The sequence below is a fragment of the Calypte anna genome, chromosome 1 (assembly GCF_003957555.1).
Source record: "Calypte anna isolate BGI_N300 chromosome 1, bCalAnn1_v1.p, whole genome shotgun sequence".
NCBI classification, from domain to species: Eukaryota; Metazoa; Chordata; class Aves; order Apodiformes; family Trochilidae; genus Calypte; species Calypte anna.
In genome coordinates this window covers 136,092,247-136,236,425 of record NC_044244.1, presented here as the reverse complement: position 1 = coordinate 136,236,425, position 144,179 = coordinate 136,092,247, and positions in this window count along the sequence as shown.

Below are 144,179 nucleotides of genomic sequence, written 5' to 3'. Positions count from 1 at the left end.
TAACCACTCCAGCTGATCCAGTGGTGAGCTCAGTTTTATCTCATAACCCCAATTCTATGATGTCCATGATAGAAAACCAGGCAGTGCTAGCCACTGCTGAATTCCAGTAGCACTGTATATCCACACACAAGATACTGTTCACCAGTGCAAGACTGACCTCTGCTTGTATTCGGCTTGCTTCAAGCAAGCACCATATGTCTTTCCATGACAGTAGCACAGGCACTGTGGCCTTGAACAGTGTAAATCATACCCAGCTCTTTTCCCACCCCAGCATGCTGAGGCTATCGGTGTTTTCTACCGTGGTGCAACAAGCAGTGTGAATTCTGTAAGAAATAATTCTTATGCATGCAGTAGAAACTTTGTTTCATGGTATTTTCTGGAATTAGCTGCTTCAACAACAATTGCTTTCTCCCTCTCTGTGATTTAATTGCTGTTTATCTCCACAGAGACTTTTATATGTGCCTGCTGCCAGCTGGACCAGAATCAGGAGGTGGCCATTACTGGACATTTGGGAGCAATGACTTGGATAAGGCCAGCTGAATCCTACTAGCCATATTTCCATTCTGGACTCAAACCTAGCTCACCCATATCATTTCTTCTGCAGTACAGTCATTCTGAAGATAACAAGTTCAAGCAGCAGACTTCAGTAAGAATAAGATCTAGTCAGCTCTTATTCTTTCCACAATCCTACTAATGACTTCAGGGCAGAAGGCTGCTGAGCTGTGTTAGGTACCTAGCTCATATCTATAGTGGAAATTGCTCTGAAGGAAGCCACCCAAATTCTCAGTAGAGAGCAAGTGATCAGCTATGTTCTAGGGACAAACTCTTCCTTGGTGTCCATCCCTCAAGTTTAATAGCCATGTTTCCTTGAGCAGGACAAGGGAAAAACATGGTCTCCCTTTCTTTATACCATTGAACAAATTATTAAGGAAGAAAGATATATATTAAAACTGGTTTTTTACATATAGATTCACCATATCGGTGCTATGTTCACATGAACTGTTGGATGGGAATTGCTTGTGGGTGACTAAAACTGATAAAAAATTTTTCCACCGTGTAAGTGAAAAATTGATAAAGGAAGCAGAGTTAGCATGAATGACAAACCTTGGCTGAGAATTTATTGTTTTTAAAATTCATTATCCTCAATTGTTAAACAATACTATCTCTTTTGAGACATATTTTCCACTTCTGGATTTTCTAATATGAAAATGCTCTATTTAACTCTTCTCAGGGTACCAGAAACATATAAAAATGGACAATAATTTTTTATCTTTTGAGATGGGGAATATAGTAAGTGAAAAATAACGATATAAAGCTTTTTGAAAAGTATGAATCAAAATCATACCGAGTTGCTGCCCTCCAAAGCACTTTATACTCAGAAACACATTATTTCTACTATTTCTATTTTACTATCCATTTGTAATTCTACTATTTCTAATATTATTCTTTTCTTTATCCAGATTTTCTTGTATGGAGGGTGGAAAACCTATGCAAAATCTTTGTTTTGTTTGTTTGTTGTTTTTGTGTTGGTTTTTTTTTTCCCATGAACACAGGCTAAAATATTTTCACTATTTGACTAGGAGGCCATATTTATAATTCCTTCCATATTAAATCTGAATTATTAAAACTAGGGATGAGAGTCATCTCAATGAACATTACTGTTGCGTTAAGTGCTATAAAAGTATCCAGGGCACATAAAGATGTTTGAAATAGTATAAAATGCAGCATCATATCCAGTGAAGCTTAGACAACTAATCCATTCAGGGTCTTCAGCCTGATCTTCACAATCTCCTTAGATAAGATGTCTACTATTTAGAGGGCAGTTTTCTCTCCCCTCCTCCACAGCTTACTGTAATAAATATGACCAGGAGGAAACCTGGAACTGAGAGCATCAGCGACAGAGTGAAGTCTGAAAGAGCATGGCACAGAGATTTATTGGTCACAGGACCAATTCCAGCTATGGCATTCCTTTCCCTCACCATTCATATGATGCCCTGATACCACTCACTCAAAGATGGCATTCAAAAATACCCCTGAAGTCTAAGCACAACAATAACATATCAATCACTTACTTACACACTGAAGAAGATGAACAGGATATTAAAAGAGAAAATACAGACTTTCAAGTAAGTCAGTGTTCTCTGGAATGTAAACTTCTAAGAAAAGTCTGGGATTAGTACCAGCCAAGTATCAATGAGACCAAGTCAGGAGATGGTGCAGAAATCATCCCTTACTTTTACTTTTTCCCATTTCTTTGAAGCCCTCATTTAGCTTCCCAGTGCAGCCCTGTGTGTGCATATTCATGAGTTAAAGTTCCAGCGACCTCTCAGCTCCGCAAAGCACAACAGAAATTTCAACTACTGTGTGAAATCCTAACCCCAGCAAAGTCAGTGGCAAGATCCTTGCTTGCTTCTTTGGGAAAATGAGTTCACCCATGATGTCTTGTTAGTTCTGGCAGGTTTTCAGGATGAAGCATACTTTTTGAGGTGAATCGGTAAGCAGAATGCTGCTTTCTTAGACCCTCCGGTACTTGAAACAGAAATAGTGTTACACTGCACTTCTATTACCCTTGGCAGCCAATTTTCTCCTTTGTCCGCTCAAATGCAAACTTCCATCCTTTACATTTTTTTTCTACCAATACATTTTTATAGAACGACATAAAAACTGTTATTAAAAAATCAATGCTCCTCAGCCATTATTTATGGTTTATGTTCAAAAACTGTGGGCATCTTCCCTCAGCTTGCCCAGACTTTCTTCACTGGTTCTGCACAAGTGCTTTCTAAACCTGCAGAGAACTCACAGAAAGCCTTCTCACCCCTGTAAAATTTGCTACATTGGTGGTCTTTGTCCACTGATTTTATACATATATGTATATTTTTTTTTCTGCAAAGCATTTTTTCTCCTGCCAGAATTTCTGACCAAGAGCAAATGTCTTTAAAAATAGTACTGGGCAAAGCACTTTAGACTATGCTGTCACTAAGAAATCTCTCTTAGCAGAAGGGAGGAGCTGATGACCTAGTAGGTTTTTCCCTATTTTAAACCCTTCAGCATTGTGATGCCTCGATTTCCTGACTGGTCCTTGATGAATCTGTGACAGATAGGAAAATAAAATAAATCTTCAGTGACCATCTGCATCACATAGTCCTGTTTGTTAGATGGGAATAATGGCTTTCAAATTATGCTTAATTTAACTTGCTACGATAGGTGATATGGCAAAGTGCTCTAAATGAAAACTTCCCATCTGCAGTGTTAGTTATTATAGTAAGTAATAACATCTCCTCGTATGGCTTAAACATTCAGATGAACAGAATAGCCACGCTTTTGCCTTTTGAGAATGGCTGGGATTTAGCACTCCACAGCAATGTAAAAGGGCAGCTGGTTCCTTCCTACAGCTGGACCAAAATGAGCTGGGCATTAATGAGGCAAGGACAATTAAACACATTTGAGAAAAAATAAATCTCATTCTAGAAAATTTGAAAAATTCTGTATATTAATGATAAGAAGTTACTCTTTTATAAAGTCCAAATGAGCGGGTCTGAGTTTCTCATGGAAAAGGTCAATACTCCTTCAAATTCACCGAAACTTGGCATGAATAACCCCATTGATCCCATCTCAAGGAGCCCCATCATAGTCCCTCATATTTGCTAAAATGTATTTTCATTTGAGGTCAGGAATGAAAAGTTCCACCAGAGAAGCAATCATTTAAGTCCCCAAAGCCTGTAGGAGGACTTCAGTACATGAACTCAAACTAGAGAGTGGGTCCCTGCTGCCCTCTCCTGCTCCATGACACTAACAAGTCACACTGCTGAGGTACCAGCCTCTCCACTAGCTGTTGCTCTCTCTCTCCATCACTTCTGAAATTACTTTTTCTCATGGTAGGGGAATTGTTACTAGACTACAGCTAAGGAAATGATGGCATCAAGACATCATCCAATGATGGTGTTATGTGCACAAGGGCCTATCGAAGACTCCTGTTCAGACATAATTAGTACCTGAACACACATGCCAGGACTTGGTTGTGGGCTTCAGCTACAAAACTGAATAGTGAGAGCTTAATGAATGCAGGCATTTGAGATCCTGCACATCTCCATTAAAACTGGAGCACAGAAATCCAGCTAAAATTATGTAATAACCATGGTAGCAGAGATTTCTTTTCTCCTCTTTGAAGCTGGAGACAAATAGACACTGTATAGTACAGGGAGTCACTACAGTAATTAGCTTTTTTCCTGAATGCTATAGTAAACACTTTCAGACTAAATTCAGAGTATAATCACTGCTGGTCTAAAAGTGACATCTGTTCTGGAGAAGACCTATGTATACACTAATCTCTCCTGCAAAGTATTCCATTTTCTTTAGTTGTCTTGAAGGGTTTTTTTAACCATTCCAAATATGACTCCATTCTTTTATGTGTGTTTTTATCTTTCATTTTTGGCTTGTAGCTATATCTTGAGAGACTTCTTACACTCTCACTTTTGCTATAATAAAAAGTGGACAATTTAGTTCAGCATCTAAGAGATCAGTCAGACAAATGCCCAGAAGAGAATATGAAGCAGGCCACTCAAAATTCTAGCACTTTATTCCAAGATTGTTTCCAAAATGTTTTTCAAGGATTAAAAAGTCCTTTCAATATTAAAGTAAATAATGGGTACCTCACATGGCTTTAATTAAGAACAGACTGAAAAAAGTCTGTGATATTACTTTAAAAAGTCAGAAGGATCCACCATGACAACATATAACGGATAAACATCAAAAGAGGGAGGTAGGAAATCTCCCTCATCAGAAAATATAGTATTAATTTTAATAATGAAAACATTTTTTATTAGTAATAACAGAAAAAGCAGGAAAAAAGACAAAGAAACACCAAAGTTAAAGGCACATCAGAGTAGACATTGTAGTATGCAACCTGAAGGAGACTTGCATATTCTCATAATTCCATTTCTTTGCTGGGCATCAACTGTGAGGAATAAAAAAAAAAGTACTATATTTTCCTCCAAATATCCTCCCTGGAATGTAAGGAATTGACAACACCAGTGCAAAAGGAAACAATGGCTGATCTCGTGCTTCTGCAGTCGGACGCAGCCTTCACTCGGCAAAACAAACCCTTCAGGTCGCACAGTCCTTTGGGGCCAAGTATTAAAATAACTCAGTTATATTCACAGCCTCTGGTTTTCCCTCCCAGGCACCTTAGTAGTGGCATCAGCATCCTTCTCAGAGGAGACCATTTTCTCATTCTCCTCCCAGCTGGAGGATAAGCTCTGCATTCGAGGTTATCAAGGGGACGGGCAGTTAAAGGACAAAAAACAACAACAATGAAGTCATGTTACCACGAAGGCATGGGAAATACCCAGGAAAACATGTAGGCTGACTTCTCTTTGGTATACTTAGTTTCTCTGTGGGCAGATTGCCACAAAGGGGAAAAAAAAAGGAGGAGGGGGAAGAGAAAACCTATACTTTATTTATTATTTAAATAAACAGTTTTATGCTGCTTCCATTTTGTGCTCAGTTTTATAACAATATGAGTCCATTTCCCCATCATTCCTTAATATCTATATTGTTTAGGACTTTATATACTGTATGATTAGTTGGCATTGGTACTGTTCAATCTGTACTAATCTGTATGCATTTATATTGTGTGAGCAGTTCTCTAATTGGTTTTCATCCAAGTAATCCCACAGAGAATAAGGTTACATGCTGAAAAGGGCTGAGGTGAGAGAGTGGTTAAAAGGGGAGTGCAAACTCTTTTCCCATCCTTATTAAGAATGCTTTGCACATCTGCATTTTCTAAAAACATTTCTAAACTCCCTCTCTGTGAATAAGCATAAAGTCTGTTCCACAGTACAGAAATGCACAGAGAGAAAATGAATCATTTTCAGAGAACCCCACCCATATCTGCTATATTCCTCCCATGTTGCTTTACTTCTTGGTCAGCTAAGGCTGTGAAAAGTAAATACTACAGGGGGCTGGGGAGGGTGGGGGGGGTTGGGAAATTATTAAAACAAAACAAAACAAACAAACAAACAAAAAACCCAGACAAAAACCCCAAAACTCCAACACAGTTGGAAAGGGAAAGGGAAATATCTCTTGCCAGAAAATATCAAATTTGTCTTAAGTAAACTGAAAGCTTTTAGAGTAGAGACTAAAGAAGTTTTCCTAAAGTTGAGTATCAGATTTACAAAAAATAAAACAATACAAAAAGCCCAAGAGCAAGCCAGCACTTCAGCTGCTTAAATCCTCATCTGGTTAACTTTCGTCAGGATAGCCTGTATTTCAGACATTCTTCCCACCAGAGTTTCCAGAACAGCTTGACAAGTACTGCATGTACTCAAGGTATTAATTTTGTAAATTCTGATATTAGCATTTAAATTTTAAGAAAATATATGTTCAATAAATTTCTTTCATTGCATAACAATAATTTGCTTTTGTCTTTCTGGCTTCAAGGACAGATATTTGATATTATCAGTCACACCTCACAGAAAAATGTTGTAGAAGAAAATTGTGTGCAAGTTATTCTCCTTTTACCTAAAGATAAAGACAAATCTTAATTCTCTTCAGAGAACTGCATATTTGAATTTGCAAGCATACTTTTATACAGTCACTGTCTTTATGACCTCCAACATTAGTGATTTTTTTTTTTCATACTTAGATCAAGTTATAGCTTTGTTTATACCTTTTTTTTCCTTTCCCATAAAAAAAAAAATTAAGTCAACAGACGGAAAACTGAATGTATAACCCACTTTTTTATACATACTATGTCCGCATTCTGAACAGGCATTGGAATATTTATTTTAAAAACACAGGGCTTGCTTACTCTATTCACAACTTTCAATGGCTGGATTTTAGAAGAGCCTTTTGGAAATTAAAGTCTCTTGCTACTGTACACTGTTGCTAGAGAAAATGTAATTTCACTCCAGGCAGCTAAATGAAACCCACTTTTGCAGCTTAAGAAACAGATGTTCTAAAATAATTTTCTTGATTTAAAAATAAAGTAAATGATAAACTTTAGATTTTACTCAGAGCCATGTAGATTATAGTTTATCTTCATCTACTTATCATTTCCTCTGCACAATGAACATTAATACAGACTTTAGAGAGAGAGTTGTCCCACTCAACTTACCAATGATTTACACCGAAGGGCAGTGTAAACCTATCAATTCCCTCCCCCACCTCTGAACGCCACCATGCTTCATTTCTGCATTATCTTCTTGTAAACATCTCTGGAATATTCTTAAAAGCTGCTAAGATGATACATTAGAATTCAGACATGTGACAGATACAAAATTAAAGTTGACCTTCTCTGTCAGAAAAAATAAACAGTAACTATTAGCAGCTTTGTACCTCTGCATTTAACTCCCTATTTTCTGCCTCCCTAGTTTGGGTCCATTAGCTGACTGGTGCAAAAAAGACCCCCGGCAACACTGACTCCCTGTGGATATATTACAATCTCTGGATATTACATTTGACTGTATCCTCTTCTCCACAGCTTAATTTTACATTTAAAATAATTCACTCCTGAGTTGGGTCACAAAGCAATACTGTAGACAAGAGTTGCCATAATTCTTTAAAAACTTCCTATGACCATATCTCTGTTAACAACCTATGGTTTGTCCTGGAAGCTGCTAAAAATTTGTATTGGCATTTGCATTTTCGTAATTCCACTAGTTAGACAAAATTCAGTGCTCAGTCTCATCAGGTCCAGTAAGAACATCCTTTTATTCACCTGACAAACTATTTTAAAATGTATTTTATGAGGAAAGTATCTATTAAAACACACAGCTTCTTACCAAACTTTCAAAAGTTACTTTTTGTTATTGCATAGTGCAGACACAGGATGTCACAACTGGAAAACTTTAGAGACATCAGGATCCTTCAGAGTAAATAAATTAGATATCTGTTGCATTGAAGTTGATGGAATTATACAAAGGATTTTACCACCAGTTCACATAAAAGTACATACACACAGAATTACATGAACAACTTATATATAACACAAAAATGATTTTGAAACATGCAATTTTGTCATGAACTTTGACAAACATGCAGAGTAAGACTGCTCTTTCGCATTTATTTTGACCATTTTCCAAGCATCTCTGTATGATCTAGGGCCTCACTATAGAAGCACATCCTGATCCCGGGCCCAGGTTGGTGTCGCTGGTGAAGTAAATGTATTCCCACCTCCATTTTCTTTAGACAGCTGCAAGTTTTTCTATTGCTGTCCATTGGGATTTTCACCCCTCTCCCTGGCTCTTTTTTTTTTTTTTTTTTTTTGTGTGTGCTTAGTAAGCCCTGGTATATCTTTGAGACTGAGAAACCTATCACATTAACAATTAAATACAGTCTGTATTAAATTGCTGGTGGGACAGGGCTTATTCTCTTACCCAAACCTAAAATATATACCCTGAAATCAGAAACTCTCTTGTCCTTTGACCTAGGAGCAGAGGGTGGTTTTAATTCTTATTCCATCTTCACTACGGTGCTTTACACCCCCCCCTTATTCGATATTTTCCTGTCATTTTCATAGTTATTCTCTGCAATGACAATATTTTCAGACTTGCTTCTGGTTCTTACTTTACATGTAAATAAAAAAAAAAACCAAAACCAAAACCAAAAAACCAAACCAAACAAAAAACCCCCATACCTAACAGAAAAAAATCCACCACCAATCCTCCCCCCTTCAAGCTACTCCCAATAAAAACCCACCCACCCTTTTTATAAATTGATTCAGGTTTCTTTGAGTTTACAGAAAAGAAGATATAGAGCAAACAGCAGAAAGTTTTTAAACAGAACCTCCCTTTTCAGAAGCAAAATATTACTGTACTATCCCAAGTTCTCAATCACCCTGGTATCCTTCAGGAAGGGCTACTAAGTACTGCTCAGCATCTCACTTTGTATTGTTTTATCTGTGATTAGATACTAAACCACCTCCAGAAGGCTTGTGCAGAACAGATGTAGAAAAAAAAAAGAATTTGTTTCTGCCAAAAAACTCATAAGCTCAAGGGCCGTTTAACTTAGCTCAGTCACTTAGTTTATTTTGCATTAGAGGAACTTCTCATTTAATTTACCAGTCTATAATAGGTAACTTTTTCAATATGAAGCTAAAGGTCACTATTATATGTAAGGAAAATTAAGCCGATGTTCTTGGTTGCCTTACAGTTCTCCTAGTTCAACTACTCCAATAAATGAACATGTACAACAAGCCGAAGGGCTTTTTATTACAAATTTAATTCATTTCTCTAGACAACTGTGAAATTTGCCATTGACATTAGTCATTACCCCAAGGCGAACTAAAAGATGATCTCAGTTAATAAATGATCCTTAACAAGGAATGCTCCTATCTTCTGTGATATTGGCACAGGCACATTTTATTAATGCAGGACTAGCTTCCTGCCAGAACACTAGCATTCACGACTATTTGGTGTGCTTGTTTCCTCTTCCTGCTCCTGATATTAATAATTATGCAACGGGATAATTAGCAACACAAAGAGACAGTACTATGTGCTTGCAGCTAGATTTTCAGCACGTTAACCTTCTGGGAAATAAAGAACAGAAGCAAAGAGTCTAGCCAAATAACCAATGCAGGTTGATTTCACAGTGTGTAAAAGGCTAATTATCTGTGAAAAGTCTGACCTCAAGTAACAAAATTACACAAATGTGCAGGCATTTTATCTTAAATAAAACTCAGATGCACTAGTTCATAATGTGAGACATCATGGTTAATAACTGTCTCCCAGAACTATTTATCTGTACACAGCTTTATAAAAAGGAAAAGAAATCCAGGAGGGAAATAACAGTCTCCTACGAAATATTAAATGGTTATCCAAATATCTGCAAAGGTAGGGTAAATAAGCTCACCCCATCCCCCAACCATTTCAATGCTAAAAAAACCCCCAACACCCCAGTATGTGACAGAAGTAGGTTAAGTGCATTTTGTTTACTGGAGACAGGCTACAATAAAAAGCAGAAAATATTACTACTTCTTTACAGATACCATGTGTAATTCATTCTGATATAAGAATATTTATCCACTAGCAGTAATAACAAACCACAATTTTTGTCATGAAAAAAATAAATTGTATTTGCAAAAAGCAAACACATTACGGAGTGTGTAAAAATGCAATATTCCCATTTTCTAGTCAGAGTTCCAATTTATTGAAGTAACAGAGCAGAAAATGCACTGACAGCTGTTACATTTTATTGCGAATTAGTATATACGTTTTATATCCAGTGAGCAAATGCATGATACATTGTATTCCAGTAATTGCCACTGGCTTTCCAAATGGAAACTGAATGATCTTAGTGCAATTACACTCAGGAGAGTAAGTGTAACAAGCTATAGTTCTACATTATAGCTCTTTAACAATACCAAGAATTTTACTCTGTTTTAAAAAATAAAATAAAAAGGTCAGACCATATACATATATATATAAAGACAGAAATATATATTTATCCATCCACAGATGACAAACTAAGTATTTCTACTATTATGGCTTAGATTTGGTTATGTATAACACAGCCTACATGTTTCAAAAAGTTTGTAAGAATGATGTTTAAGTTTTTCTACTAGTGATTTCTTCAGTATAAATAGTGGAGGGGGGAGGAGGGGGAAGAGAGAGGGAAATGGACAGAATGGTTTGAAACTTCGAACACATAAACCCCAAACTTCTCATTTCACATAAGAAAAATAATGTCTACTATTCCTAGACCACATCCTAATTTGGCAGCATCCATGCTTAAAAAAACAACAACACCAAAACCAAACAAACAAATGACCCCCCCAAAAAACAAAACAAAATAAAACAAAACAAAACACTGCATTTGTTTTGAAATATTCAACACATTACCTTCAGCCTTAACATTTTAAATGTTTATTACTGTAGGTTTCCTACTCCCCCCCCCCCCACCCCCCCAAGTTGTCACCTGAGTCAGTAACACTCCAAAGAGAGCCAATGTGCTGAGAAATTAATATTTCAAATGAATTAAGGGGAGTGGGAGCAGGGGGGAAAAGCATTTGTTTTCATTTTTATTTTTTACTAACCTTCATAACACATTTTAAACCATTTCGTTGGTCAACCAGTCTTGTGACAGCTTCTGCACCTTCAAGCTGTAGCGTGAAGCGCTCAGGAAAGCCGGCAGTCTCCTCCCCTCTAGTGGCTACCAGCTCTCTTTGCAGCAAACAGAGGAAGGGAAAGGTCTATAGAGGACCACCTCAGGGCCATTTGTGTCATTTTTCTAAGATTGGAAGGGGAGAAAAAGAAATAATAATTTAAAAAACCAACAAAGCACAACAAAACACAACAGAGGCAGTCTGTCTAGAGGCAGGCAGTCTATCACCACAGCAAATAAAATTTATCAGTCATTTAAAACAATATGTTAGGAGTGACTACAACTTAATCAACACCAACCTGCTGACATAGATTTGCAATTTGAGCAGGTTATTAGTGATCGAATTAACAACATGTCACAACTTGTATCTGATTTATTAAAGGAAGCTGACTAACACAACCGGGCTATAAAAAACATGCTTGGAGACATTTTTCAGGCATGCTGACTATTACCATGCAGCCCATGAAAAAGGAGAGTCAGAAAAGGTATCTTTGATTTTGCTTTCTTTGCAGGCGCTTATAGATTATTGTGTATTGGTGTTACTGTGAAGCATGGGACTCTACACTGTAAATGAGGACTCCGGGGGAGTCAGACCCTGTGCAAACAGGCAAGAAAAATCAGTCCTGCCATATCTAGTAAAAGAGCTAACATGGGAGGGGTTGGCTCAGGGGAGCAATGAGAAAATACAGGGTACTGAGATAGGTTATGATCTCAGCAAAACAGAAGCCTCATCATTGTCAGCTTTTTTCCTTGTAGTCCTCATGACAAAGCTTTTTAAGAAGACATGAGAAGGAGAACTACAAAGTGAGGTAACATGTTTTTTTCTGGTGTTTACTCAAATGCCTTCCTGAGTGTGTACAGTAACATGGAAGAAATCACAATGTCCCTCTGCAGTCAGCACTTGCAATACTTTTACAAGTGTGGTCTAATATCGACCAAAATGTTCAAAGAAATATATATAGAACATGGATTTAAAACTCTTTCCCTTTTCAAAATGTGTCCCTGAATAGAGTTTCCTTCAAATCCCACTTTAGTTCTGTACTGGACCCATACATGGCAACTAATATAAAAGTAAGATCTCCCACAGCTTTAGACGAAATGATTTATTTCAGAGGAGCATTTTAAGCACAGTTAAGTATGAGCTATACAGATTAGATTCAGTAAGTGTATCCCAGTCCAGGGGTAACCTGACCAGATTTTGATTCGCTCCCACTTCTAATTCAAAACAATTAGTTACAGCCCGGCTAGTGGCTTGAGAGCATTTTTCTGAGAAACAAGAATTTAACATAAATCCACATAACCAAGGAAATTCAGAACTGAAGCTGTCAATTCTTAGGCCCAATAGAACACATAAAGAGGCTTGTTAATGCTGAACTAATTGGCATTCTTGGCTTGACAGTCTCAGCAGAGAGACCAAGGAGTGAATAAGCATGGAGACTAAACTACCCTCTCGCTCACAGGTGGTCCCTCTAGGTTAGGACTAAAGCACATTTGGAGATGAAGAAGGAAAGAGGAAAATGTACACCAATGGAACTTTTTAATTCGTGAACAGGAGATTTTAGCCTGCACTGAAAGCAATGCAACCAATTCTTAACCACTGGCCATTCTTACAGATGCAGTTAGCCTGCAGATAAGCAAAGGTTTTGATTTCCTTTTAGCAATTGCTTATTTTATAATTAAGGGGAGAGGCTGATATCCTCCAGCCACCTCCATCACCATACTAATTCTGGAAATGTATGAAAAATCCCAGACTGAAAAATTCTGTATTCTGCAAACTGACCACTCTAAACACAGTGGGTTTGGGTATGCACTCAGCAGAAAAACTTTACTTCTGCCTCCTCCTTCTAAGTACAGGACAAGGAGTAAATGTGCCTGCAGTCTTGGCCCCTCTGATGCATGCAACAGCTCACCCTCCACATCTCGTGTACAAAAAAATGTTTTTCTGGCAATCACTGGGAAGTGAGAATCTGGTTTTGTGTCATGACAATGCCCCTGTTATTTAAAGGTATGTCTGTGGTGCTCAGTGAACTTCAAAAGGTTACTGATGTGTCACTACCTCTGGAAGGGAGTAACCATATATTTGCCTCAGGTAGATTGGTGCTGAGCAGTTCTCCACAGAACACTATAAAAAAAAAATCTATCCCATTGAAACTGCTGGAGTAAAAGAGAGAAATTGAAAATAAGATGCACAATATTACACTGAGGATAATTAATCACTGGAACAAATTACTGAGGGCCATGGTAGATTCTCTTTCAGTGGGAGTCCTTAAATCAATATCGAATAGCTTTTTAAAATGTACATTGTAGCCCAGCTACAAGTTATGGGGTTCAATGCAGAAATTACAGAATGAAATTCAATGACCTATGTAATACAGGAAGTTAAACTAAAATATTTTCATGCATATTTCCAGGCTTAAAATGTATTAATTTATTAATTTTAGCCCACAAGAAAAAAAAGACTAGGAAAGAATGACCCATCTTGACAGAGCAATTCTTCAGCTGATGTAATACCAATGAAAATTAATGAGGAAACCTCAATTCTATACATCTTAAAAGTGACTACTTAAAAACGACACCTTCATAACTCTCTAGATTTGTTCACTTGCTAGATTTTCTTTCCTTGCCTAATGTGTTCTCAGTGCAGGAATAGTAGGTGGTGATAAGGGCAGTCCAAGCTCATGGGGTCATCTAGGGACAGTTCAGCCTTGGTACAATTTTGAGCAGTCTCAAGACTGTAGCTGTTGTACCAGCTGAAAAACAACCAGGACACATCATGAACTCTACACCTCTTTACCTGTCCCTCTGGCACTGCCCAAAGCGTGTTCCCTAAAAGGGGGTGGAGAGACAGGGGAAGAGGTCAACAGTAGAAAGAAGACTTTGATCAGAATCACATCTCCTTGTTGAAGCTAAAATAATTTGTCTAAAATAATTAAACTCTGTTTAGTTTAAAAAACATAAAGTTAAAGAGAGGATCTGCTCCTTACATAAGAGTAGAATTCCTCAATAAATTAAATGAAGTTACTTAACTGCAACACTTGCAGACATCAACACAATCTCTCATAAGGAAAGTAGACTAAAACATATGCAGTTCTTCCCTTTCAGGAGAATTGGAGCTACTCAAAACCAGAGAAGAAAAGCAGGCCTAATTTTGTGAAACAAAAATGCCAATTCTAGTAGAATTATTTTATAATTATGACCCTAATTTTCACAGCCTTTCTGGGCTTTCAGTGAGGAATCTTCAACAAAGAGATGAACAAACTCAGTGCTGAAGTACTAAAAATTGAAGGTCACAGGTTTGACTATCAACATTACTTACACTTCTATACTTATTAAATATAAAAAATGAAACATAGTACTCAGTTCTCCACTATGCTAGTTGTGTATGTCAGCCTTTGGGAATTTTCCCAAAGATCCGTTCCCTTTGTAGGACCCTCTGGAGTAGATTTCCTGATAACTTTTTGAAATTTGAGAGCATTTTTAATAATCTAAGCAAATTGCATAATTTAGTTATCAGCTGTTGGTGAAGCTTTAAATGCTGAGCAGTTTGTCCATCATTTTTTTGTTCTCCTGCAAAACTGAATAACTCTTCTAATAAAAGAAGAGTTTTTTAGAAACAGATCATAAATGGTCAAAAAAAATTCCATGCACAGCCTTTTCAAATAAGGCTATTTAAACTCATCAGTTTACATTGATAGTTTTACAGGCTCAAAGTCTAAGCTTTCTGGACTTTGTGTGTCCAGATTCTATTACATATATCAGTGCAACACACATATTTTTAACAATTTTACCCTGTGAGAAAAAATTTTACCTCAAGACTCAGTTTCTAAAATTGAGGGCATTCCACATTTTCTAAGAAATAGTCAAAATGAGGGAGAAAAAAAATAGTAGAAGAAAACACACTCACAGAGAGTTATCAGATGAAACCACAGTCTACAACTGCTCTTATATTATCAGGCATGGCTAGAGAAAAATATGGGGTATCCACATCTGACCAATTGGAAAAGCAATAGAATCATGATAAAAAGAAGAACGAAAAGAAGATTCTGAACAATGGGTAATAGTTATTTCTTTCAATTAATCTAAAATATACTGGCCACTAAGTCTGAAGAAATATCTCTGAGAATCTAATGAGCCAAACAGTTTGCTTCCTTTCATATCCCCTTAAACATCTTTCTGCTTAAGCTTGTTACTCCCGAGAAGACCAGCTGGTCAAAAAAGGATGCACACCCAGTAGTAACAGCAGCTGAAAACAACAGATCCATTTTCAGCTGCTCAGTAGCCCAAATCATAATTCAGTGGAAATGGAGACTGCTTACTGCTATTGTACTTGCCTGAGCAGATACTTCAGGATGTTCTGCATTTTTAACAAAACTCACAAAGAAATGGATCAAGTCCTAGTTATTGCTCATGGGCAAAAGTGGAACATATTTAAGATTTTTTTGCAGATGAACAGAGGGGAGGCCAAGAAAAATATAATATAGCTCTACAGATGCATAGTAAGTAATTCTTTTTCCCATATTGCGGTATCATATGCGAGGGAACACATTTGCTCCAGGACTGCCAGTTCACAGAAGGATCAATGCACAGACAGGTTCGTGGAACCCCGTGTGAACCAACAGAGCTTTCCAAATTCAGGGCAGATGAAAGGGAGCAAATGATCTGTGCAGTGCCAAATTGTGTACGGTGCTATAGATAGCTGATCAATGCCAGCCATGTAGCAGACCCTTGCTCTGACAATCTGAAGGTCTGCTCAGGTGACTACAAACAGTAGAAGAAAAGAGAGAACACAAGGAGCACAGCGTGGGCGTTATAACTAGAGTGCTGTAAATTAGAAAGGCACACATTTGTAATTGGCATTGCTGACAAAGAAGTGGCACTAAAGTTACAGATGGAGTCAGAGCTGATGCTGGAACGAGCAGCCTAAATAGCTTGTCACTCTGAGCTCATTAAGAAGTAAAATGCAGATCAGGGAACAGCTAAGCAGCTGGGTCAGGTTGTTCATTGGCTAATTTAGTCTAAACAAGAAAGAGGGAAGGCATGAAACATGTTCTGGAAGAGTGTAAAAGAAAGCAAGGAACCAGAAGGGTAGGGGTGGCCAACCACTTGCTGCAAGCTGAAACACAGCTTAAGAGAAAACACTAAAGCCAAAGGGAAAAAAAAAACCTTTGAAAAACAAAACTCTAAACTTAAATCAACCTTCGCCTTCTCTTCTTTTTTTGATATTTCACTAAATAAACAAAATGCAAAAAAATTGGGGTTTCAGCTGTCTCAAAAAATCAGTGGAATCCAAGAATCAAGTAATCAGCAACACACATGCCAGTCAAGCATACAGCTATCCACGGCTGAAGACCGACACTGACATATTCATACATATGTATGAGCGTCAGTATTTGCATGTCAGTGCTAAGCATGTAACAATGCAGGTACTTGGGTTAGAAAATTTGGCAAAAAAACCTTCTCTCTTTTCAGAACTGAAGCCAGACCTGCCACCGCTGCAGTCAGAGGGCCTGAAGGCAAAGCAGTTCAGAGCCCACTTCTACCCAAATCATGAACCAGCAGCTCACCTTCTGAAAACAGAGACTTGCAATCAGGATTTCTCAACAAGAATGCTTAAACCCAGGACTCTACAGGCTAAAAGACCTGCCAGAAATACTCCACAGACTCACCTAGGCTACGCACTGACAACAGGTCTCCTCCCGGGCTTGTTACAGTCCTATTTTGTAGCCACTCCCTTTCTTGTAAGGGCCGTGTGGAGTCAGCATGCAATACAGGGGAAGGCTGGTACAATGTTAACTAACTCTTGTTTGTAATTAAAGGAGTAAAATCTGCTCCACACAATATTTATTTAGGTAAAATTCATAGCTGATAATCAGATCTCCTTTGAAAGAGAAGGAAACGAGCTAGAAATTCATGAATTGTCATATTTAGAAGCCATCATCAGTTAACAACAAGACATTTTTTATGCATGGGCATGTAGGTGTGGGGATTGAAAGGGTCTCTACTGTGATATTTACATTTTGTGTGATCCCTTATCATTCTGCCAAATTGAGTTTTCTGAAAGGTTATTACTTTTAAGCAATATTAGGTACTGTGGTTTAGCCAAGTAAAGGAAAGCAGATGAAGGAGGACACCAGAACTTTTATTTGCATACCATGTACTAGCTTCCTGCAGGTGTCCCTGGCCATTGCAGAAGATACACAAAATCTCAAAATTACCAAAGGATCTTAAAATTTTCCCTAAAAATGTCATGATCCTGGCAAACTGTTGTGAAACAGTCTGTACAAAGGATTCTTACTGCAGGTCCTCTTTCTGGAGATTTTAGCATTCTCTCTAGCATTACCAATCTCTTCAAATTTTTCTCTGTAATTTTACACCCCTTTGTTCAATCTACAATGAATAAATGTGTCAGTCCTGCTAGAAAGGCACGTAGGTTTTCAGATTTAGCAGAAAAGGAGCTAAAAGTTAAGCACTTTCTCTGAGGAAACTGTTGTAATATTTTACTAACCCTGCAGAGGTGGAGAGAAATTAATGCAAATATTACTTATTTAAAAGAATAATCTTAAACAATGTATCAAACTACTTAGTAAAATCACATAAGCAAATCGTAAGAGACTGATGAATTGAAATGATTAAGACTCACTTAATTTCTTGAAATCAGGACATTTTCCCAACATCATAATATGGATTTGGGTTAAGAAGTCTTGAAATAACTGCTGGATCAATTTTCTGTCATGTCTTTTATGTACTACATACAAAACAAAAATTCAGCTCTCTTATTTTCCTTTTCTTTTTTATGTTTTGTCCTTACAATAAATTTTGTCTTTCTGTTAATGTGTCTATTAGGTTAATTTCAGTATTCTATAGACAAAAAAAGAGGAAGTTTAATCAGATTCTCTATATGTCCCTTGCAAAACATATAAAGAATATTATGATTTTATTATACATATTCTCTTTAATGTAGTATTAAAACCTAAAATACAGAAGACCTGACAAATTTCTGTGGAATCTGAAAAGACAGGGGGAGGACAGTATGTCTCATTTGTGGTGGCAGAATGAGGCTGTCTCAAAAGTTATTGCAGAAAGAGCTTCCTTGAGCAAGGAGCTCCACTACAAACAGCACAGACTGACTGAGACTGCAAAGAGTGGATGTCCTCAAGGGGTAAGTGTCATGCTAGAAGGTGGAACAGCAGAACTGGATCTACTGTTACTGAACAGTGATATTCAAACCCTAACAAGAACAGAAGGACAGGATGATTTGGTGGATGGAAAATGGGGCTGAAAATCAGTAGTGCTGGACTATATTGTTTTCCTGACATACACTTTAGCTGAAGTGCTCCTTTCCTCCCAAAGACACAGAAAATCCTTAAGGAAATTAATGACCCCACCAAGGAAAAAAAAAATAAAATAATTTTGATTGTTCAGAATTTCATATTGGTGGTCCATTCCTCTTTTAGTCAACCCTTTCTCCAAACAGGTATCCCAAATTAGCAGGCACTTTAAAAACATAAGCCAGCTTAAATGGAGATGCTAAAGCTTCCTTTTCTCACAGTGGCCTTGAAAATAGTTAATCCTTTTAGGATGTTAGGAAACAACTGAATGGAAAGTGCTCTAGAAATGCTTATTATTGTTGGTATTATAAACAAATATAATTTCCATTTTCTTCAGCATTATTCTCTTTCTGTGCAGTTTGTTCATATTTATGATTTTTGTATTTATGTGCATCAAAAATGAATAAAAAGATTTATTAAAGAGATGACAATGCTATAATTGCTCCAATTGGAAAATCAGTACAAGTTCACAGACAACAAAGCAATATGTTGAATTTATGAATCCTGCCTCACTTATTTACATTTAGCATACTAAAGATGTCTGAACCATTTAGTTGATAGATTGGAAGCGTATTAGGTTAATTAAAACATATCTTGTAAGTATCATTTTCAGAGTTTATATGTTTGTATTTAGTAGAATATATGTGTTCTAGAAAAACTTGTGTGTTATTGTACCTCAATTCAACAAAACCTGTGTTTCTAATTTCAGTAATATCTCTCTCAACCCTTCAAGTAGGTCTGAACTGTACTGGTGTTCATTGTGACAGGGCTGTGATTTTTCATTTGCTAATTAAGTTTAAAAATTTCAGAGGTCTTTCCTCCACTCTTTTACCTTGTGTTTTCTCCATAAGAAAGCAGAATTAATGAAGGGAGTTTTTGCTAATATTATTTTCCTTCTCAGTCTGTGGACCTAAAGATAGTAAAGATAAATTTCTAAGACTCATGTTGCACCTTATTTCTAGATTATCTTTTTACAAAGCCTGTGTGGCTCTCTCATTGTTCCTGCAGAGATCTGGGGTGATGCAAGTGCTGTAACAAACATCCTGTTTCCCTGTGCTGTGAATCCTGACACAGGGGCTAAACAAACCATCTGGGAATGATTGAAATAATTAATTTGAGCAAAAAGCCTAAAAGTCATCAAGTCTGCATTATAAGTAGAGAAAGAGAGTTATGGAAACAGTTACTAAAGATAGGTTCAGGTACAGGAGATGGTAAGCATTGATTTTATTACTGACTTTTCTTAGGTTTCCATTGCTTGCTGACAACTTCAATGTGTAGTCAGACACCCTGGTAGTTTAATACTTAATAGACTGCCTTCAGTTTCCTATATGCAATTCATGTGTTCGTAGTCCACATCCAGACAAAATTTCCTAACTGAATGATCATCCCTCCAAGATGCGACTCATAAAAAGCAGTGTATCCCAGGCAGGAATCGAGCTCATTACTGTAACATTTATCACTGCAGAACTAGGACAACATTTTAATGGAATTAATGTTTAATAGAATTAAGTATTTGTGAATTGCCCAACTTTATTTTACACAAAGAAACCAATGGAAATCTATCTCAATAGATCATATTAACCTTCAAATCTATGATGTTAGATCAGTTTCAAGCTAGAAAACCAAACTGAAATCTCTACATTCCTAATCAGAGAAATTATATCTGGCAGTCCAATTATATGTGCAATTACTCATACTTCAATCATGGGAGATAGAAAAACTCAGTGTTTCATGCTAACTCTGTAAAAAGGAAATGCATATTTATGAAAAAATATTTTTGTCTTTGATTTATCTTTAAGAAACTTCTTGAGAGGTAAAATCATAAAATGCAGAGTGAAGAATCTTGCACAATACCCCTGAATCCCTCAGCTAAATAAAATTTCATTACTCTTTTGTAGTATTTTTCCTAATATATTCATGATTTTTTTGTCACACATGTTGCTACAATGCCTAGTAGCTTCTGTAAGCAGCAATGGTTAGGTACTGTAGTCATATATCAGAAAAAACTGCGACTTGCCTCAAAGTTCTCCAAGTCTAATTAAACATGGATAATTGCTTAAATGACTTTCTGAGATCAGCAGCACCTACGTAGCAATGCTATACACTGTTTTCTACCAGTCACAGCTCAGCTACATCTTCTACTGCTACCACATTTACATTTCTGCTAGAAAAAAAAAAATCTCTATTCAGAGCAAAATGTGCTAAAATTTGTTCTTGCAAAAGAAAAAACCATAAAAGGTCTTTCAGATTTTCCTAGCAACAAAGTAACCCAAATAATTCTTTCACCACATCAGGCCAAAAGCTTCTGTGGTAGATAGTTGAAGAAAGTGAGGTTCTTCCAGCCCCATGATCAAACATGGTAAGTTTGCCTATTCCCCACTGAGACAATAATTGTCTCCTAATCCAAGGAATAGCAGTCTCAGCAATGATGGTTGCAGTTCAAATACTTGTTAGAGCACAGGATGGAGGGATTTCACAAACACAAAAAATATATTTCCATTTCTTCTTTTCTTTAAAAAAATCAGATGGCAAAAATCAAACAGTTAAAATAAGAAACTCCAAACGGAGAATATTGAAATATAGGAGGGTTTATGAACAATTCAGTGCTATTTTCCAGCTGGGATCCTAATTCATTCAGCGAACAGGATGAATATGTAAGAGAGTATACACAATTATTTTAAGAGTATGTCTATTGTGAACAATATTACAGTGAGAAAAAATACCCAGCTGGCTCCAAAACTAGAAACAATCACAATATGAAAGTGGAGTGACCTAATTAGTCCCAGTGCAAATACCATATCCACATAGCTATACTGCTTCCTATACATGAGCTAGGATACCTGTGTGGCATAGCACTGTGTCATAGACAACATATCCTCTCTTTTGGGATTAGCTTGAATAACCTTATGTGAAGTGTATGTGGATGTGCCCTACATTTCTCAATTATTCCAAGTTCTTAATTATCTTCAAGTGCTTGCTATCGGAACTCAACATTTTTAAAGAAGAGGTTATCAGTAGGTAATTAATATATCTTTATCTGTAGGCAATTAATAGACCCTTAAGACATTTAAGAAGAATAGTGATTTGCAGCAAGCAAGAGCATTTTTAAATAATGTGCTGTTTCGGAGATGGGTGTGACTCACTCTTTCTAAAAATAAGAACTCTGAGAAGCTGTCAAGACCATACCTGAATATTTGCCTGTGAGACTCACTGGAAGCCTGGAAGGGAACTGGAAAGAATTTTTCTTCTGCTGGGAAGAAAGGCAAAGAAAACCTCTCCCAGTGAACCTCTCCCATTCCACTTCTTTCTCAATTTTTTTATCCTCCCCTCTTTTTTTTATTTTTTTCTTCTTTCAGTTTTTCATTTATTTCAGACTGTTTCTTGTGAGGTTTACACTTAAAACCATACCATAAAAAGAAAAAAAAACTTTATAAGGAAACATTCTGTGTAGTGTTTATATTTCCAGTTTAGCTGGAGTGACACATTCTTTGTCTCCAGCAAATTATGAGGAAGAAGAAAGCAAGGAAATAGACTACAGTGTAACTAGTCTCTCAATTAATTTTGTTTGTTTGTTTGTTTTTGGTGCAAACTTCTCTAATTTCAGTTGCATAAAGAAGTGCAAAGTGCAACACCATGAAACAAAAATTAACTGGGAAGATCTAGTCTAGATAGTATCGAGCCCTCATCATTTAGTCCATTACCTTTTTTTTTTTTACTGACTACTTTAGTTCTTACCCTTCACAGAAAGCAGAGAGGAGTCAGAAAGCAGAGAGGAGTTAAGTGATCCATTCTGATTTAATATAAATTAAGAACTAATACATTATACTATGTTAACTTTTTGTGTTTGCAGTAAGTATGGAGAGAGTGCCTCATGCTTTACAAATGTATACAAATGCACAGATCTTACCCCTAGAGCTTATAATAAGAAAAGACAGCTGGAGAATAATGGAAAAAATACCACCAAAAAAGTAAACTTCCTTTGTTTAAAAGTAGTTTATTAGAATCCTTACAATCTAAAAATGAGAAACCTAATTTTCTGTGTTATACAGAACAATAAAACACATGGGGGAACATCTAAGATGACCCTCTTCTTTCTTTTTTTTTCTGCTAACTTCTCAGTTGCTCTCAGAAACACATTGTTTTCAGGCACTTTCCCAGTGAAAAAGGAGACTTTTTCATTCATCAATAGAGTTCAGTCAAAGTCAGACTGAAGCTAAATAGTATTTTACTGAGTAAAGTCAGAAAAAACTCATTCCAAATGCTAGAATAAGGAAAAATGTAAAACCCTGTAGGACTTCATTTTTGTCTTTACTTTCCCTTTATTATTTTCTATTACATTTGCCATCCCCAATTGCTAGCATCTGTTCTTTTCCTAATGATATAAATTAGAACCCAATTAAAACTTGTGAGCTATAGGATTTATTATTTTACTTAAAGTTGCCTTAACACAGTACCTGGAACAATGGCAACCCACTAGTAGTGAGCAATTATTCCCCGCTTGCTAGGTACAGGTATTAATTCTGATGATTATCCATGTGGGGGTTTTTTTGTACAAAAACGCATGAGCAAAGGTCAGAGGTAGAAGAAACTGATGCCCTTAGTATCACAGTCCACCTTCTGTTTTGAAATGTGGGTGTATGGTCAACTGGTTTTGCCATGCCATCCACAAAAGGATCCAGCAGTTTGTCTTTCAGATAGAAATTCTTGCAGATCCCAGCCTGGCCTTTCATCTGGCCTCTGCTCACCTCTCATATTTGAACCAGAGGCCTAGTAAACTTTGAAATCTATAAAGTACATCAATTCTTGCTCTATTGAGAAATCTGCCTAGCCAGCTGGAACTAGAAGACTGGGTTCTTTTGGTCAGGAATTTACCTTCATATATACAGTTTGTATCTTTCCTTAACAGGTTTCTTTATTCTTTATTATATTTTTAATATATATATATATATATATTATATTCTTTATGTGTTGCATATAAGCCAACTGAACTTAAGCAGAATACAATTCTTAAAAAATAAAAAAAAAAACAAACAAAATCCCTCACCGTTTTTTCTACTGTAAAATACTGAATGGCTTCATGCTTTTTAAAAATACTCCAGTATTTTACAAAAAGGCCCCGGAGCAAGAATTTTCCATAGTACATACTCTAGAAAACTCGGCGAGAAAGTTCACTCCCCTTATTATTCCAAAGTACAGACAGACTTAGCCCTCTTGGTATCTTGTAAGTCACTTTTTAAAACTTCTTATTCATCGTATGGTCACAAATCTAACATATTACCTGAAGAAAACCTGTAAGTTTTAAAAGGCTTGAATTTATTAAGCTAAGGGATTATTTTCTTATCTATAATCTCTTTTTACTCTTGCCTTATCTATTGGTTGACCTCTGCAGTCAAACTGCCTTCCAACTTGCTACAGATACAGAAAGATAGAAGAGCTCCTACCAATACATTTTGAGTTCTATCATGTACAGAGCTGTACTGTATTGTTAGGGCTTATTATGTGTGAAAATAAACATCAGTTGTATCATTTACTAATGCTAGGAGTCACAGACCATAAGTACCACTTCCCTCCCCAAATTTCTTTCTAATCTTTTGTCATCAAGAGAATACTTCAGATCTGTGAGACAGAAGATCATCTCTTTGCCAAATAAATAAATAAGCATAAATAATGTGACTACTAATAGGTGAAATGAAAAAAAACACACCTCACTTTCTTTTTTACTGAAACTAAAATATATAGAAGAAACTGAAATAAGATTTCCAATATTCAGTTCAGTCTATCTATCTTGTTTTGTTATTATTTCCAGAAGTAAAGAGAACCCATTTCTCTAGGTTAACTTTATACTCTTACACCAGGTACATTTTTAAAATTTACTTTTGTCTTCTGGAGTCTCTCTAATCCACACTTGCAAGTGTCTCTTTATCCATGAAACTTTAAATGTTTTCATATTACTCTAATAGGTAAATTCACTGAACACTTCCAAAAACTCAGAAAATAAATAAAAAAGCAAGGTCGGTTTCCCAAGGAGCAGCACAGCATATCATTGAATACTGAGTCCTTTGTAATCTAGTTAGAAATATGAAAATATATTAATCAGTAATTCTACAAAAGTACATATGAAAATTAATACAAAACAGTAATTCAAATTAAATATAAAAATCAAACTGATCAACACCTATTGCTATCTAGTGATATTCTGTTTATGGAGTGACTTCAAGAAATTTTTTTTTGTTTCTTTTTTAAAAAAATTATTATCTTTTAAATTATTATTTAAATTATTATTTCAAATGTTTTTTTGTTTTTAATTGAGAAGTATTCTACAGGAAGAGAACGCTGTCTATGAGATTCTTTGCAATGGAGAGACGATTTCAACCCAATCTGCTGGAAGTTTCATGGCACAGACATGAGTTCAGGCTTTATATAATAACAGAAAATGAAAACTGAACTGGGAGTTTGACACTGTAGTCTTGTGGCTAGGACAGTTGTTTGTGGAGTTCTGGTCTCACAAGCAATTTTATATATATATATATATATATATATGTAGTTTGTCAAATTCAGAGATAGAACTTTAAATTCAAGTCAAATTCCATGACATCCATTGTCAGGGATCAATGAAATGACAAAACTTTCTGTCCTCCTCCTCTTCTTTTCCCCTGCCCCTTCCTTGCTACACCGCTCCTCCCCAGAGGATTTGTTCCTCTAGGATCAGGCAGCATTTGGCTTTAGAGTAACTAGTATGGACAAAGATGTTAAAATTCTCCCAAGTATTGGCTAAGATGCCTAAGCATTTGTTTAGATCTATATTTCCTAACAGTTAAATTATTTATTGATAGATGTGAATGCCCCTTGCCATTTCCTTCATCCTAACTAAAGGAAATTAAGCTGGCAGCTAAAACAAGCAAACAAACAAATGTCTGTATTACTAGTTAGATTAGTAATATCTTAATTTTGGAAATGGACTCTGCTACTCTAATCAGGGTTTCTGTAAGAAGCAATCACATGTAAAAAATTTAATTGATGTTTCTTTAGATAAGAATACCTGAAGTGCTGATACTTCTATGTTCAAGGCTGCTTACTATTTCTCCTCCCTAGAGTGATGCTATGAATCTGTCTTCTAAGTAGATTCTCCAATTACATGAATCTCAGCTCCTAATGTCCTGGGGTTAATATTCAGCTTGCAGACTTCTTGAGCTTTGTTTCAGAAAACTAATGGTTTAGGATATTCTAAAAGAAAACAATCAGAGTCAGTTTTCAAAGGAGGGTCAAACTATAATGTGTTTACTGTATTGCAACAAAGCTAATCTAAGAATCATTTAAATCTTCTCATTTCCTAATAGTAAGAATTAAATAAAATCATTGTATTAGATGATTATAAGAAAAAGAACTGTGTTATAATATAAATAAAATTTAAGACAAAAGAAAAAATAAGGATAAGAGAAAATGGCCTTGAGTTGCACCAGGGGATATTTACTGAAAGAGTGATAAAGCAATGGAAAAGGTTGCCCAGGATAGTGGTTGAGTGACCATCACTGGAAGTATTCAAAAACTGTATAGACATGGCACGTCAGGACACGGTTTAGTGTCAACAGTGGTGCTGCATTGATGGTGGGTGCTGGTGATCTTAGAAGTCTTTTCCAACCTTAATGATTATATGATTCTCTGATAATATTTTTTTTGAGTGTCAGGTCTTGAAATCTGTCTTTAGGTGGATTGAAATCTTGCTGAATGTCCAGGCACAGAGTTGGTGATCAGCAATAGAAAGTCTAGTTGGAGGGCAGTACATAGCAATGTACTACACAGGTCAATTGTAGGTCCAATCCTGCTTAACATCTTCATTAATGATCTTCATTAACATCTTCATTAATGTAAGATGGGGCAGAGCATACCCCAAGTAAGACTGAAGATGGCAGAAAACTGGGAGGAGTGACTGATGAGGCAGCTGGTCATGCTGCATTCAAGAGGAACCTCCACAATTTGGAGAAATGTCCTGACAGGAACCTCATGAAGTCCTGCACCTGGGGAGGAACAACTCCAGGCACCAGTACCTGTTGCAGGCCACCCTGCTAGAAGGTAACTTGACAAAAATGGATCTGGGGATCCTGGTAGATGCCAAGTTGACCATGATCCACTAATATGCTTTTGATACAACGAAGGCAAGACGTATCCCAGGATGTGTTAGGTAACATATGTTCATAAGGTTGAGGGAGGCAGTCCTTCACCTCTACCCAGTACTGGTGAGGCCAGACCTAGTATGCTGGATCCAGTTCAGGGCTCCCCAGTAAAAGAGATACATGGTGAAAATCTAACAAAAAGAAAATTTTTCTGGAGAAAATCTAACAAAGGGCCACTAAAACCATTAAGGGACTGCAGCACCTTATATAGAATGGTATGAGTTCAGCCTGGAGAAGGAAAGGCTCTGGGGGATCTTAACCTATACGTATAAATACCTGAAGAGAGGGTGCAAAGAAAATGGAGCAAGGTTCTGCTCAGTGGTGCCCAGCGACAGGACCAGAGGCACTGAACACAACCAGAAACACAGGAGGCTCACTCTGAACATGAGAAAACTCCTCTTTTCCTGTGACAATGATCCAGAACTGGCACAGGTTGCCCAGGGAAGTGGTGGAGTCTCAAATCTTGGAGGTATTCAAAGGGGGACTGAACAAGGTTGTGTGGCAACTTTCTCTAGGTGGCCCTGTTGGAGCAGGGGATTAGACCAGATGACCTCCAGAGGTACCTGCCAACATCAACCATTCTGTGAATCTGTGATTCTGAGTTATCTACCAGATTGTTAACCAAAACCTATATACATAGAAATGGGCAGAAAAGGAGTGAGATGTTATCAAACCCAACCAGTAGGAAAGATGAAGGAGATGCTAGGGAAGTAAATTTTATCTACTTCAGTTATGTGACTCAGAGTCAAAGAGAGCACAACATATGAGACAGACCTTCAGGACCTGAATAGCTGGAGCTATCTCCAAATCTAAAAGGTCAGATTTGTGGCTTACCTGCCCTGTCACCAAATTTTTCACTCTACCTAACTCAGAAAAAGGACTTCTTAAGAAAGTATCCATTCTGGGAGTATACCATTCCCACCTCCAGATGATCAGATGTCTTGAGATGTTAATTGCCTTTTGGTACATATCAATGAATTGGATGTGTCAGAGACATTACTAATCCTTAAATGGTGAGTTTGCATACTAAAACTGTCACATAGATTCTTAAATTTGCATTTCTGAGTGACCTGCCCTAGTTTTGGTCCTGCTCTGGCAGAGGGGGGTGGACTCAATGATCTTCAGAGGTCCCTCTCAACCCCTGACATTGTGTGATTCTGTGATTCCATAAATTCCTCAATGGATTCAGCTGGAAATGGGTTCCACACAGCCAGAATGCACTGAAATAACTAAGACAATCATAGCAAAAGAAACATCTGAGTAACTGTTAAGTAACTGAGGACAATCAGTAGTTGCTAAAGGAAAAGATTATCACCTCATTATGTAAAAACTGTAAATTTATTGATATTTCTGATTCCCTTTGTGACATTCATAGTTATTTTTTCTTGAGCCTTCATGTGATCAAAACTTACATTTAAAATATTTGTATAAATATAAATCTTCATGAATACATCTACAAAACTGCATTAATTTTAACCTTAAAATATGACTATCTTGAAAGTTTCATATGTATTGTAGTTAGAAAAAAAAGGAGAGAGCTTTTGGAAAAAATGAATAAAAATTCACTACATGGAAAGTCAGGAAGCAATGTGTATGAAGAGCCATCCCCTTCAAAATTATGTGAATGGATACCTTGAAACTATGAGTTCTGAGTTTTAATGAAAGGATTAAAATATACACAATATCCATACACATCTGTTGTGACAAAAAACCCCTCAAATAACAAGACAGAAGTGTTAAGTGTTTTTCAAAATTATTTTCTGGTGCTCCAAAAGGAGTTTTTTCCAAGAAAAAACAGATCAGAGTAAATTTTTCACTGTAATTTTCACCTTTTCTCCCCAAAAGATTTATTTTTAACTGAAAAAATGTCTATAAACACGCTTTAGATTCACTTACCAGATCTATTGGCTTATAGAAAGACAAAATAACCGCTATACATATATATATAGTACACCTTAATGAGAAAGGAGGAAAATACTTTCCTGGGAACAGCATCTTCTTCAAAGTCTTAGCCATATATGGAGACATGATAGACTCATTCTTGGACCCTTGTAGTAGTGGTATAATGCAGAAGGAAGACAAGAAATAGATCACAAAACATTCTTTCCTGAAACATTCCTCTGGAGTAGTTAACTATATGGAAAAAGTTTATTTGGATCCTTTGGAGCTCTGAGTAGCAGGTAATTATGACTTGTTGGACTACCAGGTGGCTGGAAAATGAACTGTTAACTGGGAATACAGTGGGTTGAAGAAATACTGCAATATAAAAAAATATAGAATGATTAAGTGTTAGCCATAGTGACCTTAAGATTTAATACTGTTTCTTGTGGAATGAATGGAAAAGTATAAAATGTGTTCAGATCTGTGAGACCTTGCCCTGCAGTCATACTACACCGTGTTCCCTAGTGACTTAACCAACTCACGTTATTTGGTAGCTACAGAGGATTATGCAGCTGCTTGTGTACTAAGAAAAGACTTCACATAATTTGTTTTAATGTTGTTGATAATCACATAGCGACATACTAATAGTTAACAACAGCATATTGGTTTTGTTGCTTTATCTTTATCAGGGTAATGTGACAATTTGACTCAGTGAAATCCCACATACTGGTCAGAATCTCTGAGCACAGCAGAATTTAATCCTAATGAAGTATTTTCACCCAAAAAGTAGGAACAAAATAAAGCCTGTTTGATATCATTTATTCCATGGCTTATTATGAATTTCTCATTTGTTTCTAGTGGGGATGAGTGAAAGATGAGGAAACTAGTTTATCCATGGTTGGAGAACAGAACAGGAAAATCTGATATTTTTGATGTACCTACCTCTGTCATTTATTTCCCGAGTTTTCTAAGCAGGAATCTCCTCCTTGCTTTGCAGTTCAGCTGACTATCTGGACCACAGAATTCAGTGCACAACATCTGACTGGAAAGTTGTGTTGAATTGATATTTCAGAACTAGGGCCTTCAAATATAGATACTATTATAAAAACAGGATGTGGGACCGCTTTATTGAAGAAAAAAAAAAAAGTCTTACAGAAGGGCTATTTCAAATATGAAAGCTAATTATGCTCACTTCTCATTTACCTTTGAGGGTCTTTTAAAAATAATATGTTTTCTCTCTGAAAAAAAGAGGAAAGGCATAAAACTATAGACTAATTCTACTTTCATTTGCTCACTTCTTTCTCAATTTGGCCAATTATGTCACAAAATCAACTTCATTCAAGTCCTCTAGTAAATGGATATACCTTCTAAAGGGAATGTTCAGCATGTATTTGGGTGGTTAATTTAACCAATGAAATTATTTTCTTGTAAATTACATTGATCATTTCCCTCTTCCTAAAGTATCTTGTATATCCTTCTAACTAAATTACCTGCATAGACTATGACTTCCACCCTGTGATTTTCCTATATTACTATTTATTTTGTAGGCACTTGTACCCAAAATTATAGATCCTCTTTGATTAACTAAAGCATGTCCTTTCACTATGAAGTTCTAATGGAACGTAAACAGTCTGATAGAAATATAATGTTTCTTTTTAGACTACTATAAAAATTATAGAAATTTAATAAACTGTATGCTTCTCATAGATCTGCTGAATGATCCTATTGAATTTTATAGTAGATATAATTATCTTATTATTTTTGTAATGCAGCAGGGTAATCCTAATCATACCAGGTATCATTTTCCATTAATTTTTTTAAGATTTTCCAATCAGAAAAACAATACCTTGTATCAGTTTTGTTACATTCTTCTTACTTTGATCATTAGCTGTATGTTTTCAGCTTAGTTGGGGAGCTGGTTTTTTATTCCCAGAAAGTGCTCTCAATCTAATTGGACTTAATGATAGTGATAGTCAAGTCTCTTCGCTTGGATGTAAAGTTTCAGATATCTGATTATTTATCTTTTCGTGGTAAATTTAGCAGTAAAATTCTCAACACTGTAATGGTCAAAAACAAGAGGTGTACCTATCAGAAACAATGCAGGTATTCCACAATTACATCCTAATTTCTAAAATGTGTTATAACATTTAAAATAGAAGTAGAAGGAAGGGTTTTCTTCCTATTAGACTGATGGGTTTTGTTTCCAGACAAAGAAAATAATAATAAAGTGAAGCTGGCAGACATGGATTTACCCATGATCACTGACAGATGACTGCCCCTTTCATATGAAGGTCCTTGCAACTAAATTACTATTTCTACCACAACTCTTGTGCTACACATCTGTGCTGAAATAATTTCTTGTTGGGATTTGCTTCAAATTTGGCTAAAACCTCAGGACTGCTACTGTTCAAAGGACTGGTAAGTCACCAGCTCTGCTCCATTTGCTCTTGGAAAAATGAGATGCATAAATACAGGAGCACTGATTACAGAACAACTCAGAGGAAGGATTCCCCTGCTGAGTCAACATCAGATGCTAATAGATAGCCTAAATTTTCCATGTCTGTTTTACCATTTGCCCTACACTGCTCACTGTTGGTTTTGAAAACTTGAAGCTTTGTCTTGAAAATATAGATGCACTTTATTTCATTACATCAACGGCATTTCCATATGTATCCCATTAATGTCATATCCTTAATACAAACTAGATGGTGTCCTTCTCAACTTAAAAGCAACTCAGGGGTTTCCTGATTATTCTTTGAGCAGAGTTGGTACTCAGGAGAAATTAGGAGCAGCCCACACATTTGCACCAACTGCAATGGTCCCACAGAGTGACAGCTGGAGGTGGTGGGCATGATTACTCTGTCTTACCTCTCTTTCTCGGCCAGGATTTCTCCACTGAGAGTGGTTGAAAATGCCACAAGGGTAATTTTGAGTGGAGAGACTAAGAGGAAAGCAATAGTTTGCCAATCAATTACATTTTTCATTTAAAAAAAAACAAAACAGTGGTGGTAGCCAGTAGCACTGGGAGTAGTAGTAGCAGTATATTTTCTTCCAAAGGGAACACCATAATTTATGAAAGCCAAACTTATATCAGGATATCTCACTGTCAGTGACTGTTGTCCTCCAAGCCAGTTTGATGCTAAATAAGTTAAGTAGATGCTAGTTAAGTAGAACCATATACCATAGCCTACTTGCTTACACATAATTTATTAATGTGCAAATCTTAAATTAAAAAGAACTGAAGACAGTTAATGAGTAACAGTATTCTGGCAAGGAAGACATACAAATTATAAAGCGTAATGTGAACAGTCCAGAAGTAAGTAAATCATTGTTGTTGCTCATTCAGGAAAGTTATGCTTTCCCCCTTATTTCCGATGGATGAAGAATTCACCTCCATTTAAAAAAAATAATGCAAACAAAGCAAACCGACCTTCTCTTTAAGTCTGTAATGCTGCATGGTAAACCTAAGACTAAATTACAACACATGTGTCTAAATTAGAAAACTGTGTCTAAGTTATAGACATATATATATGTCTATATTTATTATTTATAAAGTCGTTCATTTCGATAGCATCTACTTTTGACACATCTCTCTGACTAATTTTACTTCTTGGGATAGTTCTATTTAGTTCATCTCCTACCTCATCCTTTAATTTTCCTAACACTAATTCAAACCCATAAACACAGAAGCCAAATGATGGTTCACCAAACCCCTTGTGCACTCAAGCTGCCAAGTTTTGCACAGCTCTACTTAAGACTCACATATGTGATCACTCACTTTGAACAAGCCACAATCACAGCAACCAAGGAATTTGCACCAGTTTAGAACGAAGCCTGCTTCTTTCACTTGAGCCAAAGCTATTGGCAAAGAACACAAAGTGCTGGATTGGCAACTCAGCATGGATTTAATCCAGAATTCAATTTGAAGCTCCATTACCTACAAGCCTTAGCCTTCATACCAATTGAGGAAATGCCTACTGCTTTTGATAACATAAAGGACCAAATCCCAGTGGAAGTACATACATTTGTGCAGTGGCTCAAGAACAGCTATGCTAGCGGAAGAGACTAACATTTTCTCATTAATGGAACAATTAAGAGTTGACAACTCCACTGTTCTCCCCCAGATTTTCATTGATGCACAGCAGTAGCAATTTCCCATGGACAGCTTGGATGACCGGAACTTGTGCTTTTGTTGGGCTTTGAAAGAAAAACAACATGAGTCAGAGACTGAAATGGGTATTATTCAGGTACTGAACTTTAGACACTATTAAACTTTTTTTTGGTTTTGCTAACACCACCAAAACTTGGCTTTTGCTGCAGCTGATGGTATAAATCTCTTACCAGATACCAGAATCTTGAGCTATTGAATTATTGTGTTAGAACTGACGTGGTTGGAAAGGACCTCTAAGATCACCATGTCCAATTGTCAACATCCCGTCCCCCCCAAAAGAAAAACAAAAAAAGCAAACAACCAAAAAACAATCATACCCACTAGAGCATGTCCTGAAGTGCTTTATCTACAGAGTTTTAGAATATCTGCAGCGACAGTGACTGCACCACCTCCATGGTCAGCTCGTTCCAGCTCCTGACTACTCTCTCAGTAAAGAAATTCTTCCTAATACCTAGTCTAAACATCCTCTAGTGCAACTTCAGGTCATTTCCTCTAGTTCTACTTGAGAGAAGATACCAACACCCACCTCGCTCCTTTCAGGTAGTTGTATTGCTTCAGGTGAGCAATAAGGTCTCCTCTCAGCCTCCTCTTGTCCAAACTGAATATTCCCAATTTCCTCAGCCTCTTTGTTGAGGACTTGTTCTCCAGACCCTTCACCAGCTTGGCTGCCCTTCTCCTGGGAAAAGTCATGATTAATCAGGTTGCTAAGTCAGACTCTTTTACAGAATGTCTTGCTTCACTCACTTCACAGTGCGATTGATAGAATCCCAGAAACAGAGGACTCCATACAGGATGAGGTACAAGCAATTGTGGCCACACACATCCAGATGATCTAGGGGCACTGTAGAAATTGTCAAGTAGAATTTTTGTTTTCTAAATTTTTGCAGATTTGGCAATCTATGAGGTTAGAAAACATCTCTAAAAAAAAAAAATGAAAGACTGGATGGAAAGGACAAACCTTCTGTCCTTTAGCTGAGCCTTTACTTTACTTTATACTGCCTTTAGTTGAGCTGGAAAGAATTATGCTCTTCACCAACTCTTCACTGAGAGTGCTGTTTCATACTTCATAAACTTAAACAAAAAGGCAAGATCTACCTATCTACATATCCACTTGTTTTCTTATGTTCTTAAATTGCACCTCTGACACTGTTGAACAAAGATACTAATAAAATGCAATTTTATATGATTGTTTTCAATTAAAAGCTACAGTGTTTTTACCATAAATGTATCTTTTTCTGTACTTTTTTTAGTGTTACAGGGATTGACAGCACTTCATACATGTGTTTGATAAGGAAAGGGAAATTAATATAGTCCAATCCTTAGCAATACTGTAAATGAAAAACATTGTGATTTTATGTCCAAACTACTTTTGCTGAAGCCACAAAGCACACTGTTCTTTTTGGAGTTTTATGCATATATTTTCCTCTTTTCTCAATTTTTTCCTCCTGGTGAAATTTAAAATATATTCAGTAAGATTGAAAAAAACCAGGAAAAAATGTCTGCTGCTTACAGAAGGACAATAAAAACCTAGCAAATATTCTGTAACTATTTGGTTTTGGTTGTTGACAAATATTAAAAATAGATAAAAAAATAAACAAAAGCCAGTGCACTGGAATATCTTTCTTTTTAGGACTGTTAAAGTTTCCTCCCCAAAAGAGGTTAGGTCAAAAAACATAGATCGTATCTTTAACTATTTTATAAATATTGATACAGTGCAATTGAGATACTACATTAACATATATTATACCCAAAAATGCTTATGTTTAAACATACACATGAAGGACTTCATCTTAATCCTTCTATTTGAGCACATAATTCATCACAAAAAGTTGACATGTTGTATGAGCTTGGAAATATCAGATATTTTGCATGTAATAGAATTGTGGTTGAGTTTATATTTTAAGTGCAGGTATAGTACTGAAAAAGAGATTCTGGGCCCACATCTTACACATATGAATAAATAATGTTAAAGCTAATAAGATCTCTGAGAGAAAATTATGATTGTCTTTAATCACTAACCTTAAGCAGCAGCAGACCATATTATCAAACACCTTCATTTCTTATAAAACTATCTATCACACACAATATAGACCTGATGAAAAGGAAGGTGGAAGTAATCAGGACAGAATGCCAATTACCTCATTACTTGTCATAGCACATTGTAACTGGAAATTGCTTCTTTCAGGTTCTGTTTGCTCAGGCAATTACAATAAACTCTCTGCTTGACATGTTGTTTGCACAGATGTAGTGCATTAATAAACATGAGGGCTAATCTGAATTATTGAACCAGCCGCAATAATTCCAACAAAGGATTTATAATAAGTCCAAGAAAGCTGAGGTATCACTGGAATTCCCTGTAAGCAACACTGACATACTTTATCACATGTAAAATCCTCAAATTTAATGTACAGTACTGGAATATGTCCCATAGGTATTTTATATTTTCTAGTACTCTAAGCCCTCAGCAACTTCTATTATGAAGGAGACTCAACAGTACTAAGGGAAATGGCAATATCACAGACTCACTGGAAAATTACTTTATTTGCCGTATGTTTTACACACCTTTCAGGCCCTTATTGCTGCAATTTGTCTCCCCACCCCCTAATTTTACTAAAAAGAAATATGCTACACAGGAAATCATGAAAGGGTCTACATTAATTGTCCCATATTGTCAAACAGCAAAACTATAATGCTTATGACATGAGAGGAATATTTATTTATTTACTCATTTATTTATTTTTTTATTCCTTAAAAGTTTGACCAGAGAAAATTTTCTCCATAAGATGCTGTAGACAGAACAGAAATCAGTCTACAGTACGAAATCCTACAGCTCAATAAGGAATGGTTGTTCCACTCAAATTAGTGAAGCTAATTTTTTATCTTTTAAAGATTTTTTTTTTTTTCGGGCAGTGTGACACACTGAAAATGCACTAGTAAATTTAATAGGGACAACTTGTATATTGATGCATAAATGCAGTTATTTGATACCTATTTATCCAGGCATCTGAATTCTGGTGTTTTATCCCCATCCACCCCACATGAATGTAACATCATCTCTACAAGTCTGACCTAAGAAGTGGGGCAAAGTGATGGAGTGACAATTCTCATTCACAATTCTCAAGTTGCTTTGGTTCTGGTCCACTTACAAGGTTAACAAGCTTACATTGGCTAACACAGGACTGTTGATGTGGTGGGAATTTATAAGCCCATAATGAATTCAGAAAATCTGAGACTGAACATAAAAAACCCCTCAGAATAAATTTGACAGTGTCATTATTCATATCTGTGGGCTGCCCTCTGTGATGAAGATTTCTCCAAAGAGAAGTAAGGACCACCTGGGGTTTTGGTAGCAGGCAAAAGAGCCCCAGGGGATGGTATTTCAAACCTACCTACAGGTACAGATGAAAAACATTCTTTTCAGTCTGTAGTAGTTTTCATATCACATTGAGAAACTAGTGTTAATAAAGAAGTAGCCTTGTGCTTGATTAAATATGCTTCATTCCCATATGTTATAAAGTGTACTTCAATGCAAAGCTAAAATCTGGATGTAGATTTCTTATCAGTATTCATATTATTATTTAATATATTTCCTCAGTCTCTCTCATGTCAAGTACTATTTTCACATACAAGCAAAAGTATATCTTCAAGGAACTTTCAAATCCCAGCATGTCCTCTTTAGGTCTCATGTTGACTTCCACTTGGTTCAAAGGGAGCCAAACCTTGTTACTCATAACAGTGTGTTGATGCCTGTGAAAGACATGAGACTCAACTCACAGTCTGATAATTCCAAGTTTGCATTTTCTAACTTTACACAAATCAAAAATCACTAACGTGATGGAAGGAGTTGATTTAACATATGCTACATTTCCTTGCAGAAACTTGTTCCAAATACACTGTTGAGTTAATTTTGAACCACTAGGGTTTATGTGGTGGCAATATGACCATCAGCCAACAGATGATCTTGATCAAACCTATACTCTCTAATGATGAATATCTCATAGAGGCACCACAACTCCACAGAGATATTTACTCACTCTAGCTAAACTAAGAGAAATACTGAGTTCTCAGGTCCCTGGGAGGTGTTCTTCTCCCTGTCACAGTTCACAGCATCTGACACTCTTTCTCCCCATGAATCTGGTGCCTTGGTGCTTGTGGTGTATAGAAGCTGATGAAACCCAACTGTGCAGCAGTGTGTCACAGAGGTTGCCAGGTAGGGTCAGATGGATCAGGCATTGCAGACACACTATCATGACTTATATCCATACATCTGTGTGGACACAGACTGTGAAAGAACTGCATTAGAAATGAAGGAGAACACACTGAGTAGAAGATGAAATTCCCTTTCTCTGTAACATTCCAGTATTTTGCATCTGATACTCATCTAAACAAACCAAACCTTCAGTCATCTTAATGAGAATTGAATTATATCAGATGTCCATTTACTGGTCAGAATAGGAACTTTTTGATTTGTCAGCTGCATTTATTTTCTTTCCATACCTTATTGGAACAGTTAAATGGTCAAGCTGGGCCAGAGTTCCTGGTTTTCCTGGTATAAGATTCTTTTTCATCATATAACTCTGAACTCATACAGAGTAAGATCTTGAATCTAAATTTCTCTCATAGTGGGTTGGCGAGTGGGATCTTTTAACCTTAGAAAAAAATAGAGGCTACATTCTTTTACAAAGAAAACTTCACTAAAATGGAGGTCTCATAATAAATTGCTCATGTTTGGAAACCCAGATATTTTTAAAGAAACAAATGTTATCCAAAGAGTTTAATTCTTGATGTGATACTATGTTTTTCAGGCATTAGGAATGGCTCTTAGATGATGAAAATCAGGCACCTTATTTTTTTTCGATGTACTAGAGAAGTAAGTTTTCTCTTTCTGTGTTTGAAACAGGCAGCTTCCTTCTCCATGACTCTGGGTCTAGCAGGAGGCATTGGAAACACTGGAAATCAAATTAGTTTGATCTGTTCAGGTGTGAAACAGTCCTAGGAAAAGCAGAAATTATATTTCAGGAAACATCTTGCAAAGTGTAAGCTATAAAATGCAGAACACACTCCTGTAGAGATGGAATTCTGGGAGAATTTTATGACTGAAATACAGGCAATCTCTGCTCTCTACAGTGAAACTGAGGAACCTTTCTAACAGTGTTTCACTACAATTGCTCTTATAGACACTCCTGAATGTCTTAAGCTGACCTTTCCATTAGTGTCTTTTGGAAAACTGAAGATCAGCTATGTTCGGGAGTACGTTACAAACATTCCAGATTTTTTAAATTGTATTTTGGTTCTTTTATTTATTTTTTTTTTTTAATTTTTTCCTACAACATAGGAATCAAGAAACTGCTATATAAGAACAAGTCTTTGAATTTAGAATATTTTGTATGAGGAGAGCACAAGTCTAGGATTTAAGATTAGGTCACCATCTTCAACAATATAGCATATTCTTTGTGGAATGGCCTTTCAAGAACTGATATGTGCTGAGGGACTTCAGGCAGAGCTAGCGAGCTTGCCTGTGCTTTGTGAGTGAAGACTAACATTTTGAGTACTTTGTGATGAAAGACAAGGTTTAGGAAGTTTGCTTCATGAATTAACTGACAAATGAGACCTTTAGGTGGGTGGGACCAACCTGAGATCATTTCTTCATTGATTTCATTTGTGGTTCTTACTTTATTAGTTTCAAAACTTGTTCCTGCTCAGCATCAGAGATCTGGCTACATGTATGTTTGCATAATCAAAGTGTACATGAAATCCCCAGAGTAAGAGATTTCTAAATTCTTAGTGATTCATATCCTGAGTTTCTACTTCCTACAGATACTTAAATGTTTTATTCTATGTCTCATTGAAATTTGAGTGAAAAAAAAATTCTTTTGATGTCATGTTTTCTCAAAGCCAGTATTGATGTTCTATGACTAGATTGTAATAAGATAATGTGTTTTAAATCACCTCTGTTTTCCTCATCCTAAGTACATTACAGATTTTTAGATGTTGCTCAATGTCTTTCCCATGGCAAAAAATCTGGCATCAAACTCTGTTTTAACAAAGGCAAAATGGTAGTGAACCAAACAAAGTTCTGGCTTGAATATGGTGAAGAACAGCAAGCAATTCCAAAACCTGGTAATTCTGAGGTCTGAAATGAACCTTGCTATAAAGACAAAGACATTCAAGACACTGTTCAACCTTTTGGAATGGTACAGAAGTTATCAAGTTTCTGTGGTTCATTCATACATGTGACACTTCTTTCAGCCTCCACAAGGAAAAGAGTCCTGTTTCACTTCAGTTTGAATGCATTTCCCCTTGGTTTTGCCATCTGAAGGTTGAGATAGTGGATTAAGATTCAGGACACAGTAAGATAATTTTCTGCCACTTTAAAGCTTTCTCTACTATCTTAAAATGCATTTGAAGGAGATCAGCAAACACTTTCAGGTGCTTTCCATATGCTAAATGCTCCAAAGTGATCTGTGAGTGTCCTTCTTCTCCCTTCCAAAATAGCTGAGAGGTCACAGTACTCTTCAGTTCATTTTTCTACTCCCCTGGATGAGTTTCCAATGAAAGTGAATTATCCTCACCACTGGGATACTGATCAGCCTGTCGCTGCTATATATATGGGGAGAGGAAGATAGGGACCATTTGCTATAGTTTTTCTGAAGCTGTGTAAGACAGAGGGAAAAGGGGGAGTGAAAGTGCATAGGTGGCTTCTGGCAAAGAAGCTCTTGTTTTCTTTCTTCTGCACTCCCAGAAAGGGCTCCTTAAATCTTCTGCTATAGGTGAACAAAGCAATTGTATCCTGGGTGGTGTGTTATTTCAAGGCACATCCTTTCCTTCTGACTCACTCCCTGAGTAGAGTCCTGATTTTAGTTGTTCCTTCCCCCAGGTTCCTTTGGATTGTACAGGGAGCCAAAATGTAGGGTAAGGCTTTAGATTCCAGCACAGGATGTAGGCAATTGAAAAGACAGGGTTGAAACACTTAGGTTTACATTGCTTATTTGCAAATGCAAACTTTAGCCTAGGGGTACTCATCATCTCAGGATGTCCACACACCCCACAGAGTGAGAGGAAGAGAGAGAAGCTCCAGAAGTTGATTCAAAGCCTCTCCTCAAGCCCTGTGAATCATGCTCTGGAAATGTTTGACTCCAGTTGTCTTTTGTAATCGTCCTGAGGTAAGTTTCTACATTTAGCCTTTAATCCTTTCCTTCATCTCTGTAAAATAGATCAAATTGTATTTTTCTCCCTTGGAGGACTATTGCAAAAATACCCTTATCAATGCCTAGGAGTCAATTTGTCAAATGTAGTACCCAAATATCAATAGATAGATATAATATACGGGTTTATCAAAGCACCATTTTTATTTTTGCAGATGTGAAATAGCATAGTCCCACTAGGAAATACTATCTGGATCACTTAGAAAACCCCAAAACATGGGAGGTCTGTATGTGAAATATCTAACTCCTCACTAGACCAAACAGACAGACAGTGGCTCCATGAAAGAAGTATTTCTGCCTTTGTAATAACCATTTTTTCCTTGAAGAAGTACTATGAATTTTTTACCGTATCAGCTGCTTTCTCAAGTAAACAATTAAAACTTCTGTCATTAAGAGGTGGAGGATGAGATCATTATCCACCTGAAAAGCTTTTTGAAATTAGCTGTCTGCTAATGGGAAGAAGACACTAAGAAATCAGGTTAAAACATATTGCTTTGTTGATGACCCACGTGAGCTTTATCCTGTGTACACTGAAGTAATGTCAAATATCTGGTTGACTCTGGTCTTTCAGGATGGTGAACTCTCTGCACATATTTTCTTTGAGTCCCATTAGTACTAATAGGAGTTGTGGGCTCATGCATTGAGAGGGTAGCCTGTGCCCTAGGGAGTTTTTAAATATCTGAATAAATTTGAGAACTGTTTCCTCCTGCTTTAAAAAGAACAGCTGCAAATCCTTGTTGAAAGCATAGAACAGGGTACAAATCTTACTGACAGAGCAGAACCACTAACCAAGAAGTCAAAAAGTGCTGCATTTCTAGCGATGCTCCATGATTATTATTCCCTTTTGAAAAACAGACACCAAAGCAGGTATTCCAAGAATTAGAATTTTCTTTACACTCTTTGAATTGAGTTGCCACTGCTCCACAGCAGTTCCTGTATGTCAAATAGGATTTCATTATCTTACACTCAAGGAAAATAGGAATAGTTTTCCAGCAAGATAGTTCATATATCTGATATTCTAGACAATTTTCACCATTCCAACAGACAAAAGATTATTCAATTTTATTGCAAAGAAAAAAACCCACCACTTTTCCCCCCTTATTTTATAATTCTTAAAATGCTCAGATGTAAGCAATGCTCTATCCTTTCTGGCTTTCTTCTCAGCCACTACCTGCACCCATTGTAATCACATAATTAAACAAAAATAAATAAGAGAAAAAAATTAATATCTTGAAATGTAAGCCCTGTTACTTTATTGTCTATAACCTTTGAAACTTGTGAATCTGAATATATATTTTTGTTATTGTTCTTAGATTTACTTAACCAGAAAACAGAAACCTGACAAAAAGTTGTGGAATGGAGTTCACTGAGGCATAGAGGAGCTTAACATAGGCTGTCTTGAGATTGACCTGAAGGCTGGATTGTGCAAGGTTTTTTTACAGTTCTATTGCTTCTTTTTCTTTAGTACTGTTTTACTACAGAATAGTTTCCATTACTTCACAACTTTTGTTTATTTATACCAATGGATGAAATTCTTAAATGGCAATCTAGGCAAGTCAGTTAAAGAACTAATATTGTAGTGTTCAGCTGTAAAAGTAAAAAACTGACAGTGGCTTTCACAAACCTAGGCAAAGGTAGAGCTCCTTCTCCGTTCAGCTTTCCTTTCTTTGCTCAAAACTTTATTTCAGTTTCATTCTGACCTTGTCATACTCTTTCAGAAGTCTTCAGATGATTAACATTTTTTTCTGCAGATCTGGGATGCTGAATATATTCAAATATCCCACTGCACAGCAGAACATGATGGGAAGGATTTAATAATACAGCTAATTGCATGGCTAGGATGTGTACCTCTGTATGGCTATCACAGACTTTGGTTAGTTAGCAGTTAAAGTAAATAATCTCAATTCTTTTGTGTCCTTCTGTGCAATATTTTCAGAAGTCAGACAGTTCCCAAAGCTGGGGAAAATTGTATCCCTATAGACACTGAAGGAATCCAAGGGATATAGACACTATCCTTTCAGACACTGAAGGCATTCAAGTAATATAAGCAAATATGAGCAAAAATTACTATTACACTTCCACTTCTTACTGTTGGCAATATTAATCATGACTTTACAGCCTCTACATTCCATGTTCCATAAAATGAAATGTCGGTGGTATTATAAAAGGTCTAAGCCTATTTAAAAACATTAATACCATCAATAAATATCACTATTTGCTCATAAGGCTAGACACTGTGAGTGCTAAGTTCAACTCATCACTTGATTATGATAAGCTTCTTCAGTTTCAGTTTGCAATTGAGGAAAAGAAGAACCTGCTTCTCAGTTTGTTTTCTCAGCTTAATCTTCAGTTTAATACTTATATCAGTATTAACCCTGATTAGCTTTATTGATGTTTAGAACATTTGGGCCCAAGTGATCCATTTGTCTGAAAGAAAAGTATTTCTTTTTAACATAAGTGCAGAAGCAGGCAAGGGCAAATATTTTCAAGATGCTGTAAAAACCACATCAGATCCCGTGGATGTTATTCATAAATATATCTAAAAGTGGTTCACAGAATCATATTAACTTGACATAATCAAGCAAGTTGAGTTCTCTAGGCCAGTAGCACAGGTTTTGTTACTTCTGATTTTGAAAAACAAGTGTTTCAAATCTTTTTGTGCCTCAGGGAAATTTACAGTGTGTAAGTCTTCTGACTAAGTCTTTTGTTACTGAAAATCACAGTTCCTTGTGGCTGCTGACCACAAGGGAGAATTCATATAAGGGTATGAACTTCAATGAGCAGCCTGTAAACAATTCCCTTACAGTCTTATAAACAAGCAATCCAAAAATCAATATATTGACTTACAGATAACTAATGGACTTGTCTGAATGCTCAAGTGATCAAAGCACATTCCTTTATCTTCAGCAAATGCAGATAATCAGAAGTGCTTTCCCAGACCATGTTTCTGGAATATTACAGTAAGCAGTGAGCAACCACAATCAGTTGGAAATCGTACCCTTTGCTATTCTTATGCACCACATGCTGTTCTCCTTTGTGCAGCAGAGAATGCTACGTTTCATGCAGCTCTTGTAAAAAAATAATGATGTTAATAAAAAAGAATTTCCACAAATATTTTGGTGAATTTGGTTCCCTGCGACACTTTAGCCAGCTACATCTGACGTGGCTGGGCACTTGGATGACTGCCAGGGAATAATGGAAACATCTGTGAATTCTGGAAGTTTCACATGGATGGATGTTCACTGGCACTGTCAAAAACAGGCTGTGAACTAAGCATGCCCCACTCAACTGAAATGATTAACAGCAACTGTAGTATTTAATTCACAAGGAAATCCCCAGACCATCATAATCCAGCAGAGTCTAACTGGCTCATTTAATTACCTCGACCCAAAGTGATGCTTTCATGCTCAGAAAAAAAAAAAAAAAAAAAAAAAAGAATTGCACTAAAATATTTCAGGTAAGTTCCATCCAGTTGGACACAGACACATCCAGAATCCCTTGAAGCAACACTGTAAATTTGTGTAAAAAAATAAGATGTGCCTCTGTAGCTGTGGTGGACATGAAACTATTTACCATTTATAAAGTCCTGTGCTTGGAATTTGGGTGAGCTATCACCCCTAAAATACTTCTAGCATAGGGGAGAGCAGTGCATATTGTTCACCCTGACTTTAGCAAGACTTCTGACATATATTTCCCACCATATCATCTCTGACAAGATTATGACATACAGCCTAGATAACCATACAGTAAAGTGTATAGAATACAGACTGAGCTCCCAAGTTGAAAGGGTTATGATCAGTCTCATGAAGTCCACTTGGAGGGCAGTCAATAGCAGGATACTCAAGAGCTTGATAGTCAGACCAATAATGGGTAACTTCTTCATTAGCAGAGTGGATTAGGACAGACTACACCATCAGCAAAGTTGAAGATGATACAAAACTGAGGAGTGACACACACTATATCTGACTATCTACCCCAGTACATGCTAGAGGCCAACTGTCTGGAAAGGAGGTTTGCGGAAAAAAAAAAAAAAAAAAAAGAGGGACCTGGAGGGTTCTACTGGACATCAGGTTGAAGATGAGCCCATAAGCCCAGAGAGGCTATGAAGTATCATACTTGGAGATAATCAAAACCCAACTGGACACGACCCTGAACAACCTGCTCTAGTTAATCCTGGTCTGAACAGGATTAGATGATCGTAAGAGGTCCTGTTAAACCTCAACTATTTTGTGTCTTAAACTATTAAGATAAATTAACATCTTGCCATTTCATTAGTTTAAATGAACCCATATCAAATTGAATCACTTTCTTTGAGATCCAACACTGCTTAATTTTTGCTTTTTATTTACATTTTCCTGCTTGTCTGTCTTTGACCATAACCAGTTCTCAATGTTCTTCTTACACCTTTGTTCTGTTGATCCTGGAAATAAGAATTCATTAATTAAAATTCTCAGGCAAATCAAACTAATATCTCATGTCTGAGCTTTTCATAGTGTCACGGTTTAACACTGGCCCGGCAATTAAACCGAATAACAGACGCTCTCTATTAATGTCTCTCTCCTCCTTGATAAAGAAAGGAGAGAGAATAAGGGAGAGAGACTTATGGGTTGGAAACTAAACTACACAACTTTAATGAACAGTAATGATAAGTAGGAAAAATTACTAAATATATACAAATATACAGGAAAATGGAAACCACATTCCTCTCCCTTCCCCCCAATAACTCTCACGTCACCACCGAGGCTGCAGGGCAGCCCTGGGAAAGTCCAGGCTGGAATCCTGGGGTCGGCAGCAGTCGGGAGCTGGAGGCAGGAACACACAGATATGGGCTGGCACGGATCAGGACCACAGGCAGACGAATGGACGGGATCCTTCCAGGATGCCGAGAAGGAAGGGAAGCAGGAAATCAGGAAACTCGGAAAAGATCTGGCTCGGCCCTCGTGATGCCTCAAATTTATACTGAGTGTGACATATATGGGATGGAATATTCTGTTTGGTCAATTCTGGCATCTATCTTGTCTGTTCCTCCCCAAAGGAGGGCTCAGGTGGGACCTCTTTATCCTCCTGGACAGTAAAATGTTTTCCTCAGAGCTGAGCAGTGTCCTTGGCTCTGCATACCAGTCTCTAGCAGTAACTATAAACATCAAGTGTTATCAATCCTAGAAGCACACACTGTCTGAGAAACTTGCTGTTAATTTCAGCAAGTGCAACTACTTACAAGAGACTTAGCTAAAAGCAAAAGTACAAGACAGAAAATCACCTTTATCCTGGCCCAAACCAGGACACATAGAATCATTCTGAAAACTTCTCAGCCACAGCAGTCATACCTGAGAATTCTGTGAAGGGGCAGAGTAGGATACTTTGCCTACAAAATTTTTTCTTAAACATTGAAACTGATGGAAAGGTAAAATGGAAGATGCTAGTAAAACAAGGTTAAACTGTTTGCTTACATTATGTGATGTCTGTTTTTTTCTCTCTCTGAGGTACTCCTTGTGTCTGAGGAATTTACTCACATGGTTGGTGACAACTGAACTTCCAGTGGTCTGTGGCTGCATTCCCAGCAAACAACCATCTGCCAATAGAGATGGTGTTGCTTTGTTTCCTCACATGGCACCTTTAGGAAAAGCAGTTCAAGTTACAATCTCATTAATCCAAAGCATTCCCAGAAATGTATAAATGGGATTTCTGCAAATGAGAGAGTGTGCTACGTCTGCAATGAAATATTGCAATGAGATCAGTCAACTCTGTTTCTATAACAGTATTTAAAGAAATATTTCCCACTGCTACCAGCTTTCATTGGATACATGCTTACACAAACTTCAAAATACATATATACTTAAAATTAAAAGAAAAAATTATATAAAGATAAAGAAAATGTTCTAGTAAGACAGTATTATTTTTCCAGAGACAAGTCACTGAGAAAATATGGAAGGGAAAAATGTTTAGCTAACTTTTGATTCTGAATTCTGAATCTATCTTTCCTTCTTTTTTCTTTTCATATTTGGGTTAATGTAGAAATCATACAAGGGAGAAAAAATTTCCCAGCATATTTCTTAGAATAACTAAAGTGATAAATAGAAAAAGAACCTCATGAAAATTCCTTTCTTGTGAGTCTCACATCACAGGATCTTCATATATGCATCTGAATTTGTTTCTACTTAACAGCCATAATCTTTGAACCTTCTGGTTTTGTCTTTCTCTCATCACACATTTTTTATTTTATGCTATCCATTGTTGGAAACACCTCACAGTCTTTCAACATACATTTCAGAAACAATTAATTGGAACACTGTAATATTAGTCCTTATATTGTATAGAATTATTTTATTCCTCTTTTTAAGCCCAAAGGCTGCTGGAAAATTCTTTCATCGGTCCCTTCTCTGCCTCATCTTCTGCCTACTATAGCAACATCTTTCCCAAAGCCAAGGCTCAAGTTCATGAACACTGGACACCAATAGAAAGCTTTTTGCTTTGAAAGAATCAGTAGGCTTTGCATCAACCCCTGGGTTGGCATTTAAGATATCAGTATATAATTTTTCATTGGCATCATGGTCATTGACTCAAAATAATTTCCTGTATTCAAATGTGGATGGATATATATGGTCCAGGAAATGTCTTGATGAGGATGATTGTTAGATTATACCTTTAAGAAAAGGTTATTCTTGAAACTCCCTACCAACCAAGTAATGCTCCACACTACAGATAAGACTGTCTTCAGTAAGAGACTCAGTAAGTGGAAAATTTACCACCTGCAGCTTCTGTATTTTGCAAAGGTGAAATCTGCCCTCATGTACCAGTCATGGTAAAGAGCTGTATCAAATTCTAGACATATTTGGGCAAATCTGTTGCAATAAGAGGTTTCTTTTTGTTATTTCCTAGGGCCATAAGGGGCCATGCCAAAGAGAATCATCATCCTACTGTCATCTATTGGATGCTAAAAGATATTTTTTGGTATGAATTTAGTACTAATAATATGAGGAAATGCTTCATGAAGGGCACATGATGGAAGACCTTCAAGTATAAAAAGAACTCTGCTCAGAAGCACACAAGAGGAAAAGAGAGAGGCAGAATTGTGCTCTAGCACAATGCATTTCTAAATATTCTCACAACATGTGTGATTTTTTATGGAGCAAGCGCTGTGGGTGCTTAAATTTGGTCTCAGAAGTGTTGGTTACTGTTTCGTTGTCCTCTGTGACTGATTCTTCTGAGCCAGTTCTCCATATGTGAAATAAGGCTATCACAAGTCACCTGGAGATGAACTAAACTGCTTTGTTTGTAAAGTGTTATGAGATCACTGTTGAGAAGTACAACAGGAGAGCAATGCACTGCTCATTGCTATAATATTTCTTACTTAGTTTTTAAGGTTTTTTTGTTTCCTTTTTCAAAGGGGCTCCACTCCTTGTGCTGCCCCAGCTTTTTGCAGCATGATCACGTCTGTAATTATTAAATATACATAAACGGAGTGAATTTCAAGTGCCAGGAGTGGGCAGACACACTTTCCTTATTCAGAATTTCATAAGGGGTGTTAATATGCAGAGTTGGTGTGTGCACTTGGCAGCTGCACTGACATGATAGAGTGTCGACTTCTTTGTTAATGATCCGCATAGGAAAGTATCCCCACATAGGCCTTGACAATTGACATACCATTACAGTCTATTGCGTCAATAATCCATGCATTCAAGTGCTCCCCACTCTTCCAGACAAGCCTGACACAATAGTCTGTAATAGCTCTGTGCAGTATGTGAACAGGAGGCCTTGATATTAGAGTATGATGACTCTGAAAGAGACGATATGGTCTAGCGTGCAAATGATCCATGTATTATAAGTATACTGATCCTCAAGGATCTTCGGATCTGATATAGTCTCAAGGAGAGTTTCCTTTTCCAAAAGAAAAAGAAGAAAAAGAAAAAGAAAAAAAAAAGACACGGAGTAGCTGGATTTTAAACCAAAAGCTTTTCTTCTTGAAAAATTACAGCAAAAATATAGGCTGACATGCCTAACATCTGTGCAGGGAACTGGGACTGGAAACTGGTATGAAGTCCTGTTCCCTCCTGATGAGATTAAAATAGCACCTTCTTCCTCATGGACATCTCTCTGTGGATTGAATCACACAAGATGCCTGCTGTGGCAAAAATAACCTGTGACTCTTTTAGTGCTCCACGGTCAATGAGCCAAATCTGTGTCTACATGAGCATCACTGCTGTGACCACAACAGAGTGGAGGCACGACCAGATTAGCTAATATCACTGCTAAGAGCAGTTTAGCAGCTCAGCACAGCATGGAGCTTTGCCTGCCTGAGTAGGTGGGTGAATATTCACTCAGGAAGCACTTGCTGAGCTCCCTGTTGTTCCTGGTAGCTTTGTGGCATCTGAATTAGCTAGTTTTTAAGCTAGCTTTCATATGTCAACAGCATATTGCAGTGCTTGCATTGTGGTCATACACTAAGCATCAGCGATGCAAGGTTCTTTTACTTGTCCCAACTCTAAACCAACAGGTTACAAAATTCTGGATTTTGCTTTCCTAGAAACAAAATTAAACACTCAAAAGAGCAGAAAAGAACAGCTTCACTACTATTGTGTTTGTTAGGATATTCACAGAGAGCACTTTATATAGAGAGAGATACCTATAATGGTAGCACCCGCTGGCAGCTGTAGGTCAAGCTAGAAGTTCAACATTTGAGTTCTACAGTGTTAAAACACTACAGAAACCCTCATAACAGATCTGGGTATAAGTTAAAATAATGTATATTATCTCTTTTGTTCTCAAAGAACTGAGTTCTGCAGCCCCTTAAAATTGCAGTTTCTCTGCACAGAAAAAAATGATTTTATGATTCTGTTCCAGCAAACCCTGGACAACACACAAGAAGCCAGCCTTCAGAATTCAAATCAGGTAAGAGCAAACCTTAAGTGCACCCTTTGGTGCACTTTTTTTCTGTCATTGAGCCCAACAGGATTTGTAATAATTTCATTTGCTTACCTACTGGTTTCATAAAGTAGCAGCTTCCTGCCAGTTGTGTTTTTGTTTGTTTGTTTGTAGTTTTAGGTGTTTTTTGTTTCGTTGTTTGGTTTGGTTTTGTTTTGTTTTTTTTCAGAAGAAATGTGTTGGGTGGTCCTTCAGGCATGCCCTCTACATTCTGAATAGCTAGAAAGTGAAGAAAAGGCACTTTTAAAAACACCTTCCTTTTTTCTCCTACCCTGTTTTATTTAAGATGGGCTCTTTGCCTCCACTCTCTCTAAAGGAGCACATTCCTGTAACCCAGCCTATACAGGAAGGAGGTCAGGAGGTTTCACTCTCCATTTATCCTTCAAACGTTTCCTTTCCTACTTCCCAGCCACTGAAAGAAGGGTCCTTTATTTGTCAGTTACTGTAAGTAGCTTTCCTGAAATGGAAAGAAATGGTGCTACAGGACCTACATCTTACCCTTGGAGGTTCATTGCATATGTCTTTCTGCTCTTAAAGAGAAAGCTGAGAGAAACTGATTTTGGTGTCACTTAAACATATGCAAAGTGGATGTTATATGGTACCACTCTGACTTGTACGAGGATATGGCAATACTTATTATCTACTCAAGCTGACTACCTTATTATTGCAGCATTCATATGATCATTGTTCAGCAGTCTTTGGAAACAAAAGCTATTTTTAGTTAGTGACTTTTGACATTACTTTAATATGCATCAGGGCCAGTCTGCAAGTTCTTCTGGCGTTTGTTGTAACAAAACTGTAGTCCTCATCATACTGGGTAGGATTCAACTCACTTAACTACAAGCACCTGAAAGTTAGGTATCAAGTCTAAACTAATCTTCCAGTCTCCATTTACAGCCAGCAAAGAAACAGGAACAATTCTGAGGGACAGCTAGCCCTATTCTAAAATAGCTATTCAAGACAGAATGAACTGGAAATTCTGGGTTTTCCTGCATAACTAAATTTAGATGACAGGGATCCTGTGTGGATTTTTATGATCCATTCATAATATGATACAATCTTAAAGTCTCAGTGGTACTGAATGTTGCACTGGCTTAAATAAACCTATAAGTCCTGTCATTGTGGTTATCAATAGACTTCAGGGTTTCACACTGCCTAATTTTAGGCACACAGCTTGAGTACTTGGCTACTTAAGGTCAATGCCTAAGCAGAAGTTCTGAATCACTGGAGGAACTTGTTTCCCTATTTATGGTGGAAGGAGTCTGCCACTATTTTGAAATAGTCATCTGTGTGTGAATTCTTTTTCCCCCTCTCATTAGCAGCTCCTTTGCAGGAAAGATCTTGGAGTTTGCTCTTTATTAGTCTTTGTTTTTGGTGGTTGGTTTGGGGCATTTTCTCAGTTACATAGCAAAAGTGGCTTTATCTCTAGCACTGGGAAAACAAGCTGACATTAGTTGTATCCTGCAGTCTGTGGATAAACAAGAATTGCCTTTGGAATAGCCTTAGTTACTACTTGTACTGAAATGCTTTACTGTATCAGTGCTACTAAATATTTAAGGCTTACATCCCAAAACTATCCCAAGGAGAATCAGGAGCACCACAATTACTGTGTAAAGAAGAAAGGAAAGCTTATTTGAATTGGAAAACCAACAAAAAAACTAAACACAACACCCACCCACCCCCTCAAATGGTGAGAAATAAATAGCCTTTATTTTGCTTTGATTTCCCCCCTCTTTTCATATATTATTTCATGCAAACAATGACATTAATGCTATGCTTAAGGTTCAGTTTATAATGGCAGAAAGTCATAAATTGGAGATTTAATGTTCCCATTACAGTACAATGGAATATTTAACCCAAACTGACAAAATTCTCTGATTGTTGTTCCTGAATTGAGGCATTATTTGCTGGATCTTTTATATATATATATATATATATATATATATGGGAGCCACTAAGCTCTGTATTCAATGTTACTAGACCAGACTGTTCTCAAGAGACCCTGCCATTGACCAGAATCCTTCTAGTAGAATATAAACAGAGAATGATATGGGAAAGGGGGGCGTGGCAGAGAGAAAGAAGGAGGAGAAGAAATGGTCATTGTGAAAGTTCAATCAAATGGAAAGGAACATTTTTGGTGCATCCTTTTGTTGTTTTTCTAATTTATTCTTCAATGTGAGAGGGAAGTGTTGGTGACATGATATCATGCTGAGAGGTTTATTGAATTAAGCATAACAGTGAACTGACATTTTTTGAATGCACAGCTGCTTGAATGCACATGCACCTTAGGAAATTAAAATAAAATACAACAAATATCAGTGCTAAAATGAGGCTTACTAATCTTTGAGCTTAACGTGTTACATCTTTTTCTTTTGTATTACGTGGTGACAGACTGGTAGCAACCAAGGAGAGATGAAGATTTGACTTCATTAAATAGCATGAAGCTCTTGCACTGAAATGCCCAGTAGTACAAGGTAGCCATCATAGGTAAATATACAGTTACCTGTTCAGCTGAAAGACATGATTTTCATACTGGTTTATATTTATATTTGATGAAACTTCTACTATCCATGGATTGCATTTTTTTACTGAAAACTTTAGTGTCACATAAATTCTATGACTAACTTTCTATGATTCTATGATTCTATGAAATTGTGTGATAGTACTGTTCATACCTGTCCCCATGACATTTCACTAGATGTCTATAATCATAAGCATGATTATTTCTAAACTGATAAGCTCTAAAAAATGTGGAGCCAGTAATCATTTACAGATAGCCCAAAGCTCTGTTACAGATGGTCCAGATGATCTTAACATGAACTCCTCTAGAAAGAAAACTAAAAATTGTCTGGTAGGTGATAGGCAAGTGTAATTTCTTGTTGTCTAGACACAATGGATATTGGAGTTATAGTTGAAGTTTACTTAGTACAGCTGGAGAGATATTCAAATAAACAATAGTCTCCAGAAAAATGTGTTGCCTGCACAAACTATGATCCAGATACTAGAGTAATACATTAAAAAAAGACAGTTTTCCCTGCTGTCTCTACCTGGTCTTTTCAGAGTATGGTTGGAAGAATGGATGATATCTGTCACATTGAGATATTGTACTTAGATGAGCACTAAAGCTGAGCAGTCAGGATGAAGAATCAAAACTTATCCTGGCTCATATGTATCTGCATATGAGGATTTTGTTATGCGCTGATCTCTACAGATACTCTTAAGAACCTGTTATTTTTCTGAAATTGTTGCCATATGTTCAGTGGTATGGTACAAAGCAAACTGAAAATTATTAAAATTAATCTGCAATAGTGGACAAGTATAATTTCTGGCACACTGATTTTCATCATCTTGCTGGTTTCTGAATGCATTCACTCTGAAACACAGTTGGGCTAAAAGGCTCCCATGTAGTCATACAAAAGGGTAAGATGTAACAGGATTTCAGTATTCAGGAAGAATTATTCATGTAACATAAATGGGAATAACAGCTGAAATTTGCTTTGAAGCAAATATTTGTACTTAAAATGTACTTATAAATTAAGGAAATTTAAGCATTGTGGTCTTAGCGTCCATGCCAGAAGACACCTGCGCAAGCTGTATTCAAAAGCTGTAACATATAGGACATGTCAGGTAAATACTGATGAAAAGAGCAGCCTTTCTTCATCACCACATAATGATCTCAAGTAATCTGATGTAATTTGAAATGACAACTGTGTTTTTAACAACGTTAATCCTAGATTTTTCACCCTCATGCTGGCTTTTCAGACAGCAACCCCTATTGAGATGGATTACATTAAGGATGCTGCTTCCTATAAAATATGGCGATGACTTGTTTGGTTTAATTCTGAAAATAGTATAGCTTTTTGTGCTGCTTACTTTCTGTTTATATACTAAATACCCACTAATCAGAGATGCAAGAGCAAAATATGTATGCACACGTGCATATATCCCTGTACAAATATTAACTGAGTGAATATATATATATATATATTATCTACATGAAAATAGACCACAGAATTAAACAGACCACACATCCAAAATAAAACGGCCCAACTGTAAATATGTTAAGGATCAAATAAGATTAACTTTATAGTAAGTTGAGTTTAGCGTAACACAAGCTGTGGAAAGATTCTGGGCTAGAACATAAAGACATCCAAATGGTGGCTCACTCAGAACACACTTTCCTTAGGCGTACGCGAGGTTGGTTCCTTGACAATTGTTTACTAGCAGCTTTTAAGACACAAACAGCTGTGAGTGACAACAGTCTGTCACAAAATTTGTCTAAGTTCATGGCAGAGAGCTGCAAACTCTGACACCTACTGAAAGAGGTATCGTATTTGCAAGCAGTCAAAAGTGATTGAAAACCAGATGAATCTGTTAGGATACCTCATGCCATTGAACACTGTTGCCTATGCCAAATATGCATTCGTAATCTACAATCTGTTATCTACTAGCACTGATGCTATAAGGTAGCATTGTTAAATAAGAATTTATTAATATGTAGGCATTTACTCTGAAATAAAAACTCATATTTGATCAGACAGAAACCAAATTCATGTTTCAACCAACATAATGGAATATTTAGACTCTCTCCCCTCAGTTGCAGCATTTTTATATGATTTCTAACAGATACAGAAAAAAATCAACAGTAAGATTACGCATCAGGGGAATATGCTGCAAAGTCTACTGCCTTTAATTCAAAGAATTATGGTTGGGATGTTGTAATTATTTTACATACATAGGCACTCTGATTGCACACCATGATGGGCAACAGATTTGGTAATACTGTTTCTCTTATTTAATTTTTAAAGTTGGCCTGGAAATGTTCCTCCTTGATTGTACTTAGCTTAATAAAATATGACTTGAGTAACTGAGTTGGCACAAACCCTGCAGGAACCCACTGACAAGGAACTGAAAAGATACTCTTTCATTCCTTTACAACTTAATTTGGCAATTTCTGGAAGGACCAAGGAACCAGGATAAGTGCCAGGAACAGGCAGGCTCTGTGAGCTCCTTTAATGGAAGTGTAAGCAACGAAGCAGCATCTGCCCTGTGGCTTGCCTGCACTTAGGAAAGCAGTGTCAGAACCACAAGCCATAAAGGTGTAACTACACCAGTCCTGACTTCTCTGCAAATCCCAGGTCTTGCTGTTGCTTGTCCAGTCTAGAGCTCCTGACAGAATATCTTGAGTCCCAAGGGAGGCTGCTCAGGGAACCAGGATGACTGCAGACAAGCTCCCAGGCCCTGGGATGAGGGCCAGCAGCCTGTTTTCTTCCTCCCACCCAGGTGCCTCCAGCTCTAGACATTCCCATACCAGTGACGATGGGAAGAGAGACAATGCGGATCCTGGTAGTCAGTAAATGTGTTGCAAAGACAACACGAGTGCCTTTGTTGGGTACAGTGGCCACATTCACTAAAATGCCTGGGAGCATCACTACATTACAGAACTGCCCCTGAGTACTGTGTGCATGCTGTGTGCCCATGTTAGTCTTAGGTCCATGGTACCAAACACAACCTTTACTAGAGGATTTGGAGTTTTGTGGTGAGAGGTAAACCACATGCATGGATTTAGCTAAGAGTTAAAATATTTTTTTTCAGTGTTTAATATCAGGAAATAAAAAAACAGAACAAAACAAAAAGCAAAACAAAAAAACAAACAAAAAACCCACCAAAAAGACCCCAAACATTTTCTTTGTTTTTTTTTCTTTTGTTAATCAGTCAAAAAAAAAAATTAGTTGGCACTATTAGTTGTCCATTACTATTACCTGTGCAATATTGCAATCAGGGTCATCCCTATGGTCATGGACCCACTGCATTTCAAAGGGTACTGTTAAAAAGACAAAAAGAGGTGAAAGAGGAAAAAGCAAATTCTGTCAAACAAGCAAAGTGATCAGAATAATAAATGTTTCATGGGTCAGTTTCATATTTTTATTTATATTTCTATTTATAATATGTTATTTTGCTTTCCCCAAAAGCTAAGCAACATAAGAAGATACAAATGAGTGTCACCTCTAAAAATTTTTCACTTGCTGAACACATCTGCATTCTATGTGCTACTTGACAACTGTTTATACTCCCTGTTCACTACATTTTGTTAATATTGTTCACTGGATTAGCTGAGTTAATTTGTTTTTTCCCATTCTATTTCTTGAAACTTTAAAAATGGAAGATCATGAATAATCAATGGTAACAGTGTGAAGCTTTCAAGATTATTGGTGTTTTGAAAAAGATAATATATAAATATTTTTACAAATAAGTCATTAGACAGTTGCCAAGAAAGGTCTTTGGGGGCACTTGAAATGCCCTGATTTCTCATGTCACATTTTGTTTATTAATAGGCCCAGATTGTTTGCTCAAGAGACAATTCAAGATCGTATACAATTTGCCCTATGTTCAGCAAGAATAAAAATTTTGCAAAAATAAACACTGAGTCATGAACAATTTTTGTGATGATGAGAAAGGCATGATGAGAGTAGTCAGCAGTGTTTTGGGGATGAATATTGATATATTGGTAGTTTTCTCATGGTTTGATGATAAGGATATGAATTAAGGTCCCAAAAATCTGTCCTTTTTTCAAAATGAGTTATAAGTTGGAAAGAAGTAGCCCATACCTTTTTAGTAACATTTTAATTAATAGTATTTTTATTAAAAATCAGGGATTTATAATACTAGTATATTTTAGTGGCTTTTACACTCAGACTGCCTAAATCAATTTCTGCCATAACTTTTGCTATATCTATGGCTGCATGTCCAAGATACATCATGTACTTAAAAAACTGGTCTTTTATTTACTTGGCTTGACTTTTGGGTGCTTTCTAGACTACTAAAAATTCAGTATTGTCTCAGAGCTCTGAAGGAGCTTTATTTACCTGAGCCAATGTCTGCAGCTCTGTTTCTGCTGGTGATTGCTGAAGCTTTATGAGGCAGCTTAGATTTGCTTGCTAAAATTTTTGTCAAGACAGAAATGAGCATTCATAGGAGATTAAAATTTTGTTGGAGAAAATATCCTATAAAAATTGGGTCTCCATCTTTTCATGGTTAAAAATTTATTAAAGTAAGGTTTCTGGATCTTTAATTTAATTTGTATGACTAATGGCTGGACTTTTCACTGTCTATAAGCAATTACAAATTTCCACATTGCTTGTAAATATCTCCCTGCTTGCACGACCTGCAGATCATACCACATTTTGACTGTAGCATGAATACTTCAGTGATTCACTCTTTAATTCTTCCATCTTTTTTATCCCCATCTCCCCAAAAGATATTTTTATTCAAAAACATATTACTTGTGCAAGAGTATCTTCCATAAACATTCTGGGTTTTTCACACCTGTGAAGACACAGAGTGCACTGCATAGTCTTGGGCAGTATCACCATTGTGAAAACACCAACAGAAAACAATTCAGTCAGATTTTTCCAATAGATCATTGAGATACAATATTTTTAGATTGAAAGACAATGTGCACATTATCAAGCCCTACAGTGATCAGATTTTTATTTTCATATAGGTAGCTCAAAACGCGGGATCTTGTAGGTGTATCCGTTTAGAAAAAGCAATCAATAATAAACATTTTCATACAGAGTTTTAAAACAGTTTTGCAGATTTGGATATGATTTTTCTTCTATCACTGACACTTTTTCTTTGCTAGGAGAAATCAATTATTTTATATATTCCAATTCTGCATGGAGTTTAATCTTTTTTTATTATCTATTTATTTTCTTTCTTTACAGCTATCTTAAAAGAAGAACTGCAAAACCACAATTTCAACCCTCAGGTTCAATGAACTAAATGAATTCTTTTAGCCTGCACACTGAAGAAGCAAGAAGAGGTAAAAAGAGGTGGTCTGTTACCTAAAAATTTTCTTTCAGAGTAGTAATTTCTGCTGTTTGTTTTTAAACAATTGCATTTTATGAGTATGGGAAACATTATTTTGCCTGCAATTCTCTAGTCTCTCATCAGAGGATTTACTGTTGATATTACTATCAGTGCTAAGATGCCAAAGTAGTTCCTATACTTTCCAATTGAAGTGAGCTCACCACTGTATCACAATCAATCTGTATCTAAATTAAGGTGACTCCAGTCTAAATATTTGTTGAAAAGCCTGATTCAGCTAAGTTTAAAATCTAAGTTTGTTACTTTTCGTTGAACAAGTCAAAAATCTCTTTTTATGTCCCTGGTGTTTATATGCAGTCTCTCTACATAAGGTGGGTTTATCTTGTATTGTTAGAAGACATTCTGGTTTAAATTATTATAGTTAATATTCAGATAGATCACAATGTTAACCTTATTTGACTTTTTCTGCAATCTGATATAAAAGGCCAGATGGTAGCTTTCCCTTCTTCATTAGTACAAGTCAAGAAAGATTCAGATATCTAATGAATTTCTGAGTGAAGGATTGGAGGTAAAGACTGAAAATAAATCTTAAACCAAGTTACTTCCTCTGTAACTGGATGATTTAAAGTCCCTTCCCACACTTTCCTTTGATAATTCTCATAATTTTAAACTTGCAGCAAGCAAAAAAAAAGAAATTGTTATCTTAATGAAAAAAAACATGAAATCAAACTAAAGCAAAAAATAAAAACCCACAACCAAACAACAGTAGAAACTCCCTGGATAAAAGCAAAATGATGTGGTATTTGCCAAGCAGCTCATTCTTGAATGTCTGAATGTTTAAATTGTTGAGCCTAAAGCAATGGGGAAGTATAGTCCTGATTTGTCATGTGACAAATGCAAAAAATATAGTAGAATTTAGTGAAACTGGTTGTGAACACAGCCTAATGTTCTTTTTGTACAGCGATTATCTTTCATTGTTTAATAAACTTGTCACCTGCACAGCAGTTTATAAAATGTTTAAATTAGTGTTACAGAATAACAAACTCAAATAAGGATATTGCAGATACCTAATGGTAAGTCTACTTCAGCATGAATAAGTTATGGGAGTCTCAGTGAGAACCAAATGAAGCCATTGTTGGAAGAGAAGAATCTGAATATTTCTGAGCAACAGTATGTTCATTTAGTTGCTCCAGGGTGAACTGACCAGGTAAGAACACTCAGTTATATCCAAAGCAGTGGAGGCCTTTAAAATATAGACTCATATTCCTGCACTCTTCCTTTGAAAGAAAAAGCTAACAAGTGAGACTCAGGGTTCAGGCTTGTGTCTTGATGCAATTATTTCCTTATGCCAAAAACACGAGCAGCCTCACCCCACCCCAATTTGCAGACAGAGCTTTAGAGACAGACTGCAGAGCTTGGTGCAGCTTGAAACATCTAACTTCAGTTTTTGGTCTACATTACAACATACGTTTCCAATTTGTAAAGTGATTTTCCTTCACACCACTTAGTACAGATTCTGGCCCAGGGAAATCTCACTGTTAGTTGCTTGCCAGGATATACACCTTGGAAATATAAACTTCTGAGCCTACTTAGCTCTTTTTCTTTCTTCACTTGCCCACTTGTATATTGTGCATTATATCTTGCATCTGTTTGATACGTGTCCCACCTTATATTAAACTTACTGTCAAGCCTGTACTAAAAAGGGCAACATGGGGCAGCTCTGACACAGGAGAAGTAGCTCTCTGTCCTCTTTCCCTCATTCCCTTGTTCCTGCAAAAAAACCACCAAACGTATTAATGATTTTGTGTCCACTGGGTAGAACAATTAGTACTCTGAGGAGAAAGTTTGTTTTTGGACCTTGCTCCTGACTGCTTGTTCTTCAGTCTCTTGGGGAATACAAGGTGTAAGTGGTACCTTGATGTGATGTTTCTTTACTCTCGAGTTACTTAAATAAATAGATCAAATAGATCTTCTGGGCATGGAGAATTAATCTCTTGATTGGCAGAGTCTGAGTCAGCATATCTGTTATAGACTTGCCATATAATTTTCTGAAAGATCAGTACCAGCCTTTATCAGGTACAGGATGAGAAAGTTTTGTTTGACACTTGGTTTCACCTACCACTGGCATTCTTCTAGTCTTATGTTATAACAGGCCAGAGAAATAACCCCTGAAGAGCATAATATTCCAAGGGTTATTTGTGCCAGGACAAGGCTGCTTCTTCACAGTTGTTCATTTACTTTTAAAAATTTATTTATTTATATTTATTTTTAATTGTACCACTTACAAGACCTCCTTGAAAACCCATTTTAGTTTATATTGTTCCTTGCATACTGATATTCCATTCCAAGTGCCTTCTCCCCCTCAAAATGAATTTCAAGTGTATAAATAAACTCCATAAACTCCTTCATGGCTAAACACTAGTGAATTGAAAAGAAGAAAATGAAAAAGACATCAGGAAAATTGTTCAGCTCCTTGGGATGAAAAGGGTCCAGCACTAATCATTGTCCAGTTAGTTTACATACGTTTCTTGCTACGTTGTTATTACTTCTGTCCTTTTTTTAATGAAGCAAACATTAAAGCAATATTATTTCTGTTGAGGGTTGGTATCTATAGCTTATGCCTTGTGATGTTAATTAAAAACATAATTTTTATGTACTTATCACAAAGGAAATATCATTTCATTAAAATCCAATTAGATTCAGACAATATCTGTAAAGACTACTGAATAACTGCTGTTTGAACATAGTCTGCTTTGTTCTATTTTCATCACCCGAATAAAAGCAACCACAACAAACAAACCAAAGAAAAGGATTTTTTTTATTAATCTCTGAGGTTACAGATCCATTCGCATTTAGAACAGTGTTTTATGTGAAAAACATACCAAAGATTTTATGTTTCACAGACTGCCGCAGGAGTGACTGTATTTTAGAAAATTCTTATTTTCCTTCCCATACTTATATAATAAAATATATTTATTTTCATAGAATTGATGCCTTTGTATAAACAATTTTTCTCTGATAAAGTAGTTCAGCATTCTCACTACTATTACCAGAATGCTGCAGAGTTTAACGGATTGCTGCCTGCAAAGTAGTGAGGACCCAGGATAACACATGGTAAGTGCAATACAGAATAAGAATTTTCCCTCCATTTTGTCTTGCTATAATTAGCCATCTTGCTGCATAGGCTGTTATCTTTCCAATGATTTACTCAATTAATTGCTTTGAAAATCAGTGTGAGTTTTCTCTATGAACTGAATCAGCAATGGTTTAATGCGGATTGCTTTTTCTGTACAGGTACCATTTTGAACGATAATAGTTTTGGCTTTCAGTCATCTGACAATCAGTAATCAAGGGACTGAAGCTCTTACCAAGGGACCAAGGAAACAGAAGGGAAGAGGGGAAAGTACTGATTGGCATATTGGGATTTGACTAAATGTAGTTTTGTGAGTTGATTATAAACTGGAAAAATTTTGACCCCGGCTGTAGTCTCTGCATTGGATATTTTGTTTGATTGTTTGTTTAGAAGTTTCTTTTCCTTCTGTTATGAAAAAAGGCCCATCCTAAGGGAAGGCAGAAAGCCAGTGATGCAGTCTGAACTGTCTGTATCAGAAGGCTGTTTCTTCTGATTCAGCAGTTAAGGATGAGTGCTAAAAAAAATCAGATTCCCACACAGGAATAGCAGTTGCAGAGTTTCCTATCAGGAGTATCTGTAATCACTGAGGCAGGAATGCTGATTCAAGACGTTTGCAAAGAAAGACACTGATGTTGATAAGAACTAAACCTAAATGGTTCTCTTTGTGCTAAATAAGTGAAATTACAACCAAATAAAGGTTTGACGAAAATCTACAGAAAGATCAATGTTTGTGTCTTAGCATTTTACAGACAACCAATACGATATTTGTTTGATGTCTGCCTTATCTGTACAAAAAAAATAATTTGTAATTCTATTTGTGAGTAGATTGTATTTTGATGATCCAGGTCATTGGGGAAGAAGAAAGAACTGCTGGTAATCTGCTATAGCAGAACTATGTATTTCAATACTAGATTGTTGACTCCTGGTTTTGGAATTACTGGTGGCCTCATGGGAATGAAGCTAGTGAGAGAATATCAAGATAAGAAAAGATTAAAAAAGAGGCTTGTGTATGATGAGATTGGAGAGATTTGCAGGATTAAATTAAACAGTTTTGTAGTTAAAGAAAGTTTATGAAATCAGCTAGGAATTATGAGACCAGGCTTCTTTCTGACTAACACAGAGAATATGATGAGGAAGAAAAAGTTATGTTTTAATGGAAAAGCAAATCAATATAAAATCCCATCTGAAGACTGTTTAACTATGCTTATACTTATTTTAACCTAAACTGAGCAAGTGTGCTTGAGAGAATTGATAGAATCTTCTTCCATCCTATAGTATAAGCTACATTTTCTAAAGTTTAGAATCCTCTTCTTCATTCTCATGCTATGCTTCACTCTTTATGAAGTGGATGATATTTTGATTTTGGCTTCAGCTTCTACCTCCTGCAAAACTTCAAAACACTTCATCTCTGGACCTCAAATCAAAATTTGATGTTTAATTCAAGCTGTGAAATACAGTTTGTAATAGAAAAAGGTTCATCAATGATATCAAGACCAGAATGGGATGCAGCTCTGTCAGCCTCTGCTCAGTTTTGTTTTGACATCATGTGCAGAGATATCTTCAAGGAATGAGCATGACAAATAGTACTTTGTTGAAAATAAAAGCAACAGAGAAATAACCTCTCTAACATTCCTATCCAGATCAGGGCAAAGTCCAGCCTCATGCCTGATCCAGCCATCGTGCAAGAGGGTTGGTGACAGAAAAAAGCATGAAATGTAGTGTGTATTGTTATTGTAACTCTTCATTCCTGGAATTCAGCATGGAATTGGAAAGCTGCTGCACAGTTACTAAATAAATAAAGCTTAATAGTTGGGCTTCACCAGTCATCTCTGGCAAGAAAAGCCACATTAAGCTCCACGTATTCTCAGCTTTCATTTAGAGAATTGCAGCTTTTGTTTCCCTTGTAAAGCTACATATTTTGCCAAAAGTCAAGTTGCAATGGATATTAATATGAGTCTGACCTGCTAGAAATCATTATTATATATTGTCAAGACAGACATAAACCCTGGAAATACCAGTACAGAGCCAAATTCGGCTCTCCTGATAGTGCAAATAATCTGTTTCATTTTTACATCAGTGGGTATTTTTGCTGCACAAAACCCCTACAAATACCATCAAATATTATAATGCAGGCCCCATTACAAAACAGTAGTATTCACACTGGCTTCTCTGAGCAGTACGCAATTTTTCCATTAGCAAATTAAACTTGGAGCTGTGTGAAACTTTCATTGTTCACTTATCAGTGTGAGAGAAGTGATAATTTCATTACTACTGTATTCAAAATGTGATTCAAGATGGAATGACACTTTCCTTTCTTCAAAAAGTGCTGTATTTTATGAATTATGACTCAAAGCAAAAATTATTGTATTCTTTCTGTCGTCTTGTAAAATCTCAGGTTTTCCAGGGCATTTGGAGAATTTGCAAAGAGGGGGTATTATATTTTTTTATAGCTCAGGCTTTCAATGTAAGACTTAATGAGAGAAGCTAACATATTTTAGAAAGATCACTTTTAACAGTAGAGGAGATTGCATTAGTTCAATAGAGCTACAAGCAGCCTTTTAAAAAAAGACAAGCTCTCTGTAGCCATGCTTTTGTTTCATCATCCCAAAGCATATTGTCTATTAAGTTTACCTAATAGAAGGAATAATTAAAGGAAGAAGATGTGGCTTTGAAGGTCAAACCCACAAGAACTCAAAATTATCAGAGTTGTACACTCCAGGAGTCAGCTGCACAGAGATGAATCAGCAGATATAATCAGATTATCTTTCTCCCTCTCTTCAAAGCTGATAATTTGGGATTTTTTTTCTGGTCACATTTCCAGAAATGTTCCTTAGATCATATAAAAAATGACCACAAACATGCCAGAATATACAGGTTAGTCTAATATTGTTCAACACTGAAGTCTGGCTTTTAAAGTTATCCTTTCCTTTCCTTTCCTTTCCTTTCCTTTCCTTTCCTTTCCTTTCCTTTCCTTTCCTTTCCTTTCCTTTCCTTTCCTTTCCTTTCCTTTCCTTTCCTCTCCTTTCTTCTCCTTTCCTCTCCTTTCCTCTCCTTTCCTCTCCTTTCCTCTCCTTTCCTCTCCTCTTTCCTTTCCATTTTTCTTTTTCTGTAGGAAGAATGTTCAGTTTTCAAGGAAATTAGAGATATTTTTTTAAGTTGACAGATAGTACAACGTTGTGTCAGCAGCTACAAAGAATGAATGATGTGTAAGATGTTGTAAATGCTCTGACTAAACAAAGGACATTGCTTCATAGACAATCAAACAGTTTGACAATATTGATGGCTAAGAAAGCTGAAAGTACCAAGTTATATCTGAGGAAAAGTGATTTTCACAAGATGGTGGACAGGCTTTGGAAATGTTATCTACTTTTAGGGATGTTATGCCAAGATGTGCTCCCTGTCAGCCTGTAAAGGATCTCACAAGAGCAAGAACTTGTCATTCCTTCATGTTAGAGGAGAATTCTGGTGCCTATTGGGATTATTTCCCACCCTCACCCCCTCACACCAGCCCTGCACCACTTGCATCAGTGCCCATCAGAAATCTGCAAGTGTAGAAAGATGGTCAACATTTCATATTGGATGGTGTCAGAAGAATATTTATAATCTTCCCAAACACCGTACCATAGGCTACCTGGGACTACAATGACAACTACACCCCCTATCATGAAGATCTATCCCCCGGACCAAGGAACATCAAAGTGGTAAAGATCTTTAGGGTCTTCCTGAACTCTTGCCTATGGCTCATGCTTAGAAGTCAGGAACTATGTAAGTAACATCATTAGGAACATCAAATTGTTTTTAGACAAAACTCTTCCCTCCACATGATCCTGGTGCTGTTTTCCTACCATGAGTTATGATTTCAGTATTTACAAATTCAGCTGTTCCAAAACCGTAAGGGAAGCCCCTTCATCATATAAAATACATTACAAATTGCAAGATATTTCTGTTGAGTTCCTTTTCTTATGTATTGCATGAAGTACCTTACAGATTGCAAGACTTTTCTATTAAGTAGGATTCTTTTTTTTATTTACCATCTGGGTTTCTTTGTGCCCTTTATATTCTGTGGGATTTGGTTTTGTTCTGTTTTGTTGGTGGTGGTTTGGGTTTTTTTCTTGTTTTGTCACAGTTCTCAAGCCTGAAAGCTTTGATTTTCTGTATTTATTTATTTTTAATGAAAGCAGAGATTCTAATGTTACCAAATGAGTACTGGAGCTCAAGCTTTAAATATCATGAGACTCATGATAAAATCACTGGGGCTGGCAACACTGCTTGAATTTGGCATGAGATCCTAAAGCTTTAAAGCAAAAAGGGTGACTCATCAAACTTTCCTGGAGAGTTAAGGGAGCTGGGAGCAAGGGCAAATGTGGGTATCCTTCCATTTCAGTACTTCAGAGGAAAATCTACAAGATACAATCCAGTAATTGTGCCAAGAAAGGAAACTGCTTGCTATACAAAGAATAATGATTTCTAATTATGTCTTAAAACAGGGGGAATATGGAATGGCAGAATTTAAAAAAATACAGGTATAAGCATCATCAGCTACCCAGAAATGTTTAGGAAAGAGACAGTAGTTCATACACTGGAAAACTTCCTCACCTTTATGCAATATAGAACATAAAATCCTAAATACTCTTTACACATTTGAAATGTTCTTCTCTAATGATCTTTCCTTTTCAGATGAAGTGAAATACAGAATTTGATCTTACATATTCTCAGGGGAATTGTATATATATTTGTCATAGTTTTGATCTGCCACCAGAAGCTAGCCTTAACTTACTGAATTATACATGACAAAGCATTAGATTAAATACATTTACATGTGTTAAGTCATAAAAATCAAGTCAGTTGCTTGCTGCTTTACCTTTCTGTAGGTGCTGTGTTCCTTTGTTAGTATGCAAGACTATCCTTCTAAGTTAAGCAAACCCAAATGTCCAAGATAAAACTGGGCAGAAAACTTAAATCAGTGTTTTTTCATTCCCAGCTCTTGAATTCTTGAAGTTTTTTGTAAAAAAGTAATGTTTATCAGTTTCCACTGGGAAATATTTTATCATGCCCTAGATATAAATATCAGTAAGAAAACACAATGTTCAGGTCTTTCTAACAGTATTCTGGATACGCCATGCAAAAGAAAAGGATCTCATGTTCTTCTGCACTGCTTAAGACAATGTTCTCTCATTTCTGGTTTTCCTTCATCATCAGACATAGGTGGACATTCTTCAATGCAAATCTGTAGTGATTTAAGTGCTGTCTTTCACCAGTGTCACTATCTTCTAGAGATCACCACCATGATCTAGAGATCATCCTCCATGGATCACATGGTGTCTACATGTGTTCCTCATCCTCTCCAGAGGCAGATTTGGTGCAATAAGGCCTCCCCTCAACCTCCTCTTCTTCAAACTAAACATTCCCATTTTCCTCAACCTCTCCTCACAGGACTTGTTCTCCAGACCCTTCCCCAGCTTGGCTGCTCTTCTCTGAACTCCCTCTAGAACCTCAATGTCCTTCTTGCAGTGAGGGGTCCAGAACTGAGCACAGTGTTTGAGGTGTGGCCTCACCAGTGTCAAGTACAGGGGCACAATCACTGCCCTTCTCCTGCTGACCCCACTGTTCGTGATAAAGGCCAGGATGCTATTGGCCTTCTTGGCCACCTGGGCACACTGCTGGTTCACATTCAGCTGTCTGTCAACCAGCAACCCCAGGTCCTTTTTTGCCATTCCTCCCCAAGCCTGTAGCTTTGGCCTGGGGTTGTTGTGACCAAAGTGCAGGACCCGGCACTTGGTCAGGTTAAGCTTCACTTTACCAACCTTGGCACGCTGGTCCAGCCTGTCCAGGTCCCTTTGCAGAGCTTTTTGCTCCCACCCAACTTGGTGTAATTTGCAAACTTACTAAGGAAGACCTCAGTGCCCTCAGTTAGACCATTAATGAAGATATTGACCAGGACCAGTGCCAAAACTGAGCAATGGAGGTGGTTATTATGGATCTGGCAGATGTTGACTGTGTTCTTAACTCAAAGTGCTCACCAGAGATTGGTAAGGGCCTGGCTGATGCCCTCCCTGGGGCAGTTACCTGCTGTAGGTCACAAATCTGGGGGCTACAATTTACTGCTTGTCTAGCTGCAGGCAGCCCCTTTATTGAGCTTTTACCATCCCACCTACTTGCAGGAGCATGGCATGGCTCTTGCATGGGCAGCAAGAAGTTTTTGCATACAATACTGGGGGGAAAAGTCCCAGTTTTGGAGGGGTAGGTATCAAAAGCCCTCAGTAAAGAAATACCTGCCACTAGCATACATGTACCAGGTATTTATTCCATGCAAGGGCTAACAATCTGCAAAATGTCAAGTTCAGTAACAGCATTTTTAATTAGTGTTATACAGAGCAACATTTAAAAGTGGAGAAAACAAACTGCATTTTGTATAGTTAATGAAAAATTGTTCAATCAAATTAGTATGCCTAAAGTTTGTAGGGCATTTTTTTTTTACAGGCTGGTAGATTATGGACCTAAGTTTCTGTCCAGTTTGAATGTTATGACTTCAGTTTTCAATCCCAGAAGAGTATCATACAGTGGAAGTACTGATAGTCCTCTTATCACAAAGTCTGTAGTAGGTGCCACTGCAATAATCCATGCTTCTATAGTCATAGTCAACTTTTTTATACCCTATAGAAGTGGTAAATAATATTGGGACAAAATGAGTTAGGATACTTAGGATTCACTGTAGCAAGGAGAATCAGAACAACAAAAGCACTCTCACTGATGAAATTGGAAATGTTTTTTTTTAATTAACACTTCTAATTAGAATTTAACATCTCACTAGCTTCGTATGGGATTTTTCGCTTCCTTAACCTCATGGAAACCTATCTATTGGCTCTAAATAGGCAGTCACTTACCATGCACCACTTGAGGATTTCAATTAATCCCAAATCCTCTAACTTTGGTGTGTGAACTTGCATTTTTCTCTGCATGCCATGCCCTCCTGTTTCAATTTTCTTACTAAGAACCTTCTCAACAGTTTTTTTCTTCTTCAATTCTCTGCCTTTCTGTTTACCTTCCCATTTAAAAACTATACTATTTTGATTTGAAAGTGACGGGACAATGCAATATTTATGTAGGCACTGTCAAGGACTGCTTAACATAGCTCTGGGGAAACAAGTAACTAGAGAAACTTTGCAGAAGCTCAAACATAACTAGCCTCTGTCAACTTGGAAGTGAAAAAAAATGCCTTAAAGATGCTTGGTTGAATGTAAAAAAAAGACACTTGTTTAAAGCAAGAAGAACATATATTTTTTAATTGCCTTTCACTTTACTTGATGTGGCTTAATATTTGTCTACAGCCATCTTTGGACTTTATGAAACTTATCCCTCACCCATTATCTCAGGTTTGGAAGTTTCATGTATAATCTTCATTTATTTGAACTCTCAGTGTGAAACAGGCTACTTCTTTTCCTCTGAAACAGGATCTCTATTTTAAGAGGAAGCAAAGACACTACCAAGCTAAGAGCCAAGAATCAAGATGTAAAATAGTCTAGCTCAGAGTGGAATTAATTAATTCCCAACACTGTTACCATCTTGGTTTTAAAGAAATGGTGAATTTCTCATCCTGGAGATGGGATAAGTTAAAATTTTCCCTGTAGCAGCAGAAGGAGAAACAGTTTACTTGTAATATTAATTTACTAACTCAAGTGCTGAACAGGCTTAACCTTTTTCTGTATAAACTACTTTTGAACTCAGTTTACTCTGATTGCAAACAAAGCAAAAAGCTTGCATACCCAGGGTGTTCTGTGACTCATTATTTACAAATAGCCTGGAGTTTGGTTTGTAATTTTCTCACTTTTGGAAATGTAACCTCTGTGGTATTAAATAGCACCATTATAGTCTAGCACCTATGGTCTTTTTGAAGTTACATGTTTTAGAAAATATGTGCTATATGTAATGGATTGCCTGCTTTGTTTTCAACTGAAAAACTCAACTACTTATCCAAGTAAACCAAAATTCCTTTCCTCTAATTATAAGCATATGAACAGCCAGCTTAGTTCTTCATAAACACATTTACAGGGCTTCATGGAAATCTTTCTTGCTAGGTGTCTTACAATGAATTTTGAAAATTCAAGAAGGAAAATAAATTACAGGTAACTCTCTATAAAAAACTGATGTGAATGGATTGTGAGAATGTGATTACAAGTGAAATTTCCTCCTATGGTGAGCAGTAACTGCAGTCTGCTTGCACCAATTATAGGCAGTAAAACCACATAGAAGTATGTCTCAAATGCTTAGTCTTACATAATGAAGCAAAGAAAAAAGGTGTTTTTTTAACCTTCTGCTGTTAAATTGCTTACAAGCCTCATGCTAGCCTGGAGAGACCATACATCCCGGTCTGTATCCATAGAGCAAGGTTTTCAGCTGGAGTAATTTGTTTGATGAAATATGTCTTGTTTTCCAAATCACTTTCTTCAGAGTCCAAATCTTCATCTCTCATGACACAGAGAGATATACAAAGTCTCCATAAAACTCCTGGCCTTCCATTTTCTTGGGTCCCAAATTTTCTTATGCAGGAGAGAAAGATGCTGTTTATCCCAAGTAGGATAGCATCCATGTTCCTAATCATGAGGAAAAGAAATCATAGGATCCTACAACCTATAAGTAACTCCCAATACATACCACTTTGCCTTGGGCTGAATTTGAAAGTTGATTGCTTTTATGTGTAGGCATATTTAGGCAGGCTGACCTCAAGAGAAATTGCATTAAATTGGCTTCTATGTGCAGAAAGACCATAGAAAATCACAGAAAGTTAGGGGTTGGGAGGGACTTCAGAAGATCATCTAGTTCTGGCCAGAGCAGGATCAACTACAGCTGGTCACTTAGGAACATATATGGAAAGCTGCTACCACGGTGATCTAATGGCTGTCTCACACCTCTTTCTCTCTGAGGCACAGAAGTGGATAACAGCTGGAGTATGACTGATTCAGATCTATGTACAGAACTGTGGTTAGGCAACAAGTTCAGACAACTGAGACACAAAGTGAATGCTGTAAGACCCTCAGCAGTAGTTCCACAATGATTTCTCATTTTGCTCTTCTGTGCAAAGATTTCCCATGCTCTGTATCATGTGGGCAATCCCCAAAGACCCTGGCTGCACAGAAATGTTATACCAAAGCCAACACCAAAACTTTGAATCATCCAGATAATTCACTGGATGTTAAAGGGAGAGAGAAAAGTTCTCTTGAGTAGAAAGCCATGACTGATCCCAACTGTTCTACCTTCTCTATGACCTTGGAACATGCCTTAATTGATCTCCAGCCTCCAGCAAATTATAAGAACAGAGGACTTTGGATCCAGCCTTCAAAAGTGGTCCAAGACCCAAGTTTTAAACCTAGTCTGGGGATGACTCAGGCTGGTCTTTGTTGAATATTGAGAGGTGCCCATGACCTCTAAAAGACTATGGTAGAGAAGGGTTATGATTCCTTTTCATTTTCTATCCTGAGGACAAAACAGGATAATCTAGAGGATGATCCAGGCTACAGCAAACCCTTTTTTTTGGTATGAGACAACTTTGTGCAGGTTGTGCGTCACCCTTCCAGTATTAAAAGTTTGGCATTAGTCAGGAAAATTGAGTAGGGAAATTGTGGTGCATTGATTTCATGGACACAATAGCTTTTCCAAACCAAGACAAATTTTATTAGTCTGAGGGTCCATATATATACTCTTGTACCTTTCCAAGGTCCTCCCACAAGACCCTCACAGGTTCCTCCTGTAGAGTAACAAGGCAACCAGGTGCCTCTGATTGCCAAGGAGTGGATGTGAGCTCGTATCAAGTCCACCTGTGCCTGGCTAGGACTTGATACGAGCTCACACCCACTCCTTGGCAATTAGAGGTACCTGGTTGCCTTGTTACTCTACATTCTCCCACCAAGGTCTGGTGTTTTTCCATTGTTTTTCCACAGTTTTCAACCATCTCTCTGGTAAACAAGGTAACTTCATTAGCACGTTCCTTTCTTATCACACACATTATCTTTACTACTTCCCACAGGACATGGGTGCTTGGACAGCCCTAGAAATAAACAGGAGAGGTGAGGCATGAGGCAGTTGTACAGTCCCAGTGCTACATAGAAATTTTCTCTCTCTGGGTACCCAAGTGTTGGTGAGTGTTTGTGTTGCCTGTTCAAAAATTATGGTTGATGTGATGGTCACTTCTAACTTTTTAAAAAGAGTAGTTCAAATTACATGACCAAGCACACTCTGACTGCAGTATGAGCAGATGCAGTGCAACCCTCTGTATCTCATGTTTTTTCTATACAACTTGCAGGTCCTGAAGTCAGAGGATCACCTCACTGATGAATTTTTCAGGGACTATGGTTATGACTGCATGCCAGTTCAGCTTGCTGTCTTTTACTGTAACGATTTTGGTGTGAAATAATCCACAGTGGTACATGCATCATCTTTAATGTTCTTTCTCCCCTCAAATTTGATTCCCACTGCTGACAAGTTTTAATACCAAAAGTCACAGATATATTAACACAAACCACTTCTTTGAGGAACGGAGAAATGTTGAAAGTGCTAGCTTTGCTTCCTCAAAACCCCTGCATCTTTTAATCAGGTAATGAAACCTGCTGGAAAGTCCAAAATGGATTCTCACAATTTAGCTTATTTTACAAGTAACCACCACAGAGGTCGGTGTACTGCTTAGGGATAACTTATCAGAGATAAATAGATGGGATCTGCTCAATGGAGACCTTCCAACAAAGAGATGCTGTAGAGAGTCTTGGCATTAATGTATTAGCTTGGGAAAATCAACCTTCAAGGAGATCAGAAAATGCATTCCTTTCTTTCTCACCCTTTTCCACGTCCTAGGAAAATAAATCAAGCAAGGGGTGACTTCCATTAAGATGCAATTGCAATTTGAATTCCTTTTTAACAAGCATCAACCCATTTCCTACAATCCCAAAAAGAAGCAAAGGATAAAGAAAATAGCTCCAATAATTCTTTTAGATTCATCACCTTCTAGCCAACACATTCTCTTCTTCCTTTTCCTCTTTATTTGTACTAGCAACTCACATGTTGCTTCTGCAGGAAAAAAAACCCAGAACCTGTTTGCTGTCTTCGCCTCTCATGGCATGGAAAAACACCCTTTCTTCCCATTCTGTTCATCTCATTTTGCTTACTTCTTTCTGAGGGCCTGATCTAACTTACTCTGAAGCTTTTCTGGATGTTACAAGCTTCCCTGAGAAATCCATCAGCACAGCGACAACTTTATTGGGCTAATAAAGAAATAAAGATCATCTGCATGTGAGCCTGGGGTGTGTGCAGTCCTACTGGCAGAATCTATTTGCACTCCATGGGAAGGCTGGGTCTGGCTCTGTCCATCTGAGGAGCAATATTTGTACGTTCAAAAAAAAAAAAAGTTGTATGATGGATGACTGAGATGTGAGGGACAGGGACTGCAGGCTTGACTTCTCTCAGATGCAGAGACTGGCCACAGCAGTACCTTTCATCATTTATAAGAGGATGCCTGTGCTGTTTACTAGGACAGTGTTTCAGGCCAAATTCAGTCCCTCTGTGAATGGGCACAACTCCACTGGCTTTGTACAAAGGCTGCCTTCCTGAGAACAGAACAGGGAAAGCTGTTTGAACACTGCCAATAATTGCTCCTCTATTTTTTTTAATTCACTTTAAAAGACTGTGGAAGATCAGAGGCAGCAGCTACCATCCACAGTCTACAAATAGCATTAGGAAGAACACAAATGAAAGGTTTTGTGGCACAGTTATATAGCACATCTAACACAAATAGCAAGGCAGTGAGTGGTTGTTGATTAGCTATGAAAGAGTGGAAAGAGCACAGGGAAAACCTTTTCTGCATAAGTCTCCTATGATCTGGGGAAGTAGATGTCATCCCTGATGAGGGGCCAACAGAGGGAGGAGATGTGACTATAGGGGTGTTTTGAAAGAAACAGTAGAGGTTTTGAAGAAAAATCCTTCCATTGTGGATTGGACAGTGTGCTACTCAGGGACCCTGCAAGAAAAGCAATCCTGGTGCAAAGGCAGCTGGGGCAACATCTATGTAATAGCAGGAAATGAGGGAAATAAGTAGAAATCCTAATTTTTTGTCCTGCATATAGAGCTTTATTGACATAAATTGTGCAACGGTTGTAAGGTTAAGTCAACTGCAATAGCCACCCATCTATTTCAGAAGGCTGCATTAAGCTCTTCAAAAATGTATTAATATTTGACCTTAGAATAGCACAATAATTATCCTTTTACACAGAACTCGGTAAATCTGAAAAGCTTCCCCTTAACTGCAATTGTAAATGTCTTTCTTTTCATAAATAAAATAAATACCCCAAAAATCTCTGTCAGGAAAAGGCCTGGATCTCCAAAAATATTGCAATTATCATGAACATTTAAATATGTGCTTTTTTGATTCTAACCTGTGCATTACTTTTTGTACAAGTCCCTCACTAAAGCCACACTTATAATGAACTGTTTATGGGAGTGTGCTTTTATTGAACATCATAACCTGGAAAGGTTTAACTAATTCAGTGAATTTCTAAACCAACAGCTTTTCAACATCTTTATCTGTTTCACGTGCATTACTCCTTAATTCTTCCCAGTCAAGTGGATCCATAACATGAGCTTTGATACTCTAATACTTTGATACTTTGATACTTTGCTAGAGTCCATAACTATGGGGAACAATTTGCTCCAGCCCTAGTTAGCAGGTGATTTACAGGCCTGCAGTTTTCTCAAAGACTTTGCTAAAACACCCAGGGCAAAGAGGGTTTTACCACAAAGAGTGATGCACAATAGCAGGGGATGACCAAGCTGTAATTATGTCACCAAAAAAATCTCACAAATTTATCAGGCCCTTAGTGAGGGGACACATTTGTCTGCTGTGTGTATTCCTCTGCCACCAAAGTCATATTTATTGGATTGCTTTTTAAAGGGAACATAAAGAATGTCCGGGAAACCTACACTCAGATGAAAAACAGCATGATTGCTTTCATTGTTGCCAGCTTCCGAACAGTGGACATCAAACATTTTCATTCAAAAGCAGCCAAAAGCTCTTTACAACTTTGCTCACAGCTAAGTCAGATTTTAAAGGAAGATTTGAGGGTGGGATAAGTCATGGCAAAATCTTCCTTTTGGGAATGAATGACCCACTGTTTTAGATAGTAGAGCTTTGCAAGCACACTTACGTGTGAACCTGACCACCTAGAAAATTTTCTTTGCTCCAGTCTTCCCCAGCAGGTTATTTCCTAGTGGACTTGGAAGGTAATAAATGCTCATTTATCTTGCACGCAAGAAGCCTCAGCACTGGGTCTATTCCACATTAATGCAGCAAAATAAACAGTTAGCTTGAATAACATTAAACTGTACCTGATATGGGGACAAAAAAGAAAAAGGAAAAAAAAAAAACCTCACATGTTGCTTCTGCAGGAAGAGAAAATAGAACCATCTTAAAAATCTATAAATTTTTTCAACTTTGTTATGCTGAGCCAAGTAGGACAAAGAGCCATCAGAATAGAAGTTCTTTTGCCTTGGAACATTTTTTATAATAATTACATATAATGCAATCTACTGGTCTTATAATGACACATTTAGATGCCAGGCCACGTTGAGCCTCTTTTCCTTTTTCCTTTCATCTGCTGCTGCTTCCTGACCCACTCACCACACACAGACAATCACTTTTCTCACAGGCTGCAGCATTCAACAGAAATAGGTCGTATTGACTCCACTTTATGTGCCTTGTTTGCTTTAAGGCTGTTCATGATACTTTGCCCTTGCCACAGCTCAGATCTACAGATGTAGCAGGGTATTCTGTGTCCAAGTAATACCTCCACTGCTTTGTCTCCTTACCACTGCAGATAGATGTGTCATAAATACACAAATTCCAATAAATTTGGGAATTTTTTCAATAAGGCACCAGACTGCCTGGTTGGTGGGTTTTTTTTATCATACAGTGTACCATGTAGAACTATTGAATATGGCCTGCTGGGGAAATTAAATTATGTATATAGCATTGGTAAGTGTGCTCAATCTCTTCAGAAAGCTTCGGAGGTGCTCTGCTTCATTCTCTCTCCCTCTGGATGTTATTATTTTGCTTTTCACAAGGGTCTGTGTAGTTTGCTTTTACATCTCAAATTTTCTCCACCTGAAGGTGCTGGAATGTCAGCCACTCACTCACAGCAGGAGTGTCTATTTCTCACTATTTTTAGGTCAAAGAAAAAAAAAATAACAACTTCTTATAACATTGAGATTGTAGATAAACAGGAAGTATATTACAGAATAATCTTGCTCCCAGGAAAGAAAGAAATAAACAGTAATAACAGTGACCTTGAGGTCCTATGAGGAACTGAGCATACTATAAGTAAGAAAAATATGTATGAAGGAATTTGACTGGAGTAGGGTATGCTGTGCTTAACATCTTGCATTCAGTGCTGTTTGAAAGTGCTTTAAGTGATAACAGCAATATTTTTTTTCTTCTGTAATAGAAATAGCACTTAAAGAGTTTTGTGAACATTACTCTATTAAGAAAAGTTATGTACTACGCTTCCAATAATCCCAAGTTGCAAGCAACAGATATAAATTCCTGTAAGACATATAAGTTTAAGAAACATGTGAAAGTATTAAGAAAATAGAAAATAAATTTCTTGCATATTTAGAAGGCAGAACACAAGCTCTATAATGCATGCCACTGGGTCTCATTGCTATAGAAGATTGTTTATTGCATGGGTAAAACTGAGTTAGTCTAACTGGTAGACCAAGTGGATGTTTAATTTTGGCCTTCTGACTGTCTACAGTCAGTGAGGCATTAATTGTATTATTTTCTGTTTCATTAAGCAGAAACTGTTATGTTTTTTTTTTTTCTCTTTGTAAAATTTGAATAAATATATATAAACCCAAGATATTTTATATCATACTTGGACTTTATCTGGAGTGTTTTCAGCAGGGTTTGTGACCAAGTTGTTGAATTCAACAGGGAAAATTAGTGAAGGTTAGCATGTTTGTTTGAGCTTGAAAATTTTTCTAGGTGCATCAAATCCATCTGGCTGTTTGAAATGGAAGATGGAAAAGTGTCAGAAGGATTTAGATGGGAGAAAGACCTTGATGTGCTCTTTGAAAGATTTTGTTATTTAGAGGACTGAGAAAGAATGATTTCTCAAAAACTTACTAGTGATTTTAGGGTAAGTGATAGTATGGTATAGTGCAGTAAATATTTCTGAAAACTAGAAACTGTTTGAAGCAAGACAGCATGAAGCAGTTCAAAACCTGTACTTTCAAAAATGTAAGTCTGTTGTTTCAGTGACCTCACATTTATGAGAATTCACAGGAACTTCCAGGCTCTGACATCCAGAAAATCCCAGACATTGCACTCTCCAGCAGGTCCAACTGGAAACCACAGCTGTATTAGTAAGCTGGCTATGTTTGTGTAGTCAATGCCCACAGGTATTCCATAAATACACTGTCCATCTTCAGCTGGACACAGCAATTCACTCAGTTCTTGGCCAGATTCTTTGAAGCAGAGGCCCCTGTCATCAGTTCTGGGCAGTTTATATAGAGTTACAGCTCCTCCTTGGACCATTTCTCCTGTTTGAAAGATTGCCACAGTGAGTTCTCCAGCCTGCCAAATTGGCAGGCTCTATCCTGAAGACTGGAGAAGAGCCAGAAATTGCTACAGCATTGTGAATCTCCAGGCTCAGTCACTCATCAGCCTCTATCAGCACTCTTGCTTATGTTCACAGAGGAACTTCCTCATAATTTGGACTCAGCCAAAATCCCTCTGTCTTCATTTTAGGAAAGTGCTGAGCGGGGTCCTATTAAAATATTTGGATAGACATACAGTAGACCTAGTCTCTTGGTAGATTTCCTGGAGAATAAGAGACTTACTAATAAAATGTGCTGTAATTTTCTTTCTCAGATTTTTTCAGAATGAATGGATATCATATAAGTAGCAATAAAGAACTGAAAAATTGCCTGCTACTACGACTCTTGTCTATTTATTTACAATAGAGTCAGTTGGTAATTTTGCTAATTTCAGCAGCTAGAAACTTTTCTGGAACTATCCTATGCCAGCTTTTCCTAGTTGTTCAGATACTATGGGGGCATGAATAGCTATTGGAAAGGTAGATGATAAACAACAGAAGCTCATAATAACACTTTTTCTTATCCTGAAATATGCAAAGAATAGAAAAGGTAAACCTTTCAGAAAATGAAGAAAATGGGAGGAATGATGGAGATTATTGTTAAAAATGGTAGGCCTAGCTGTATTTTTTAAACTTCATTGTGGTGTTTGAATGGCAAGTTTTCCTCCTTCTGATTTAACAGAACACAGAGAAAGGAGTTTTCCATGAGAGATATTGTCTCCTTTAACTGTATGGACCTGCTTGCTGAGAGGAGATGAGATCTGTGGGTAGTCTGGGAGCATCTTGTCATAAACTGATTCAAAAGTCTCTCTCCACTTAAGTCAGTGGCCAAAGTTCTATTGATTTCAATAAAATCAGCACTGGTGCCTGGAGTGAGAAGCAGCTGCTGTTGCAGATCATTCAGACAGCAGCCAGAATGCTAGAACCTGCAAGAAATTTAACAAAAACAAACAAAGAAATAGAAATATGAAGGTGACGATTGGTGTTAGGTCATGTGGAGGAATCAGTGGAATGAGCTTGAGCCCTTGCCCTAATCCATCATGGGGTTGATGAGCCCCACGAGCAGGATGAGAACGAACACAAGGAGATAATGGAGATGTTCTCCCAGGGGGGCTTCATAGACTGAGGTGGCAGGCTCATTACTGGGAAGTCTGGGGAGACCATTTTGAGATAATACAAGGCTTATGATGAAAGAAAGGGACCAGAGTGAAAAAAGGGAAAAAAGAGCCTGGTCTTATGAAAAAAAGATACAAGTGTGTCTGGTAATGCCCTGCTCCTGATCAGCACAGCCTCTCCTCCTTTCTTATTGAACTCCCCTTCTGACTGTATTCCTGAGAGAGTCCTCTATTCTCTGTGCATAGGGGTGTATGGGGACCTGAGAGCCAGCAGGACCACCTCTCCTGGGTAGTTGTGTGTTAATGTGCCAAAGGTAAAAACCAGGAGCTCATTCTCAGGAATTCTTTTCTGTGTCTTTCCATTACTTTTTAAACTCTGTCCATAATGAATTCTTCCTGCCTTATTAAAAGGCTCAGAGCTATATGCTCTAACACAGTTATTACAAAACTCTCCTGACAAAATTTCAGCTGCTGGAATAGGAGAATATCAGTATGCAGAAAAAGTGGAATTTTCTTCACAAATTAAACACCTGAATCTGGTGTCTGCCCTTGTATGACATGAGCTAGGGTATCTGCTTTCTTAATGGCAATCGGTAGCTTTTCTGAAGCAGAATTACACCCAAAACATCCGTGCTTGTACATTAACTGTGCATCTAAGTAGTGCTATATATGCAACAGCCTATTTTTAACCTGTTTACCTGATCACTTTGTGTACTAAAAATAAGAGAAAATGTATGTTTGGTAGCAGCTTCTCTATCACACATTCGTTGTTCAGACCTTCAAACACTCATTTTTTTTTTTTCCCTGTTTCCTATCTGTCATAACCAAGGATACAATCTGCTGTTATTTTAAACTCTACCTAATTGCTTTGGATCCCTTTTTCCATTTTTTAATCCCACACTAGTTTTGTACCAGTGTCATTCAATTTCTTAATGAAAGTAAGCTTGGAAATTAAAGAGGTTGATAGGCCCAAGGCCCAAGGTTGTATTATTCACTTGTGCATCCTACTTGGATGCAAGGATGATATAACTGATTTCACAGTAGAGTTATGAAATTTATAGATGCATGGTTTTTATTTGCATACCATGGTCTTCTACAATTTTCTTAATAAGGTACAGAGCAGATTTTGCATCAGAGCCTGAAAATTTTCATTATAATTTTCTTTTTTTTGTAGAAACAGAAGTGAAAAATCTTCCCATATCCTTCAGTCATCCTCCTGCTTAGGCAGAGAAGTTTTAAAAGGTATCCTCTTTCCAATTTCTGCTATACCACAGGAGGAGGAATGCCATATATCTTCTGTCATATTCAGCATATGATTCCATGACTCTTCAGATTCAAGTAAGCCTATAGGTTTATTTTCCACATTTGCCATAACATTGTATAGACAGCATCTTCACATGTCAGGTCCAATGACTGAAAGAAATATGGCAAAGTACCAATAAGAAGTCTATTTGTCCTGTGTGGTAGAATTCAAGCTTAATAAATATCTTTGATTTACCAGGTTAATATAGTGTTGTATATTAATCATCATGGAAACCCTTCACACACACACATTTAACTGATAACTTACAAAGCAGCATTATTTCCATGGGTTTTTTCCTTTATGCTGGTCTTGTTGAGATATCATTTGGCCAAAGTCACACAAGAACTCACCAGCACAGTGAAGAATAGAACAGTAATCCTTGACTCCTTTTCTTGTGCTTTACAAGTGTTCTGATATCGTGACACTTGGTTTTAGGTCTCTTCCCTGCTCTATCCATACATTTTACTGAATGCTTTTATAATTTTCTATCTTGTTTGCTGCCTTGCTGTTCTTGTTGTTGTTTTAAAACTTCTTTTCACTAGCCAGCTTTGAGTAATTTACCTGTGTCATTTTTTTATTTTTTAGCCAAAAAGATTTTTTTCCATCTTTTGGGCATATATTAGTTATGGAATAATTCAGTTCAAGACAATATTACCTTCATCATTTCTTTGACATTTCCATCTGCATTTGGGAAGCATCCAAATGCTCATGCCAGTTGTGTTCATTGCACAAGGATTTTGGCATCAAAATCACTGACGACACATATGACACATATTACTTTTTTATTATTATTTTTTTATTTTTTATTTTTTTTTTAGGAAAAAAGCCCCACTAGTTCGTCAGTAGGCTTCTTTCTTCTTATTTTCAGTTCTGACTGTCAACCCATCATATCATCAAAGTATCTAGATCTGTTGTGGATCAAGTACAGAGGGAAAGAAGTCAAGAAGCCTCAGAGTAAGAAAAAGAAATAGCACAGAGCTGCAGAGCTGTCCAGTCCAATAGATTGGGCTAGAAGTGTAGAGAAGAGGAAGCTAATTATATCCCCAAGAAGAATAAAGGAGGACTGGGTCATAGTTTGGAAGAGGGGGCACTTTTCTTTCCTTGCCTCTGTAATCTGAAGTCTGTGGGGACAGCACAACAGTAGAGCTGGATTCCAAGTAGCTGTGTTTATTAAATATTTGTAAATGCCCTTTGCTGAGGTTTCTGAGTCTAAGCACTTCTGTTGGCTGCCAGCAAAGATAGCTGACTAGAGGATTATACAACATTTAAAACTCTATTGCCAAATTGCCTTTTACTAATTTCTCTTTTCCCTCTGAAATGAAGAGTGTTTAAAATTTGCAACTGCCTTACCAAACTGCTTCACCATAAGTAAACCCTGGAGATAATGTATATTTTCTGTTTAAATAACATCCTAAAGCTTTTATAACAGAATGTGGAATAATATCTCCACTTCCTTCTGTAGGTGCATTGACAGTTTTTACTGCTCAGTAGCAGCTAAGTAGCTCGGAACCTCCATTATCAAGGTGAACATTAAGTTCATAGTGCTTTGTGCTGTCCCAGCATTCATTTGCTTTGTCTTGTGTCAGGTCTTTGACACAAGAACAAGATGCTGGAGGATAAAAGTACAGAAGCTGAGTCATGGTATTATTTTATTTGCACATTCTTATCATGCAGTAACTACTAAATGAAGTAAAGGTAGAATTCCATGAAAGATGATCAGATTTTTTTGCACCACAGTGGAAGTAATAAAATTTGTTAATGTAGCTATATATGTTGTTTTAATAGTCTGTAATTGACGGAGTCTCTGATCCAGCACAATTAATCTGATTCTAAAGTTGGTCAGCTTAATGTTGCCCTGCCAATGTCTATTTATTTATTTTCAACATACAAGCACCTGTGGAAGTTAATTCTCTAGTTGTCTTTCACATTGTAAAGTACTGGGTTTTGGCAGCTTAGTGCTGATGCAGTCCTCTCCTTGTTGGGATGACTCTCTGTTAAACAATCTAATGCTCTCTATCTTAAAATTAGTGTTTTTTTCTGAATACAACATGTATTTATTTTTAAGCTGTACCTCAGTATTGTTGATGATTGATCATGAATCTCCAAATTACATTTTCTTAGAACAGCAGAATCTTCCAACATTTTCATTTGGAAGTATTTTTTCCTAATCCTTGTGAGGTTCTAAATTAGACTGCATTTTTAAGGCTCATTCCTTTCACTTGTAAAAACATGCAAATCACACTTCTCAATTGTTTTCTGTACTAAACAGTTTTAGAGATGTTCCAGCATACTTCTTCAGCATTTTTGCAAACTAATGAATCTGAAATTCTCTTGATGTCATTTTGCAAAAAGAGAAAAAGGGACATCTGTGCCCAATTTCTTGAAGAATCAACAATCATTTCCCTTCTAGGACAGTAAATACACAGTCCTTAAATGCCTTCTGCATCTTTATGTCTACCTGAGCCTGTTTGCTTCCTCTAGGCCATAAGTGTGTCCTTATTGCAGTTGCTGATAGCCTGTGGGATCTCATTCAAAAAAAGGTACTTATGTTCCATCTTTTGGGTCTGAAATTTGCCTCAATCAGTGTTTATTTCTGGATCATCTCACTTTGCATACAATATTCTCAGCCATCCAATGGTCCATTATTTACCCTCAAAACTACAATGGATTACTAATTTTCTTAGCATTTTAATTATTTTTTTTATTTCTTTTTCATTTCAGAGCCATCAGTAGAAGGCAGAACAGAATGACCAGTGGTATAAGAAGAACAAAGTTTCAGAGAAATTCCAACAACCACAGCAAATGACCTGTCTGCTGATGTAAGAGGGCTTGTTTTGACAGGGAACAAGTTAGAGGCTTCAGGTCTCATTACACTGAATACTATTGCCAGCTTTTTTCATCACTGTTAGTTATTACATACTGGACCGGTCTCTTGATATAGGAGACCCAGTCATCAGCTGAGTTAGCAAACAAGTCCAAATTCTTCAAAAGAGAGAGAATTTTAATCCTTTTCTTTCCCTAATCTATATGATAAGTTATACTCCCAAGGCTGCAGCTTGCCATTTTTATTTCACTGTACTTTTCATCTGGGACTTTTACTAACCCTGGAGAACATGATAAACCCTACTGGCTCTGGATTCCAATAGCCAAATTTATTGCGTTTAAGTACACAAATTTTATTTAGTTAGGAATTCATGAGATGGGAGGTTTTTCTGTATGACAATCACATGACCAAATATATGATAGCATTAACACCTTCGTATTGCAGAAACTGTGAAGGCAAGTTATTGACATCCCAGTTACTTTTCGTGGTGTTGTTAGCCACTAATACCAGGTTAGAAATAAGACCTTAACCTTTGAGATTTGGACTAATTTAAATAAAATGTTCTGGTGCAAAGCTATCATCTAACATGCCCAAACATCATTCAAATAAACTCCAGTTGACTTGCTTTCTAAGCCCTGGGAAATCATAACCATCAGCTGTACCCATATATCAGGGACTGTACTTCTGTGTGGTTTTGTGTGGACAGTGGAACATCTAGTTCAAACTATCTCCTGAGGACCCCCTTACAGTCAGTTTGGAGACAGACTCTGGAGAGGAAAATGTATTTAAGAGCTACTATTAATGGATTAGGCAAAAGGGGAGAGGAAAGGGCATGCCTATACTAGCAAGTAAGCACCAAAGAAAAGCAGCATTGTTCTGTTTAACACAAGAGAAGGTCAGCAATTCAATCTACTGTTTGTGTAAGGGGAAGAATAGGGGATATATAACTGGGAATACAGGCAGGAGGTGCAACAGAGAAGAGTGCAATGGAAACAGAGGACATCTGTGGAATGGGAGGTGGTATCAGAGACAGACAACTTACTGACTGCATGTGGTGTCATTTCACCGTTATTTATTCCTAGGCAACTCACATCTTATTGAGGTATTCGGTTGAGAGTGTTATATGTAAGGCTGTATGCTTTCAAGCTGCCTGTGAATTAGTGCAACAAAGTGTAGAGATGCATTTCCAAAGGAAAAAAAATTAAGCAGAAGGCATCTTGTAATCTATACACTAAAGGCAAAGAAAGCCACAAAGAAAACATTGTGTCAGTGTTACCTGTTTCAGTAAAAGGTGAGGCATTTGGAAATAATATATGTGCCGATGGAAAATCAAGCAACTATACAAGAAAAATCTACCTTCTAATGATGGAATTGAGCTATGGATTTCTAAAACCAGAGAGAAAGAGATATCCCTACACATGAACACAATACCACTTAGCAGTTTTTACCGCATTTGATGGCATTTAGCACTTGCAGAATACATCTGTTTGTCCAATGTAAAAGGTGTTCCAAATCTGCATTCAGTGTATCTATATATGTGTGCAGAAGCACACATATATATGGACACTTTACAGGTAGAGGCTGACAAAAACTCATGGATAAATCTCACACTTAAGAAAAGCTTAGACATCTCTGGCCACCAACCCTTTCTTCCAAGGAAAAGTTCAACAAACTGATGGAATGTCAGGGTACAAAGTATTACATAGCCTATAGAGTTGATTTATGTCATGTGGAATGAATTCCAGAAACAAAGTCCAAACCCATTTGGGCAGAAAGTAGTCTGCTGACATATTGAAAATACAAAGGATTGGTTTTACTGCTTTTGTGCAGATCAGCTGTGTAGCACATTAAAAGCAGTTCCAGAGCCATTCAAAAGTGTTCAGCTTCTTCATCATGCTCTGAAGAGTGATGCATTCACACAAAATTCTGGGGTTTCTGGCTGTCTGCATCTTGTAGAGATGTACCTCACCTACAGCTCAGGCACTCACCTGAAGAAGAGAAATTGGAGGTCAAGGCACACATAGAGATTTGAACCACAAATCTGAACTGATAAATCAATTATTTTGACAGTCAGAACTCATGACCTAGTATAGAAGATCAAGAGAAAAGTTGTTAAATAATATTTGAATACAGAAGCAACTTATATTACCCAGAAAGTTGCCTTGTATGTATGCAGGAGTCTGACTACTAAAAGTGATGAAAGTTGGAGCAAGGAACTGACACCAGAAAATGTCTCTCATTTACTGTTCACTGCAATAATAAACTAGACAGGTGAGTATGAGTGCAGGAACAGAAACATTTAACATTTCAATTAGTTTTGTAGATAGAGATCATTGTGTTGGGAGATATACCAACAAGAAGCAGGTGATCTCCATCTATTCAACTCCGTGTGTGTGTGCATGGAGGTATATACTTATTCTATAGGTATATACTTATTTCTATAGGCATGTGTGAACGATAACCCCAAGATAATGAGACATTTCTGGGAAATGAAATAAAACAGCTCTCTAGCTGTTAATGTGGTTTTTTTGTTAAATAATTTTAAAGGTCCTGATTATGGCAATATCTTATATAATTTACTGTACCAATCCATACCTTAAAGAAGATTGTATGCTTCTTGAGCAGAAGAATCATGCAGTAACCTCATCTCTGTTATGAGAACATGAGGTCACTTATCTATATGGATCATATTTAAACATATTAACATATGGGTTTGTCTGTTTCTTTAAAAATCTATGTTTTTCAATCTTGTTTAGCAAAATGCAAGACACTTACTTATCTACTGCCTTGTATCTTCTGTCAAGCATCACTCTGCTTACAGATATTTAAATATGAATGCATAAGAAAAGCTGTGTCATAATTTGATTCTTTCACAGAATAGGGCAAAAGTGGTACGTGGCATCAAGGATGGGGAATTTTGCTGTGTACTGTTTTGCACACTGCATTAATTCAATTAATTGAATTTTCAGAGTTTTCTTATACTAACAGAGAAATGTGAAAACACGCTGCTTAATGAATAGAAAGACTGCACACATTTTAGTAACTCATTGACTTTTACAATTCATATTAAATTTATTTCAAATTTTAGTTAAAACCTTTTAAGTAATTAAAAATAGTTAAGGCATTTTTATATGAAACTAGTTTAAGCAATGTAAGCAAAGTTAACAGGAGTTCCTAGGTTTCAACTGATATTTGTTGTACCATAGCAAACAATTAAATGTAAATGAATGACCTAGATAACTAAATCACTGCTAGTCATTAAAGGAAAAGAACAAAGAACTGAAAGTGAAAAAGGGAAGAGAGGGTAAAACAAAGGAAAGAAAGAGAAAATATTTTTTTAAAGAAGGAATAAATGCCAACAAAATGTTGTGTTCTGTGTATTAAATACATCCTATTTTTTGTACACATTGATTTATCTTTTATCTGGTTTATCAGTGCATGAGTCACTTTACTCAAACCTTTGTTTCCAAATGTCCTTAACTTTATCTTGCTTTTGTCCTGAAACTGGAATGCTTCTGTTTCACGTGACAATGTTTCTGTTTATGTGATAGTCTATTACTTGGCTGTGGGCGATTTTTGTCCTTCTAATTTAAAAAGTAAGATTTTCCTTCTACCCTTGCCATCCTTAGGCATTTGGTTTAGCTATATGGTTAAAGTTGTCATTTACCTCTGAATCAAAAGATCAGTGAGAAAACAAAGTATTTCCTGAATTGACTTTACAGGCCAGACAGAGAAAATGACAGTCAAGGAGGCATCAGTCAGAGATTATAACATTTGTGTCCATGGCTGTCATAAAAAAATACCTTTATATAACTAGAAAAAAAGAGCAGGTCCTTCAGTAGAGTTGGCTGAATAATTCATTGTGAATAAATTATCCAGCAGATGTGCTCTCCACACATTGCTTTTTGTTTGTTTGTTTGTGAATGGTTTGTGAACAGACCTTTTCTTCTGCTAATGTATTCCTTATTTGGAAATGTTCACCAGAGTCTGTGTGCAAATCAAAGATGTTGCTAGAAAGGTATTTTGCAGTAATATCATCATGCTGGGTCAGACATATGATTCATCTAGTTCAGTGCCCTGTGGTCACCATATGAAAGTGAGGTTATAAGGAAATAACATCTTCTTCTCATTGAGATTTGTCTTGTAGTAAACTCTTCCAGATTCTGAAAACCAATGATTTTCAAACTTCCATGAGAGAGACTGCATCAAATTTTCCATGCAGTAATGTTTATATATTCATTTGGCACTAAAGTGCCAAGTTACTGTTTGATTCACTGTGGCTATGATTTCTCCTGTTTAATTCCACCATGGTAAGAGGACATGCTTTTCCTGTTAAATTTGCTGCTGGGTCCATTTTTCTGTTGTGGACAGTCGTACCATAGACATTGTTTTCTTAATGGTCACTCAGTCATGCAATTATACGAAAAAAGGATGAGAGGAGACGTCAAGGGATCATCTAGAATACTGCTGGTATCAACACAGCCTGCATGACTCCCAGATGCTGTTGATGTAATCTGTTTTTAAAATCCTCCAGTGATGGAGACTCCACAGTCTTTCTAATCAAGCTGTTCTTTACCATTACAAAGTTTGTTCTTGACATCTAATTTCAGTCTCTTACTGTCGAGGACATTCAGTCTCATCTTTTGGCATGGGGCATAGCAAGTAGATTAATGCCTTTTTGTTTTCTGAAGATTATTACATACCTCAGCCTTCAATCATCCAGTTTTCCTTAATTTAAAAAGCTTGAATCTTTCCTTTTTTTCAGTGGTCCTCTCTGTAAATCTTTTATCTTTCACTGTTCCATCTTCTCCCTCTGATGTGGTTGGTCAGAGCTGGACACAGCGCTCCAGTCCACACTTACAAAGTGGTGTAAAGCTGAATGATTTGTTCATATATTTGCAAGCTATATTCCACTTACACATCTCAGTATGATGTTTGCCATCTTCAGAACAGCATGATATTTTTGATCATGTTCAGACTGCAGTCTAGTGTATCCCTTGGATCTCTTTCCAAAAACTGCTATCTAGCCAGCTGTTCCCCATCCTGTGTTTGTGAAGTTGATTATTACTGCCTATTTGCAATACCTTGCACTCATCCCAATTGGATTCAGACCAGTTTTCCAAGACCATCTCTCTAATTTACAGTGATCAAATTCTAAGTCTGTCTTATAGGCACGCTCAGTTTCATTTCACATGCAGATTTAATAATCTGTTGGGGTTTGTTTGTTTGTTTTAGCTGTGTTTTTCATCATTTTATTAGCTCTCTGTTCTGCTGAATGTATAATTAATAATGTGCATTGAAATGTATATCCGGACAAATGTTTTATAGATATCTGTAAATCTACTGCTTGTGTCATTTTCCCAAGAAAACAAGTCATAACATATTTAGCCTCTTCCTTTTGAATCCACCCTCAAGTTGAAGCATTGGAAGAAAAAGTAATTTAATATAATCTCACATGCCACAGTGATCTTTGTTCAACTTCTGTGATACAATTTCAGCTCTACAGGATCCCTTTTTGGGGCAATAGGTTGTAAAGAACACAGTAGCTTCTTTAGGGCATTTAGATACTACGCAATCCAGCTTCCTGCTTCATTCATATTTTTTTTCTCTAGAAAACCCCACTGTATATACATATTAATATGTATCTGCATATATATTTATATATGTAAGTCATACAGTGCTTTACCAATGGTCTTAAAGAACTACTACAGTGACTTTTGGTCAATAGTTCATTTAGGTATCCATTTACTTAGCTAAGTCACTGGATGCTCTTTACTGTGCTGTCTGTTGTCCTTCTTGAACCTTGCTGATGAGTCCAAGTCCAGGCTACAGCAAGAGACACAGCTGCAAAGCTCAGATAACTTTCTCTGAGTTTATACAGTAAAAAAAAATGTGCTTCTAGAGCTGAAAATATCAAATAAAATCTGTGTCTCTGACTTTATCTTTCTCACACATACAAAGTCATTGTTTATTGCAATGAATAACTACTTTTTGAAAGGGAAAATAGTAAAAATTAGTATTGCATAGCAATAAGGAACACTATCAAGTTAGTTTTCCTGATATGAGAAAATACCATCACAGTGTTTCTAAAAGCAAGAAACCATCTTCAAGTCAGTCAGTTGGGTTCAGTTCACATTTAGTCTAAATCTGTATTTAGAATGAGATTTTTTTTTTCTTTTCAACAAATTATGTTTGGATCACATCTGTCCTGAAGGCTGCAAGCTGAGTGATGCCTGCCCTGTGTAGGAAACACAAATAGACTTTATATAAGTAATATATTATGTGCCAGTTATCGGTATACTTTAAATTCTAATGCTGACTAGTTATGGAATAAAATTTTAAAGAATTTTCAGAGTGGTGAAGGGAAAATGCCACTGTTGCTCAGCAGTTAAGAATGAGGTACAACATTCTGCATAAGCTGGTACATATAACTAAACTCCTAAAATGAGCATAAGTATTATGTTTATGAGTATTTGGTTCAGTTTTGCATTATCCTTGCAGAGTGTTTATGGTACGTAATTAATGTTCATTACAAAAAGCACAAACATTTGTTGAATTATGTGCAAGGTATTATCTCTCTACATTAATTTTTCCAAACAAACTGTATACCAACAAATCTTTACATCCTCTGTCTTTTCCTTTAATAACCTAGTAAATTACTGTATTTTCAGTGACTGGCTCAGATTTACAAGGTCTTGTTAAAAGAAGTTGCTAAACTGTTTCTGTATCTTTTTGTCAGTGTCTCCTGCCTTCCCATTTCAATATTCTATGAAGTGTGTCTGTGGAAATCAGTAAATCTGGGCCACGTTAAAGCCAAAATGTTAATTCCTTATTTTGTTTTCCTCCTGTTTTTCAAAATCCCTTTCTAAAATTATTTGCTCTCCTGGGAAATAACTTCTGATATGACATCCCAAAAGAATAACAGTCACTAGTGTGACTCTTCCAGTGCCTATATTGAAAAGGTCTTCAGCTTCAAAAAGTACAGAAGATACTGGGCTACCACTCACATTACCTGGTTGCTAACTTATTATCTCCTAAATCTGGATTTTTTTGGCTATGACCAACACAATGATTGGCAGAACAGGATGAAAGGATTGTTTATCTTGATGTACTGCCTCTGCTGTCATAAGGCCTTTCACACTAGTATCTTCCGTGTCTGCCAGGATACATATTGTGTCTCATCAAACTAATTCACTTACAGTATCTTCCATGAATATGTAAGAGAAAATTAGTATATTTTGCATTGAATGGCAGCTTTTCAAATAGCCTGTAAGTTTGAGGCTCACCTAATTAAGCATAGATGTTTACCATGGAACTATCTACATCTAAAATAATAATCAGTCTCTCTATGCTTAGTGGTCAATAATTCTTGAGACATGGGATAAACATCCTGAACCTGGAAATATGAATATATCTGAGTAAAACACTTTTTGTGAGCTCATTATACACAGTCCATCTTTTAAGAAGAAAGATAGGATGAACGTCATAACATGACATTGTCTGATGTCTGATGTACTGAAAAGTACTTTAGGGGTAGCTTTAAGCACAAGTGTTCCTGAAGATGAAGTCTTTCACACAGTGTTAAAACCAAGCTCATGTCTGAATAAATTGCACATCAATAGAGCTGCATTGATTTTGGAAGAAAAAAAAAAGAGTTTATTAAGTGCAAGGTGTTACATCAGATTTTAGCTGCATTTATTACTTTTAGGTAGAACAGATTTACTTTATAAAGCAAATGTAATGATTTCACTCTACTGTGTCTGTGCACACCTTATTTGTAATGATTTCTGAATCATGTGACTATATTTCATTTAATTCAATGAGAGTGGTTTTTCTTGTCTCTTAATACACCTGAGTCCCCAAACAATAGGTGATTTTAATCTAAATATGACCATATAAAACTAAATCGTAATTGTTTTTAAAAGAAAATCTCTGTGTAGAAGACCACATAGAGGATTACTGATCATTAGAGAAGAAGGATTGCATTCACATAATAAAATTTTTCAGTCCCAATCTTTCATTTCTTATGCATACTCTTGTGCACCAGCTTCCTACTTCCTTGGCAGTGACATTGGTTTTAAATGTCTTCTGTTTCAGAACCACTTTGCAGTAATATTTTAAGGCATTTATTTCAAGACATTTTGATTATTACTGTGTCAGGTAACACAGCTCTGGTGAACAGCTTGGAAGAATTTCTCTTTACAAATGCAACATTTTAGAGGCCGTAGTTTGCCTTTTCAGAAAGGAAACAATAGTTTAGTTGCTTTGTCACAAAAATACAAAGATAAACAAATTAGAAAATAGGAGTTGTAGAGATATTTGTATTCCTGTGGCTGGTGATCGTGCAAAGTCTCTGCCCATGTGGATGATCCTGTTATCTGCCATTTGGGCTGAATTTGGCCCTGCCACTGCCTCTCTGAGCTCCATGGGGCTCATTGCCAAGTGGGCTGCTATTGAGAAGCTGCTGAAGGCAAGCTGGTTCTGAGACTGTTCCTCCATCATGCACACTATTTACAAAAAGAGAATTCAAAATGATTTGTAGCATGGGTTTATACAGAAATAAAACAACTCTATTAATCTCAAGTGGAAGTGAATGGAGTGAAAGAAGAAGCTCAGTGCTTATGATTTTGGAAACATGAATACACTATGACTATTATTAACAGTAGAAGCTCCAAAATCATTGACTCTTACATCAGTAATAACTTATTTTTAGAAATCTCAGCATGTGTGAGATACCAATAAACTTGATTTATTTGAAAAACTTCAAAATTATATCATCAGTCATTGGCAGCAAACACTATTTTTTATCAAGAACTGGAAAGTTATTTTTAAATAATTCTCAGTATATTATATATATAAGAATAAAAATATATATATATATTTATATATATAGTTATAGATTAATTATATTATACAATTATAATTATATATGTTATATATAATTATATCATATTATATAAATTATATATACAGTATATATAATTATATTAATATATTAAATATAATATATAATATGTAAGTATAATATATAAATTAATATATAATATATAAATATAAATTTATAAAAATATATTTTTATATAGACTATGTATTAGATATAAAATATATAATATATAAAATATTTCTTTATAAAATATATATGTTAATATTATTTTTATATTATATATATTTGTGTGTGTATATATATATATATATATATCTTATATATATACATATATATAAGAATAAAAATGAGCATGCGGTATCTAAGAAATCTTGCTCAGGTAAATTTAAGAATCTTACTTTGGAGACCAAATCAAGAATACTGCAGTTTAAATTTGTTGCTCATTGCTTCCCTGCTTTTTAACATCAAACAAATATGTCAAAAAACTTCACTGTGATTTTAAGGAAGAATCAGATCAAAAAGATGCTGCCATAACACAATTCTTTGCATCTCTTTAGTAAATGCACTTCTGACAGGATTTATTGGATTTTGGATCATCAACTTCCCTGGTAAACACTGAGTATTCAGTGATGTAAAATGAAGGAAACACTGGATGCTGATGTGAACTATCACTCACCAGCATAATATCCATGTAGTAAAATCATAGCTTGCTGTGTACTATATGCTTGTTTCTTCATGGCTATGAATGAAAAGAAGCAGAATTCTAAATATTAAGGTCTCTAGAGTGGATAGTTCTGCTAGCAATGAAAAACATGGAAAAAAATATTTCTGACATGGAGGTGACAGTGAGAGTGATGTTGTGAAGACATCAGCTTCATTGTGAAGTCACCAACTCTGAATGACACCAAACCCGAAGGAACCCATTAGATATGAGAACTTTTCTTAAATTTTTTTGTTAAAAAAAAAAAAGATAATCGATATGCTTATTCGTTATAAGAAACTTACCTACAGATCTACAGGTTTAAAGTAGTGATTTTAGCAAATAACTTTTTATAAATTAATAATTTGGTTCTGGAAGTAATATGATACTAAGCAAAATCCAACTTGGTCTACCTTAAAATTTAATAATCTTCATAAAAGTAAGGGTTCTATGGGAAGCTCCTTCAAACTACAAATAATACATGCTGGCACACCATGTAATCTCAATGGTAACATGTTTGTTTACTATTCCGTTTTACTAGAAAATCCCCAAATGCAAACAAATTTCTGACACTATCCAGTTTATGTAAATGGAAAATCTTACTATAGTGTCATCTTCCAAAATGCTCTAGTATTTAATCCACTCTGCCAGTTTAGTCATTTTTATGGAAATGCATCATAGCTGGTTTTCACAGCACCATTAAAATATATTTTTCTTTGAAACTTAAATATCATTGAGTAAATATATTAAATGGAATGCATTGTACTTGATAATTGAGCAATCAAAAATTGAATAAATGGTGTGTCCAGCTAGGCATATTATTTCTTTGTTTTCTAATCCTTTTGTTGTGCTTCATTCTGTAAGTATGGCTGAATAGAAAATGTTATCAATAAAGGCAAGCCATTAATCCACCCATGACAAAAATTAAGATATATTTGTCCTTTAAGGCTGACTGCCTCTGTTCTGTTCAGCTATGGAGGTCAATAACCTGTAAGTGTTTAATGAATATTGCTATAATGTTACTTTCATTATTGAATTAGAGATGGCTTTGAAGAAGACATAATGGTTTGATCTGTTTTGTTTTATATTTATTAAACTTTAGAAAATGCATTATTATTATATTTCTTCAGTTAATATTTTGAAGGAACATGAATATATACATAAGATTTAAATAAGTAAAACATTTAAAATTAATAATAAATAATAATCTTTCTCTCTGTTCATGAAGAGATTTCTACTTCTGTGAATCCTAGCAAATCTGGAATAGATTTATTACTATAGACTATTTCACAGTCCTTAGATTAAATTATTACTGTATAATTTTATGTAAATATTTTATATATTCATTATTTGATGTTTGTATTTATTATCAGCAGGTTAAGAAAATGGAAGGGCCAATTAAAATCATAAAGATATCACCAGCAACAGAATAAAAAAAATTCAGGTTTAAAATCGATTCAAAAAATTTACTTAAACTCAGATGTAAGTGATCAGTTCTTCAAAGCATTTAATGGAAGCATAGAAAAGCATAAAACAAGCTGCATACCATTCTAGCAAATGTGCAGTGAATATGTCTGAGAACAGGTTTACTTCTAGCCATAACACTTTTCAATGGTCTAAAGACACTACCCTTGTTAGCACTTCTCTATTTATACCAACATATGGAAGATTTTTTCTGGCCCTCAGTAGGCACTCAAATTGTACTGAGAGACAAAATGTTGGTCTCTGAAATTAAGAGTTCCAGCAAAGAAGGAAAAGGAGCAGTTACCCTTTATTCTGCCTAACTATATGGATTTTGTAAGAATAAGTTACATAGTTAAATTGATAGTTTCTTATCAGAAATCTGATACGCAGGAGTTTTCTATAGAAAATATGATGTCCTATCTCTCCCAGCAAGGCAAACATGAAACCAAGTTTCTTAGAAAGATCAGTTGTACAATTCAACTCTACTGAAATTCTTTTTGTCTGAGGGAAGTAAGTCTTAAATCAGCCATCAGATGATATATTTATTGCACAGAGAGGACATACAGAAATCTAAAGTATATTTTTAAACTTCCTGCACTGTCATTGGTTCATACACCAGGCTGCTTAGAGAGCAGTCAGCATCATGGTACAGGGTACTGAACAGATATATAATAGAAGATACTTTGAGGATTCTGTGTATTTTTAAAGTAAGTGTGTACAGTTCTCTCTTCTTTCGTATTTTGCAAAATCTTGTGATTCTGCTTTGGTTTATATTTTTTCCTTTTTTCTCCAGCAGTATATGAGATACATGTTAGCTTAACTCATGAAATGACAGTGGTATCTGTGTTGAAACTATTACTATCTTAGGCAGCTCAGCAGTCATTACTGTTATTTTGCTTATATGGAAATTTCATGGTAATGTTTGTGTTTAATTTTTGTTTCTTGAATTAAAGTTAAGAACTTGAAGATGTTATTTCCTGACATAAGTCAAACTACTCAGAGATAAATACACCCTCTAAATAACAGGCATGATTCTTTCACTGGGTTAGAAATACAAATAAGCAAACAAATAAAATCAGGGAGGAGGAGGGAAGAAAACAACCAATACCAGAGAAAAATAAAGCTAAAAAATATTCTCATAGTGGTCAGAAAGAACTTGATATACTAATAAGTCATACCTGCACTCTAAATGCTATGACAAACACTCTCAAATAAGAAGGAACAAAAGGACATATGGAGGGCAAAGTCTTAGGTAATGTTATCAACACTCACCCTAACTGTTCTCTTGCTGCCCACTAGATGTGTAATTTGAGTTAGAAAAAAATATAGATGCAAATGTATTTTAAAAGTGTTGCCAAACTGCTAACAAAAAATTACCGTGAAGTTCAAATTTGTGTGCATGTGTGTGAAAGGACAATAATTGCAAGCCAGTTTCTCAATGCTGTGACAGGTCACCAATCTATTCTGTACAGAGCTGTCTTTTAGAAATTGCTGTTTTATTTAGTAGAATGTTTTCTAGCTGTTATGGTCACAAAGAAAATATTTGTGATGTGAAAAGGGTATTAAATGGAGTAGTGTCCTATTTCCAGATATAACACCAAGTGAGATCCATTCATCAAAGAAGGCTATTAACCTTTATACCTAGAGTCTCACTTGTCAATAACCTTAACTTTCATTCTAATGATCATTTCATCAGAAAAATTTGGTTCTTTTAGTCCTTCATTGCAGACTGCCAATCACATCTGCTGAAACATCTAGCTTTCTTGATGGCCTTCTTAATGCTATATGTTGTAAACATAATGATCTTAAATATATGAAACTGTGAAAGAGTAGAATTTAAACTGAACAGAATAATAAGATAAATAACACTGCTTCTATTTTTGCTTGATACTGGTAGTACTATTTACACTGCTATGAAGCACTTTCATATATGATTAGTCAAAATCTTCTATTCTTCAGTTAATGAATTCTGCCAAAGGATTTATAATCTGTCATTTTATAAAACTATACGACTCAAAATTTTTCACCCACATATAAGTCCATATCCCTAAAGCTTCCAAATAGAAATGTGGTTTATATCTATGCAACCAACTTCTACAGTGTGAAAGTAGCATTATGCTTTCTTAATGTGCCTAGTCACATATTTTACTGTCATGTTTTTTGCTGTGCCTGGGCTTGTTTTCTCTTTAGATGCAAGATTCCATGGACATGCAGGACATGGAGAAGGCTGAAAACTCAGTGACTTTTGTTGCCTCAGTCTTCACTGCCACTCCTTGAGTTTGTTGGTTGATGGGAAGCTCAAGGTGAGCCAGCAATGTGCACTTGCAGCCCAGAAAGCCAACCATACCCTGGGCTTCATCAAAAGGATAATGGTCAGCAGGTCAAGGGAGCTGATTCTCCTCCTCTAGTCTCATAAGACCACAGCTAGAGTACTGTGTCCAGTTGTGGAGCCCTCAAGACAGGAAGAACATGGAGCTGTTGAAGCAAGTCCAAAGGAAGGACACGAAGTTGATCAGAGGGCTGGAGAACCTCCCTTCTGAGGACAGTTTGAGAGTAGGTGTTGTTCAACCTGGAGAAGAGAAGGCTCTAGGGAGACCTTCTAGTATCTGAAGGGGCCTACAGGAAAGATGGGGAGGGCCTTTTTTCAAGGGCATGTAGTAATAACAATGATGGGGGAGGGGATGATTTTAAGCTGAAAAAAGAGTAGATTTAAGTTAGATATTAGGAAGACATTCTTTCCTGTGAGAGTGATGAGGCCCTGGAACAGGTTTACCAGGGAAGTTGTGGCTGCCCCCTTCCTGGAAGTGTTTCAGGTAAGATTGGATGGGGTTTTGAGCAACCTAGTCTAGTGGAAGGTGTCCCAGCCCATGCCCGGGCATTGAAATTAGATATTATTTGAGGTTGCTTTGAGCCCAAACCATTCTATGATTCTTTCTGACATACTTTATTCTGTCCTGGAACTCCTTAATCTTTCTCAATTCATGGGATTGAATTTACCCTAACTTAAAAAAAGGGATTTTTAGCTCCAGACTCAGACATCTAAATTCAGGTGTCTACAGGTAATCTGTTTTCCTATTTTTCTCTGAGAGCTGGATGTCAATTTGACTGACTATGCATGTAGTTCTCAAGACATTTCAGATATGGCTGTGGTATCCAAGACATTTAATACAATGATATGAAAACAATGCTTTTCTGCACTTGATGTTCTTCTGCTGCATGCCAGGAAGGATATTCAAGATCATTTCAAATAACACTCATGCTTGAGCAACAGAAATAGGTGCCTCTTTGACTTAAGCACTGGAATCAGAAAGGGATTCAACTGAATGAAATTAGATATCTGGTATAGGAGGAGATACAAGTTCTTCAGGTCCTGCTGACCAGCTCTCCTAATCGCAGTGGATGCTTAAGGCATGTGGGACACAGCTACACAGTGCACAGACATAGGCAAGCCGAATGTCACCTATGCTTCCTGTTTTTAGGTTAGATATTAGAAAGAATTTCTTCACGGAGAGGGTGATTAGGCTATGGAATGGACTGCCCGGAGAGGCGGTAGATTCTCCGTCCCTGGAGACATTTAAAAAAAGACTGGATGTGGCACTCATGCCATGGTCTAGCAACTGCTCCGGTGGGTCAAGGGTTGGACTAGATGATCTCTGAGGTCCCTTCCAACCCGGCTAATTCTATGATTCTATGATTCTATGATTCCTTTTTTCTATGCAGACTCCTCTCCCAGTGCCATTCTCCTGATACACTTTTCTTTATGTAGCCCTTTCCTAACCTCAGCAGATAATGCTTATATCTATCTTTTCTCACATTCATCTATCATAAACGTTAATGCTGATTTTCTTTTGTTTCAATCTGTTTTCCTTCCCTCCTCGTTTTCTGTTTATATCATTCCTACACAAATTGCTACAGGTGTGAACCATTTGCTCAAAGTTACATGTTTGCAAGCTAGATACCACATCTAGACATCCAGCTTTACCTTCCTTTATAGTCAGTATAGGAAGTCAGGTACTTTTAAGAAGTCATTCATTGCAAGTGCTTTAGCTGGGAATTCTATGGTAATAATTATACTTCCAAATGCCTATTTTTTTCCCACTGAATACTGTTTAGGAAAATTCTTGCATGAGAGTGCAGGTTGAATGAGTTCTAGGAAGTTAAGGATTTTCTCTGTTTTATCAATATTATTTACTGCTCAAATCACAGATGAATAATCTATTTTTAATTTAATGCCAGTTATCTAGTAACACACACATCAATATTTTACTTTTATACACACAACCAGAGTGCTTGACCTACTAACCTCATATGAATTTTAAAACATGAAAATAATTTAAAAATAAATAAATAAGAAGAACCACATGTGTGTTGTTTATGTGTATTTTGCTGCTTGTTTTGGCATGCTGAAGAACAGAGAAGCCCAGGAAAAGCTCAGTCATTCTTTGCAAACTTGCTACTTTGCTGCCAATATTTGATCTCCAATCTTACATCTTGTTTATTTTGTTTGTAGTGAATTATCATTATGGCATTGTGCCTTTTGAGCAGACTTCACTGATAGAAAAATGTGCTCTCATCTGGCCAAGTGAAAAATATGTAATGTCTTCTAACAATGATGCCAGTGAGACTTCTTTTAGGACCCTTTTTAAAAATAATGAAATGGTCATAACTCCAAGCTAATGAATATAGAGCAATGTAGCCACTGGCAGTCAAAAACAGCCTGCAAGCTAATAAGAATGAAAAGCATTTCTTGATCAGCTTTTGATTGTGATTTTTTAAGTGATCCAAGAAACTCATGTACCAGCCCATACTTAATATATAAACTTGCTCCTGTGGCAAATCCCAGCTAACACAGTGAGTAGTTTTAACAGTGCAGAAAACACAAAAACTCATAAAAATTCCATGCAAAAGGAAAGGATTACAAAAACAAGTTAAGAACAGTTAAATTTCTCAACACAACCATTAAGGTGTATCAGTAACTCCTCCCTATAAAATGTACAGCTGAGAATTCAACAACCAGTTTGAAAAAAAGTGCCTCAAATCCCTTCTAGTTTAATCAAATGTACATTGCAATTTGAAGTGATGCCTTGGTCTACTTCCACAGTACACAGTAAGCATACACCATCAAATATATGAATCTAGTTCTTAATTCAGTGCAAGAATTTAATTTTCTTTGAGGCTCCATTACTTTAAGGAGACTTTTCAAGAGTTTTGAATTTGACCCAAACTGTTCAATATTCAGGCTGATTGTCATGTGCTCTAGTTAAAGAACAACTTTTTTTTTTCCTTCTCCTTAGTTACCTCATACTCCAGACTTTCTTACTGTGTCTTCTTGGTGATGCATACTGGAACAAAGGTTGCGGCAGGTTCTTTCAAGACCATTGTTTCAATTCCAAAAGAGGATGATAATACTGTCCATATCATATCTAAAGACAGAGATAAAGATGACAGTTCAGTCTGATCAGAAGTACTTTAGGAAGAGCCTGTATCTAATTTTTGCAAACTGGTTACAGATAACTGTAATGATGTAGGTGAAAATACAAAAAAAAAACCACTAAATAAACTCAAAAAAACCCCCCACAACAAACCATCCTTAAAGAAAAAGAATACCTTTACACTCTATGTAATCTGTTATTGAACTTCACTGATTTCTATATCAATTATGTATTTATAAGTGTAGCAAGAAAGCTTGACTTTAGTAACTAAATAAAAGATAAACTGCACTAATTTAAACTCATGCTCTAGGGTTTAGGACAGTATCCCTCTTTCAGTTTAATACCTCTGAGATCAATGTATGTGTGCGTATCTGTATTCTTCTGAAACACTAGGTGACTTCCGTGGTATGACCAGTTAAGCCAGACAGCAGAGTAGGTGAGCCAGGCATATGAGCCCTTGAGGACCAATACTATTTAACACCTTAATTATGACCAAGACGATGGGCCAGAGTCAAGTTCACAGATGGCACAAAACTGGAAGCAATGGTTCACACACCAGAGGGCTAATCTGTAATTTTGAAGGACCTCAGAAGAATGGAGAAATGGACTTATAGGAACTTCATGCAGTTCAACAGAGGAAAATTACCTGTATTGCACCTGGGAGGAATAACCCAGGCAGCAGTACAGACAGAGATCTAACTAGCTGGAAAGCATCTCTGCAGAAAACAAAGAAACAAACAACGATGTGTGGTTGTGGTAAAGGTCAACTACCTCCTGGGTTGAGTTGTGAAAAGTATCAACCAAATATTGAAGGAAGTGACTCTTCCTTCCTGTGCAGCCCTGGTGAGACATGTCTGGAGTGCTGGGTCCAAGTCTGGGCTTTGCACAACAAGAGATACAAAGACAGTAGATTCAGTTCAGGAAAATGATACGAAGATGACTGAGGGACTGGAGAATCCCTTCCTGAGAGGGTTTGGATTGCTCAGCTTGAAGAAGAGAAGGTTTAGGGAGATCTTACACATATGTCTAAATACCTGATGGGGGAGAAAAACACTGGAGACAGGCTTTTCTTGGTGGTGGTAAGTGACAGGACAGGGGGAAAAAGGAACAAACTGAAACTCAAGAAGTTCTTCCTAAACATGAGTAAAAGCTTTTTTACTGGAGGATGGTCAAAGACTGAAACAGGTTGCTCAGCAAAATTGTAGAGTTTTCATCCTTGGAGATATTCTAAATCCAACTGAACATAGCCTTGAGCAACCTGCTGTAGGTGATATACAGAAAGCAACATGTTTAGTTTTTTTTAAAATTCTGAAATACAGAAGTTAGGTTTGAAAATTATGATGTGAAAATTTTCAGAAAAATTTCAAAGAGAATCTTAAAATCTTGTTGGGAGCTCTTTTAAATGATGATTTTAAAAAAATATATTGCAATGGGTCTTTTGGGGATGAAACTAGTTTTCTTCACAGTATTAATGGTGTGATAAAAACACTGGTGATTATCACTTCAGTGTTTGAGCTGCTGCTACACAGTGCTTGCACAGTGTCGAAGCCTCCTCTATTTCTCACTCTGCCCCTGCCCAGGGTGCAGACTTGGGATGAGCAGAAGGCTGGAAGGGACAGAGCCAGGACAGCTGACTTACAATAGCCAGAGGCATTCCATACCATACAACATCATGCTCGGCACTAAAATGGAGGTCGTGGTGGAAGTTTTTTCTAAAGTATTGCTTGGAGACTGCCTTTGCAGCACTTCAGTTCATTTCAGGTTTTGTATTACACTCCCCTGCTCACTTCTTAAGCTGTCTTCATCTCAAACCACAAGCTACTTTTTAATTTTTCCTTCCAATTCCCTCCCCCATACTACTGGGGGAAAACGAGAGAGCAACTGGTTGGGGACTTACCTGATCACCACAGTAATTTATATCAATTACAGACAAAAACTCACATGGAAATGAAACAAGAATCAAGAATAAAAGCAACTACAATAAGCACTATACCATCTGAAATGCTGCTATGTTAAGCAAAGACTGGAACACCGTAAAGGTTTCATGACACATGGAGCTGTATTTGTAGCTGCTAGAGTAAGATCAGTGATATAAATGACCCTCAGTCATCCAGGTTATTTAGATATCATTCACAAAATCGCAGCAGTTCCAGACTTGTGAAGTCTGAATATCCTATGATAGTATTCTAGTTAATTGACTGCACACAACCTAGAGTGGCAGCTTTGCAAAATTTCTTTTTATTTCACTTTACATTTCTGCCTGAGAGACCACAAAGCCATGAGCAAAGGGGTAGTAAACATGGCTTGACAAAAATTGTAAGAGGCACTCTTACTTCTGCTATTATCTGAGTTTCACTGGTACTGCTTAGGACTCATGGGAGAAAAAAATTAATTAAATAGGCATGGAACTTATGTATTACTTGGCACGAGCAGCCTACTTGTTAGGTAGGACAGATTTGTTTCTTTTGGTCTTCTTATGCCTGTTTTTGTATCTCCCTAAATCACCTGCAACCTGAATGGATGGGCAGCTCAGCTATTTTGTGCTCATTTGTTTGTCATCACTTGGTGCCTGAGGTCAAAGACAAAGCAAGTTTTGCAAAGTGGGCTTCAGATCAAGTATCTTACTGCAGAATTTTGTCTGTTTAAACTTAGTAGATACTTGGTTTAAAAAAAAAATTATATTAAGAATATCTGAATATAAGAATACTCATTAATGCAAAGTACATCACTATTGCACATAGGCCAAATACCAGTGAAAAATACCCTATTTTATTGTTAGACTGGATCTGATGCCAGGTTTCTCAGCAATGCTAGAAATGAAGACAAAGGTGTCATTTTCCAAAATGACAGAACTATTCTAACCAGATGCAGCTGGAACTGGACTGACTTCCCAGAATCTACTTTAGCACCCAGTATTTGAAATTCAAGGCACATTTTTGAAAATTTGAGCTAGAAGATGCTACCCCTTTTTATCTTTGCTTTTATATTTGGAACTATAGCTGTGTAACATGTCTCTAGACTGGTGGGCAGATGTAGGACTTCTTTATTGATACAGTACTGTCCCCTAGTTCAATAGCAAAAGGCATGTGTGCAACAGCTCCTGCACACTACCCTGAATGTGCTAAGTATTCACCACTCTGATTGCTAGCTTGTGTTCAGCTCAGGATTTATCAAGCATTAGGTACTTTGCTTAGAATGACCATTCAGAGATTAATTTTCCCGTTAAAATTAATTTAATATAAACGTTTTGTAGCATTTGGGTGAATTAATTGCTTTTTCTAACTATTTTACCTAACTGATTAGACTACATGAGACAATTTAAGAAAAACTATTGCATAAGAAGGGAAATCCACCTAAAGGAATTAATTTTTTTTTAGTCACCTGTGTGTTCACAAGATATTTTTGGATGTTTAGGCAGCTCTTACTGTTAAATTCTAAAAATGTTGGAGCAAATAACTTTTTCTTAGTAAATAGTGAAGTTTTATATTTCACCCTTATAGTCAGTCCTACTGTGCTTCCCTCAGTGGTAATGCTGGAACAGTTCTGAACTAGTGAAATAAGCCTTTAAAAAGTTTCAAGCAGATTTTCTCGATTTAAAAATTATGATTTATGATTATGCGAACTAGGTTTAATATGCATTAGGAATTCAAATGCTGTTGCAATAATTTTTTAGTAAAAGCTGCTTTTTAGAACTACCTTTGCACATTCTCTCCACAAGCAATAATTCTTCATCTATAGAGTAATTTATTTCTTCTGGTTTTAATATGTTACAGATGAATGGTTGTATGTCTTTCCTGTTAGAGCATTACAAGACAGGCCACTTTTGCATTAGGCTGGTACTACAACAGATACCTGTGGTGCTCTTCATGGTTCATGTGGTACTAATTTAAATGGGAAGTTGCACATATTTCATTGAAACACTTGGTAAAGCCAGCTTTCACAGAAGGGTGCAAATGATGGACTGTTCTCTGTGTGCAGCTGAACTGCTCTAAATGTGTCAGTGAGGGTTATGGATCATTTCATTCACCCATCAGCTCTGGTCCGCTGTGTGTACAAATCACAGTATAGTGTCATCCAACAGAACATTCCTGACAATACTAGAACATTTATAGTACTGCCATTTTTAATAGGAGTTCTGCAACCCTGTTTAAATAGTATTACTTCTTTAACCCTTTAAAGTCTGAATTTGAAGTAAATTTTGGTTTCCTTCTCTGTTAGTTGTGGTGTTCCCGCTTTGGACACTGCTTGTTTTTATTGGCTTTATAGCTACTGGGAGAGGAAATGGGAGACACTCAGGGTTAAAGATAAATTGCATCTAGGACCTACAATCAAGAAAATTTCAGTCTCCATAAGTGGTATCTTATTTTCTGTTTTTTTCCTCAGTGGTGATCTTTGGATAGTTCAGTATCTCCTGAGCATACAGTTCCTTTAAATATCAAACAGGCCACCTTCATTCTCTGTCAAGAATCAGTTGAACTGATGATAAAGGTTACATGATTAGTGAACCTTTTGTCTTCCCATTTTCAGTAGAAAAAACACTTTTGGCAGTTGCAAGATAATATTTTCCTGTTACATAGAATTTACAGATGAGAAAAGAAAGAAAATTGCTGAAATTTAAAGGAAACTTTGCCAGTGGCTTCGTGTCACAGGTGGGAGAAACTGCACTAAGAAATCTAGTATAAATATTACTGTAAAAACAAAAGCATGTATTTGTATTTAGGGAATAGTCTACTGTTTTAGCATTTCTTTTGTATTACTTCTGTGCTAGAGTTGATCCCTGCTAGCCCTGCATGACAGAATGACAGAGATTGCTCATAGAAATGCTATTGCCCAGACATACAAGTATATATATTCAGACTCCCCTTTAATCTGTAACTGATATTCAAAATCAAGGGCTGGAAGTATTCATTCTTTCCCAAACTGAATCTGCACTTGAAGAATCAAGCTACAGAAGAGATTTTGAGTCTGGTGAAATTAAAACAACTTATTAAGGATATTGACTTTATAATCTCCTGGTAAACTGAAACCTATAGTCATTAGAGATTTTCATGCCTCTAATTCAGACTTCCTGGTTGAAGTAATGAAAATTTACACAATGTGAATATCTCCTGGTTGGCCAATTATGTATTTGGAAGTCTCTATTTAAGAAATATAATTTGAGATGTTTTAGTACAAATCTTGACAACTGATAAGTTCTCAAATCAGTTTACCATGTCATAGGCCTTGAGAACATGGCTAGGTTTGCTCTCATGTTACTTCATTAAAATATAACCTGATTTCTGAGTTTATAACAGGCACTGTCTTTCTACATTTTTCTTAAGTGTATGCGGAGTGCTCTGAAAGAAAGTATTGGGTTTGTATGGCAAGGGTTTAGTAAATAGGTGGCTATACCACCCTTACAGGGTTGGCTTCCATGAGAAGTCATACAGCCAACAGATTCAATGGCAGCTGGCTTCAAAATGGACCTTGGACCATCAGAGATGGTGGTAGGGCCTTAGGGATATCATATTTAAGGAGGGGGAAAAAACCCTGTGCAACTGTAGCTAAAGAGAAGAGTAAGAATATGTGAGTGCAACAACTCTACAGACACCAAGGTTAGTGAAAAAGGGAGGGGAGATGCTCCAGGTTCCACTGCAGCAATTTTCCTGCAACCAGTCCATGAGAACAATGGTAAGGCAGGCTCTCTCCCTGAAGCCAGTGGAAGTCCACAGTGGAGTAGATATCCACTTGCAGCCCACGGAGGACACTGCACTGGAGCAAATGAATGCCTGAAGGGGTCTGCAATGGCATGGGAAGCCTGCAGTAAAGAATGTTCCTAGCAGGATCTGTGGATACATGGGGAGAGAAGTCCACCCTGGATCAGGTTTTCTGGACAGGACTTAAGGCCCCATGGGGGAACCCAGAGTGGAGCAGTCTGTTCCTGAAGGACTGCATCTTGTGGAAGGCACCCGTGCTGGAGCAGTGGGTGAGGAACTGCAGCCGGTGGAAAGGACTCACATTGGAGAAGTTTGTGCAGGAGTGTCTGCTGTGGGAGGACCCTGCACTGGCGCTGGGGAAGAGTGTGAATAACCCTTTCCCCAAGGAGGAAGGAGAGGCATAAAACATGTGATGAACTGACCATAAGTCCCATTCTCTCTATATCCCCCTGCACTACTCAGGGGAGGAGAGAGAAATTGGAAGAAAAAAACTTAGGTTATTTTTTGGTTGTGGGATTGTGTTGCTACTGAGGACCATGTAGATTCTAGGATGTATTCAAATATAATTTTTCCCATAGTAAAATATACTAACCACTTTAGTCTCAGATATCCTGTCAATTTAAGGGCCAAGTTTTACAAGGCTCCAGCAAAATTTCTCGGATAATTTTTCAATTAGAGATAATTAGCATGCATTTTGTTTGACTTGGGAATGTGGTATAATTACCCGTCCATGCTTTTTAATCCAGCAATAACTATTTCATTTAAGCTTTTGATTTTCAGAATATTTAAGGTTAGCTAAGTATCCATTTGCTAAATGTATTTAAAAAATTTCAAACTGTAAAAAAAAAAAAAAAGTTCATTTTGCAGATAATTTTTAATTTAGTAGTCTTCTTATGTATGTGATAGAAAGTTTCTTGCATTGACTTCAGTTAGAGCAGTGTAAATCACTATTTTCGTCTCTGTAAATTAATGAAACTCCACCAGTGGTATAAATAAGCCTGTCAACATAAAATAAATAGAGAATGTGAGAATTTTTATGTCTTTTGGCCCTGTGAGATTATTACTGGTTTTTTTTTTTATCTTTGTTAGCAACATCTCTCTTCTCAGAGCTAGAGGGCAAGAGTCCAATCTTGGCTCTTGTAGATATGCATGCTGTGTTACAGAGACACTCCAGCTTCTCCATAAATAAACCTTAACAATAATATTCAACCCTCATAAGTTAAAAGGAAACCCACTATACTTCCCAATTTCTGAAATTAAATTTGACAGACAACAGAGATATACTCTGAATATATGACTGAAATTATTTGCAAGATTAAAAACTGTGTATTAATCCATTTCACACCATGTGTAAATAATGTTTCTTTGTGCCCCTCCATTCAAGGCTGTATGTATGGTAACAGTAATTTTCTCTTAAAAAAAAAAAAAAATCCATTTGTTAAAAATGAGACATGATTTCTTGCCAGGGAAGCTGACAGAGAAAAAAAAAATATGGTGATGGAGAAGATTCTTTTCATCTGCTTCTGAATGATCACTGTGTGATGCTGCTTTCTAAATTCCCTAGCTAAAAGCCAGCCTCACTACAAGAAAATTACTCGTATCCATTTCCCAAATTGAGTAATGGCAAGCAGAGATTCTTGGAATACGTCTACACCCCACAATGAAAGGCTGTGTTAGATGTACTCTAGCACACTCTGAGCAAGCTGGTGAGTCTGTATCGTGAGGATACAAGCATATGACGCAGGAGCTATAAAGCCACATTAAAGTAGCACAGGCCTGACAGACAGGACTAATAAGCCCATATGCAGTGCCTCCTGCTCCAAAGATAACCCGCTCCCAAATTGCTTGGGTACCTCAGTGTGAGACTTCACACACAGACAGGCTTGTCAAATGCCACACAGGAATTTTATTCTTTTTCCTGGTTTCTTCAAGGGGAGGCTTATGTCTTCATCGTTAGATCACTATATCTGGATATTTAAAAGGCTGTACAGAGATGGGGCAAATCAAGAAAAGCATGAAAGGAAATTTTGCTGAAGGGGGAAGTTCAACATGGCTCACTGGTGCTTCTGCTTCTAAATAGCAGTCTCTTTTTGTCATGGGGATTTCCTCTCTAGGAGGCTTGTAGGCTGCTGATAACTATGTGTTTTTCCTAAACCATCTTTTTTTGTTTTCTTCCATATAGTGTGTACCCATGTACCATGCACTGAGTAATTGACCTATATAAATCTGTAGAGAAAGAAGATTGCCAGCAACACATGATTGTAAGAAGTTTGACATTATCTTGAATACATTGCAGTGATTATTTGACAAAGCATCAATGACGCGGGTTGTGTTTGACAAAAACAATAACGATGAAAAATGTGATTAGAACTCAAGGGACCAGGACATATTTCACAAATACTGATTGCTTAATTAACACTTACTCATTGAGCAACACATCTCTTAAAATGACCATTTGTTTTTAAGTGAACACTGCTAGTTTCAAATTGATTAGCAAAACATTAAGTGAGTTTTCCCTTTCCTGTTTTACAAGTGTTCATTTTTGAGCCCAAGTGCTTTGTATTCCTACATCTTACATGGTTATGCAATGTGCAGGTTAGAATTAGTGGAATTCCTAGGCCATGAGAGAATTGCAAACTCTTTTCCTATTGATATTCCACAAAGGAAGTGAACTTAGAAACTAATGTGGTTTTGGGGGGAAACCTGAATAGAGGCCCTAGTGGTGTTCAGTTTTCAGAAGTTGGCATGTTGTTCAGTTTTGTCCAATTATCAATAAATAAGAGGGATTAGCTGCTGGTAATGGTGCAGTGGACAAAAGATGCAGGTCACATGCAGTGAATTCAGAAAAGTGAGAGTGTACTTAGGAAAAAAACCCTTTCTAAATTAGCAATAAAAAGAGATGATTAGGTTAACTGTTTAGTTTCTAAAGTAGATAAATCCTGATGATATGAATTCACTGCTGAATTATACTCTGAGTGATATGTCAAGGTTCATCTAACTTTCATCTTCTTACTACAAAATAATCATTTAGCTCTTCATCTAACTTGCTGCACAAAAAGCCGAGCTTTAGAAACAGATGAATATGACCTTGAGAACTGAAACCAAAAAAGAAGACAAACAGAAGAGAATTGAAACTTCAACTGGTTAAAACGTAGATTAATGATTTTACAAATTTAAATGTCGCTCTGTCTACTGGCCTGAAATTTGTTCTGAGAAGAAAAGTAAAAATGTTTAAGTACAAAATATGAGTTTTAATGGAAGGTATGTTGATTTATGATTTAAAATTTATGAACAGTTCCCTAGCTTCCATATTCCCTCTTTCAGTATCAATTTAAGCAGTGAGGTAATCAAAGTTAATTAAGAAAAGTTTGGTGGTTAAAGTTTAGAGATGCAGATGCTTTGAGACTGATATTTTGCGCTGTCCAGAAATCTGAGAAGCAGTAGATCAAGACTGATTTACACTCATAGATTAATTTGGAGGTTTGAAGCAGTGGATGGAAAAGCACTTCCTACTGTGTACATGGAGTCCAAGTATCCAATAAATCTTTGCTACACTTGTTCTCCAAGTGTAGAGTGGAGAATGACACAGTGAGACATATAAGTGCTTAACAACATTTTAGGCAGTGGAACATTACCTAAAATTTGACTTAACACTTTATGCCATTAAGAGATAAAACCTATTGGGCAATGCATTCCCTATAGAATGTTGTACACAAGTAGTTTCTATCCAATTCACTATATGTCTGAATTAATAATTTGTGGGAGGAGTGAGAAGAAAGATTGCAGTATTTGCAATATATTTTCCATTTAAAATGCCAAGTTTTCTGCAAGCTGACCTGCTGGACAGTGTCCGTTTGTCTTCAGTACAAGGAAATTGGTATTTCAAGTTAGTTTAAAGCCCTAGATAACATGACAGGCACAGAAATGTCCACTGGTAGCTCTGTTGTTAACAATAACCGATTTAGTCAGCTGCCTCTTCAACATCCTTTCATCATGCTTGCACTGAGGGTGCCAGAAACAGAGACACCTCTGTCTGCTTTTGTCTATTAGTTTTTGTCAACAAGTAAGAAAAGAAGAAAAAAAACCCCATGGCTAGACAGCTTGTGCCACGAAGAAAACAAGCCTCCAGCATTCTGTAGATATTCTTAACAGGCCTTCTGTATTCCCAGCATAAACATTCCAAATTTGAGGGCGTTGAGCAGATGGGTGGCTGGGGGTACTAGAGCATTACCCCCTCATTTCTTCTTATGGGGCTGACCAGAGCTCCTGTCATTTAGAGGCCTTGTTGCTGAACTTCCAGGAGTTTATCACTATCCCAATCAGCTACCATATGGTAATAAACCCAATGCACAAAGCATGGGATGCTGTTCATTTTTTATTAGAGGAGGTTTGAGACACACATTCCATTTTATGAACTAAAATACCTGCTGCAGTTGGCTTGTGGATTGTACTTTTCTCAGGTATATGGCCTGGAAAATGGCTGATCTGTGCCAAGTAAGTGATGTTTATCAACTTGCAGCTTTTTATGAATGCAAGGGAGAAATATGTGTATAACAGGATTATAAAGACTTGAATCAAATCCAGACAAACTGTTCTTGTTTTCTAATCTGCAAACACGTAAATACTTCTATAGCTCTGAAAGTGGGGAAAAAGTGTAACTTTCCAAATAAAATTCTATTAAAGTCTGTAAAGTTAATTAATGTAATAAATATGCCTGCCATATATTAGGCAACAAACCTGACACTATTTTGGCTTCCTATTTTCTTCCTGGATAACTCAGTACATCAGTATTCTAAGAACTTGAACTATATTCAGTGCATTCACTTGACTGTCACCACCCAAAGTTAAGAATTTCAGCAGTACATAGCAGGGAGTTATAAACAAAAAAGTGATTATGATTAGATTTAGTAAAGTTTGGAGCAAGGATTTTCTCTTGCAGTTTTATAGAAGAAGGTAGTATAAATTCCTTATTAAGAAGCTATAAGTGCTGGAAGTGTCATACCATGTTTTTTTACAAGACTGTTATTGTTTAATAATGGTGGCAATAGAGGAGATGGCTGAGAAAAGTTAATGACACACACAGTTGAGAACTAAATTCCCTATAAAGTCTTGTGATGTCAACTAATCTTGTCACTTCTTAGTCATGCTCCACTGGATTGTAGAGATGACTAACTGATTCACTACCATGGGCAGCATAGATCCTTAGACTATCTTAAAATAGTGGATATTTCATGTATTTAGTATCCCATGTATTTTGGAGAGGAAAAATATTCTACTTAGTATGTGAGGTCAGAATGGGTAAATTACTTTCTGTCTGAGTTTCAGCAATTCAAAGACCTGTACATTTTTTCACCTTCTTCTCTGCTTGTATACAGATCTATTTTTTGAATACAGAACCACACTTGAGACTACAGCCAAGTCATAAATATCAGCATTCCTTTTGATTTCTCTTTTGAGGAGTAGAAGAACATCTCTACGCATTTGCTACTGGTTTGGGGTCCTTTTTGTTAGCTAAACAACATCAACTGATGTTGCTCTGTGATGGATTCTTATTTTGCAACATTTTCTCCCTTTAAACCAGTAGGACCCTGCTGAGAAGAGTGTAGCTCATGTTACAAGTAAAGGCTCTGGGGTTACTGGTGAAGTCCCTCACTCACTGGCTGATGGTGTCTCTGGGAGGCTGTCTAAGCAGGAAAATGCAGAAAAAGGGAAACAGAAAGCAGCATCAGTCTACAAACTCCCATCCCTTAGTAGAGTTCTGGCCACAGTTGGATGACCTACAGGTACAGAACAGAAAAGAGAACTGGGGTGAAATGTCTGATTGAAAGGTTCATGTTTGTATCCTGATTGAAGATTTCAGTGATATCAAATCCAAACTTGTTTCCAGTGGTTCCTAAAGCCTCATTAAGTGAGTAAAATCCGAATTCAGTGTTTCCACTATCTAAGTTTCCCAAATATTTTCATCACCAAGGGGATGCACTTCATGAAATAGTTTGATTACTCATTTTCAATTATTTCCACTCTCGAGTGCACTAAATCTGATCCATATTTCACCAAACTTTCTGTTCCAGATTTTCATTCTGACTAAATGAGGTTCAATATCCATTAAAATAATATCTAGTACATTGACAGAATTGTAGTGATTTCATGAGAGAGACACCAATCATCTATGACTAGATTTTACTCTATTATGTCTAAATGGAGAACAGTGCATTGCTTGGCCTTAGCTACTGCCAGCCATCTCTGTATGGGGAGCAACAGAATAGAAATCTAATTTTTTCCTCTTTTTGTGTTGCTATTGTTGATTTGATAAGTTATTAGAGCTTTTGTGGGGATCCCCATCCCTTTTTTTTTTTTTTTTTTTAATACACTGGTTGGCACTCCAGTACCAGTGGCTAGATTTTATTGTTAGGAAATATTAGTGGTCATACGTATGCAAGTAGTGGAAGACACTTGCAGAATTTAACCTCCACAGCAGCCTTGGCAACAAACAGTTATGTTTTATCTTTTCTATAGCTAAACCTTTTTTTTTCTTTTTTAACACCGTACATTTCCATTTACTTCTCAAATCTCATCTAAGAGCTTGGTTAAATGAAAATAAAAAATTGGGTCTCTGCTTCTAAAGGGAATAAAGGAAGAAACAAGGAAAGAAAATAAATGGAAAACAAAAAGCAAGGTAACAGAGACACACCTATTTTTGGTCCAATGTGTGATACAGGTGTACATTTCTGCTCATTTTTCTAGATAGGAAAAAAAAATTTTAGACTAAATTCTCTTTCATGTACTGAAGACAATGGCACCTAAGTGTATGAGATGTCTAATGGAAAAGTTAACATCTTTTTTCAGATAGGACATAAATTGCCACAAGTAAAACTGCAAAATTTAGTGCTCTGGGCTTTCATTTATTACTCAGAATTCTCTTTCCCTTATAACTGTTTTGTCTGTGTTAATGAATATGTACACGCATTGTCTGATGTTCTGCTATATTATCTAACCTCTATCTTACTGTAATGTAAACTGTAAACTGCAAAGCTTTGAGACTATAACCAACACAACCAAACTTTGTTCTCTCAGGACTAAAGACAAAAAATGGTAGGAATGAAATCAGAAATACTTTTTCAATTAGGTTTTTAAACTAAAACCACAAAATTTGATTTTAAATCTTAATTTTTTCTTTTTTTTTAATTAAATCTATTCTAATAAAAACAATGAATATTATTTCTGCAAATAAACCCGGGGGACGCATGATGGGGTTTTCAGGTCTGGAGACAGGAAGATAGTATCCATGAAATTCCTTGGGAGAATAAAGGGCTGTCCCTCCAAGAAGGGGCTTGCCCAGCTGTAGTGCTTCTACACTAATGCATGAAGCATGGGCAACAAACAGGTGGAGTTGGAAGGTGCCGTGCCATGTAGAGGTGATTACAGAATCTTGGTGGGATGAATCCTCTGGCTGGAGTGTGGCCATTGATGGCTACAAGCTGTTCAGAAGGGACATGAGAGGAAGAAGAACTGGAAGTGTTGCCCTCTATGTAAAGAAATGGATAGAGTGTGAAGAGGTCTCCTTAAAAATAGCCATGGGCAGGTTGAAAGCTTATGGGTGGGAATTAGGGGTCGGGACAGCAAAGAGAGCCTTGTGGCTGGAGTTTACTACAAGCTGTCTGATCAAGTGGAGCCTGTTGATGAAGCCTTCTTCCTCTAGATCGAGGAGACATCACAATCTCACCCTGCTGGGGGATTTTAACCACCCCAACATCTGCTGGAAAATATCACAGCAAATTGTAGACAATCCAGGATACAGCTGGAATATCTTCTCTCCTACACAGGTATCTCCTGGCCTTCTTCTTGAAGGCTGTAGAACAGAACATCCTTCAGGCTGCAGAAAGGGTTCCCATGCATGAAGAAGGGAAGACACATGTAGTGGTGCATGAACCAGGCTATACTGCCTAGCAGGGTATGTACCTTTGGATACAGGCACTTCAGGCAAGAGACCTTCACAGGTGTGAGCTCTCCAGATTTTATCTGCCTATAGCCTATGGCACACTAACAAGATATAGGTTTTCCCTTATTGTTCCAAATGGAACAATGTAATTGCAACCCAGAGTTTCAACAATTTGAGCAGTCAGGGAAAGCCTTAAAAGTATGGTCAGCCTGTTAGCTGTGGGCTGTGAGCCATGGGGTTTAGCTCATGTGATACACGTATACTTCATAAAGAGATAAAGATTCTTTAATCTAAGGGATGCAGAGGTCTATATATCTGAGAGACAATGGAAGTTTCTATGTGTGCTATTTTACCACTTTCTTTCCAAACTTTTCCTAAGTTTCCCCTTTTATGATTCATGAATTTGTGAATATGAATATGTATACTGACATGTATGTGTATATTTATAAGTAAATATTTTTACATGTGTGTATATATATTAATCTACCCATCCGTGACCCTTGCACAAATATTTTGTGAGTAAATTATATCCCTTTAGTTAAAACTTCTTAATTTGATCCAGATTAGCATGGATAAAAGGATGACTATACAAATTGGTCTGAGAATCCTGTTCTTCATAAATAGATACTGAAGCAAGATCAGGATTCAATACTCAAATCTGAATGGCTTCATCTGTAAAATGACCCTAATGCTGGAAGTCTAAATAACATAAAAACTCTTCAGAAATGCCTATTGTTGTAAATGGATCTACATCTGTGGTAAACATCAAAGCCAGCATGTTTTCTCCTTTGAACTGCATTCTCTTTTGTCCTCCATTTTCCTTCTATAGATTTGTATAGAAAAATTCAATATTATTAACACTCTGGCATCTTTCCACCCATATCATGAGTTAATCCAAGTTAGAGCAATAGCTCACTGAAATATTCTTTGATAATATTACATCAAACAGAGAGTATTTATTTACCTGTTCCTTCCCAAACACATAATGGCAGAATTTTCAAATGTTTCCAACAGAGGTGTGCTCCCATTTAAATCATTGGTGCTTCAGAAATCCAGATAAATTCTGATTGCATCTGAAAATCACATTTAGAAACATAGAATCATTACACCATTTTGGTTGGAAAACACCTGCAACATCATCAAGTCCAACCAGTAATCTAGCACTGCCAAGTTCTTCATGTCCCTAAGCACCAAATCTACACTTCTTTTAAACACCTCCAGGGATGGTGACTCAGTCACTTCCCTGGGCAGCCTGATCTAGTGCTTGACAACCCCTTCAGTGAAGAAATTTCTCCTAGTATCTAATCTAAAACCTTCCCTGGAACAACTTCTTGTTCTATTGTCTGTTATTTGGGAGAAGTGAGTGACCCCCACCTCTCTGCAACCTCCTTTCAGGTAATTGTAGAAAGCAATAAGTCCTTAGCCTCCATTTCTAGAGGCTAAAAAACCCCAGTTCCCTCAGATTTTCCTCATGGAACTTGTTCTATATAACTTTCACCAGCTTAACTGGCCTTCTCTGGACATGCTTCAGCACCTCAATGTCGTTTTTGTAGCGAGAGATCCAGAACTGAACACAATATTATCAGTATCACAACTGTGTTTGTGATACAAGCTAGGACACTGTTGACTTTCTTGGCCACCTTGGCACACTGATGGCTCATATTCAGGCATCTGTTGACCAATACACTTAAGTCCTTTTCTGTAGGGCAGCTTTCCAGCCCACAAGCTTGGCAGGGGGTTATTTTGACCCCCTTGCAGGTTGCAGGACCTGACATTTGTCCTTGTTGAAATTCATACAATTAATTGGCCCTCAGCCCATAGATACAGCTTGTCCAGATCCCTCTGCAGAGTCGTCCTACCCTCAAGCAAATCAACCCTCCTGTCCCTCCTGTCTGACTTGGTCATCTGAAGTGAAGGTGCACTCAATCTCCTTCTCCACATCATTGATAAAAATATTAGAGCCCTGACCCCAACACTGAGCTCTGAGGAGCCACCCATGACCAGCTGCCAGCTGCTTTTACGTCCATTTATCCCAACTCATTGGGTCTGCCCATGCAGCCAGTTTTTTTTACCCAGCAAAGAATGTGAATGTCCAAGCCATGAGCAGCCAGTTTCCCCCAGAAAATGCTGTGGGAAATGGTGTCAAAGGCTTTAATAAATTCTATGTAGACAACATCCACAGACTTTCCCAAGAAAGTTTCCATTGGTGGAACTTACTCCTATACAGTCCTAGGACTGAACAAGGAATAAATTGATACTCCAAAAAATGTAATCAGAAGTTTTTCTTATTCTGGGAATAACTATCAGTGGAGAAAGGCTGAGTCACATGCACAATACAAATATAGTCAGTGATGTCAATTTTCTACAGTGTTTGCCCAATTGCTCATAAATATTAACGTTTGTTCTGTTTTCTCCATGTTAGTAGTACCATTTTAGGGAATATTCATAGAATGAAAGACACATTTTTACAATCTAGCAAGACAGTGATGCTAAGATTTTCAAATATTAACATCCTTAAAATTAATTTGCATTCTGTATCCATAATTCCATTATTTATTAAAAATATTGTTGAAATGTTCCTTTTTAAGGAGCCTAAGAATGTAAATTGCACCATATTTAAGCCAGATTCTTCACAAAAATTATCAATATATCCTTAACGGTGACTATTCCTCTCAAGTAATCTATTCAAAATCCATGTATTATTTGTTCCTTTAAGCACATGTCACCCGATAAAAATAGGAACTAAATATTAAAAAGCAGTTAAAACTGAAGCAAGAATTGCCCATAATGAATAAAAATAATACAATCTACTATATCAGTAATACCAAAAGTAAGTAGGAGTAACATTAAAAATATCAAATGTATGAATTTTGAACACAGTGTCAGTTTTTCTGCCATGTTCACATATCAGTCTTAGAAGGGCTGCTGCAAGAAGCTTTCAATTAAAAAAATCCAGAAAATGATCTGGATAGTAATATTAAGGAAGGGAGTCTGGGGAAAAAAGTTTGTATGACAGTTCCCCATTCTTCTCTTGTTTTGCAAATCTCTTTTCTCTAGAATTCTCTAAATTCTCTTGCCAATTTAGAGTAATATTTCTAAGTCTTTTTGTTGGGAAGTCACACTTTTGTTCAATGTTTGGTTGTGAGCAATCTATCAGTCCAGATCTTGCAGGGATTACTGAGTGGGATCACACAGAGCATGCAGAGCACTCGGTCATTACAAATAGAGCTTTTGACTCTGAGGACCTGGAGGAAATGCTATTCTTTTCCACAAGATACAACATACTCTATACTATATCCATTTTATTTCTTTCTGCTAAAAGATGATATGCAGCAGGAGTTCACAGATCCTGCACATTTCTTTCAAGGGTTTTAATCCAAATCTTGAGGACCCTTGTGAAACTGCATGGTGTCAGTGGTATCTGTCATTACCACAAGCCCAAGAGTGGTCATAAGGGAACATCTCCTTCATGATGGCCTATGAAACACCAATGTTTTACCCATGCTAGTAGGTTATGAGAACAGCAAGTACTTCCTGTGCAGCTAAGTCGGGAATATTAGAAGATCCTTCTTGCTCTTACTTTCATTATTTACATACTTCATGCTTTCTGTAGTATTAAAGACAAAATAACCCATGAAAACACATATCATAAGGATGATACCTTGATCTGCACTCAATAGAGAAAAAAACCACTCAATATAGAATCATAGAATGGTTAGGGTTGGAAGAAGCCTTTAAAGATCACCTAGTGCAACCTGTTACCATGGACAGGGACACCTTTCACTACACCAGGTCTCTCAGCGCATCATCCAGCCTGGCCCTGAATGGTTCCAGGAATGAGGCTTCTACCACCTCCTGGGGCAAACTTTCTTGGTGTTTCATCACCTTCATTATAAAAAATTCGTTCCTAATATTTAGTGCCTGCACTAATTTCAGTTTTGCTCTTCTGAGCTTTAAATTGCCGCAGTTTGTGGTTCTGAAATGTCTACAGATACATCTCATATTACTCTTGACTGGAGATATATTCTTCACCTGAATCCAAAAATTTTGACCAGAAAAGCCTCATTCCTCTAGCAGACTAAATACTGAACACTGCTTACTCACTTGAATTTTCAGGTCCTGAGGGTGTAAGCAGAGTACCCAGTCAGCTATTAAATTAACTATATTTCCCAAAAGAAGATAAAAGGTAGTTATGATATTTTTTTTTCTGCACTTATGTATCTATGACTGCACATTTTTATTAACCAGCCATGAGTTTCTACTTGTTTGCTATCCTTCTGTAACATCTACTGCACTGCAGCCCCTCTGTGCAGAGCTCTTTGATAGAAATTTTATTTTTATTTTTAGCTTTACAGATGTGTATTTATTTATTTTATGTACAGTATGCGCTAGTACATATACACACTTTTGAAATACATATGTATACTTGGAAGGCTCTGAAATAATAAAAATTACATGAATTAATCTATACATATAGTGAAGTCAGGCAAGAAGTCAAACTGAACAGAAGCTGACTGTAGAAATCTTTCTAAAATTCTTTGTTGGGTTTTTCCTCAGGAAGGTATGAAAAAGATGATATACATTTATGGCAATGTTCTTTAACAAGGATAAAAATATAAGAAGGTGAAAAAAAGAAGGATCAGTGATTCATTGAAAACTATTTTTCTTTCTTATAAATTATGAAAAGAGAAAGTGAAAGAAAACACAGTAAAATCTCATTTACTCTGAAGAAGCATAGGCTTGTCAAGGATATTATCATCAGGATTTGAATTCTCTTCCACAGTTAACTGGATTTCTTTTTGGCTGAATAGGAATTTCAAAGCATCATTGAAATAAAACATTATATTAAAAGGAGAAAAAAGGAAAAAAAAAAGATTAAACTTAATTCTTCCACTATGGTTGTGACCATTAGAAAATACATTTTAAGAACAAAGTGAGCAGCTTCCTTGTTTATTCTGGATAATCTAAAGGAGGAAACATAGAATCTTAGAATGTTAAGGGACCTCTAAACATCATCTAGTCCAAACCCCCTGCAAAAGAAGGATAACCTAGGGCAGGAATGCATCTGGGAAGGTTTTGAAAGCCTACAGAGAAAGAGACTCCACAACATCTCTGGACAGCTTGTTCTGTTACCCTCACAGTATAAAATTTTCTCCTTATCCTTCTGGAACTTCCTATGTTCTAGCTTAAACCCATTATTCCTTGTCCTTATTACTGGGCACCACAAAAAAGAGATTGTCCCCTTCCTCTTGACACTCACCCCTCAGATATTTATAAACATTAATAAGATTCTTTCTCAGCCTTCCTTTCTCAAGGCTAAACACTCCCAGTTCTTTCAATCTTTCTGCATAGAAGAGATGTTCAAGTCCATAACTATCCTCAAAGCTTGTGTACTTATGTAATTATTATGCAATCCATTGTATAATGTAAAAAATTATTATTGTATTTATCATTGTTATTATTATTCTGCTTTTTCATGTTGAAATAATTCTAACTATAAAATGATATTTAACTATGAATAGACACTAAGAAAGACTGTGGGACAGATATATATTTTTCACACTTCAAGAATATTGCAAAGATTCAGAAAGCTGGGGTTTTTTAGTGTTCATTTTTAATGTCTGCCTTAATTCTGAAATAATATCACCCTTTGTCAGAACTCAGAAAACTTTCTCTGCTGTTCTCTTATACTGCAGAACAGCAATATGATTGTGTGGAAAATATCCCACACTACAAAATGTGATGGCTTTCTGAATGAAATATTGCTCCAGATTCTGAAGACGGTCATGGTAAGGAGTGCTGAGAAGAGCAATATTTCCCCAATCCCACAAATTTCCAACAACTGGAAATGGTTTATCCCAGGATTGAGGAATTCATGAAAACTGATGAACTGGGGAAAAAAACATGATTGAGTGAAGTACCATGTAAAATTCCAGTAATTTCAAAGCATTTGTTTAGGTTTTGATTGTTTACAAATGATTCTTATTCAGTACAGACTCTAATGGAAGATCATTCTGAACCAGAGCCAAACTGACATTTACTAGTGAAAAAACATCAGTTACATTGCTCTGAATGCAGAACTTCTTAAAGTTTAAAAATATAAATTCAGATGTTGCAGAATTTGTTTCAACCTTATTTTTCAAAGATACTGTGATGGGATATCCACTTTCACTGGTCAGTGGATATACAGCTGTAAGATACATTCATCTGTCATTTATACCAAAGGGTTGTGGCTTCTAACCTAGACTCTTCCTTGCTTCCAGTACAGGACCCATCTTAGAAATTGTATGACCTCCACTGTTAAAAGTAACAGCTACTGCTGTTTTCTGCAAGAACTACAGCTCACCTGGTGGGCTGGCTGCACTGACTAACAGCAAACAGTCTCTCACCTTGAGCTTGGTCTCAGCACCTGGTTAGATGTTAAGACAGCGTTGAAGAACAAAGGCTTTTTTCAGAAGGACTGTTTTCTGAAGATGGTGGACACTGACACTGGTGTTAGGCCACTTAATCAAACATTTTTTTTCAAATATCTAGTTGAGTGGTGCTGTCAATAAGCCAGAGGGATGGGATGTCATTCAGGAAGATGTGGACAAACTGGAGTGGTGTGCCCAGGTGAACCTCATGAAGTTCAAAAAGACCAAGTGTAGGGTCCTGCACCCAGGTCAGAACAATCCACATTATCAGTACAGGCTTGGGGATGAGGTTTTAGGCAGCAGCCCTGCAGAAAAGGACTTGGGGGTGCTGATAGATGAAAAGCTGAACATGAGCAAACAGTGCATGCTTGCAGCCCAGAAGGCCAATTACATCCTGAGGTGAATCAAAAGAAGTGTAGTGAGAAGATCAAGAGGGGTGATTCTACCACTTCACTCTGCTCTAGTAAGATCTCATCTGTAGCATTGCATCCAGCTCTGGAGCCCTCAACACAGGAAGGACATGGAGCTGATGGAGTGGATCCACAGGAGGGCTATGAAAAATGATTAGAAGTCTCAAACACCTCTCCTACAAAGACAGGCTAAGGGATCTGGGGTTGTTCAGCCTGGATAAAAGGAGGCTGCAGGGAGACCTAATGGACATCTTCCAGTACCTAAAGAGGGCCTACAGGAAGGCTGGAGAGGGACTGTTTGCAAGGGCTTGTCGTGATAGAACAAGGGGTAATGGTTTAAAATTAGAGAAAAATAGATTTAGACTGGATGTTAGAAAAAAAATCTTTACCATGAGGGTAGCGGAAAATGGAACAGGTTGCCCAGGGGGGAAGTTGAGGCCTCATCCCTGGAGATATTCAAGGTGAGGTTTGATGGGGCTCTGAGCAACCTGATGTAGCTGAGGGTGTCCCTGCTTACTGCAGGGGGGTTGGACTATATGACCTTTAGAGATGCCTTCCAACCCAAATTATTCTATGATTCTATAATTTTATAATCTTAGAGTCTCCGACAGCAATGTCAGATCACATAACAATCCCAGCACCTTTAGTCTTTCCTCTCCATGATGTTACTATTATGAATACTGAACCCACAATACCTCAGAACAACAATTAGATTAGGAATAAGACAACATGACTGGATCAGATTCTGCACAACTGGAGAGAAAAAAGCTGTTTTATGTACTGTAAAATGTTAGAGTTAAATTTTATCTGTCCCTCTGAGAAGTACCTTCCTTTGAGTAACTGCTCTGTCTAGAAAATGTGTAAATTACCATAATTTCAAGATGATCTGAAATTCAATGCATATATGTATGTGTATACATATATATGGACTTAACTGTGTATATGTTATTTATGCATACAAACAGGTGTTCTAAAGAATTTTTTCATATTTTAACCATATCATCATTAGTTATAAAATTAAATTAGACCGAATATGCAATTGTTAATCCTGAATATACTGCTTATCCTAGCCCACCAGAATAGTCAGCCACTGAGGCTTTATCAGTATTGCAGAATCTGTTCAATCAGCCCCTGTATCCCCCCACCACTGCCTCACCTGTCAGTTCCACCTATCAGGCACGCAGCTCTGCACAGACACACAGCTCTGCACGTTCACGCAGAGAAACTCAACATTTTCTGCAGTCACCCAAATAGCCTGAAGTGAAAGACAAACACAATGCCTGAAGCAATATTGCTTGATTAACACTGAATAGTTCTTTAAAGTGATCACATGAACTTTAATCTGAAAGATTGCTTTGAATTGTTAAGGGTGGAATCTGTTGCTATGAGAGTTGTCAAACAACTGCGGTGAATTTAATGTGTAATAGATGATAACCTTTGTCGGTTTTAATATTGAATTCCATGTTACTGATCCTAGTAAATAATCCTTACCTTCCCCTAGTGAATACCTGCTATATCCCAAAGCCCTAAACAGTACGCAAAAACATTTTAGTAGAGAGTTTTTCATGTAAAGCACACATACCGTATAGATCTGACCTCATCACTGGTTGCCTCAGGCTATCTCCTGTATACCGTCTGTTTTCTTGATTTTCTCCCGAGGTTGTCGTTATCTAAGGTTTGTAAATATTTCAGAAATTTGAGATTTCAATAATAATTGCAAGTGCCATATTGCTGCTATACTGAACTTTCAGTAGTGCTCAGGCATTCATTTTTTCTCTATTTTCTCTGTTTAAGTTCTGTACGATACAAATTCTAAAATGTATGGTTTAGCTATAATTGAAATGACAATCTCCTTACAGTCTTTTTAACCAAAAAAACTCCAGATAGGCATAGTTTTGATCTCAGTTAACAAATAAACAATGCATGTTGTTAATTTATATTGTGCTCTCTTCTATTTGTCCAAGTACTATATAGTTTTTATGGATATGTTATGCAAGTCTATGCACAAAACTCAGCTGTTTGTAGAAACTGCTGACCTCTCCATGGAAGGGAAAAAAGTGCAGAACAAAGAATGAAGGCCCTTTTATCCCTTAAAAAAACATAGGAATATAGTATGGATGATAAAGGACACGTGTGCTTGAAACAGATTAAAAGAAGTACAAAATTGGTTCTTTCCCAGAATCTTAGTCTGTATGAATTTCTTTGTATTAAAGCAGCCATCATTTACTGAATATATTTGCTTTTATGTAATTATGTACATATACTTAGCAAAGTATCTTGTACAAAGCAGAAAGCTACAGAAGCCCTATAAAATCTGCTTTGAAAATCATATGTGGCATGAATTTTGGCACTGTTATCACTACATTCTTTTTCAGAAGCATGCTCAAATTTTTGTGTCAGATCCTGTATTGTGGCAATAATTTACTCTAAATTAATGCTAGTATCCAATTTTCACATTAAATTGTTTATTCTAGTACAATTTACTCCAATATTACATTACAATCCATACCTACCTACACTGTTCTATTTTCCTAGTTGCCTTAGATACCCTGGTTTTAATATTCGTTATATTAAGGCTGTGATGATATGCCACCAAATGGGATAGAGAGAAAAAAAAAGATGTGTAAAAAAGATGTATTGTGATGATAGAGAGGGTTAAGAGGGCTGATAAATTTTTAAGATCCCGATAAATAATATAATAATTACTTACTTAAGTCATATTAGGATCATAAAGTTCATTTGCTTTCTAATAATGCAAGCTTTACAGAAAAGAAAGAAAATTCCTTGAAATTTTCCTTAGCATGTTTTTTATGTCCAGTCATGTGGCTTTATATACTTTAATACGAAACATTCCGAAGTGGGGGGCAATAATTTGTAAATGACACAAGAAAAAGAAATCACAGTATATTTTCTTTTCAAAATATTTAGTGTCTACAACTCATCTGTGAACCGAGTAAATCACGGCCTCTTCAAGTGCAAGGATCGAAACCAATTACCATTAGTGACCATCGGGTGCAGCCGATCCTTTCTGTCCTGTTGCCTGAATCTCAATGATCTCCCAAGTGTGCCCATGCAATTTAACAGGAAGATCAATACACGGCGGCAGTTAGCAGCAGCTCTCTTGAAGTGCTTCACAAAACATGCTACATTTCTCTACCGAATAAATGTCAAAACATTCCAACAGCTACAATTCTTGGGAGAAATTGTTCTTGTGAAACATTATTGACATACTTTAACCCACATTTCCCGCTGCTCTCCAGTTTCCTACAGGCCAGTCAATTCTGATTTGGCAAGAGCCACATCGACACGTGTCCCCTGCTGACTTTGTCTGTAGGCATGAAAGATATCACAATGCGGTTCAGAAGTCCTGGGTGTCAGGGGTCAGTAGTCTAGCTCTGACACAAGGTCAAGGTGACAACAACCTGTCTCCTGGGACTTGTCTTCATCTCTAATATGGCCTTGGAAGCAATCAATATCATTACAGAGCTTGCTTTTCTAACAGACACTGCCACCTGATCTAAGCATTTCAAGACTGTGACTTGCAAGCCTTGCTCCTCGAAAATGTCTTCATTTTCCCATTATACTGCAAAACATCTGTATTAGATCTGGCACTGGCTTTTTTTCATCTGTTTAATGTGGTAAATTAAATTGATTCTTTTCACTTTTTAATGGCTTTCTGCAACCAGAATGTGTTAACCTGGTCTTTCCTGCTCTTTTCTTGTACATATTGGAGGTGTTATAAATATCTGTGTTCTTTCTCCCAGCATCCAATCTGTATATCAAATATATATATATATATAAATATTTTTGTGTGTTTGTTCTTGCTCCTTTCTAGTTTTTTCCTTATTTTCAAAGAGTAACAATTTTCTTCTTTATTTCTTTCTACCTTTCAGTGTATTTTCTCACTGCTACATCTATATGCTGGATTTGCACACACACACACACACACACATACATAATCCATCCTCAAATATATCTGTAAAAATATAAATAAAATGCAACATCCTTTCCAATTTTTTCAGGCCATAGAGTGCTATAAGAGGTAATTACACACTTGAACAAGCTGATAACCACAAAGATAGGTATTTTTATCACCTATTTACACGAACTACAGTAACTTCCAACACAACAAGATGTTGAGTTCTTCTGAAAACTCAGACATGATGCTTCAGTACAAAATTCTTTGTAGGTAAGGGTTTTCACATTTTTTGTTTTGCTTGGCTTGTTCTTTTCTTTTTCTCTCTCAAAAAAAAGAAAAAAACAGACTAAAACAACATATGGTAGATCTAAGTATTTCTTAGGAATTATATATATTTCTAATAGTTAAACAACAAAAGGCCAGCAGTTTTCATAATCAGACAAAAACAAAATACTGAGGGAAGCAGAAGAATACACTCATACTGTGTCTTCAAAATTACTCATCTACCTCATCACAGGAACTCAAAATTTGGCTTCAGATTTCCCTATAAAGGACAAGTGAAAATAAAAAAAAATAATAATTTTTTAAGTCAAGAAGATCAAGGTGTCCTTACATCATACTAGTATGGAGCCCTTTTCTGTTTTACCTAGATTAGCGGATAAAACCAAAACAAAGTAAAACAAAATACAAAGCCATAAATATTGTTTTAGATGTGAGCTACAGGCAGCCTAATGTCTGTAATGTACCTAGCACACTTCTGAGGTCATACAAAGCAACAGCATTTTCAAAAAAATTGAGATTCTTTTCTCACTCTAAAGGTTACATGTTCCTCCACCCTTGTTAGAACATGGTAAGAAAGTGTTGCATAAGGCTGTTTCTCTGGTTTAATTTCAAAGCATAAACTTGACCCTCAGTTTTATATATGGTAAATGAACCCTGTAGATGCAATTCAGTGGATAATTCCCCATCAGAAAGTGCAGATTCTACATCAGCTGTTCCCCACAGGCAGAAGCTGGAGGGATGGGCTTCCCTCTCTTCCTTCTCCCACTGCCTTTTGCTTATTCTTTTGTACCCTTTTCTCTCCTTGGGTGTATGAAGCCAATGATGGGTTTCATTCAAGTTGCAGTTGAGTGATAAACATTTCCATTTTACACACTGGTGAAGTGAGTCAGGCTGTTTGTCTACCTGCATCAATTCAGAAGGGTGTTACAATCTCCAGGTCCTGTCATTGCTGCTTGGGGAATTTCAAGAGAAGCAAAAGGGCTGTCAGGATCTTAGATGGCTGTGTGGGAAAAATGACACAAGGCAGTCCTGAAGCTGAACATATCTGCAGAAGGAAAGTGAAAAGTCTTTTGCTCCTTTTCAAAACACACTGCAAAATTACCTCAAATCCACTGTACTCATGCCTCAGCCTATGTATGGTAAGTGCCCCAGCTAATGATCACCTCAGCTGTCACTGTCTACTCTTTCTCATATCTCCTGCCTGCAGAAGCCTTCAGTACCTTTTTGTACGTGGATCTGTGGCCAGCACATTCTGTGCAACCTGCTTTCATCATCAGACCCCTTCCTTACCTCTTAGTCAGCGCTCTTCTACACATGAGGCAGGTAAGGAACAAAGTAAAGATCAAAGAAAACTGTTATCAGAGATGCAATAAGAATCACAAAACTAGTACCTCATATTCTTAGAGGGCTCTCGTAGTGGAACAATGCAATCAAATGCCTCTGATTACCGAGAAGTGGGTGTGAGCCGGTATCAAATCCAATCAAATCCACCTGTGCCCAGTTAGGGCAGACCCCCTATTGAGCATGTGCAAGACCAGGGGGCCAATAAAAGGTGAAACTCACGGCTACAGACTAGCTCACTGTTGGGCTTTAGACGAGAGAGATCGGTAGCTCTCTGAGCACTGTATTACCTTCATTGCACCACCAGCGCTCATTGCCCTCAGGGTGAGGCTCTCTATGGAGTCTCGAACCCGGGGCTTTACAGCATAGCAGTACTGGGCCTTAACCAGCTGCGCCACGAGAGCCTCCTAAGGCCCCCTGGTCTTGCACATGCTCAACAGGGGGTCTGCCCTAACTGGGCACAGGTGGATTTGATTGGATTTGATACCGGCTCACACCCACTTCTCGGTAATCAGAGGCATTTGATTGCTTTGTTTCACTACAGTGTGGAAGACTCTGGGTAGACACTCTGCGCCTTAGATTGAAGCAATTGTGGGCTGCCTTCACCTGCCTCAGCCTTTTCCAATGCCTCTTCCGAGGCATCCAACAGTAGAGGCGGAAGACCAAATTTTTGTTTTCTGTACCTTGCTGTAGCTTGCTGCCCCTAGCTACACTTTGTTTCAGCCACAGCCTTTGGGAGCTCTCACATCGGTCCATCAAGCCAGACAACATAATTACAACTGGTTTTACTTTGCACAGAGTGATAGCTGCAAGTGGAGCATGAAAAGGCTCAACTCTCTGCTAGCTTTGTAAAGATGAAGATGCCTACTGTCATCATTTGAACAGAAGGAACTGAAGGAGGACATCTACTAGAAGTCCAATAGTGTGAAAATCTGAGTTGTCCTTTTACCTTTTTGTACCTTGAATGTTCAAAACCTGTCTAGAATAGTTTCATTGACTCTTGTTTCTTGCACAAAGGCTACAAAAGAAACTTCCAGTGCCCAACTAGTAATGTATATTATTGACAAGGGAAAATATCCACGTCTGTCAGGACAAAATATGCCAACCCAGAATATGCCAATATCAGATGAAAGGATGGTTGTCCTTCCATTGATATAAACTTCAGGTTATTCCTCTCTGGAAACTACAAATGTACTTTAACTGTGAACTTACGCAAGCTGATAGATACAAGTACTGTTTTAGAACATACATTAGGAAGTTCTGAAATGCAGTAAAATTGGGCAGAAGCAGCAGATTTATATTGATAGACAAATCTGGATTGTTAAAAAGATTGTTCTGTAATGGCAATTATATATTATGAGAAGAAATTTTTAGAGACATGGAAGAAGGTATCACTGGAAAGTCTGGAAAAAAGAAATCATACAATAGAGATCTCTGTTTATTCCAAGTGACACCTGTGCCTGACATTAAAGTAAGGTAATTTACTCCGCATCCTGGAATATAATGTTGTGAGAGGGCCTTTGCATTATCCTCATAATTGCTTGCCATGTTAAAAAAAAAACAAACAACAAGATGCCTACCTATGTAAATATTCAGGATTTCTTTAAATATGTATCTTTAAATCTCAGCAGATAAATCAAAAAGTAATAAACATTCTAAGTACAAGCATCCTCTTCATCTCCTCCTCCTTGGAGAACTGTGGGAAACAGTGAATTCATCTGTGGTGAGGAATGGACATCTCTCACAGCATTAGTTGGAAGAAAGATACTGTCCGTTTTAGCATTAGTATCATACATTTTATGTATGGTTGGGAATGTGTCTCCTTGTAATAGGACCATCATCATTTGTATTTTAAGACTAAAGTAGTTTAGTTTTAGAACTTAAAAAGTTACCAAGACATCCAGAGCTAAGCTCCATTAAGCTCTTTGACCTAAACCCCATGAACAGCCATTAGTTCAGCAGGAAGAACATTATTGTGCCACCACACAGTGTGAGTACAAATCCTCTTCCCCTTCTGCCTGCCTGCCTACCTGCCCCTAAAGTGTTATGGTTTATATGAAAAAGCAGAGAACTATGTGAGGTCCTAATGGATTATCAAATGAAATATGGTCACCAATAGTTGTGTGTTATAGTTAATGTTCCAGTAGTTACAGTAAGATCAGGCAAAATGGTTGACTTTATTCTGTGGTTTCCTGGCTTCGGCTCAGTTCTGAAGAAATTCATTGTTAAATTATTTACCTCCCTTTTTTTCAATGTCAAATTGATTTTGTCCTTCTACCTTCTCTTGTTTTTTGTAATCGTCCATACTCCTTGTAGAAACTGAATTTTTATGGGTGTCAGTGGATGGAAGATACAATGGATGAAATGGTTCATGAAAAGAACATTGCTGCCCTTCTCGTAGTGAGGGACATAGAACAGAATGACCCTGATGTCATGACTCTTTCTCAGGAAAATGAATGATGTTACTTCTGCTTTTCCTATGTTAGCTACCAGTAAAGGCCTGTTTCTGGGAACTGAGTGTGAAAGCTGATTTAAGGTCTCTCTTTTCACAAAGTCTTACCATATTTTGGAGAAGAGAATCTTGGTTTATTCCGTAACTGAAGAGAACACCACAGTATTCTGTGTGGGCTGATTACCCACACATTTAGCTTTCCTGTCTACCTTTTGCAATTCACATTATTTCTTTCCCAATATTAACCAGTTCTATCCTTAAGAACCTGTTGGAGCAAAAAAAATTGTCACAATTTGAACGGGAGCTACACCCATTCCAAGCGACAGGTCTCCTCTTTCCCTGCAGGAAAATTCAATGGGTGCAACCTGATGATTCCTAAAGTACACGTTTTCGCACTCACAAGCTACGTGTGAGTAGCTGGACTTTTCTCCTCCTATACTAGTGACATCAGCAGATGTCTGGACTCATGTAATCCACTACTCACACAGAGTATTTCTCAGGAAACAATAAAAGTTGTGTATTACTTCTTTATCCTCTATTACAGTGGCATTATATAACAAGTACAACTGCACTGCAGCAGATCTATTACTGGTGCAAAACTGACTTCAGTTACAGGACTTTTGTTCTATGGCTTTTGAGTGAGGTTTGGTCCTGATTTTAATATAATCTTCTCTAACAACACTACCAGCAGGTGCTTCCTATTCTGTGAAGTGGAGAAGCCACAGCAAAGCTCAAAAAAAGCAATCTGCACACTGCTGTGGAATCTCCTGGCTTTGATCAGGTCCAGAGTATTGGGAACTTAGTTCATTTGTGCTTGGCAGTTTCTTATAAACTTATTTTTGAAGTCAGCAGTTATGCTTCTCTATAAAATGCAGAATTTCAGAATTTGAGACTTATCACCTGAAAGCTAAATAATAGCCTGCCCTTTGAAATATCGCCTTGTTCTGGATACTAAAATTTAATACTTTACTTCAATCAGAAGGGACATTGGCCTATGATGTTGCCAAGACCCATGATATAACAGATGCAGAAAGGTTGACAACAGAACAGCATGTTCCTTGTAAAACCAAGCAAAACACTTTTCCCTTTAAAAAGCACTAAGCATATTTTTTCCTCTTCTAACAGTTTTCAAAGTATGCTCAAATACAGTTTGAGTAATTGCATGATTTTGTAAATACCTGGCTTTCGTCACTCTGGGAGCCTGTCTAGAAATGCATTCCTTGTCACTATTCCTAAAAAGTCTTATTTGCAATATCTGGTTATTTTTCAGGTCATTCAACTAGGTAACAGTAGGCAGAATAAAAGGTAGGCATGCTGATGTTTAAAAAAAATTATTATATGAAGCAATTAGCAAGTGTGATGCTCTTTTCAGCATTTTCTTTTTTACAGTAAATGTCTTGGTTACCAAAGACTGAGTACCTTTCAGCATTATTTTTATGAGCACTTTCCTTAATCCATTCAGTTAACAATGTTCCACTCCAGTGCTGGTGACACTACAGTTGCTTCAGCAAACGATGGGGTCAGAGACATTTGCTACCAACCTCAACAAAATAATCAGTTAATCAATTGAAAGGAGAAAAAAAACACAAAACAGTTCTATACTCATCACCATAGTATTTAACTGTCATACATAAAATGAGAGTCACATCAATTATCTTTGTCTACTCGCTCTCTCCTCTCATACTAAAGACAGATTTTCCTTGGTCTCCTTCAGGTGTACTATTCCCCGTGGGTTAAATCCTTGGTGTTCAGTCTGAGGGAGTCATTCCATATTGTCCTGAGTACAAAGCAAACTTTATTTCACAAATACAAAAATGCAGGCATAATCCACAACCTGTGCATAATTTCAGGTTTTTAAGCACATGCCCACAGGGAAACTATACCAGTCCTTTGGTCAAGCTGGTAACTGCATTGAGAAAGCAGTAAGGAGACCTCACTTCCTGAGATGTTAAGTTTCTAAGAAGGATCCCCTGTGCAGCTCCAAATCTGCAGTTTATATCTGTGTGCCACAATTCTTAATGGAGAAACACAGCCCAGAAGAATGTCATGGGGAGTGGGCAGCATGAAAACCTGCTTGGCCTGGGACAGGTTGTCCTTTCCCAGCAGATTCTTTTCTGACACTGAAAAAGCAGTGGATGAACAAGCTCCTCAAGTGCTTCTGCTCAGCACAGGCACAGATTCTAGCCTTCAGTGAGCTCCCATTTATACTGGATTATACAGCCAGATAAGAGGTGCAAAAAGCAGGTCAAGCAACTTGCCTGCGGTCACACAGCAAGTGAGTGGCTTAACTTCTATCTGATGGCAGTTAAGCAGGCATTAAAAATACAGGAAATTCAGAAGGAGGAAAAATAACATAATATAATGCTTGAAAGTAAAGAAAAAAAGCAAATAACAAATGTAACTGACCAAAAAAACCCCTTTGCTTCCCCTCTCCAGCACTAAATATATCAAGTGTCAGTTCTTTGTTCTTTCATACCTAAGTCACAGGTGACATTATTTTTGGATCAAGATATTTTTCTTATATCTTTCAGAATTCTGTAGTCTCTTGCTGATTATACCTGAAATGTTTAGGATGTGGTATACATGTAGAAACCGCAGGTGGAGCACTGAAAATGTGCAGGGGATATTGGATTCCTGATTGCTTTAATGCCTACTGTCTTTGTTACTATATGTGATGCTTCATCAACACGCTCACCTTTGTTGTTTTCTAGTAAGTGATATAATTTAATGATCTGGTTTTAGGGGTTAGGAAGTTTGTGTACATAAGTACACTAACTCTGTGTTTAATGACACTTGTGTAAATGGTAGCACCTGGAGTCTCCGGCTCTGTTTCAGCAAGGTACTTAAGCACATGCCTACCTTAAAGCAAGCAAGCAGTCCCATTGAAGTTAATTAGACTTCCCTTGTACTTAAAGTTAGGCATGTGCTTAAGCACCTTAATGCATTAAGACTTTAATGAAGATTGGGGTATAACTGCCTTTGTTGCAGTGCATGTAATGTGAGTCATTTAGTGCATTCAGTGTAGAGCTGGGAGTACAGTAAAGCAAAGCAGAGTGAATACAAGTGCAGTAAGGTTAGGATTTAGCTTTCTAGGTGTTGTGGTCACTGCTCACACTCCCTGCTTATTTTAGGTAAAAGTGTTTCCCAAGGGCTTCTTTTCTTTTTTTTTCTTTCTTTTTTTTTTTCCCTGCAGATAGCAGGAGCCACAAGTAAAGTGTCTTTGTTGTGGTTTAGGGTTTTAGGTACCAATATTGACAGAGAGATATTGATTTCAAGAAGTTCTCTCCTGGATGGTTTAAGGATGTGTACGTGAGTGTTAACATCTTTTCCTTGGGGCACTGGATCTGAGGCCTTGTGAAGTCAATGGGAAGGCTCTCATCAGCTTTAACCGGCTTTGGCTCAGGTCCTTAGGAGGTGAGAGAATTTCTTTGAGATCTGTGCTTTGTATCTGAGCCAGAAGTCAGCAGCACACAGCCTCAGCACTAGAAAGGGGAGCTGAATGAGGAAGGTGGTAGGGAGGAGGGGTGAAGGTGCACCGCAGGCTGAGCAGGTGCTTGAATTGCCACCACTCATTTCTGTTGCACCTATCAATAACTTAATCTGTGGAGATTTCTTATTGAAGAATATATCTAGTCCCCAAACTAATTTGCAAGGGCTGTGTGACTCACAGCAAAAGGTGATTCAGCTTTAGGCGAAACCTGGAAATTTCATTCTTTGTCATTTAATGTAAGCACAGAGATTTATGATATTTCATTAAAATATCCTATTAAAAACAAATCAAAACAAAACAACAACAACAACAACAAAAAAAAACCCAAAAAGGAACTTTTCAGGATATAATGATAGAACTAGTGAAAACTAAGATACATGAGGAAGAGATCAGGCTTTTTATGTGATCCGCATTCCTGTTACTGAGATGAGAATCACCCTTAAAAGCAATTTCCAATAGCTTTACAAATAACAATCCCAGTGTAAAACCTATAATGGTTACTGGTCAGAGAAATGAATCCCATGATTTCTATACTCATACTTTTTAAGTATTGCTTTTTATCAGATGTGTAAGGTTGAAGAGTTTCTTTTCAAATTAGCATAACTTGACATCACTATAAAAATAAGCTGTAAGGAAATTAACTTTCCATTTTCACTAGGTACATGTGAGTTTGTCTTTTGGACATGTTGCTTAAAGACTAAGTTAAAGCAGTTTACAAGGAGAGGAATGTCAGTATTTGCTTGAACTCCTTTTAAAAATTCTGTTAACTTTGAGGAGTGTGAAGCCTTAGGATGGCAGAGGAGAATGCTGTGTATAGGTCATGAATGTTGTGATTTGAACAAAAGAAGAGGGGCAGTTTGAAAGCATTAAACATATATAGAGCAGCATACATTAGACACCATCAGACAGAACCTTTAAGATCCTGAATTTATCAAATGACAACATTCATTTCGTACTGTGTAGAAGACAACAAGAAAGTCAGCAACTTCATGTGCTGACATTGCAGTAAAACATTATTTTAATTAGCTCACACAGAGGACACATTGAGGAAAAAGTGACATTTCATTGAGGAATATACTATTAAACACAACCCTCCTTGACCTGCCATTTATCAGGGTGCAACCCAAAAGTCACATGACTCATACCTTCTTTCTCATTGTCCTTTGAACCCTGGAAATACATGGTTCATTTGCAGAGGCATGGGATCCTTCTGGTTTCTTGACACACGGTAGTATCTGCTGCTTTTCTGTACAGTGGCAATGCATCTGATGCAGAGCAGGAGGCACAAATCTTTATAGCAGTGCCCCATTAGAACACTGAAATAGCTGCCTGACAGACAATTTAATAGTTGAAGTTACCAACTGAGAGGTCTTGGGAGGGAAATGGAATGAAAAAAGCATCTCACTTCTGAGCAGTGCCATATTGTCCTCAAATTAGAAAAATGAACCACACAAACAGAAGCAAAAAATAAAAATAAACATAGAGCAACTAATTTAGGGTTAGTGTCATGCCAAAAACATGTTAGACTTTGGCTACGTGCAATTTTAAATTATCTCAGCTCCTTTTATTAAAAAAATACACTAATGTATAAGGTGTGCCATATTAATATCCCTATTCAGAGATAAGAAAAAGTGCAAATATACAGTTTTGCCTTATTTTCTATGTATGTATTTAACACATGCTGGATCCATCCCTGTAGAAGAAATACCCAAAACATGAGTCAGATATATCCATGGCGTTCTTCTCTCTGTATTTTATCAGTCTCATTAATGGCCCTGGAAGGAGATTCTGTGGTTAAAGCTCAAGACTGGAACTCAGAGTTTTGTTGTCCAGTCCCTAATTGTGCCAAATTATTCTTCTGAGTCTGAGCAAGTTGATGAGTCTTCAGTTCTCTATCTCTAAAATAGGGATAATAACACTTTATACTTCAAGGAGAGGTTGTAAGGATAAGTCTGCTAATAACTCTAAGATGCTTAGATACGATGGTGACGAGTGCCATAGAAAATCCTATAAATAAATAAAATAAAACTGTGAGACCCTGAGGCGCTGGAAGCTGCTGCCAAGGCTGTGCATTTCCACACTCCCCTTACTGCGGGAGATGTGGCTCGGAGCCAATATGCAGTCTGAGAGCAGCTTCTGCATTACTGGAGTGCGTGTGTTGTTTGTTTATTTGGTTTTCACAAAGGTTACCCACCACATAACCAAAGTAACCACAGTCTGTTTAAAATGGGCCTGTTCTGGATCATTATTCCAAGAGATGGAAGGGGTTGTGGTGGATCTGCTATGCCCAGTTTTGGTTGCTGTTTTGGATTACAAATATGTTTCCTGAAATCCTTCACGCTTTTATCGCTCTGGGTTGGTTAAATCACTCTCATTTTCTTTGGGATTTCTGTTTGGTGTTTCCCCTGGTTTACCCACTGCTTTGGGAGAATTTTGGAGGAGGGGCCTGGTACTGATGGGGCAGCACAGAAATAGGGAAAGGAGCTCCCACCCAGGAAATGGCTTTTGCTGTAACTGCTAGTGGGGGATCCACCAAACTCCTTGTCTGTTTGGCAGCTTTCGACCACTGAATGAGCCTTGCTAATTGGTGAGTGGGCATCATACTGCTCATACTCTCAGCAGCCAAGAGACTATGTGCATGTACAGTTTCTGATTTCATTGGTGGCAGGATTCCCAGATCACAACATTCAAGTGACTGTGCTGAGCTTGAACCCTACGGTAAAAGGAATGTCATATTGCTAACACGATCCCAGGGAGGATTAATTTTTCAGGACCAGTTAAAGCAGTTCCTGGCACCAGCTGGCAAGTGAAAGCCCTTGTGAGAAGGGAGAGGGGAGTATCAGTGCAGTCAGGGCATTCTCGAGGAGTTCCTGTGGAGAGATCAGGAAGGGCTACAAGATCCAATCCCATATGCTTGCTGAGGAAGCGCTGGAGGTTTGGAGCCAAGTGCCTGCCCAAGAGGATGGATGAGTGTGTGAGTGTGCTTGTGACATCTGTGAGTTTCTGCATAAACTGCTGCATGACCAACATCAATTAGGAAACAGGAAAAGAAACAAACATGCTAAAGTAGGGCTCTGCTGTATGCTGAGCAGTGGGGCCTGTGCTCTGTCCCAGGGGGAAGAGATCATTGCAGGAGCTGTGCAACAACACACTCCAGATTAAGCCAAAACAAGGAGGAATTGAGAAACGGGGGAAAGAGAAGAAAAATATTCTTCCTATCCCTGCCCTACATCTCTCCCCTATCCCCCCAAATTTCTTCTATGAATGCCCTGAAAACAAAGTTATGTTCACTCACAGCACTCCTGACAGACTGAAGGTTGAAACCAAGTTCTTTGTCTTGTGGTACTAAAGAGGATGAAAATCCAGAAGAAATAAAACTAAGCATAGATTAGGTGCTAAAGTAAATAAAAAATCCATGGTAAAGCTGCCACTCTTATTCTGGGGCAGAGAGAAACTCTCAGCAGCAACAGCTGGGGCTCGATGAGCATCTCTCCTCTTAAAGTTTCCCTCAACAGCAGATCCTGCTGCCTTGCTGCTGCTTTGCCTTGCCCACCTTGCAAGCCAAGATCTGGGGTCTGAATTGTCATCTTCCATCTCTGAAATCCCAGAAAAGAAATGACTGCCTGTGTACCTCTAGGCTTTTCCTTCCTCTTGAAAGAGAATACAGCCAAGAAAGGAAGGAGTTAAAGGGAGATGAGAGAGAATAGAGCTGAGAGAAGTGAAAGAAATACACTGGAAAAGAGGCTGGAGGACTGGAAGACTGAGCACAGGGCACAGAGATGAAAAGCCAGAGAGCAGGACAGAAGCAGAATCATGAAAGGAGAGGAAAAAAATAATTTGCACCCAAAAAAAAGAAAAAAAAAAATTGGGAACGAGAGAGAGATGTGCAGAGGAAGAGGACACTGAAGTAGACACTATACTGTATAGCAATGAGAGAAAGGTGGGGACAGAGGGTGTTCAAGTCATCTTGTTGACCACTCTGTTCCCTAAGTCAAGATAAGATTGTACATTTGTACAACTCATTTTTAAAGACTAAACTGTGTCCACCACAGTGTCCCTTTGTCAACCAAACTCTCTGTGTCCCAAACCAAATTGGAGTATTGTTGCACTTCTCTTGCAACACAAAATTGTTTTGATATTTAACCTGAATCTTCTTAGCTGAATTTTGAGTCAATGTCTTCTTTTCAGATTGACCAGGGGTATGAGGAATGGATTATTCCCTTCTTCTATGAGAACTGGACCATGCTTCCTTTCTTTATCTTCTTTATATGAAGTAAATGTTTTCAGTCATTTTTGAAGGTCTACCTTTGCCTCTGATCATTCTTGTCAAAATGATCCACATCACTTCTGAAGTGTGGTACTTTGATACTTTCATTAAAGCCTCCACAATATTGAATAAACCAAAAGTATTGTCTTGTTTTAAGTATAATTTATATCTCTTGTACATCCATCACAGAACAAATTTTATATTTCCCCCAAAATTTGATGGTCCTAACAGATGTCCAGCAAGCATGACCCATATAGCTACTAATTTCTTAGTAAAAATTCTGCCTGACCAGCTACACTCCCCTCCTGTATTTATTGATCATTTCTCTTTTAAGTATCACCTTGCACTTAGCCTTCTTGAATTTCAGCCTCCTTCTCCTTTGCTTTTCCAGACCGTTTTGCAAATCTGTCAAAGTCATTTTGAATTCTAAGCCTTTCTTGCAATGTGGTTGGCGTTCCTCCTATCCTCATGCCATTTGCAAGGTCAGTAAGGATACTCTTCTGTTCCATCACTCTGTGTGTGTGTGCATGCATGTACCTGTATGATAGAAAATGAGAGGATGGTATCCTTTGTGTATTCAATGATTATTTATGTGGCATAAGATGGATGAGATGATAGATGTCGTCTAAGGGACAATGGTGCTCTGCACCATTTTCCTCTCATTAAAATGGATTATACTCAAGGAAAACAGCACATATGTTGTTATTAGTCAATGTTGATAATCTCAAAACCTATCACTCTATTTTAAGTTACTTTGGTAAAATGAAATTAGGTTAAAGAGCAACACATACATATACATATTTTTACTCAAGTGTGCGTGCATGTATATATGTATGTATATACTTATGTAATTGTTGCTTAAACTGTTCATAACACAAAAAATTAGTAAGATAACCAAATAAAAAGAAGTCTTTGGGATTCCCATCTTTCGATGAAAAATTCCTATACTTCTAGACACATCAAAAGGACACCATCTTTAAAAATTACACTGTGTCTTTTCATCTTGCACAGAGCTGAGACCTGAAAATGAATGTACTGAGGCCTATTTCCATTGCTTTTGAGCACAGAATTTTTCATTTACTTCTCAGCATAACAGTGGGACTGTACAGAAGCACTGGAGCTTAACAAAAAAGACTCTCATTTCAGACAAAAACTGTAATTATCACAGAAAAACAAATTCAACAGAAAACCCCACTGGAATGAGATTTCCACATATTTAGAGTGTATTAATACAAATAATATGGCACATATTAACAATAGAATCTTTCTGTAGCTTTTTTAGTATCAGATATGAATGAAAATATTTATGATTATACTGCCTCAAAAGAAACAAGATGCTCAAGCTATGGGATGTATTAAGCCTGTTTTTGTGTGTACACATATATTTGTGTATACAAATCTCTTTTGTGTCCTGGGAGATGAATGTTGCAGTGCCTTCAACTATTTTGAGATGTGCTCAGTTCCTGAAACATTAATTTTTAATCATAGTGTTAGCTAATAATACTCACTTTTAAAAATAACTGTGGTAAATTTAACATTTTCCTTCTATGCCTTCCATTTAAAATTATCTTACTGGAACTAGAATGAGTTTTCTGCTTTCATTGAAAGAAAAAAAAAATTTAAGGCTCTTTACACAGCCACAATTTTTATGGTGAAAGTATCCTGTTTGAATCTTCACAGACAGTATCTATGTTATTTTTCTTTTTAAAGGACTTAACCCTTTAACATTATTAACACATTTGGATCAATACATTTAAAGGTTTCTCTTCTTTTTTAATATCAAATGCAGGAATGATTTGTATGTTTGCCTTGATAATATACACTTGTCTCTTTAAGGTGACAGCAGATGGTCCAATAAGAAGTGGCAGAACTAAGTGCTGAAAATATAGCAGTCCATCTCAAGCTCCCTTAACTGTAAAATCTATGAATTTATGCTCAACTGAGCGATAAGAAATAGTCATGAAATGTCCAAGGGTGAATCAGGGTGTCTGGAAGTGCACCCATTTCCTCTGCACAATGAGAAACCCTTCAATACATTGTCTAAAAGCATAGGCAATATTTAGTGGCTTTATTTATTAATTAACCATTTCCATCACACTCAGGCTGTGTGTATCATCATGTGTGCTGCTGAGAATCACCACAGTCTTTGCCCTCCTTGCTTCTGTGGACTGTTTTGTTAATGCACGTTTTGTCACTTTCCAAGGTTAGCGTACTGCTGCCATTCCCATGTGAACAGTTTGATAGTCGGGGGATTAAATCCTCAGAGAATGTAAGTCAGTGAAACTCCAATGAAATCCACACGGTATCACAGTTTGCATCACAGCACCATCAGGTCCATTACTTACAAATAATTTCAGGTTATGTGTGATTTCCCAGACAGGATTTTCTTTTTCTCTGTGCCTGTGTGTGTCTCTCTGTCATTCCCAATACCTCCCATTGGAGGTTATACTCTGCTCCACCTATTCAACAACACAGACTTGAACAGAACACTAATGTTCTACTATTTTTAACAGGAAAAGCATTTATAGCAGAAAAAAAATCTATCCAGGTTATCTGTGGACACACAAAGCAACAGACTGTGTATTTGGAAAAGAATAAGGCAGTATAGTTTCAGAGGAAACTCATTTGAAGTGAACGTACCTTTTGGTGCAAGTAGTGCAGTCGGGGAGGCACCACAGAACAGTGCTCAGAGAAAGAACAAGACACAACCAGAGAAAAAGGAAGACTTCATCATCCATTTCTGTCAAGATATTATGGGCCCGGCTATGATGTAGCATGTCCATTTTCTGCATAAAGTTAATTTAAGCAGCCCAGGAAGGATTATTCCCTTGCAAGAAATAATTCCTGCTGATTCTCCAGTCTGCCAGTGGAACAGAGGGAAAAAGCAGAAGCAAAGGGAGGAGGATGGAGCTGACACACTTAATGTACTATATTAGTCTTCAGTCCATGAATCTAAACCAGTTGCATGGTCAAGATTGTTACACGTATTTTACGGAGAGATAGTTTGAGAAGCAAAGGAGTTTAGAGACTTGACCAAATTAAAAACCCCGACAGACACTAGGGAACACTGAGTCTCCATTCTCTACTTTCTGGAGGTAGAAGTTGTAGACAGAGAGAAAGAATATGCTTAATGTATTTTATATGCAAAACACAGTACAGTATAAAAAAGAAGATCACTCACAGTCTTGCAATATGTATATATAGCATAACATTAAAGAAATTACTTATCAAAAAAAGCACATTGATTACACAATAAAACATTTTGAGCAACAGAGATGTAGCCTGGACCATTCTCCAATGAAGAATTTTAAATTAACTAATGCAATTATTTTGACAACTGTAATACCAGTAAAATTAAAATTCTTAATGTTGTACTTCATCATTAAAACATGGTTGCAAGAGCCATATATATGTCTCCCTTTATATATGTCAATGAAATGTTCCAGAATGATATAAAAATATCCTTACTTCCTGTTGTTGCAATTTACTGTGTACTTTGCTTATTTGCCAGTATGTGAAAGAACTATTTTTTGAGTCTGCCTTTGTGATTTAGACTTGCATGTCGTGTTTTATGCAGCAGGAGAGTTATCAGGTCCGGTCTTCGGTGGTTGTGCCAGACAAAGACACATTTGGGAAAAGCTGTGGATTTGCTTGAGCTCTTTGAGAAGAGTATTGGGTGTTACCCCATCCTGCCTTTCTGTAAATGACCAGCCCTAGGTGTGTGTCCCATTGCTGAGCTCAGCAAGGCTGCCACATCACTGACATGCAGTCCCTGCACGCCCCATGGGAAGCAGCATTACCTGAGCATGAACAGAGGCTGAGATGGTTCAGGCTTTCCATTGCCCTGCTCTCTCATGGAGTGAGTCCCATTGTCCAGCTGCTGCAGAAGCAGGTCGTGGAGCTGCTCTTCCTCTCTTCTCTTGATATTTCCGTTCCCTTCTTCCTTTCCAGGCTATTTCTAGCGCAAGCCTTAAATTAGGCTTTTTTTAATACTCAAAAAGCTGTCCAAAGCCATATTCTATCCTGCTAGATAAGGGGGAAAGGAAGTTTATTTAGCTGGTAATCTTTCACTTTTAATGAATATTTAAATGAGTTAAATTACTTCAGCTAGGTGATGCACTAGACGTGGAAAGTGCAGAAAGGAGAAAAGGCCGGTTTTGGTCTCTCTCAAGGTACTTATTGCAAGTTTCTGAATTGCAGCTCCAAATTTCAATGAAAGAATAATTTAAGATGGAAATGATGTAAAAAAAATGGCCAGAGGCTAGTTGAAGAGACTGTAAGTAAACAAGGAATGGGAATAAAACTTCCCCATATGTCAACATAGAAACATAACTCCTTTTCAGAACACCTCAGGTGCATTCTTTCCATAGCTTTAGAAGCATTTGAGGCATTTAAGGTGTAGCATACCTGTGATAATAAAAACATTTATTATTTCTAAAGCCTTTAGATTCCTATCTGACCCACGTCTTTAGCTACTTCAGAGGAAAAAAATTTGTGAGCTGAATTGTGATGTTATTTCTAGGATTCTTTTACTAAGAAGTGAATTGTACTACATTATACATTTGAAATCCCACTTTTATATATATTTTATATGGTGGGTTTTTGTGGTTTTTTTCCAAGGTTGTAAGGTTTGGCACCCACTGATCCCTAGACCTTTTTTTCACCTCCTGCTCATTGTCTTTTCCCTCAACATTTTAATTACTCTCAGAGGTTAGTCTTCTATGCTACCCAGTCATTGCTACAGCATTAATTTGGTGCTTCAAATTTTCTTAACTGCCCACTTGGCATGAGAGGACTGACTGCTTTAGCATCTGCAGACTTGACTAGTCCTAAGCTCCCTGGTTCCCAGCTGTCGTCAGTGCCAGTGATGCAGGTACCCTCAAGAGTTTCACTTGGTGAGCATGCAACAATCTAACTCTGGGGTACTCCCAAAATCTTCAGACCAAACTTATTGATATTCATGAGAAGGTACAAATCACAAATGATCTTCCACTGGTGGATTTCCTAAACATTATCTCCCATTACTGTTCTTTTCTTCCCACCTGGTTCCCTTCTAGCTCTGAAGGATAAGAACAGTCCTCACTTTTCTCACAGCCTCACTGTCTGCAGACCAGACTCCTTACTCAAATGCAAACCACTGCCATGCACACACTAGGGAATCAATGCCTTCAGGTTTGGAGATCAAAGCCTTGTTTGCAAGTTCAGCCTTGTGGACAATAGAAACATAAAATGGTTTGGGCTGGAATTGATCTCAAAGATCATCTAGTTTGAACCCTCCTGCCATGGGCAGGGACACATCCCACCAGACCAGGTTGCTCCAAGTCCCATCCAGCCTGGCCTTGAACACTTCCAGGGAGGGGGCAGCCACAACTTCCCTGGACAACCTGTGCCAGTGTCTCACCACCCTCACAGAGAAGAATTTCTTCCAAATGCCTAACCTAAATCAACCCTCTTGCAGCTTAAAACAATTACCCCTTGTCTTACCACTACACGCCCTCATAAAAAGTCCCTCCACAGCTTTCCTGTAGGCCTCATGAATTGGGTAATGTTGACAAAATTTTTTCCAATAGCTGGACTCTCATCCTCCTGAAACCCAACTTGTCTGCTCCTAATATTCACATCCTTTCTGCCTCTACTTTCCTCAGGGAGCTCAACTTTTGCTTTTCTTTCATTCACCACATCACCTGCATCTTCTGCAGTTTATTACAGTTTGTTTGTCAGTCAGAAAACCTCAGCCATATCCAAACTTTTCATAAGATAGACATGTATTTTCATGAGATTCTTTTCTGAACAGTGTCTCATTTAAAATAGTATCCTGTTTTGGGAGTACCAGGATAACAATTTCTTATAGTCACACTAAATAACAACCCCCCACTACCAGGCTGTCAATGAGGCAGCCAAAATTTTGGAGGAGAGAGTAGGTCAGGTGACCCAAATGGACCTATCAGTGTTTCTGCCTATGGTGTTTAGTATTAAATGGCTCCTCAGCAAGCCTTCTCCTGGTCTTTTTGGCTGATGTGCCATCTGTGTTAGGATTTGCTTGTTTGCCATCTCTCTCTGTGCTGCTTGTGTTCCTGCATCCCGTTTTCTTGCCAGACATCAGCATTGTTCTTTCACACACATCACCTTCCTCAGCCTCCCTGGTAAGACCAGAATGGCCACTCCAATGGTTTTTGTGGATTGTCACTGGGACATGGACTCAGGGACCCCTATTTGCTGCTGAGTCCAGCTTGGCACTTTCCTGGTTGGGACATAATTACCAAGTGAGGAATGTGGGTTCCTTATTTGTATATCTGTTTATATTTCTGAGTATATTTACATACTTGTATATAATTCACCATTATTATTCATTAACATTTCATTAAACTTATTCTAGCTTTTTTTCAATCTTAAAGTCTCTCTTAGTCTCCTTTTAGCTTCCTATGGGAGGGTATGGAAGGGGGAATCACAGAGCGCATCTTTTAGTGAGTCCTTTAACAATTGACAGACCCCTTTTTTTGTGAAAGCACATATCAGCCCTTTTATACCATCAACAGGCTTCAGGTTCCTAATGTAAAGATGGTCTTCATCTCTGGTTTCATGTAACATCTGGTAATAAGGGTATTCCAGTCCTTCATCAGAGATCTCATAGAATCATAGAATATGCTGAGTTGGAGGGGACCCATCAGGATCACGAAGTCCAACTCCTGTCCCTATGTTGGGCACCTCAAGAATCACACCCTGTTCTTGAGAGCATCATCCAAATGCTTCTTGAACTCAGGCAGGCTTGGTGACACAACTGCTCCTCTGGGGAGCCTGTTCCATTGCTGAACTGCCCTTTGGGTGAAAAACTTTTTTTTAATATCTAACCTAAACTTCCCCCAGCACATCTTCCTACCATTCCCTCAGGTCCTATCACCAGTCACCAGAGAAAAGAGCTCAGCACCTGCTCCTCCTCCTTCCCTAGTGAGGAAGCAACAAGCTGTGATGAGGTCTCCTGTCAGTTTCCTCTACTCCAGGATGAACAGACCAAGTGCCTTTAGGAGCTCCTAATACAGCTTTCCCTCTCAACTCTTCACCAACCTCATGGCCCTCTTCTGGACACTCTCTAGTAGTTCTATGTCCTTTTTATACTGTGACACCAAAACCTGCACAGAGTATTCAAGCTGGGGCAATACCAATGCAGAGTAAAATAGGACGATCATCTACCTCACCAACCATCAGTGCTGTGCTTGATGCACCCCAGGATGCTGTTGGCCTTCCTGGATAACAGGGCACACAATATAAAAATTATATATTATAAATTTATATTCAAATATCTTGATTTCAGGACTGAAAGATGTCCTAGTTCTCATTTGCCACAATGACACATGCATTACAGATATCAGCCTAATTTTGTTCTAGTGGCAAATATTGGCCCAGAAGGAATTTGGCTTACAGACAGTTGTGATTTATGGAGATAGCTGGCAACCTAATGCTTCTGTTCAGGATAGCCCTGGAGTTAAACCCAAGGTTAGGTTCCACTTGAAGTCAAGAGCCCAAATGTGCTCCTTAACATGGATGAATTTATGCATGTGTTTATGTGTTTCTCTCACTTGGGCAAAAGAACATAATTCTCTCTTCTTTTTTTCCCCTCCAATAAATAAGTTTATTTTCTCCTATCCATCTGTATGCCTCTCTATTTGGTCTGCTTTATTTGTTTTCATCTCAGGTATTGTGCACAGTGCCTTTCATTATTATTTTTCCTTTCTCTTTATTGTGCTCTAGAAGTGACAAGGCTTGGATGTTGAACTCACCTGGTATTTTTTATCAGAATAGGTCACAAAATAATGTAATGCTATGTAGATATTCAGGGCATGCCTTCAATAGAAGATAAAGATTTTTTTACACCTATCAGTCCAAGAAAATTAATGTAGCCTCTACTTGTCTTCTCTCCACCTTGGTATCCCTTATTAAACTTAGGGCAATTACAATCTGAATGTTTTTATGTTTTTAGTATGACAAATATCAGGGATCACCCGAGGTTAACGTCAATTAACAGGTTGTGGCAGTCATGGAATAACCGGCAATTTGGCTGAGAAAATGAAAGAAACAAGCATAAGAAGATAGGAGGGGATAATATTGTAGCACTTAAAAGTCAAAGATAAAAATGCAATACTAATACTGATGAAGGAAGCATTGTAAGTTAAATTCCATAGCATCCATCAGTTGCCATGGCCCACTGGTCACTGAAACATACAAACTGCTGTATGCCTGTACCCTGTATTTTATCAAGCAGTTCCACTGGGTATGTGGGGACTGTCAAGGCCTGAAAAGGTGATCTGTCAGAAAAATGTCTGTAGCAACATGCATTTAATGATATTTTAATGAGACATGGAGTAATTGTTTTGCAACTTGTATGTACCTGTGTATGGCTGTGCAATATTTTAGACTTCTTGCTTTTTATCTCAGGTACAGTTGAGCCAGATCCTTTACAGGAATAATTTGCTACAGTTCCTTTGACTGCACAGGGATTGTGCCAGTTCAAACCAGCTGAAGCTGAGATCCCAAAGATTTTATATCCTCTGAGTACCATATATCCTGGATGAAAAGATTTATATGGAAGATGGTTTTCACCTGGCATAGCATATGGTAAAGGAGAAGTGAGAGACAGGAAAACAAACTGTCTGCTTTTCTAGGTTAAAACTTTCTTCATTCCAGTCAGAGATGTAAATAACAAAACATGATGTAGAGTGTTTCTACCTATTATTGAGTCAATTTTAAATAAAAATCTTGAAGGAAACAGATGAATGTGTTTTATGCATTTTTTTACATGTGAGGTATAAACAAATATGCATATTGGATCTGATTTTTCAATTAGGAACACATAAGAGCTTTACAAAAAATGAATGCTACTATTTGTCAAATTTATGTATATTTACTATGATTTTATATATAGTGGGGGATCATGAGCTGTTTCCAAATCTTACTAGGCTATAGAAATAAAAGTGATTTCATGAAAATAATGTTATCACTAGTGTCACAGTAACTGTGCCCATGAATCAGGCACACCACTGAGCACACAATATACACTAGCAATGAATTTGTATTTCAGGCTATTAGTTCCTACATTTAACTATTTGGTCATTTACATACTATTTTATCTGATGTTGAAGGAAATAGCTCTCATATGATATTTTGAAGCTGCTTAGTGTCACTGCTAGATTCCTGATGCACCTACATTTGGATATACAAAACACAAGGTAGGCTGTAGTAAAATAAACAAATAAATAAATAATCCAAGGTAATATATAATTATGTATGTAGAGGAAATATCAAACCCTTTTGGATTTCACCACTTGTGTTCCAAATGCTTTCACTTTCTTTTTTGAAATTCCTCCTTTTCTTTCATACAGTGTTCAGGTGCTGGCTAACAGCCATTATTCAGTGTCATCACATCATTCTTTAGGATTCTGCTGAGGGGTATTTGTTGTTGTTGCTCCAATGTAGTATTCTCCTGTTTACTGGACTCCAAGAATTTAAGGCTTTCAATTTATTCTAACAAGTGTACAAGAGTGTAAATGTTTCTCCTCTACCTGGATCTAAAAATGAGCTTGCATGTGGCATTTTCCATGTGTAGATTTCAAAGGAAAATTAACAAATTTGGTGCCCTATGTACATAGCATTTAAGAAAAATACAGATTCTTTGTCTCTGATAAGATGGATGCCAGACCATGAGTGCTTTTAAATAGAAATAGGGAATCATATAGTAGTTTAATGACTATTTTGTACAATAGTCTGCAGCTATCTGTGTTTTGAGACATATATTAATTATAAGGCTAGGAGTAAACTGTAAAATGCAGTGAATGCCATTAAAAGAAAACACCCTGAACACAGCTTCTGTGTATTCATGTGTGTTTGAATCTTAATGGAATGTTTAAAACTTTTGTTTGAAACTGCTGTTTCAAAAGGGCAAAACAAACAAAAAAAGGCATCACAGAAATTGTGAGGGAACAATGAAATTCCATTTCATTTTACCCAGAAATAGCATTTATTAATGGCCACTTGACAGGACGAAGTAGAGGGATAGTATGTGGATTATTTTTAATTATTACATATCTTCCTACTTAGAATATAAGTAATCATATTAGTACAGCTAACTACAAAAACAGGCAATAAATTCACATTAGTTTGTTGAATCTGTGTTAGCGGACATCCTTGTTGTGTAATTCAAATTAATATTTATAGCTCTGCATGAATTTCTTGTACGTGGCTCTGTAAATTTAACTTGGAGGACACCAGCAACTGTACTTAGTTTTATGGTGTAATGAAATAGACCATGCTGATTGAAGTAAAAAATTATTTTCAAATATATATGTACATTAGTGTTTCTATCTATACTAAGTGGCTGAGATAAAAAAGCATTCCAGGCTTTTTTTTATTAAAAGCCTCTCAACTTCAAGATATGCTGCTTCTACATGAGAATTTGAAAGATGAAATTTAGTTTATATGTACATAATTTTTTACAAAGAAAAATACCTCTTCTAACTCTCATCTTAAAATCTAAGGCATGGTTAAATCTCTTAGAAAGATTTCTCATCGTTTAATTAGAATTCTGTCTTTACCTTCATAGATTTTCACATACCTTTACATGCCCTTATAAATATTTTGCTCCCTCCCAAGTTTAGTGTTTTGAATTAGTATGAGAAGTCTACTTTTTCCACCTTCTATATTCAGAAGTACTAAGATCTTTCCAAACTCATCAAGCTGACAGTACCTCACTTTATACTGAGTGGTCTCTTCATAGTGGGGGTTGGTTGCAGAAGCAAAAGTGCTGGGCATATAGACTCTAGCACCAGCAGTACCCATATGAATGATGTATTAAAAAAATTATCTCATATGAAGAAAGGTGGGCTC